The sequence below is a fragment of the Salvelinus alpinus genome, chromosome 10, assembly GCF_045679555.1.
Source record: "Salvelinus alpinus chromosome 10, SLU_Salpinus.1, whole genome shotgun sequence".
Lineage (NCBI taxonomy): Eukaryota > Metazoa > Chordata > Actinopteri > Salmoniformes > Salmonidae > Salvelinus > Salvelinus alpinus.
In genome coordinates this window covers 54,300,062-54,444,240 of record NC_092095.1, presented here as the reverse complement: position 1 = coordinate 54,444,240, position 144,179 = coordinate 54,300,062, and the positions used below count along the sequence as shown (strand labels likewise).

Below are 144,179 nucleotides of genomic sequence, written 5' to 3'. Positions count from 1 at the left end.
ATGACTAGGGTGGCTGAAGTCCTTGACAATTTTTGGGCCTTCCTCTGACACCGCCTGGTATAGAGGTCCTGGATGGCAGGAATCTTGGCCCCGGTGATGTACTGGGCCGTTCGCACTACCCTCTGTAGTGCCTTGCGGTCAGAGGATGAGCAGTTGCCATACCAGGCAGTGATGCAACCAGTCAGGATGCTCTCGATGGTGCAGCTGTAGAACCTTTTGAGGATCTGAGGACCCATGCCAAATCTTTTCAGTCTCCTGAGGGGGAATAGGTTTTGTCATGTTGAGGGAGAGGTTGTTATCCTGGCACCACATGGCCAGGTCTCTGACCTCCTCCCTATGTCTCATCATTGTCGGTGATCAGGCCTGCCACTGTTGTGTCGTCTGTAAACTTAATGATGGTGTTGGAGTCGTGCCGAGCCATTCAGTCATGAGTGAACAGGGAGTACAGGAAGGGACTGAGCACGTACCCCTGAGTGGTTCTCGTGTTGAGGATCAGCGTGGCGGATGTGTTGTTACCTACCCTTACCACCTGGGGGCGGCCCGTCAGGAAGTCCAGGATCCAGTTGCAGAGGTAGGTGTTTAGTCTCAGGGTCCTTAGCTTAGTGATGAGCTTTGAGGGCACTATGGTGTTGAATGCTGAGCTGTAGTCAATGAATAGCATTCTCACATAGGTATTCCTTTTGTCCAGGTGGGAAAGGGCAGAGTGGAGTGCAATAGAGATTGCATCATCTGTGGATCTGTTGGGGCGGTATGCACATTGGAGTGTGTCTAGGGTTTCTGGGATAATGGTGTTGATGTGAGCCATGACCAGCCTTTCAAGGCACTTCGTGGCTAAAAACATGAGTGCTACGGGTCAGTAGTCATTTAGGCAGGTTACCTTAGTGTTCTTGGGCACAGAGACTGTGGTGGTCTGCTTGAAACATGTTGGTATTTCAGACTCAGACGGGGAGAGTATTGAAAATGTCAGTGAAGACACTTGCCAGTTGGTCAGCGCATGCTCAGAGTACACGTCCTGGTAATCCGCCTGGCCCTGCGGCCTTGTGAATGTTGACCTGTTTAAAGGTCTTACTCACATCGGCTACGGAGAGCGTGATTACACAGTCATCCAGTACAGCTGATGCTCTCATGCATGTTTCAGTGTTGCTTGCTTCGAAGCGAGCATAGAAGTAATTTAGCTTGTCTGGAAGGCTTGTAGTATGAACGCTCCGAATTTACGAACGGACATTCTGACAATGCTCTGAATTTACGAACGCCCAGAGAGCACTCCAAATACAACCGAAGTCGTAAATGATCTAGGTAGTAATTTGCTATGCTAACAAACAAGCAAGAGGTTCCATAGCAACAGAAACAACTTCCGGTAGGCAGGCGAAGTATGCTCAACTGAAAGAATACCGTTTGTTTACAGTACACTAAAATGAACTAATAGTATGTAGTATATACTCATTAAGTATGCAGTATGCAGTATGTTAGTATGGGTATTCGAACACAGCTACGGACTCTTCTAGTCCCCTGACTCTCCCGATTCCTACCATTATAGAAACACAGACTCTTCTAGTCCCCTGACTCCTCCCACTATAGAAACATGAACTTTTTTAGTCCCCTAACTCCTCCCCTGATTCGTCCCACTATAGAAACATGGACTCTTCTAGTCCCCTGACTCCTCCCACTATAGAAACATTAACTCTTCTAGTCCCCTAACTCCTCCCCTGATTCATCCCACTATAGAAACATGGACTCTTCTAGTCCCCTGACTCCTCCCACTATAGAAACATGAACTCTTCTAGTCCCCTAACTCCTCCCCTGATTCATCCCACTATAGAAACATGGACTCTTCTTAGTCCCCTGACTCCTCCCACTATAGAAACATGGACTCTTCTAGTCCCCTGACTCCTCCCACTATAGAAACATGGCAATGTGTAGTGCAGCATTTCCCAAACTCAGTCCTCGGAACCTCAAGGGGTGCACATTTTGTTTTTTGCCCTAACACTACAACAGCTGACTCAAACGAACAAAGCTTGATGATTAGTTTATTATTTGAATCAGCTGTGTAGTGCTCGGGCAAAAAACTAAACATGAACCCCTTGGGGATCCGAGGACTGAGTTTGGGAAATGCTGGTTAGTTGTACTGTGGCAGCTCGGCATACAATTAATTCAAGATGTTCAATCCTGGGTAAAAAAGCTGAAATAAAAAACCTGAAGGAGATTTCTCATTTAATTGAATGACCAAAAAAAAGCAAGGATGGACTTACACACCTTGATGCCATTGTTCCTCCGTGGCTTAGGTGAATAGACTATCTGTGTTTCTGTAGTCTGCAATGTTGCTATAGGTTGTTGTAGATGTCCAACTCATCTTTAACCTTAAAACAATGTAACCAAAACCTTAACATAACTATTATATTCACACCAAGAATTTGACAAAACACACCTCACACTACATACTATTAAGCTTCTACTTGAGAATACCTTCCTTTCTTTTAGCATGCAGTCCCTCGGCGCTAGATGAGACTCCATTATATTTCCTATCATTTGCTTTCATTTTCCAATAGGAAAGGCATGTGTGCATCTGCCTGCATAGACAGTATCATTGATCAATATTAGCCACTTATAATGCAGCTCAGGAAAAACGCAATGACAGATGAAATTACCATCAGACCATCTCGCTTGCCCAACATGCCATGCAACAACAATCCTGCCCTGATTGGTTTGGGTACTGATGGCCACAGAATAGCTCTTAACAAGCTTTAAAAGTCCTACTGTTGATATGGGACATATTGACTAGTGAGGGGTTGGATTGTACCCCATGCTGACTGTTACCGCTCAGATATCAAGTGCCAATACACCACCCTACATGCTGCCTTCCTATGGATTGTTAATTGGTTTATGGATTGTTAATTAGTTTGATTAATAACGCCTTCAAAGACCAACTGAGGTTCGAGATGGTTGAGGTTGGGGTTTGAGATGGTTGAGGTTGGGGTTTGCGCATGTTTTAGTTTGCTGGTTTGTGTTCTCAGGACGTGTACCTAAAGCATGTGGAATACTGCTGCCATCTTTCTTAACGCTTAGCAACACCATGAGATCCAACTCAATACTGCTGCCATCTTTCTCAAAGCTCAGCAACACCATGAGATCCAACTCAATACTGCTGCCATCTTTCTCAACGCTCAGCAACACTATGAGATCCAACTCAATACTGCTGCCATCTTTCTCAAAGCTCAGCAACACTATGAGATCCAACTCAATACTGCTGCAATCTTTCTCAAAGCTCAGCAACACTATGAGATCCAACTCAATACTGCTGCCATCTTTCTCAAAGCTCAGCAACACTATGAGATCCAACTTAATACTGCTGCAATCTTTCTCAAAGCTCAGCAACACTATGAGATCCAACTCAATACTGCTGCCATCTTTCTCAAAGCTCAGCAACACCATGAGATCCAACTCAATACTGCTGCCATCTTTCTCAAAGCTCAGCAACACTATGAGATCCAACTCAATACTGCTGCCATCTTTCTCAAAGCTCAGCAACACTATGAGATCCAACTTAATACTGCTGCAATCTTTCTCAAAGCTCAGCAACACTATGAGATCCAACTCAATACTGCTGCCATCTTTCTCAAAGCTCAGCAACACCATGAGATCCAACTCAATACTGCTGCCATCTTTCTCAAAGCTCAGCAACACCATGAGATCCAACTCAATACTGCTGCCATCTTTCTCAACGCTCAGCAACACTATGAGATCCAACTCAATACTGCTGCCATCTTTCTCAAAGCTCAGCAACACCATGTGATCCAACTTAATACTGCTGCCATCTTTCTCAAAGCTCAGCAACACCATGAGATCCAACTCAATACTGCTGCCATCTTTCTCAAAGCTCAGCAACACCATGAGATCCAACTCAATACTGCTGCCATCTTTCTCAAAGCTCAGCAACACCATGAGATCCAACTCAATACTGCTGCCATCTTTCTCAAAGCTCAGCAACACTATGAGATCCAACTCAATACTGCTGCCATCTTTCTCAAAGCTCAGCAACACCATGTGATCCAACTTAATACTGCTGCCATCTTTCTCAAAGCTCAGCAACACCATGAGATCCAACTCAATACTGCTGCCATCTTTCTCAAAGCTCAGCAACACCATGAGATCCAACTCAATACTGCTGCCATCTTTCTCAAAGCTCAGCAACACCATGAGATCCAACTCAATACTGCTGTCATCTTTCTCAAAGCTCAGCAACACTATGAGATCCAACTCAATACTGCTGCCATCTTTCTCAAAGCTCAGCAACACCATGAGATCCAACTCAATACTGCTGCCATCTTTCTCAACGCTCAGCAACACTATGAGATCCAACTCAAGGATAAAACAGAACATTCTCCATCTTGGCACAGGCAACAGAAGGCTCACTATCCAGCACAACCTGACATTTTGGAAAGACCCGTACGTAAAAATGTGAATAGGTGAGGTGTTCCAAAACATATTTTCATGTGATAACCCGTGATCTTATGTGAAGTTAATGTGATAACATGTGACAACATGTAGAGAAACATGTGATAACATGAAACTGCACATGTGGAACATTTCCAAAAACACGTTTTCACATGTGAAATTTCATGTGAAATCACATGTTTTTTTCTGTAAGGGGAGGAAAAAACAATTATAGTTCTACTGAATACAGCACGACAGTTTGGTCTCCACCGCCACACATCCTCAGAGGGCCTACAAACCTCCCCATTACTCTACCTAGTAGTTCAAACAAGATAATAGCTGGACAAAGATCATTCAAGGTATAAAGGAGGACAACAACACATGCCTGTGAAGCAGAAAGACCAGAGTACGGTACTCACTGGATGATGTTGAAGACCCCTAGTTCATCATCACACCGTTCCATCCCTTCAGACGGACGGACGGTCACTCCAGCCCGCTAAAGGCTCAAAGGGGAAAGTGCTCCAGTCCCTTTCCCTGAGTCCCTCTGAAAATCCACTTCCTCCACTGCCTGGTGTTTGCGGAAAAAAAACGTTGTGTGTTTTTTGTTCACCTCCCTCCCTATTGCTCCTCAGCTCAGTGCCAAATGTTCCAGCTTAGCATTCGCTGCGCAGCACCGCTGGTGATGGATTTAGCCTGGGCATCTGGGCTAGCTGGGATAAACCGTTCAAAACACACACACACACACACACACACACACACACACACACACACACACACACACACACACACACACACACACACACACACACACACACACACACACACACACACACACACACACACACACACACACACACTGTGCGAGTTAGGGGCCAGTGCCCTTGGGGAGACAACCTCCCCCACCCTGAATAATGACACAACATCATCACATTCCAGGCCAGTGCTTAAAGAGATAGAGAGAGAGCAAGTGAGAGAGAGAGCGAGAGAGCACAATGAAAACAGAGAGAAAGAACGTTGGGAGTGTGATGGGGAGATCAACACAAACGGGGAGAGGATCAATGCGTGAACAGATGTGTGCCAGCCAGCACACTCCAAAGCCGCTACCAGAGGCAGAGACAGGAGCGGCAGTTAGAGACAGCTGTCTGATGCCAGTATTATTGGTTATTAGATAACTGTTTTTCTTAATCGCTGCCTCCCTCCCACACACAGTACCTAAAATAATCAAGCATAGATCATACTGTATTGACAAACCTCCAGGAACAAGGGAAAAACAACTAAATGAGTTGGCTATTTTCAGCTATTGCTAACGGTATAAAACCAATTAAAACAAATCTGCATGTGAAAAGATCAACACAGCGTCAGTCAACCGGGGCTAAACTGTGATCTGTGAACTAGGATGACTGAACATCGCTACCCTGCATATGGACTCTGTAGCTTAATACCACTCCCACTGAGCAGAGCTCTCATTTAACGCAGCTCAGCGGTGCCCCATGCAACACGCCGTATTGACTGTACACCAAATTGCTGTGCCTCTAGTCTGTGGCAGGCAGCATCCATCTGGATTCGCTAGGCCCTTACGTAACTGGCCGTTTACTAGGAAAAACAAGATGAAGTGTCTAGTAAGTTAAAGCTATTTATTTTTGATCCACTTATTTGAACCATGAGCCTACTTTACATAATGTGGCTTGGCTTGGGAATGCATTTCCTGATTTGGCCTATATATCGCTCGGCAACCTAAATGACATTTATTGTTCAGATGTTCATTCCAACAGGGTCACAAACGTACATGTATTTTAACTTCTCAAAGGCCTCCTCACTCTATGTGACTTACATGTTGAGTAGATAACATGAACACAGTATTATTAACATGCTGTAGTTCATGGCCCATGCTAATTTGATGTGATGACATGGTGGATGGCGCTGTGTGTATGGTGATCTCTGCTCCTGCCTATTACAGGGCTTTGTCTTAAGGGGACAGATGCTGGGCATCTCTGCAGTAAGCTGACTGCCTCTAATCTAAAATGATAGGTTAGCGAATCTGTCCATAGCCAATGTCATACATGCAGGTTTCTATACTTTCTGACATTGCTGCTGCATGACATCATCTTGACATTGTTAAAAAAAAATATATATACAGTGGGGAGAACAAGTATTTGACACACTGCCGATTTTGCAGGTTTTCCTACTTACAAAGCATGTAGAGGTCTGTAATTTTTATCATAGGTACACTTCAACTGTGAGAGACGGAATCTAAAACAAAAATCCAGAAAATCACATTGTATGATTTTTAAGTAATTAATTTGCATTTTATTGCATGACATAAGTATTTGATACATCAGAAAAGCAGAACTTAATATTTGGTACAGAAACCTTTGTTTGCAATTACAGAGATCATACGTTTCCTGTAGTTCTTGACCACGTTTGCACACACTGCAGCAGGGATTTTAGCCCACTCCTCCATACAGACCTTCTCCAGATCCTTCAGGTTTCGGGGCTGTCGCTGGGCAATACGGACTTTCAGCTCCCTCCAAAGATTTTCTATTGGGTTTAGGTCTGGAGACTGGCTAGGCCACTCCAGGACCTTGAGATGCTACTTACGGAGCCACTCCTTAGTTTCCCTGGCTGTGTGTTTCGGGTCGTTGTCATGCTGGAAGACCCAGCCACGACCCATCTTCAATGCTCTTACTGAGGGAAGGAGGTTGTTGGCCAAGATCTCGCGATACATGGCCCCATCCATCCTCCCCTCAATACGGTGCAGTCGTCCTGTCCCCTTTGCAGAAAAGCATCCCCAAAGAATGATGTTTCCACCTCCATGCTTCACGGTTGGGATGGTGTTCTTGGGGTTGTACTCATCCTTCTTCTTCCTCCAAACACGGCGAGTGGAGTTCAGACCAAAAAGCTCTATTTTTGTCTCATCAGACCACATGACCTTCTCCCATTCCTCCTCTGGATCATCCAGATGGTCATTGGCAAACTTCAGACGGGCCTGGACATGCGCTGGCTTGAGCAGGGGGACCTTGCGTGCGTTGCAGGATTTTAATCCATGACGGCGTAGTGTGTTACTAATGGTTTTCTTTGAGATTGTGGTCCCAGCTCTCTTCAGGTCATTGACCAGGTCCTGCCGTGTAGTTCTGGGCTGATCCCTCACCTTCCTCATGATCATTGATGCCCCACGAGGTGAGATCTTGCATGGAGCCCCAGACCGAGGGTGATTGACCGTCATCTTGAACTTCTTCCATTTTCTAATAATTGCGCCAACAGTTGTTGCCTTCTCACCAAGCTGCTTGCCTATTGTCCTGTAGCCCATCCCAGCCTTGTGCAGGTCTACAATTTTATCCCTGATGTCCCTACACAGCTCTCTGGTCTTGGCCATTGTGGAGAGGTTGGAGTCTGTTTGATTGAGTGTGTGGACAGGTGTCTTTTATACAGGTAACGAGTTCAAACAGGTGCAGTTAATACAGGTAATGAGTGGAGAACAGGAGGGCGTCTTAAAGAAAAACGAACAGGTCTGTGAGAGCCGGAAATCTTACTGGTTGGTAGGTGATCAAATACTTATGTCATGCAATAAAATGCAAATTAATTACTTACAAATCATACAATGTGATTTTCTGGATTTTTGTTTTAGATTCCGTCTCTCACAGTTGAAGTGTACCTATGATAAAAATTACAGACCTCTAAATGCTTTGTAAGTAGGAAAACCTGCAAAATCGGCAGTGTATCAAATACTTGTTCTCCCCACTGTATATATATACACTGCTCAAAGGGAACACTAAAACAACACATCCTAGATCTGAATGAATGAAATATTCTTATTAAATACTTTTTTCTTTACATAGTTGAATGTGCTGACAACAAAATCACACAAAAATTATCAATGGAAATCAAATTTATTAACCCATGGAGGTCTGGATTTGGAGTCACACTCAAAATTAAAGTGGAAAACCACACTACAGGCTGATCCAACTTTGATGTAATGTCCTTAAAACAAGTCAAAATGAGGCTCAGTAGTGTGTGTGGCCTCCACGTGCCTGTATGACCTCCCTACAACGCCTGGGCATGCTCCTGATGAGGTGGCGGATGGTCTCCTGAGGGATCTCCTCCCAGACCTGGACTAAAGCATCCGCCAACTCCTGGACAGTCTGTGGTGCAACGTGGCATTGGTGGATGGAGCGAGACATGATGTCCCAGATGTGCTCAATTGGATTCAGGTCTGGGGAACGGGCGGGCCAGTCCATAGCATCAATGCCTTCCTCTTGCAGGAACTGCTTACACACTCCAGCCACATGAGGTCTAGCATTGTCTTGCATTAGGAGGAACCCAGGGCCAACCGCACCAGCATATGGTCTCACAAGGGGTCTGAGGATCTCATCTCGGTACCTAATGGCAGTCAGGCTACCTCTGGCGAGCCCATGGAGGGCTGTGCGGCCCCCCAAAGAAATGCCACCCCACACCATGACTGACCCACCGCCAAACCGGTCATGCTGGAGGATGTTGCAGGCAGCAAAATGTTCTCCACGGCGTCTCCAGACTGTCACGTCTGTCACATGTGCTCAGTGTGAACCTGCTTTCATCTGTGAAGAGCACAGGGCGCCAGTGGCGAATTTGCCAATCTTGGTGTTCTCTGGCAAATGCCAAACGTCCTGCACGGTGTTGGGCTGTAAGCACAACCCCCACCTGTGGACGTCGGGCCCTCATACCACCCTCATGGAGTCTGTTTCTGACCGTTTGAGCAGACACATGCACATTGTGGCCTGCTGGAGGTCATTTTGCAGGGCTCTGGCAGTGCTCCTCCTTGCACAAAGGCGGAGGTAGCGGTCCTGCTGCTGGGTTGTTGCCCTCCTACGGCCTCCTCCACGTCTCCTGATGTACTGGCCTGTCTCCTGGTAGCGCCTCCATGCTCTGGACACTACGCTGACAGACACAGCAAACCTTCTTGCCACAGCTCGCATTGATGTGCCATCCTGGATGAGCTGCACTACCTGAGCCACTTGTGTGGGTTGTAGACTCCGTCTCATGCTACCACTAGAGTGAAAGCACCGCCAGCATTCAAAAGTGACCAAAACATCAGCCAGGAAGCATAGGAACTGAGAAGTGGTCTGTGGTCACCACCTGCAGAACCACTCCTTTATTGGGGGTGTCTTGCTAATTGCCTATAATTTCCACCTGTTGTCTATTCCATTTGCACAACAGCATGTGAAATTTATTGTCAATCAGTGTTGCTTCCTAAGTGGACAGTTTGATTTCACAGAAGTGTGATTGACTTGGAGTTACATTGTGTTGTTTAAGTGTTCCCTTTATTTTTTTGAGCAGTGTATATATATATATATTGCCATTGTGTGAAGGTAAGGGGGCTCAGCTCACAAGCACTCCAGCTTTACCGTTGAAAGCTGACTATTTTAGCCAATGAGCACAAGCCAGAATTCTATAGCATGCTATCCATCAGGATGTAGTGCTCCAACCGGAACTCATCTGGTCATGTGACCTGCCACAGGACTCTGGGGTGGGATCACCACTGAGGTAGAAGCCCCATTTTTCCCCATGACATACAAACAACACGATTGAATGGTGTGTGTGTGTGTGTATGTGTGGAGGACAGCAGGCTAACATAGGCATAATACACATAAGGCTACTGAGATAACTCTACTACATGGCAAAGACCAAGAGGACAGCCATACAGTATGGACAACATGCAGAAACATTGAAAATAACCATGCTTAAACCCTCTGGTCATCGATCCATCAAAAGTTGATCAATATTTACATGCAGACACAAAGGTATATCTATTTTACTTCGAAGTACGACAGTGCCCATGACTGTGCCCTTTATCTGAAATTGATAGACTACCTCCAAAATTGTTTCAAAGAACAGGCATGTAACTTACTCCTGATTTGGTGTACAGGACACAGATCTGGCAGTATTCATGTAATATTCATGTTGTATAAAACCAATTAAAAGCTGAATTACCGTCTCTATGGAAGGTAATGGGTTATTGGATCAGCTGGAACTAAAGACAGTACACCCAGAGGACCTATGAACCCGCTGTTTCATTACAGAAAGAAACTGTTTTCCTTTTTAATAATTGCTCCATATTTTATAAGCACACAATGTTTAATGAGATGATGTGGCCTACGGATGTGACCAAGTTTGTTGTATTAATTATTTGATTTCCATACCTCATTTCAAGTTTAATCTCCGGTACTTTCTGGCAAAAATGGCTTGTAGATTATACCCAGGTTAATTGGCAAATGAACCTTTGTCACATGTTCGATGTGATTACGTGTTGCCTACGCCCGCAAGCCAGTACTACTCTACACTGTAGCTCATTAAGGCATGCCTGTTCAAGAGCGGAGAAAATCGAAATCCGAGTCAAGACCAAGACCGGAGAAATTAGAGTCAGAGTCAAGACCAAGAGCGGAGGGTGGGGTGGGACCGACCTGCGTGTGCAGAGGCACACATTCACAGAAATGCACACACAGACAGCAGTGTTCTAGGTCTCCAAACCATTTATTGTCTCGGTCTTGTCTTGGTGTTGGATACATTTTTACTCGGTCTTGACTCGGCCTCGGACAATGAGGACCGCTAATTTCTTCCTGGGACCAGCTGAGACCAGTGGAGTACAAAAACTCAATTATCAGTTCCTATTCAGTCATAAAATCACTTCGCCAGGCCAAATATACACACTCCTTTTATGACACATTAATATTGTCTTGGTCTTGACTCGGACTCAATTTCCTCCAGTCTTGAACCGGTCTCGCTTTAGGTGGTCTTGAACACAACACAACCAGACAGACAGAGACACACACATACACACATTTTCACATCATTAAAGAACAAAAATCCCTCACTCCAAGTAAAGATGTATCCTTACCTCATGACTCACAATATCATCCTGCAGCGCTCCCAGCTTCTACACCCTGATCCTCAGGGCTGGTCAAAAGGCCACGTCACATAAAAAAAAACTACAGCAGCAAAATTACTCTGCTTGAGCCCAAGAAGGAGATTAAGTAATTACAACGGATGTCAAAAAGTGTTGGAAAATAAATGCACGAGAATGATTGAGAAAATGTGCGGTAAGTGTGTTTGTGTGAGAGCTGATGGGGCTCTGGTGCGTTGGGAGGGCTTAGGCGGGTGTCAGGGGGAACTATTCAGTTAGGGGCGCGGTGTGAGGCGGGGCGGTATCCCTCCACGGACACATCTGGAGAGAGAGAGAGAGAGTGGGAACGTTTCACCTGGCTCATCCCAGCCAGCTGTGGGTACAGGCACATTCCAGATGGCTCAATCAGATTTAAACTCTCCCGACCACTGTAACCTCTTTAGACTTTAAATACAGTGCAAGAACATTAACTGTTTCCTTGTGCTGGGGTTTAGACACAGAGCCAGAGAGAGAGAGAGAGAGAGAGTCAGGCTTTGATGAATACTGCTCTGTCACATTATCTGTTTCAGCATTGGATACAAGACAAGGAAATTCATAGAGAGTGAATGAGTGTGCAGAATGAGAGATAGAGAGGGGGAGAGAGAGAGCGTGAGAGAGAGAGAGAGAGAGATAAGAGAGAGGTAGGGGAATAAGAGTGGGACAAGGGGTGGGTGAGTGAAAGAGAAAAAGAGAGAGAGTAGTGGGAGGAAGAGGTTAAGACTGCTACAAGGTTATGGAAAGTGAGGATGCGTGGGAATGAATGACTGCAATAAGGGTAGACTTTGAAGGGATAAGAGAGGTCAATGGTTGAATCGACCCCATTGATCAGAGATCTGAAGGAGCTATATGTGTACTGAATTCACATATGTAGGATATTTGACATTCAGGGGTCAATAATGACTGTACTTGTCGATCATAAGCAGTGGTGGCGAGGTGGTGAGTACAACCCCAAAGGTTTCTGTTCAGATTAGAGCCGCAATGTGCTTCACAGACATCTCTTGAAAGCTTCATGTCAACACGTGTTGAAATGAATACACCACTGTGATGTAAACAGAACAACTGACGTCTTCCCTTTCAGCCATCAAGGTATTTGCAATCCCTATTCTCACTTGCTTTCTCCCCCCGTTTCCACACAGCACTTTAAACTGTACGCATTTTACATTGAAAACCTTCTCACTGCTTCATGTCATAACCTGTCAGAGGGATGACAAATAGTCAAATCTGGAGTTCAATGAAATAGGGTATTTTACTCAACGACGCCAAACGCGTTACACTATATCAGCTTTCCTGTCTCAGTAAGACTGAGTGGGGTCTTCCCATGGGGCAGTGGGGCGTACGTGGATGAATACAGACCGCGCCGTGATGTATGAGCTATCTAAACCCCTGTGGCGTCCGGCTATGCTTGGACACGCCTCTCTAATAATGAGCACTGGCGTCCGGTGTGGGGTGAAAAGTGATTAAAGCAAGATGAAATTAATTGGAATGTAGAGCAGGATGTTGAGTGACGGTTGATTTTTGCTCTTCTCTCTTTGCTTTACCCAATAAGGGGGGTATGTGGTTTAGAAGTGTCCAGGACTACCTACAGAGGTGGCTTGGGAATCTGATTCCCAAATCAGATTTTGACACCAGATCCGTTGCTTTCCACAAAAAATGTTTTTGTAATTTGCGAGACATCTCTTTGAGGCCTACAAGTGTTAGTTGCTTGACTCTGCCAAACCTTAACTCTAACAGTCTATCCCAATATCCATACTTACACCCAACTCCGTATGCTCTCCATCCCCACCATAATACTTCACAATGTTCTAAGTATTTTATAATGGAATTGAATATAAAAAACACAAAGTAGACTCTGGATCAGCATCAACTATTCAGGCGCATATCACATCCAGTGGCGGTCGGTGCCGTTTAAGATGAGGGAGGATGATAATTTTTATTATGAGCATGGCCTTATTTCTATTACAGCATATTGGATGACTCTCATTCATATTCCATTAAACCAGTTCAATGTAACATGATAGTCAAATTTTCCCTGTACCCATCATGAAGTTGCTACAACCTAGCCTATGAATGAAAGTTTACAATGTAGGTGCACAGGTCGAGAGCATTTTGAGTAATCAAGGTGACAGACAGTTACAGATTCCCTACTGCCTTGCACACTCTTGCCTGCATCTAGGATGTAATCATTAGTCCAACAGTTGCAAATTTTAGTTTCTATTGGACAAATTCAGGTATGTTTGTCCCTGGAATGAATACACCCCTGATTCCCATAAAAACAGCATGATCACTTTGCTCGTTGTATATATAATTCCTTCTCGCAGCTATCTACGCGCTCTCCTCCTCTCACATTTTCCCTTCACTTGTGGACTTCAGTGCACAACACATCAGCTGTCTGTGACCAGGTTAAAAAACCTTTCCAAGTCAAACCTTCATATCATGACCGCTAACCGCTACGCACAGCCTACATCGTTGTCACGTTATGTCAACTAGAACTAACAAGTTAGTAAACCCACTACACTCATGCAGTACAGTGTACAGTGGGCCCCGGTAGGAAAACAAATGATAAAACCAAAAGCTTACCTTGACTTGGAAGAGTTCCAGTGTTGGATAGCTATAGCCAGCTAGCTAACATAGCATCCCTCTCTGTTTAAGCCGGGTGTTTGAGTATGCTACACTAGCTAGCTGCATTTGCTAGCTAAGTGAACTTTTAAAAAAAATACAGCCAAATATAGCTAGCTCTTTCTCTCTCGCTCTCTCTCTCTCTCTTGCTTATCCTTGATTTTGGAAGAAAATAATGAGTTAACTGTTCAACTATTATCTTTCTCTCTCTTTGAGTCAACTACTCACCACGTTTGATGCACTGCAAGCTAGCTGTAACTTATTCTTTCAGTACTAGATTCACTCTTTGATCCTTTGATTGGGTGGACAACATGTCAGTTCATGCTGCAAGAGCTCTGATAGGTTGGAGGACGTCCTCCGGAAGTAGTCATAATTACTGTGTAAGTCTATGTAAGGGGGTGAGAACCATGAGCCTCTTAGATTTGGTATTAAAGTCAATGTACCCAGAGGAGGACAGAAGCTAGCTGTCCTCCGGCTACACCATGGTGCCACACTACAGAGTGCTGCTGAGGATACTGTAGACCTTCATTGCAAAACAGTGTTTTTAATCAATTATTTGGTGACATAAATATATTTAATATAGTTTTATCTAAAAAGTATAACTTTTTTAAATGTTTCGCTATTTCTATGAAATTTACTGAGGAGGATGCCACCCCCCCGCTATGCAGTAAGTGTCTTTGTGGGGGGTGTAGCGTTCAAAGCCCATCCGAGATTTAGAAAGTGACACCCTGGGAAAAGTTAGCTGAGACAGAAAAATCAAGTCAGGGACTTGGTTAGGAGTGGCAACAACAGCAGGCAATCAGAGGACAAAACGTTCACAACAATACTTTGAGATTCAAAAGGTTTGATGGTTTGGTGGATAACTTTGACAGTTATTCAGGTCCAAACTATTTCTGATGTTACAACATTAGGAATTTCAACCAATAGATAAACCAACAGATAAAACACATTGGCATGATAACACCAGAGTACAAAAACTGTCACAAAAAGGTAAAGTACAACCCTAATGTACCTAATGTACTTCAACACTCAATTTCTACTCTTAAATATTAGCATTGCTTGGAACCAGCATCTACTGAGAAAACAGACTGAAGAAAGTAGGGTCGTCCTCACTCTCTGTCATTAGAGAAGAAACCAAACATCAAGTGCTAGCTAGAGGCTACTCACTCTGCAGGCTGCTGGGTAATGGCTGTCTCCTGCCACCCGACATCCATCACTAGCACGTCAACACTGGGGTTAGTGTCCATCTTCTCTATTCTCTCCGCCTGCGCTCCATCACCACCCTTCATGATGCCCAGACAGCCACGCTGGAGAATGATGGCGAGATGAAGGGATGAGACTAAGAGAGAGAAGAAACTAAAAAAAGAGGTGAGGACTTGTGTGAGATGAGCGTTGCTATCTTCTTCAGGTGATATCACACACACGGCTCTCCAGCCAATTGAATCAGTCGGTAAGTGGATATCGAGAGGGTGGAACAAAAATCGATTTATTGCGGCTGGGAGACGGAGATTCTTGAACACAAAGCTCTACCCTGGTCATATGATAGCACCGGAGCAGGGTGTTGATCTCGGATTCCAGTTAGAAGTGGTTGATTACAGGACTCCATTCTATCCAAAAAGCATTAGCGCTTACCGCTAAACCCACTTAGCCTCTGTAATGGTAGCAATGATAACCTCCCTAGGGCTGAGGGAGCAAAGAGCATCGTTTTGCTATGGAAACCCTCCTAGTGTATTGAGTAGAAAGCGTCAGCACTGCACCGACTGTAGCCAAAGTAATAATACGTGATAGTCTGCCACATGGCAATCCTGAATGAAAACAAACTACAGTATGTGTCTGACTCGAAATGTGGACAATATACTTGTCCCTGTTTTCATTGGTGAGTGTCAATGTGTACGAGACACTTTAAAGTATTGGGATGAAAAAAGCAGTATTGGGATGAAAAAAGCAGTGTATTTTAAAAATGAAATCTGATATGAAAAATATGTAGAATAATACATCAACAGATATCACTGGAGGACAGCCAGCAAACTTGTGACATTTTGAGTAAGACTCCGAGGACTGAACCCCTAACCTTCCATTCTCTGGGCAGACACTAACCACAAGGCAACTGCGTTGGTTAGGCCTACATACTGTATCCTATCATTGCAATCCATCACATTTGCCAGAGATTCCGGAACCTTGGTGTAGTTATCTGGTTGTTCTGAGGAGGGTCAGGGCTAGGCTAGCCGGTGGCGAGATGAGGCTCTAGTCATTCCCTCTGACCCTCAGGGCCTAGAGATGTTGACCACATAATAAGACTGTAATCACAAGTCAAAGGCCACCCTCATAATTTTCCCTCAGAAAACCCCACAAACACACCATCTAGAGTCATCAAACTCTGGGCCTCGAAGCCAGTTCGTCCTTTTTAATCATTCTTCCCCTTTAATCAGGGACTGATTTAGACCTGGGAGACCAGGTGGGTGCAATTAATTATCAGGCAGAACAGAAAATCAGCAGTAGCCCAGGCCTCATAGGGTCAGAGTTGAATAGCCCTGATTTAGAGGCAATGTGATAGCTTGAGGGAGGGGTTTCAGTCAGAGCAACCAGAACCACTGGAGTTGTTCAGAGGCAAAAATATTCTGTACGTTGATCGCAACACTGGCCTTTACACTCAAGAACCCATATTCAGAGGCAGTGTGTGTGTTGGTCAATGTTAAGAGGGTTTCTACAGCAGGCAGCTACGGCAGAAGCTGACAGAGGGGAGGCATTGCGCGGGCAATTTTGGCCCTGCGGGTGATGCTATTTGGCCCATCAGTTTTATTGACATTTTTTTATTGTTGGACACAAGACTAAAAACACCAGCAAATCAGCTTAAAGTGATTTTATTTCAAATCTGTTCCAAAGTATTCCCACTCATAACAGACATACCGTATATGTGATTGTATTAGACAAATATTAGATCTGTTTTGTATATTGTATATATGTGATTGTTTTAGACACATATTAGATCTGTTTTGTGCTTCTTGAGGTCCATTTGCAGTCGACAAATTCTTAGAAATGATGTTCCGTCCCTGTCCATCATCTAAAATATAAAATTGGCCTGCCTCTGAACCTAGTTGATGATCCCTGGTCTACGGGTACAGTGTGTTGGTAGGACCTCTGGCACCTCAAATCAACGGAGCAGCACCAAAATCCAGTGACTGACAGACAGGTCACAACCCAAAAAGCTGTGTGCCCATCAAAGGAGGCTGAAGTCACCCTCTGAAGAACACTACCTTCGGTCCAGGCTCCCTCCCCTGTGCTGCCCTTCCCACCTCTCTGACATCACACCTCTGAGACCAAAGGCCCTGTTCAATCTCAAACCGTAGCCGAATCACCACGAGGATAACCCCAACGATCTGCCCTTGTACTTTGCTGTAGTTTAGAACAACCTTTATAGAGTGTGAAGAATGTTTCTTTAAGGAAAAGGGACTCAATTTGAAGGAGAGAAGAACAGCAGAGAACAGGACCAGGATTAAACGCATGGGGCGTTATAGCACAGCGATCTACACAGCCGACAATTCACCTTTTAAAAGGCAACAACATTCGCAGAGATTGCATTCACGGTAAACATTGCGCAGTTCTGCTCAAGTGTCAATTACCTGTTTATATTGTGCTGCCATATAACACGCCTTGCATTGAATCCCGGCCTTGGTCTTTATGAATCAACAGAACAGCAATATTCATAAACCACATGCAAAAAAAAACCATTGCTCCGACTTTTATTTCAGATAATACTAATAGAAAACAGACTGAAAGTTGATATTTTTACATTTCCACCTCCGCAGTGTTCCTGTTTGAGTCTACAAGTTAACAGTGTAATAATAAAACAAAAACAGAATACGGAATTTATACATCAACTGATTCAACACACTTGACCTTCTTCAAACATTGAGGGTAATGCCATGACAAATATAAATATGAACACACAGTGGCCATAACGTCACAGCCCCTCTAAGCAAGAGGAACACAGACAGTAGACATTTCTAGAGTAATGACATTATACAAGCACTTAGAAATAGCTTAAATCGACAACGCACGCTGAAGTGTGGCTTGGGGCAGCAAGCATGGCGAACTGAGGAGAAGCCAACAGTCTCCAATAGTCACACATAAAGCAAACGTATCAAATAGCCCTTCTCTCTGTGTTTGCTTGTCTAGGCGGACGGAGAGAGAAGGATCAGACGCAGATGCTGCTAGAGAAAGAGATGGCCAAATGTGGTCCTTGAGCGCAGAGAAAGCAAGACAAAGTCAGCATCATGGGAAAGACCCCAGCAAGGGGTTAGGGTCTACAGCCTAGCATAACAAGTAGACGTCCATGCTTTAGGTAATCATTGCATCCAGGGGGGTCTGTTCCTAAGGCCAGACTGCCAGGTTGGGGGCTGGGGAGAGTGAGGTACTGGGCCGATCAGAAGCCAAGACCCTCGCTTTACTTCTTTACGATAGGCCCGGGCAAAACCACATAGCTGCATGGGTTGGATTTAGGAGGGCAAGGGGTGAACATAGAGAGGGATAATGGCGCAGTCTCCGAGAGGATGTGAAAGGGATGGTTTGGGAATCAGCTTGGAGCTCCCCTCTCAGCAGTGCAGTTCAGGGTGAGATAAACGGCCTCAGTAAACAGCCCGTGGGTGCTTCATGCAGTATTGGGCCTCCGATGACGACACGTACGCCGACTCCGGAAAAAAGTCCTCGTGGAACTCAGCCAAAAACCTGGGGAGCAGAGAGAGCGATGGAGGAAGAGGGACAGAGAGAGAGAAAGAGAGTAAAAAGAGAGAAGATATAACACCATAACAGGGTCTAATTCACCCCACTGAGTAGAGTCTGAAGTTAAGGCTAGTTAACACAGCCATCAACAGACAGCTAATGCATTTGAAGCAAAGACCACCGTGGGAAATGCATCACTCCCCCGACTACTGTAGATGTCACGGACCAGACTAGTTACTCAGCACTCCCAATCCTGGCGTCCTTCCTTCCAACAGGGGGCTTGTTAACACCCCTACCCCCCTCCAGACTTGCAGTCAGTCAGTGCTTTTAGTAACTTGCCTTAAATAACCCAATTCGCCAGAGTTGGAGGGAAAATCTCCCCGTCTAATCAGTAGGGAAAATAATCCGGAATGTTCTTAGTAACCGCTGCTCAGCCAAATCCTCTAAATCTTGCCATCTCATCTTAGCTCTACCCGCTCTTCTAATTGGTCTGCAAACAAATTATCCTCATCAGAGGGAGAAATTAAGAGGCGCTTTAACCGGCCACAAATTATTATCATCGTTGTGGAGCACCGAACTAGTCAGTACGGACCACGGGACCGCGGCCACAGATGTATTTCATTATTTATTGGTCGTCCTATCTATTAGTCAGCGCATATGTAGAACAAAGGCTGTAAACTTGAACCACATCTCTGCAGATGTTAGATATGGACACATTTTTATGGGAGTGCAGCTGGGTGGACACAGGCATCCTCGTTTTCATACAGATTAGGCACTCTCTCGCTCTCCCTTCCCAGTGGTGGAAAAAGTACCCAATTCTCATACTTGAGTAAAAGTAAAGATACCTTAATAGAAAATGACTCAAGTAAAATACTACTTGAGTAAAAGTCTGAAAGTATTTGGGTTTTAAATATACTTTAGTATCAAAAGTAAAAGTATAAATCATTTTAAATTCCTTATATTGAACAAACCTGATGGCAAAATTGCCATTTAAAAAAATATATTTATGGAGAACCAGGGACACAATCCAACACTCAGACATAATTTACAAATGAAGCACTTGTGTTAGTGATTGCGCCAGATCAGAGGCAGTAGGGATGACCAGGGATGTTCTCTTGATAAGTGTGTGAATTGGACCATTTTCCTGTCCTGCTAAGCATTCAAAATGAAATTAGGACTTTTGGGTGTCAGGGAAAATGTATAGAATAAAAAGTACATTATTGTCCATTGGAATGTTGTGAAGTAAAAGTTGTAAAAAACATAAATAGTAAAGTACAGATACCCCCCCCAAAAAAACTTAAGTAGTACTTTAAAGTATTTTTACACCACTGTTCCTCCCTCTGTATCACAGAAAGACACCAGACGATTCACGATTCTTCCAGAGATCCGTCCGTGTGCCCAATCCCGGCATGCACTTCTCCACTTTGCTACAGTCAACATCCAGTCAGGTTGTTCCCCTTCCTGTCTCTCACTAGTCTGAAGAGACCTCCTTTCTAAAGATATTAGTTTTCAATCCGTAGCAGACTAAAATAAATGGGCGTGAACTGAAGTTAAATCCCATCGTGGGCAGGCATCAATATATTGCCTAAAGCATCCAACATTATTTCTCTGAACGCTCCTGTATTTTCAGACAAGTAACCAGGTATCCATCCAATTAGCGACAGATTTTCATGCGAATATTCCAAAATCTGCAGAAAGCCAATGTGCATTTTCCCACCAGCGGTGTGTTTCCACCAAAATGACTTGTCGCGGATAAAAACCAATGCACAAAAATTGTATTTTTCGCTTATGTTTTCATGTATCGAATAAAAATCAGAAGTTCATCACATTTTCAACCTTGTCGATAGTTTTATGACAAAAACGGTTGCGTTAAATAGCAAATGTGCCTAGTCTGGTCTTGGCACGTGTGGTTAAGCCAACAGATTGCCGATAGTGCTGGTAGGCTAGTCTACATGAGAATAATATTTTTATTTGTCAAATGGCAGTCAAGCATCGATCATGTCACCAGAGTAATACCTTTGATATTTATTGGAAAGAAGCATCAAGCTCATATCGTACATTTTCACCATCCTGTGAAGTTCATCATAGCTTAATAAACTGCATGGTTTCCCCAGAGTCGTATTGGGAGGACCCCACACCATGTCATCGCGTGACTCCCAAGTTTACTTCGAGATTAGTTATTATATCAATATTTATGCATGAAGGCCTTTCCACCACCATTTCTCACATAATTAATTTTACGGACACAAAAAGATCCCACCATATGTAATGAACAAATTCATAAAAGTATACAGAAACTTCCTGTTTCCATCACAGCCGTCATGATTATTTTTATACGGAATGACATCACTTGCATGAAACATTGTGGATGGAAACATGGTTATTGTCAATAAAAAGATGACACTAGTGGAAGAAGCCCCTAATAGACTATTGAGACGTACCCAGCTGCGAGAAGGAGTCATATGTCCCTCTGTGTGCAACAGCGCGGAGCGGTGGCTGGAGGGGAAACTGCAGGCGTTTGATTAATAAAAGGAGAGAGAATAAATCCCCTAGGTTTGGGGACAGCTGAAGATCGCTGGGCAGGATTTAAAGATTAGAATCGCAGGCTTGTGTAACGCCCACTCAACTCCCTTCACTTTAATGTAGTCCGACAGTCTCTCACACACACAGACAGATGCAGGTGCACACAGAGAGAGAGAGAGAGAGAGAGAGGCGCATGCACAGACACAAAAACAGCAAATCAATCCCTCTGCATAAATAACACCTCAAGCCATCGTCGATTGATCACATCCTGTTAGACGATATTATGGCTACAATAACCGTGGCAGGCATGCAGGGTGAGCCAGCTTACAGGTCAGTGAGCACTTTTTCCCACTCAATGAGCTGCATGAATCACACAGAGAGTTGCTAAGTAATAGCATTACACCACAGTTAACTGCCCAGGTGTATGCACTACACTTCAAGTGACGGGGCTAACACTGGATAGGCGGAGAGGACTGTGTGCGCGTGTCAGCAGATCAATGCACGCACTCCCATCCCTCTCTAAGATATACAAAAAGCCACCTGGGGGAAAAGACCCATTTCCCTACTCTCCGGCTACGATGTCCAACCATTTTCTTTTTATAGGCTAATGTTCATGTTACAGCAGAGGCCCATCAAGCTGACGCAGTGTCCAAACATTTCTGCATGCTAAGCTAACGTTAGTACGTCAGAGGCCCATCAAGTGGAAACCACTCACCAGGCTAGCTAAGTGAGCACGTCCAAAGAAATGCTGACGTGGGCAGTATCGCGTTGCAGTGATCAAAGGAAGTCTATCATGGAACTGTCGTCGGCACGGCAACTAAATGGCAGCCTGTCCCTTCCTGCAAGGCGGCCGGCCCAATTACACACCAGGCAGTGATTGACTGGGGGATAACGGGCTTCGCCCAGTCAGTGTCACTAATCCTGGAGACTGGTTTCTTGTGCATCTTCGGTTCCACTGTGCGTTAATTTGGCTTGAGGGGTTATTAAAGGAATAAGGCCTGAGGAGGTGTGATATATGGCCAATATACAGCGGCCAAGGGCTGTTCTTATGCATGACGCAACGTGGAGTGCCTGGATACAGACCGTAGCTGTGGTATACTGACCATATACCACAAACACGGAGGTGCCTTATTGCTATTATAAACTGGTTAGCAACATAATTAGAACAGTAAATAGTAATTTGTCATACCCGTGGTATACCACAGCTTTCGGCCAATCAGCATTCAGAGCTCAAACCACCCAGTTTAGAAAATGTGATTTATGACCTTGATTTAACCAGGAAGGTTATAGGTTATTGAGAAGACATTTCCTGCTTAAATAACCACCTGACATTGGCTTTACGGCAGCACAAGGAAACGTTCCAGGCCTAGATTGTATGGAGGTGAGCTATGGCAGCCAAAATAAGAGATTATTGTAGCCCTGGTTCTAGCCTAGTTATGGTGTGTGGCTGATCACTAAAAGAAGAATGAAAGTAAAGAAAACGGGATTATTCTATAATAAGATGGGAGGTACCTGAGGAAGAGCTCCAGGTGTTTGACCAGGGCCCTTAGGTTCTTCTCTGGGATTTGCATCTTCCCTAGGATCTCTGGCAGCTTCACTGTATGAGGGAAAGAAACAAGTTTGAAAGAGAACGAGTGACTGGAGGCTATATTGAACTAAACAACAATCCCTGTTTCCCCACACATACACACAGAGAGAAAGGGCTTAGGACACCTACCGAAGAGGCGTAGGAGGTGCTGTGAGCCATACAGGTAGGAGGGTGGGGGGGGCTGGTCACTCTGGGGGTAGTTATCAGGGGTCAGCTTCCAACTCAGGACCTCGTTGAGCTCGTTGTTCCGTCGGCTCTCCAGGCCGGAGAAGACGCCACTGCCCTCCTTACTGGGCGTCTGGGGCAACGGAGAGGACGAGCCACTGTGGACAGGGGTTTCTGGGAAGGGGACAGGAGGCCAGACAATCAACTGATAGCGTGAGTGGAGGACAACATTGGCATGGACACTTCAGAAACAGACATTTACTGAGTGCTGTAGCACTGAGAAGCTGTGCGCAGACTATTCCATGTGTTTGGGAGAGTACTAAAAGGTATGACAACAGCGAAGAGTGCCATCTAGCGGATGGATATGGTCATTACAACAACAGAGGCTAAGAGTAACATTGCATAAAGTAAAGCATAACACGATCAACTGTTTATTCTGTGATTGAGTGTGTTTTCTTGGCACTCACTCTTCTCCAGATTGAGGAAGAACTTGGGCAGCTGGGCAGGCGTGTCAAGGCGGCGTTTGGGCTGGGGTGAGGTCGTAGCGCTGCCGCTGCCCCCCTCGCCCGCCATCCGCTCGCCCCCCGAGGTGTGGCGTGTGGAGCGCCGCAGGGACTGGGGGGCGTCGGGGTCGGCCGCAGAGGCACAGCGCCGGCGTTTGGGTGTGGTGGTGGGGTTTGCCGTGGTGGTGGAGGCCTCGCTCAGGGCCGGTTGGCTGTCCGTGGACTGGGGGGTGGAGGGGTTGTGGCCCGAGGGGCTGGGGGTGCGCTCACGCAGGGTCCTGGGACAGGAAGGGAGGGTGGAGATGATCAAAGAAAGACCAGTTTGATAATGACATCCAACATCACAAAACCAAAGAAAGGTACAATAATTTGTCAATGGCATTTTCATCTTAAGTCAGATATACAAACTGAACAAATGGCCTGATGTACTTAGCGTCTTTCAACAGTGAAACGTTTTCAACTTCATTTTGTTTCATCTTCCGACCTGAAAATTACCCGATGTTAATTATTCAAGAGGATTGCATACATAGCCTGATGGTCGGTCTTACTTGCTAGAGCTGGCTGTGTTGTCCCGGATAGGCAGGAAAAACTTGGAGGAGCTGACTTTCTTGAACTGAGCGTGCTCGTTGGGGTACAGGAGGATCATGGGAAGAGTGAAGTCAAAGGTGATTCTCAGGCCGTCCACCATCTCCTTGCAAAGCTCCTCACTGAAACAAAATGGTGACTTCTAGCTACTATCACAAAGATCATTTCATCCACGATGACCATGTTCGAGAGCATCGAATCTGTGATGCATTTATTGGTAATATTGTAACTGACATACTTGATCTACAAATAACACTGAGTAGTTATTTATGATGCAAGGTGATTTGTAGATCAGTCAGTTGGCAGGTGCCTGCAATGTAAAAAAACAAACATTATGTAGCCCATGGAAGGCAAAAAGGCTAATTTTGTACTTTGGGGACTCACTTCTTCTCTGGAGGAACATAGTGAGGACTGAGGCTGGTCTGGGCGGTGCTCTGGTGACTTCTGTACCTCTCATTGGCAGAGAAGGCTGCGTTGAAGGCAAAGTGCTTCACGTATGATTCCAAGATGTTCAATATGTTCATCTGGCACGGAAGCTTCACCAACTGGGGAGAAAAAGGCCCTTCATGATCACAGCTCATTGGCAGTGAGATGTTGAACTGTCAAAAGTCAAGGGTTGCATTCAGTAGGGTACACTGAGGCAAAAAGAATTGCAACAGAAAATGACAAATCTGTGTTCCCATTGGACTAGTTCAGTTAGTACCTCCCCGTTTTTATACGTTTTGTTCCTACTGAACATGACCAATATCTCGGGATTTGGAGGGTTAGGAATAGGTATATGGAACTACAATAAAGAGGGTGTTATCTTTGTTCAATGACACACCTTCTTCCTCTTGTTGATGTAGTAGCAGTCATCCTCCAGTTTCTTCTTGAGAACCTCAGGGATGTCTATGCTGATGGTCTTGTCCTCACTTTCCATCTTAGCGTGAGCTTCCTGCTCTTCCTGCTGGAGATAGATGGGCAAACATTCAGATCTATCCAGCCATTTTGTCAAAATGTGTATTTCGGACAATGTCAATAGAACAACCGAGTTGATAGGTTATGTATTAAGAAAACATATGTGTCTGTCGTACTCTAACTCAAAACACATTACCATTTTGTCCAAATCTTCGGAAGAGTCGCTCTCCTCGCTTTTCAAAGATTCAGGATCCTCGGAATCGTCCGCGTCACTGTTGTCTGAAGACGTAATCAAACCTGAAAGATACCCCCACCAAATAGTACATGTCATTTTAGCTTGCAAGCCATTTCAAGTGAAATGCTATTCCGATAAACTCCTTTGCACCAGCACTAGTTTGAGTGTGATGGCACAGTCAAACTCACATGCGTCATCACTCTCTTCCTTCTCTTCAGGAAGTGTCTTCAGAGCTGACTCAACACCGGGTAGACGACAACGTCTCTTCCCCCATCCCTTTCTCCTCCTGTGGGTTGAAGTGGACATAGTTAGACAGGACACTTACACCAAAATCTGCAGTCACGCCCACTGCTTATTTTTCCAATCTTCTCCAATGGAAACAAACTTACATGCGAGCCACAGCTTTACGAGCCAGTTTACGTTGTAATTTGCGATTTTCGTCAGTTTCCCTGAGCACATGGTCTTCTGCTGCCAATCGATCCCAACTATAGCACAAAGCAACAGATGATGAGTACCACCCCTTCCAATTCAAGCTGCATGCAGTCGGCATGACAGTATTGTCCAAGTGATATCAAGGACAAAGCTCCACTGAAGGTTTCTTTCCACACTCAATGATTTCCATCATATAGACAGCTAAAACTATAGACAACTACGTACAGTTTAAGGGATTGTTAAATAAAAGTTACCACTATGTTTAGCCAACCGTACAAGGTTTCGACCAGTAGCTTGCAAAGTAAACATTACCAGCTAACAGTATGTTGGACATTTCTTTTTGCTGCTCGACATGCAGAGCCCACAAAGGATGGGGAAATTAACCTAAACCACTCATAGAAACAGGGAATGACCCACCCATCCCATCCACCCCCCAGGAACACAGCGAGAACCCTCCTACCTGTCCCACCCATCCTCCTCCCCAGTATCCCTTCTTCAAGCCCACCACCTCAGACTGTGTATTGTGTATGAGTTTACCTTCTGTTCCAACCATTGAAGTGAATCAGGTATTCTGGGACTCGCTTTCCACGTTCATCTTTGCCAATCACAACATCGACGACCTAAAACATACAATTCCATAAATGAACGTTAGCGGTAACCGACAAAACTCAAGTTAGCGTGTAACAGACAGCAGGCAAATGTATCCCCACATCTAGACAGCTAGCTAACAGTACGCATTAGTTAGCTAACAGTACGCATTAGTTAGCTAACGTTACATTACTAATTGGCGCTAGCTTGCTAATGTTATGTAAACAACGGGTTGGCTGATTGTAATTTGTTGCCCTGGCCTTGTACAGAGGCTAGCTAACGTTAACTCATGCTATGTTAATTCACCGTTGGTGTTTAACGTTAACGCTAGCTAGTTTAACGTCACTTCCAACGTTAGCGGACAGTTATGACAGTTAACGTTAGCTACTTAGTTGGCTAAATGTAGCAGCTACGAGTTAGCTAAGAAAATATGCCCGAGCTAACTTGGTTACCTACAACATGTGCAGAGATTAGCAACAAATAACACGGCTGCAGCCATTATTGATGGCCTCGTTTTTGCCATAAACCTACCAGTTAACGGTACGTTAGCCTAATAGCAAACGTTAGCCTTTTAGCAGCTAGCAGCATGGCAACCTCGGTCGGGCCTTCTGTGGTCTGTCCGGATATATCAAATAAACATCATGTCTAACTTAGCTACAGTATTGGATAAAGCCATAAAAACTGGCAATCAAAATGTTTGGGAATTGCATGCGGTATCAGTCTCGTGACCGCAAACAAACTCTTGGCTAAACAACCGGTCATTTACCTTAGCATCATAGAGTACTTTAGCCTTCGTAGGGTCAGGTTCGAAACATAGGACTTTTTCTCCTTTGTGGAATTTAAATTTCATTCCCCGGGAGTTCATTTGTTCGTCATAGCGAGCAGGAGAGGAGGCATCTGGACCCCCCGCTCCTTAACCCTTTCCCTGCCGGGCTGTATCCAAAGGGGTCCTTGAAAAAAATATGGAGATGGCGCTAGGACACAACTCATCAAACGAATCCGTAATAGGGATTTTCTAGTTTGGTCCTTCGTGGACGCCGTAGAAATAAACAGTACATAAATTGACCAGCAGAGGGCGTCCGTTATTCAAAGATGATCTTATTAATATTTCTGTTTGCCAGGGTGCTGAGGTGACATGTAGCCCCCCTATAATAAAGCAAAAGTTTGTCCATGTAGCTAATAAATAACGCAACAAAGGATAACCAGTAACAATTAAGAGTTATGTCAACAAAATACACTTTTTCCAGCCTGAGCTTGTTTAAAACCAAGGTACATCTGTTTACATCACCCTGAAGAAGGCACAGTGATGCTGAAACATTGGTGTTTTACCCAATAAATGACTGGGAGTTTATATATATATAGTATATATAGAGTGTGCAACTCTCTTTATTATACATTTTTTTATAGCTTACATTTTATTCGCTGTTAGTCAGCACCGCTACACTAAATAATATTCTCTGCGTGTGCGCCAGCTCATGCTTTTTATTACATATTGCAAACAAAAACATTTTGATAGGGTTCAGATTGTGAATGTTTACTCAGCTTAATTATTATTATTTTTTTTCACCTTTTAATTATCCGGGTAGGCCAGTTGAGAACAAGTTCTCATTTACAACAGCGACCTGGCCAAGATAAAGCAAAGCAGTGGGACAAAAACAACACAGAGTTACACATGGGATAAACAATCGTACAGTCAATAACACAATAGAAAAATCTGTATACAGTGTGTGCAAATTAAGTAAGGAGTTAAGGCAATAAATAGGCCAATAGTGGAGAAGTAATTACAATGTAGCAATTTACACTGGAGTGATAGATGTGCAGATGAGGATGTGCAGGTAGAAATACTGGTGTGCAAAAGAGCAGAAAGTCAAAAACAAATATGGGGCTCATTCTTTTCTAAACTTGGAGACTGAACTAACACCATTTCAGAGAGAGTGTGAGAAAGAGAGAGAGAGACACTGAATGAAATCCCTCTTTGTATAGCCTAGCTGCATTTGTGTGTATGATGCCTTGTATGCTCAACCTCTTATCAGTGCCAGTGTGTGCTTTTTTCCATTCTGACTGAAACCACCAGGCTATCTCTGCTGTCACATCTGTCACCACACTGACGTGTGACATGAAGAAGACCTGCATTCACTGTGCAATTCTAATGAGTGACACATTTAGCTCAGTCAACTCACACGGTCAGGATTGTATGTCATAGCCTATTTAATTAGCCTTACACACTACATATGTTTACTGCTGGCCAGAGTAGGTTACTGATGAAGTAGGCTACCTGTTTCTTGCCTTATGGCTAGACAAGTGACAGACTTCTCCAATTATAATGAATTAGAGCAGAACAGTTTCTTTGTTCATTTTTTAAATCTTTCCAGTCAATTGTACTGCTATTATCTATGAAAACATTTTTATAAAAGTGTATATTATATTTGGTTTCTGGTGGCTGATACCCACTAAAGTATATTAGAAACCATTCTACTTGGTCCCTTCCCAGCACCCATCCCATCCTAATTTATCCCCTGCAGGCTGTTTTAGGCCCATTCCTCTATTCATGAAATATGTGGTTTTAATAATCACACAGACGAATGGTTGGTATCTACGTATTCAGAATAAATAGACGGATCCAATGTTACATTGATGTTTAAAAGGGGTTAGAAGTCGAAAATGTGCCTGCGTTACGGTGGGACCTCTAGCACTGAGATGCAGTGCCTTAGACCGCTGCGCCACTCGGAACCCCAAAATGATGAGAAGGGATGGATATTTGCCTTGCTTGTGTGTGTGTGTGTGCGTGTGTGTGCCTGCCTTTCTGTGTACGTACATGCATACGTTCATTCATGTGTATGTGTGCAAGCGTGTGTACCTGCGTGTATGTGTGTGTGAAGGTATGGGGAAAATGCTGCATCATGGGAGACTGGAGGAGGGGGTTGCCCTGATAAAGCTGCTTATGAAGCTACACTGCATGACACTGATAACAGCTCAGTCAGATTTGACCAGCCTAAAAACAGACGGGGGGAACGGATGAGATAAAGAGAGAGAGAGATCCACAAAGAATTTGAAAACGCTGGGGCTCCTGCCTTTTGTCCTTTAACTATTTGCACATCTCTACAACACTGTACACAGACAAAATATGACATTTGAAATGTCTTTATTATTTTGGAACTTCTGTGAGTGTAATGTTTACTGTTCATTTTGATTGTTAATTTCACTTTTGTTTATTATCTATTTCACTTGCTTTGGCAATGATAACATATGTTTCCCATGCCAATAAAGCCCCTTGAATTGAATTGAGAGAGAGAGAGAGAGAGAGGGAGAGAGAGAGAGAGAGAGAACGCTGAGAGAATTATAGAAAGAGGAAGCCATGACCCTATAACCCTGAGATTCTCAAAAGACACAATCGAAATGTCCATTTACAATGGAAACACCAGCAGAGTTTAGTTGGAAGAAAGCGCCAAGTCTGAGCTCCTTCTGGCCAAACGTTCTGCATAGCAGCTAACCCATATATAGCAACATTGTGCCTGACAGTCTTTCTCACGACTTCTGAGAAACTTGTGGTGCGAAAATGCAGAGAGCAAGATAATCAGACCATGATATTTATTTTGCGAGAGTAGGACACAAGTGTGCCCCAATGTAATGCAAAAAAATGTGAATTATAGTAGGATAGGCTAGACTATAGGATTAATCCTCATTTATGGATTATGGTTTTAGGTCGATGATTAACCTTTATGCCATGTCCTCAATCGGCTAGCTTTAGTGGTGCTTTATTTCAACAAAGTGAAAGTTAGGCTATGCAGCTATATACATCATCAGCCTATACATCACATAGGCCCAACATATGTAGGCTATACAATGAATGTAAGATACAAACTTGAAAGATGCAGGTAAAGACCTGCACTGGTTTTGCTCATTGGAGCAACATGAGTGCGCAGTCTTAACGGCCACAGGAGCGCATTGGACGGATTAGAGGAGCGGCGGCGAGGGTCATCAGTTGCGAAACTTCTCTCATCCTGCCGTCCGCTCTGACTACAGTTTGGGACTGAGCTGAGCTGCATGCATAATAAAACGGCACCTAGAATTGGATACATTTGCGCGCTATCTTCCTCGCTTTATCTGAAGCGAGGCATTCTGGCGATGACAGCGTAAAAACACGTGGACCAGGGGTTCACTGTAAGAGTATGTTGATGGAACGTATCTCGTGGTTTGTTTCTTTATGGCGCTCAAACTAAACTTTTGAGAAAAGTTTTTTTTTTTAAACGCTGCTACGTTTGTGCAGAGGGGAGATAGCGATGTCATCTGGACAAGGAATACTGAACGTCTTCTCCTGCTCCATTCCAGCCTCCAAAGCCATCTCCAAAAGGAAGTTGCGACAAACTCGGAGCCTGGACCCTGATATTATAAGGAAATGTGGCACAGAGACAGATGGAACCCATGGGGACCGCTTGGGTTTACCGGGTTTGCGCGTTGAGGAGGCAGGTGCGTTTTCATCCTCGCCAAGCTCCCCTGAGCACCCGGTTGCGTTGAAATTAGATCCCCGTTCCAAAAATCTCAGGGTGAAACAACCCCTTTCGTCTTTATCTGGTCCCTCCACACCCTTGGACCTCTCCCCGACATCAAACTTTCCCTTTGACTATGACGTGTCTGTGAGGGGCACAAAGCGGAATACCGCGTGGGATTTACCGTTTCTGGTGAGGAGCCCCAGCGTCACTCCAACTGGGAGCACGAACACATTATTCTCACCGCGGAGATGGCTTCAGAAGAAGCAGCAACAGTCCAGTTCTCACGCCTATGTCGTTTGGAAGTCGGAGGTAAATATGACGACGCGTGCACTCCACGCAATAAAAAATATAAGTATTCATGGTATTTAAGAGGAATGACATAATGACAACCTACTTTTGTTTTTGAGGATTTACAGTGCCTTCACAAAGTATTTACACCCCTTGACGTTTTTTCGCATTTAGTTGTGTTACAGCCTGAATTTAACATTGATTACATTTAGATTTGGTGTCACTGACCTACACAAAATATCGCGAATTCGGTTTTTAGAAATGTTTACCAATGAATTAAAAATGAAAAGCAGAAATGTCTTGAGTCAATAAGTATTCAATACCTTTGTTATGGCAAGGTACAGACACATGCATACGCACACATTGTGCTATTGTTGTATAGTGGTATTATTAAACGTTTTGTGTTGTGGATATGTGGCGGTGTAGGTATGTTATATGATTTACTGTTTTATCTTTAGCTCATTCAGTACGAACATAGTTCACTGTTTCATATTTGGTTGTATATGTAATGTGGGTGCGCGCGTTGGTGTGTTTGGACCCCAGGAAGAGCAGCAGCTAATGGGGATCCCTAATAAATACAAAATACAAATACAGAATAAAAATATTCCAAAACATGTATCCTGATTGCAAAAAGGCACTACAATAAAACTGCAATGCAATGTGTATGTTTGGGGCAAAGAGTACCACTCTTCAAATTTTTAAGCATGGCGGTGTCCGCATCATGTTATGGGTATGCGTGTCATTGGCAAGGACTAGGGAGTTTTTTAGGATAAAAATAAACGGAATAGACACTGGGAGATAAATGTACCTTTCATCAGGTCAATAACCTAAAACACAAGGCCAAACATACACTGGAGTTGCTTACCAAGACGACCTTGAATGTTCCTGAGTGGCCTAGTTACAGTTTTGACATATATCGACTTAAAAATCTCCGCAAGGCTGTCTAGCAGTGATCAACAATCAACTTGATAGAGCTTGAAGAATTAAAACAATTATAAATGTGCAAATATTGTATAATCCAGGTGTGCAAAGCTCTTGGACTTACCCAGAAAGACTCACAGCTGTAATCGCTGCCAAAGGTGATTCTAACATGTATTGACCCAGGGGTGTGAATAATTATGTAAATTAGATATTTCTGTATTTCATTTTCAATAAATGTGCAAAAATGTCTAAAGACATGTTTTCACTTTGTCATCATGGTGTTATTGTGTGTAGATGGGTAGAAAAAGAAGAAGATTTAATCCGTTTTGAATTCAGGCTGTACCACAACAAAATGTGTAACAATTTAAGGGGTATGGAGACTTTCTGAAGGCACTGTATAACGGTCCGGAGTAGGCCTAAAGGCTACATGTGTTTTTATTTCCATTTCTTGTCTTTTAATAATTAGAGATTGTTCGTTTAATATTTTCAGTTAATAAAGGACAGAGTGCCTGCAATATTAGGCCTTCCAAATTAAGCCTGCATTTAGCAGGGTCTGCAGGGTGTGTGCAGCAGTCAGACCCATAATGAAATCCTTACAAAAACATACTTGGGACTTATTTTTAGCAGCGGCTTTATTGGCCGCATATTTGGCAGCTGTCCACATGCTCCAGTCTAGTTGAAATGTATAATGATGTTTTTCCCTCATCTCTTGTGGACTCCCTTGCTAACTGGGATCCTTGGGACGCTCATACCTGAAGTTTAAATTTAAAATGGTTAAGGTAAGGGCTAAAGTTATGGTTAGGTAAGGGAGAACGATTTAGGGAGGACGGCTCATAATAATGGCTGGAAAGGAGTTAATGGAATAGCATGGTTTCCATGTATTTTATGTATTTGATATCATTCCACCGATTCCGCTCCAGCCATTACAATGAGCCCACCCTCCCCAATTAAGGTTCCACCAAACTCCTGCGGTTATGGTTAAGGCTAGGGTAAATCAGGGCTCTCCAACCCTCTTCCTGGAGAGATGCCATCCTGTAGGTTTTCACTCCAACCCTAATATATCGCACCTGATTCTAATAATTAGCTGGTTGATAAGCTGAATCAGGTTAGTTACAACTGGTTTTGGAGCGAAAACCTACAGGACAATAGCTCTCCAGGAACAGGGTTGGAGAGCTCTAGGGTAAATGTAGGGGTTAAGGTTAGGGTTAGTGTTGGGACGTCCCAAGGATCCCGCTTAGCATTAACCCTGGAATTAAGCTCATGTAGCAATGCTTTGGCAGCACGTGACGACGAGTTTTGATGGCACTGAGTTGGTTCTCAAGAGTGTGAACTGAACTGTCACGGGGTCAAAGACAGACACATAAAAAAAATGAGCTGTCTCGATTTGCGTACCCCTCCCCATTATGTTGTTGTTCCCCAAACAGGGCAATGAATGTGACATAGGCCTATGATTCAGGAAACTCAGTCAGTGTGAATGGTGGGAATTTCCAACAAGCCTGAATGTGATTGAATATAATATAATTGAATTAAATATATATTTAAATCCATTAAACAGAGGCAACAGAAATTATTCCCTTTTTGTGCTGACAGTTAAACTAGGGTGACTTTGATGCTCTAGGATGCAGCATAGCCTATCCCTTCAAGCTACACTACACAAGTAAGTGGACACCTGCCCGTTGAACATCTTATTCCAAATCATGGGCATTAATATGAAGTTGGTCCCCGCTTTGCTGCTATAACAGCATCCACTCTTCTGGGAAGGCTTTCCACTAGATGTTGGAACATTGCTGCGGGTACCTGCTTCCATTCAGCCATAAGAGCATTAGTGAGGTCGGGAACTGATTTTGGGCGATTAGGCCTGGCTCGCATTTGGCGTTCCAATTAGGTGTTTGATGGGGTTGAGGTCAGGGCTCTTTGCAGGCCATTCAAGTTCTTCCACATCGATGTCGACAAATCATTTCTGTATGGATTTCGCTTTGTGCATGGGGGAATTTTCATGCTGGAACAGGAAAGGGCCTTCCCCAAACTGTTGCCACAAAGTTGGCAACACAGCATTGTCTAGAATGTCATTGTATGCTGTAGCGTTAATATTTCCCTTCACTGGAACTAAGGGGCCTAACCCAAACCATGAAAAACAGCCCCAGACCATTATTCTTCCTCCAACAAACTTTACAGTTGGCACAATGCAATCGGGCAGGTATCGTTCTCCTGGCATCCGCCAAACCCAGGTTCGTCCGTCGGACTTCCAGATGGTGAAGCGTGATTCATCACTCCAGAGAACGCGTTTCCACTGCTCCGGAGTCCAATGGTGTCGATCAGCACTCGGTGGTCCCGTTCTGCTTGTGTGGCATGCCACTTCGCGGCTGAGCCGTTGTTTCTCCAATACATTTCTACTTCACAATAACAGCACTTACAGTTGACCGGGGCAGGGCAGAAGTTTGTTGGAAAGGTGGCATCTTATGACGGTGCCACGTTGTTTAAAATACTCACTTCCAAAACCAGCATTTCAGGTTTACTGGGTTTGTCAGGTATAAGGCAACGGAAAGGACTGTTAGTTCATCATTACCAGAGGTTCTAAACTAATTGACATCAACAGCATATGATGTAACATATAAAGTATTTTGGGTCTCTGATTCAGTTAGGGTGATGAAAGTGTGTTTGATCTGCTATCTAATATCTCTAGAAGGCTCCTTTGAAGTCTACAATCAATCGTCTACCTGGGTGTAATTGGGTGTTGCCTCCTTGGGTGTGTAATTTCCCATCCCAAATTCAACCAATCAATCAATAAATCAATCAAATGTATTTATCAAACCCTTTTCACATCAGCAGTTGTCGCAAAGTGCTTATACAGAAACCCAGCCTAAAACCACAAGGGCACCTATTGAGAGTACAGGGAACATTAATTGCAAACCGAAAGTGGCAACGGTGGTTTGGGATTGATGGTTTTTGGATCACTCCAAAGTCCTATCATATTATACACTAACAAGGTCGTAACTCTGTTTTTGGATATCCTACCACTGCATACATGATGTATCATTGAGATAAAGCAGGGTTGCTTCTTCTTCTCCACATTATTCAGATACGGTAGTGGTATCCCACGAGTCTATTCCTACAGACACTGGCAAGCGCAACAGTGGATTCATGCTGTAGTGTTTTCCATTTTTCCCAACATGTTTTTGTCATATCATATTTAGTTATGTAGCTTGCTTATCTTGCCATTTGACGGTCTATCTTTGGATTCCCTTCGTGGATGTTGGGTGTTGATTAGTGGGTGTTGATTCTGCATTTGATTCTGTGTCAGATAGGCCTAATGAAATCACAAGATACCGAATGGAACATTTCGACCAACTGCTCAGCTTAGAGATTCAGAGTAAAGTCATTATTATTTTCCGATGTGATCCACGAACAGGAAGTGAAACCAGTTTGTTGACGTTTGAGAAGGAACAAGAAGGTTTACATTCAGGAACTATTTTTGGACATCACTTATATTCATGGTTTAAGAGTGAACGAGTGGAAAGAAGAAAAAGGGGGAAGAGAAGGAGAAAAGCAGTAGCTAGGGTGTCTTAGTTTATCTTATTGAGTCATTCTACTAAAGACGCCAGTTTGAAGCTTCAGTCAGGCTATAACAAGAAAAGTCCATTACTGGACATACTGTATGTTTACTCTTTATGTTCCGCTGTTGCTAAGTAGCCCTGCGACTCATCAAGGCCTATATTACTTAATTTAATGCACATTCTGTACAGTATAGCATATGAAGAGTTTATTTCCAATATGCTATATCCACCTATTTTTCACATTTGTGTTTTTCATCAGAAATTATTGCTAATGGGTGCCTTCACGTGTGTGTGTAATATATTACTGTTCTCAAATGTTCAATTCATAGATTTTAGATGTGTATAAGAATCTTTTTTTTGTTGTTGGCAAAACGCTATATATCCATTGTTTAGCTGGAGTGGAATGTTCGTATCCTGTATATTTGACTGTGATATGTGGTTGTCTCACCTAGCTATCTTAAGATAAATGCCCTTACTGTAAGTCGCTCTGGATAAGAGCATCTGCTAAATGACTAAAATGTCAAATGTAAATGTTTTAAATAGAACATCTCATATTACTGTATTTAATGATATATCAACAACGACAAAAATGATGTATATTTTAAATATTGATGTCAATTTCTTTTGTCTTATGTGTTACATTTGACTGTGTGAAACATAGCAACACTACTTATTTATCTGAGAGTGATGCGGATATGTAGCATTTTGAAAAAAATATGATTATTTCTCCCTTTGAAATGAAACCAAATACTGTACATGTCTGTCAATGAACAACCACATGCCATGAAAAAAACCACACCAATCTCTTTTATAATTTCTTTAAAAAATAACAATCAAATTCAATCAAATGTGTTTATAAAACCCTTCTTACATCAGCTGATGTCACAAAGTGCTGTACAGAAACCCAGCCTAAAACCCAGAACAGCAAGCAATGCAGGTGTAGAAGCACGATGGCTAGGAAAAACTCCCTAGAAAGGCCGGAACCTAGGAAGAAACCTATACAGGAACCAGGCTATGAGGGGTGGCCTGTCCTCTTCTGGCTGTGCCGGGCGGAGATTATAACAGAACATGGCCAAAATGTTCAAATGGTCATAGATGACCAGCAGGGTCAAATAATAATAATCACAGTGGTTGTAGAGGGTGCAACAGGTCAGCATCTCAGGAGTAAATGTCAGTTGGCTTTTCATAGCCGATCATTCAGAGTATCTCTACCGCTCCTGCTGCCTCTAGAGAGTTGAAAACAGCAGGTCTGGGACAAGGTAGCACGTCTGGTGAACAGGTCAGGGTTCCATAGCCGCAGGCGGAACAGTTGAAACTGGATCAGCAGCACAACCAGGTGGACTGGGGACTGCAAGGAGTCATCAGGCCAGGTAGTCCTGATACATGGTCCTAGGGCTCAGGTCCTCAGAGAGAGAGAGAGAGAGAGAATACTTAAATTCACACAGGACACCAGATAAGACAGGAGAAATTCTCTAATCAAATCAAATCAAATTTTATTGGTCACATACACATGGTTAGCAGATGTTAATGCGAGTGTAGCGAAATGCTTGTGCTTCTAGTTCCGACCATGCTGTAATATCTAACAAGTAATCTAACAATTTCACAACAACTACCTTATACACACAAGTGTAAAGGAATGAATAAGAATATGTACATATAAATATATGGATGAGTGATGGCTGAACGGCATAGTCAAGATGCAGTAGATGGTATAGAGTACAGTATATACATATGAGATGAGTATTGTAGGGTATGTAAACATTATATAAAGTGGCATTGTTTAAAGTGACTAGTGATACATTTCCAATTTTTAATTGTTAAAGTGGCTAGAGATTTGAGTCAGTACATTGGCAGCAGCCACTCAATGTTAGATATAACAGACTGACCCTAGCCCCCGACACATAAACTATTGCAGCATAAATACTGGAGGCTGAGACAGGAGGGGTCGGGAGACACTGTGGCCCCGTCCGGCGATACCCCCGTACAGGGCCAAACAGGCAGGATATAACCCCACCCACTTTGCCAAAGCCCAGCTCCCACACCACTAGAGGATATCTTCAACCACCAACTTACCATCCTGAGACAAGACCGAGTATAGCCCACAGAGATCTCCCCCACGGCACGAATCCAAGGAGGGGGGGCGCCAACCCGGATAGGAAGATCACGTCAGTGACTCAACCCACTCAAGTGGCGCACCCCTCCTAGGGACGGCATGGAAGAGCACCAGTGAGCCAGTGACTCAGCCCCTGTAATAGGGTTTGAGGCAGAGAATCCCAGTGCCTGTAAAACCTAATTTACCAACAGTTCAGAAAAATTACCATATAGCATTTTGGTATGAAACTCTTCATATAGTTCTGGTTGGAGCATGTGCATTTCACTGATATGTCCACATCATACTCATTTAGGATAAGTATGTATTAATTTAGTTACTAGACGTTATCTCAAAGAGGTATTCACAAACTGGCACCACGTCGTTACCCCTTCCCTCCTTACTTGTGATTTATACTGGCAACCTTTTGGTCCATTTAGCTGCAGTTACCTAATGGTTTCTTCCCAAGGTCACAGTAGGATAACAGAGTATTCTGATATACAGGATGGCAGATTGCAGTTGTCCTTATTCAATCTTGTTCTGATGGCAGCTCTGCCTCGAGGGCAGAAACAAATGTGAATGGTTTATTTAAGCGAGAAATGTGACAGGTTAAGTTTAGACATGTAATCCCAATTGTTTAAGGTTAGGGTTAGGGGTGCGGTTAAGTTTGTGCAATCACTGTTAGTGTAAGATTGAATAAGGAAAACTCCTCTGAGCTACAGGTTGGTTGATGCTCAGTGCTGCTAAAGACAGTTTCACTGTATAATGCACGTGTTCTAGTCTAGCTGGCATAGACAGAGACAGACACCCAGAGGTACATTCTTCAGTCAAGTGACCTAGAGAAGACCTCCAGTCAAAACAATCAAGACCATGTGTTCAAAGACCATTGATAACTGCCCGCACCTGTTCAAAGACTGCAGACTGCAGGCCTAACTTCCTGTACCTGTTCAAAGACCGCAGACTGCAGGCCTTACTGGATGCATGTGTTCAAAGAAGGTTAGGTAGATATACTGTACTGGACGTTTGCTGAGTGTGTCTCGTCAGTATAGTCATCGTGAGGTCTGTCTTCAGGCTATAGTGCTGTTTAGGCGAGTCCAGTTGATTGATACCACATTGTGATGGATCACACTGGGATCTTTTAGGAAAGGGTTTTGATTTCAATTCCATCTTGCCTAAAAGCTACCCCACCTTACACTCTGCACATGCGCACACGCACGCACACACAGGCACGCACGCACACACACGCACACACACAGTTTTTAAAGATGCGTCGGAGGGTGACGACCTTGACAGAGACATCTCCGGAATGTTTTTCAGAGTGTGTGTAGTAGCGTCTGGATTGGTTCAACCTGCCATCCCTTTGCCCACTTCGCTTTTTCCCGCAGTGTTGAATCGCAGCTCTGTTTTAGCTCGAAAATAAGTCTCAGTGAATGTCATCTGACAATTCTTGTTCCCTGGCCGGACTTCAATCAAATGATGAAGCTAACTGTAGAAAGAAGACAGTGCGTCTGCACGCTACACCAGCAGAAATAGCTGGTTCGCATTTTTTCCTCTCACACACGTCTCCTTGGGGAAATCAACTGTGGATTTGCGTCTGCGAATCTGCTGCCGCTAGAGTTCTAATGTAATTTCACGCAGAATGTAATTCGTTGTGGTAGTTGTTATTGTCGACCGACACCATGCTATCTAGGTCAGATTGTTTTTTAGAGTTGTTGCTTGCATTTCATATCTCTATGATTTATCAATCAATTACAGATGCTATCTGACTGAAAAAGTGGACCCTAAGACAAAGAAAATCCTAGAAGCAAAAATAGCATGTTATTGGATTTGTGTATGAAGGGGACTATTTGTTGGTTTATCAGGAGACACATTGACACACCATTCCTACAACTACTAGCCTGGTCCCAGATCTCTGTGCTCTTATGACTCTTCTCCTATGACAAGACAGCACAAACAGATCTGGGGCCAGGCTATACAAGTACTGCTAGCCCACCATCACCACTAGGCTATTGACTTTTGGCTTCTGCATTATCTCAAGATGGCTCCCTCAGGAGATACACAGAGTGAAGTGCTCCTGCTGTCTTTGTGAGAGAAACAGTGGAATGTTTATGCAGTAGAAAATCACATCACACATCTCATACTAGGATGATGTTTTGCAGCTTGGAGAAAGGAAAGTAGCCTTCATCTGATCTCCCTGTCAGGAGAGGAAAACATTCCAAACTGTGGGTTTGTTCAAACACAGGAGTAAGATGCCACAAAGGGTTCCATGACAAATACGATCTGGCTGAGGGTGATCATTTTGTTAGTTTGTAATATCGAATGCTGGATTTTTGTACGATTTTCAGTGCTTTAAAACGTTTTTTTGGGTGCTATGTTTCACAACTGTAGGGGGAAATGTATACTGTTTATTAGCAGTCATTTCACCAAACAAATGGGATTTTAGGGCATGGTTTTGGTTTATTATTTGTCTATATGGAAAGGGTTCTCCCCTTTGAGAAAAAGGGGTATCTACTGAAATAGAACCACATGTAAAGTAAACATTCGTTTCGTTGCCAAATCTCAGTGTCTGTTGCCAATTAAGTCTCTCCTACAAGGACACACACATTAATGTGGTCAGTCATGGGAAAAGCATGTATATGATTTAAGCCATTTCAAACCCTCACACTCCTCCGATATGAGTGTTTGTACTAGGCATTGGGTTTATGAATCCAATGTATTTATTAATTTTGTTGAATATAAACTGTGGCAATCTGATATACAAAGGCTACATCTTCACATGGAGAAATTCACAAGTGATAGATTTCCAACAGAACTGGGGCCTCATTTATAAACGTTGCGTAGGCATAAAAGAAGGCGTATGCCACTTGCTAAGCAAACTTTGGGATTTATAAAAAACAAACTTGACGGGAGAATGTGCGGTCCTCCACGGACACTTTGACCCATACCTACGCACTTAAACTGGAGAAACGAGAAACTGCGACTCCGGTGGCAGAAGGATGAAACTCGAGAAACGCTTTGAAATTGATGCCAGTGGGTAAAATAAATCGAAATATTACTTCTCGCGTATTATATATGAAGAGTTCCCTGGAGTGCACGCAAAAACGGCCACAAAAAAACATGATTTAGGATAATAAATACAAACGGCGAAAAAATAACCCCTCAAATATGTTATACAGTTTAATCGGGAATCATATTTCATTGGATCTGTAATTATTAAACAATACTTGCATGTTATGACAGTTATTCTCATAAATAATAAGGTGAACAGTAGGACAACTTACGTTAAACTGATGCCGTTTTCGATGCCTCAGTCGGGCAGATATGAGTGCACAGTTCCATATATTTTATATATGTTCGTTGCGCAGAACTGTCAATGTGATAATTACCCTGTCATTGTCAGTTACAATCAGGGTAATTACCACACCTGAAGGTGTTACGCAATTGGGTAGCTTCGACGATCAAATGGGTGGGTATAAAATGGCATGCGATTACAATGCGTAATGACGCACAATGGCTGCTTTGGCACTGTTGGAAGATTTGGCGAATGGAAGAATTCGGAGAGAGCGATTTTCGGAGACCAGCAAGATTTACTGGACAATGATGAGGAGTGGCTTATGAGCCGGTTCCGATTACCAAGAGCTGTTCTCTTGGATCTCTGTGCTGTAGTGGGCCCAGCATTACAGAGAAGCACCCGCAGAAACCAAGCCGTGCCTGTCCCACTTCAACTCCTTGGCAACCTCGTTAATAGTGTCGATGGTGTCTCTTTGCGTTTGCAGACTGCATCTGTGAGGACACGGCCGCCGGAGGGTTGTGACGCACGAGGTGCAGTGGAGACGCCGGGGCAGGGCGCACTCAGCTCCTGCTCAGCTGCAGCACCACCGACCCCGCTGGAACACGCAGTGACTAAAAACAATAGAACATGTCACAATTGTTTATGGAAATAAATGTTTAAACACAACTTGAATGCATTTGGTTTACTCTTTTCAAACGAGGGAATACTAATTACATACCTGGGTCATCCGGTGCGTCTTGCATGTCCGTGTCCCCCTCCACCTCCATCACTACTCCACTCAGGAGGGATTCCCCTATAATACCGGCAAGTCAAGGGGGTTGAGCTCCGGTATCCCCTTTTCCCCGCCGGTGACACAAACACTTTGTCTGTGTAAGGCTATGCGCCTTTTGGCCTCCACTTTGTCGGACCACTTTTTTATTTCTGAGGGGGTCCGACCTTCTGAGCCAGCAGCATTCACAGCGTCCGCCACATGCTGCCACTCTAACGCCTTTTTGGCATTTGTAATGCTCACACTGTGTTCACCAAACAATATATTTTTTTATTGCTTCAACCTCCCCTACAATAACGTTCTTTTTTTAGTCTTTCTGTGAGGATGTGCGGTCATTGTTGTCATGCAGTCAGTATGGATGAATATTAATTAGGGACGTTTCACTGACTATCTATAGGCAACTATGGGTGTTACATTTACATTTAAGTCATTTAGCAGACGCTCTTATCCAGAGCGACTTACAAATTGGAAAGTTCATACATATTCATCCTGGTCCCCCCGTGGGGAATGAACCCACAACCCTGGCGTTGCAAGCGCCATGCTCTACCAACTGAGCCACACGGGACCACGTGGGTGGGACAAGACGCTCGTTCACGTGCACCAAATTTCAAGTTGATTGTGAGTTATAAAGGGGAACCGGCGTGGGACTGGCTGTGGAAGAGGCCCTCCATTCCCCTCAAGTCAATATCACTGTTTACCATGTTTGTGGCTGTTCAGTAGAACACCTTATAGACTACCTACACACTTGCTCAAGATCACAAAGCTTGGAGAGTTAGACTCACGTATTTTGCTCTACGGCTATTACCATCTTGCATGCCACCTGGAGACTAGTTTAGAAGTTCTGCTGTTTCTCTGTGCCTCTGTTCATCTGTAATGGAGGGCCGTACGGGCCGGCCCTTCTGCCAGCAGGACCTGTAGACTATCAGGCCGAGGAAGTCGAGCCGTTTTCATTTCCTGTCTCTACTAGAGAATGAGCCTGAAGGAAGGAAGTGTTTTAGAGGCCAGGTCTACTTCTGTTGGATAGTAAGTTTCCATTTCACTGTAGTCTACTGGTGGTTGGGATTCACATACTGTTTCAAATTGCTTTTTATATGTGAATTTATTTGCGATGTGAATTCTATCTTACTTGGAGAGAGAAGCCTGAAAACAAGTGTCATCAGCAAATTATCACAACTATAAAGTCTTAATTTACCTTGTGCTTTCATTTCCATCTAGGATTTGTCTGTGTTAGAACTCTCAACATTGGTACAGTTCTGCTCAAGTGAGATAAGATCAGCATAAGCAGAAATGATTTGTGCATGTTTTTCCAGAACATGAAGTTTGGCATCTAGTTTCCGTTCGCATGCCGTTCGTACCGAGACTCAGTATCACTATGAGGGAGAAGAAAGAAATCACTTTTTGGACGGGATTACCACTCCCACATCCAAGAATTTCATATTTTGTGCTTAACTTTTTGAGATACAATAATTCCTAATACAGTCATTCCTAACAAGAAGAAAGAAAAAGTGTTCTTGGGTGCAGTAGGTTATGTATTACGTGTCCGAATCATTCCATTTTTTTCCTGTACACTTTCATAGTAGATGAGGGAATGAAGCTCGTCCATGGCTGCTTCCTGGACCCATGGCAACACTCGTCCTTGGTTGCTTCCTAGCTTCCGCCTCACTCGTCCACGGCTTCTTACTAGCTTCAGCCTCAGAGAAGGGTGGAAGAGTTGTTTGGAATTCCAGTCCATTGATGCATGGGACCCTGTCGAAAAAGGGTGACTGCCCACAATTCCCAATCCTCTGGCTTCACACTCAGCTAAATTCCAGCTATTTCTGCTCTATTTTTTTCACCCTGCTTTCCCAGGCCTGTTGTTACCTAGAATAACCAAGGCAGTGGTGTCAGAAACACACAGTAGTCTGAATGGCATGCGGACGTTTATGCTATAGAACTACTAGGTCCCCTCCATTCAGTCATGTCTATAGGAGCCTTGGCTCACTGTTAGAAAGATAAATATGGGTCGTTTTGAATTTACCATTTGATTGGTGTTGTGATTGATGTAGACAGGTGGATACAGTGGCTTCAGTTTAATCCTATATCGATATAGGATCATGTTGACACTCAATCAAGTCCGCAGAATGAGCTTTCCGGAATAAGTGACAGTTATGCCTAGCAACATTGTCATGTCGCGGATTCCATATTCAGATGTCTGAGTTGGGCATCAATTCATAGCTAAACAAACTCCACAGGCAGCCTGTGATATGGTTCAGTGCGTTCTTATCCAAGTGAACATAGAATCCAATGTTCTGTCCTAGACAGCTCTCTGATTGACTCGGGTCAAAAGAGGGGTAAATCAGCGTGGGGAGGCATGAGGCCCAAGTGAGGAACCCTGTCTAAACTCATCAGCCTGCTACTGTATGCTCATCTGCATGCTAACTCTACCATGTTGAAACTGCTGATATTAACCCACTACCACTTTCATGCTACTGCTTCTACTTTCACCACTAGCAAATGATACTGTTACCACTACTTTTACTTCTGTTGTCATTGGATACACATGTATCTGTAATAACAACAGGCAGGCCCGTCATGCAACCGAGACCACAGACCTCTCTACCTCACCCCTGGAGTGTCTCTCTCTCTCTCTCTCTTCTCCCTCTCTCCGTTCTGTCTGCTCAGTGCTGTGACCTGACCTCTGGTTTCCGTGGCAGCCAACTAGGCTGGGCCTTCCTCCTCCTCCGTATCGTAGCGTTCTTCACTGCACCTAATCACATGGACGAAGCTCACAAACAATCCGTAGTTGTGGGTCGAGAAATATCAGAGTCCGCCTTACTCATCAACCATGAGGCAGTTTTATTAAATCAAATAGTCCGGCTAACTGACAAGCTCTATCCAGTTAAATTCACCCCACTGCTACCAGTACAATCCAAAACAAGCTAACAGCAACCCCTGTATGACAACATATAGCTAGACCCCAGAAATCATTGCACCCATATATCCTACCTGAACAGATCACAGAGCCTGACTAACTTGTCGTTCTTGTAGGCATATCCATCCTAAGCAATGATGGGAGATAGAAACTCTGTGAACTTATGTGTCAGACAGGCAGAGCCCAGCAGCTGAAGAAGCTCCACATTTAAACACAGGGACGTTGCAGAGCTAGTGAACTAACAAGACATTACTCAGTGTAACGATCGTCCTGGAAAGAAGGTGACCAAAATGCAGCGTAGTAAGTGTTCATTATAATTTAGTAAATAAACTGAACACTGAAACAACAAAAACAACAGAGAGTGAACGAAACGAAACAGTCCTGTCTGGTGCAGACACAAAACAGAAAACAACTACCCACAACACACAGGTGGAAAAAAGGCTACCTAAGTATGGTTCTCAATCAGAGACAACGATAGACAGCTGCCTCTGATTGAGAACCATACCCTGCCAAACACACAGAAAAGAAAACATAGAACACCAGACATAGAATGCCCACCCCAACTCACGCCCTGACCAAACCAAAATAGAGACATAAAAAGGATCTCTAAGGTCAGGGCGTGACACTCAGCTAGGCTACAGTGTAGCTAACTCTATCGCTCCTGAGAGAGAGAGAGGACCTTATCAGTGTGTTCCCCCTTCACTCCCCATGGCCGGCAGAGTTCAGAGGAGACAGGTTTATCTGCTGTTGTACAGACTTGGTCTTAGAAATAATTAAGCAATAAGGCACGAGGGGGTGTGGTATATGGCCAATATATCACGGCCAAGTTCTTAAGCACGACGCAATGCGGAGTGCCTGGATACAGCCCTTAGCCGTGGTATATTGGCCATATACCACAAACTCCCGTGGTGCCTTATTGCTATTATAAACTGGTTATCAACGTAATTAGAGCAGTAAAAATAAGTGTTTTGTCATACCCGTGGTATATGGTCTGTTATACCATGGCTATCAGCCAATCAGCATTCAGGGCTCGAACTACCCAGTTTATAATTTAAATAACTAGTAGGATTGTCATTAGAGACCATGACAAAGTATTGTAGTAGCTATTGTAGCTATCGTAGCCTAATCGTTATGTGATTGCTACTCAAACATCCAACAGTAGTGGCGTCCAAGCAAGATGGCGTCCGATGTGAAACTGAAATGTGCAAAAGTGTTTGGGATTTTAAAAATAAGAGGCACGTATTTGCTTGGGTTTTCTAATTTAAGTCTGACCTGAAGGCCTCCCAGAAAAAATAGTAATGGTTGTGTAAATATGGCGCCTCAGATGTAGGCCAAACAGACTCTCTAACCAGAAGACCTTTCACCCTAAACTCTGTCAGACAACAAGGAAGCATAACAAAACATGAGGCAAGAGGAAAATAGCTTTCGACTATTTTGTTGCTCTCCGGACGGCCTACGTTTGAGAAACAGGGCGATGGGCTTAGTGTGTGTGTGTGTGCCAACTACATAGTACATGTCCATGTGAACATGGTAGTGGTGCAGTTGGTATCAATATACACTAGGTGTTTCTTTGTAGAGTTGTGTGTGTATATGTGTGTCTGCCTAATGTCGCCGGCCAGTACACACTGGAGGCTATGTGAGTAGGACAGGAAAAGAACACCTCGTTATAGTGTGTGTGTATGCCCTGTCACACAAAAATGCATTCGAGGAGATTATCCCTCTACAATAATTGATTAACCGATCCCAGATAGTCTCTTCTGGAGTGCTCCTCTGTGACACTGCGTCTGAAAGGAGTGTCTTTTCTCTCATTTGGCAACGCAACCCTTTAACTCCACCTAGTGGTATTCATTTCAATGTGGCTGAGTTGGGAGTTTGACTGGAGCACATCCAGAGTGCAAGAAACAAAATGAAATGTTGAGAAATCGGAGGTGTAGGTTGCTGTGTTAACCAGACAGGGGTGCTACTGACTTTCCCCATCCCCTGTTACAGCCTCACTCAAAGCTTGCTGAACTGAGTGCTGAGTCTACAGCTGCAATGACATTTGGTACAACCCAGCAAAACACAGTCAGTGTGAATGAGCTGAGCTCCCGGGTGGCCTGTGGTTACAGTGGTACCCAGCTGCCCGCCCTCCCCTCCTCTGGCTAACCTGCCATGAATATTTCTCCCTGCTCTAACTTGGTGGTGGTAATGACTCATTGGATCGTAACCCCTATAAATGATCATGCTGTTACAACATAATATTATTGTTGAAGAGTGTGAACTATGGTAATACTGTGGCCAGAGAATAAAGTACTAACGAGTTACTCAGAGGGTTTAGACATCATATCCAGGCATGGATCCCTTACCCTACTGCTGGGTCCCTTCCCAGAAGCCTGGTGCTGTGACGTGTGTGTGTGTGTGTGTGTGTGTGTGTGTGTGTGTGTGTGTGTGTGTGTGTGTGTGTGTGTGTGTGTGTGTGTGTGTGTGTGTGTGTGTGTGTGTGTGTGTGTGTGTGTGTGTGTGTGTGTGTGAGTGAGTGAGTGAGTGAGTGAGATAATGTGTGTGTATAAATGGGGTGTGTATCCTGGCCTCCAGATGTGAGAGCAGTGTAGGGTCGTGATGGGGGAAAAGATCGCTACAGTTACCTATCGGGATATTATTTTTGATGATATATTGTATCTTTTTGACAATATTGCAATATTATTATTGCCCTATTTGCTGTAGCTGCACCAAAACGTCAGTATTTTCCCCTCATAGCTTGTTCTCCATTTTATTTTTAAATAGGGAGCCAATTCATTTTCAGCGCTTCTATTTTCATGACTGATAAAAAAAACTCTCTTGTCCCTTTGCAGCAGACATGGTGAGCAATATGTTTGGAATATCGAATCGCAATAAAATCACAGTTTTGAATCGCCATACATATATAATCGTGAGAATCACAATGCATATCTTATCGGCACCTAAGTATCGTGATAATATCATATTGTTAGGTCCTTGGTAATTCCCAGCCCTAGCATAGGGTCGAGTTCACCAGGGTTAGGGCTGAGTTCACCAGGGTTAGGGTTGAGTTCACTAGGGTTAGGGTTGAGTTCACTAGGGTTAGGGTTGAGTTCACCAGGGTTAGGGTTGAGTTCACTAGGGTTAGGGTTGAGTTCACTAGGATTAGGGTTGAGTTCACCAGGGTTAGGGTTGAGTTCACTAGGGTTAGGGTTGAGTTCACCAGGGTTAGGGTCGAGTTCACCAGGGTTAGGGCTGAGTTCACCAGGGTTAGGGTTGAGTTCACCAGGGTTAGGGTTGAGTTCACTAGGGTTAGGGTTGAGTTCACCAGGGTTAGGGTTGAGTTCACTAGGGTTAGGGTTGAGTTCACCAGGGTTAGGGTCAAGTTCACCAGGGTTAGGGTTGAGTTCACCAGGGTTAGAGTTGAGTTCACCAGGGTTAGGGCTGAGTTCACCAGGGTTAGGGTTGAGTTCACCAGGGTTAGAGTTGAGTTCACCAGGATTAGGGTTGAGTTCACAAGGGGTGAATAGAGGTAACATGGGAGGACGTTGTAGGAGAGTGACTATTATTATTGCACAAATGAGGGGTGGGGGAGTCAGTTGAAACAGGAAGAGCAGGGTAGCTGAGGTAACAAACCGACAACCTTCAGTATGTTGTTTTACTAACACTGATGGAGGGCTATATTCTTATTTCAACATAGAAAAATAAGCGATATGGCACACTCTTCATGGTATGGTCTGGAACCCTGTATGTATTCTAATATGGGTGCTTGAAATATTTAGTTGCTTTACTTAGGATAATGTATTGATACGTCACCTTGCTGTATTGCATTGTATTCTAACACCCTTTCATTGTCCACCTTTTCCCCTCTCCTCCTCCTCCTCTCAAACCTTTTATCTCCTTTTCCTCCTTTCATCTCTCTTTATTCAGATGGCGTGTCCTCCTTAAGTCACAGGATGTGCCACAAATGGCACCCTATTCCCTATATAGTGCACTACTTTTGACAAGAGCCCTGTGGCCCCTTAATGCACTGTAAAGGGAATCGGCTGCCATTTGGGACATAACCACAGTCTCCATGTTAGTAGCTAATTAAATAGACGGCAGAAAGAAGCTGTCCTTTTGTTATCTTGGTTACAGAGGTAAACATAGCGCCTGTGTCTATTCCTCCCTCCCTCCCTCCCTCCCTTCCTCCCTTGCACTCACACTGTTTTGGAAGGGAGCAAAGACCCTCGTCATACCAGAGCAGGGCCTGAAGAGCACTGACGCACTTCAGTGTTCTGCGTGTGTGTGTGTGTGTGTGTGTGTGTGTGTGTGTGTGTGTGCGTGTGCGTGTGCGTGTGCGTGTGCGTGTGTGTGTGTGTGTGTGTGTGTGTGTGTGAAGACTGTGTGTGTGTGTGTGTGTGTTTTAGCAGTTGGATACACTTGATGATGTGCTCATCTCCTGGCCAAGTGCTTGATAAACCTTTAAATGCCCTTGTTATGATTTAGAAAAGACTAGAGCCATAGATTGCTCTAGAGTCTAAAATGTCATCATTCTACCCAGAGCCCAGTGCACTGTGGGAATGTGTGCAGAATAAACACACTGAAAGAGTCCCCTTAGTGGCCACTTTACTGTGCCTAGTCTGACTGGCTTTGTCCATGCTGCTGCTCCTGTCTCTCTCTGCTTCCACATCCCTTTGTCATGTTGTATCACTACACCCACACCCCTCAGACGAGAACAGTCTGCTGCTGGAATGGAGACATTACAGGAATAAGCATTTTTCTTTCGGGCCCTTTCGGAAAACTCGAGCTGCCGTGGCAATGGAGGACTATTAGGGAGAGAGGCAGATGGCTTCAGGGGTAGAGAGAGGAGAGGGAGGGCGAGGCAGGGAAGGAGTAGGGAGAGGAGGGTGTTACTACAGGGAAAAGAGGCTGGGCTAAGGCTGAGTTCTCGTTATTCAAAAGTCAGAGTCATTTGAATCAAGACCCCCATGGGGTCATTTACATTAAGAGGCCCAAATGATGGGTGAATTTCAGTTTAGAATAGCCTAATTGTCTCTGGATAATTTGAATGAAGGAAATACATTTGGGAGGCTTATTGAAACAAAGAGGGGAGGTTCTTGTGGTCAATCTAAAACAAAGAGGAGCCAACACTTTAACTAGGAGTCTAGATCATTATATTAAGACATTAGTCTGAGCTTTAATACGATCGTAAAAATGGACGTCTCCTACTAATTTGCTGCAGAAGGCTGAATTCATTTGCCTGGCTACCCAAACTTGCTTAGGCCAAACATGAGTTTATTCTCCGCAATGAGTCTGGGTCTGAGTACCTTCCAGGCGATTTCTAGAACGCAAACACATTCTAACCATTCTGATAGGCACCAGAAACCAATGGGTTGGGCTAGAGCCATAACACGTGGGTAAAGCAGCATTTTGAAAATGTGTCATTGGCTTTGATACTCTGATTGGTTAGAAATGACCCAATTGCAGATGACTTTGTTTTGTACAACACCCCTCATTTTGACATCACCACAAACGACTTCAACGATGGCAGTCTCAGACTGAAGTATGGAGCGAACATAGAACAGTGGAAGAACTCAGTTTGAGTCGTCAGGCAATGAATTAATCATAATTTGCCCTAAACTGAGAGGAGGGCGGTTTATAAGCCTCAAAGCCCAGGGGTAGCGTGGGAAACGGAGTCCTGGGTAGGAGCTGCTCAGCCTGAGGCCTGTTTGAGAGCTGTGGTTGTCTGGAGCCACACCTGTGTCATATTAGCTGAGCCAGCAGGGAGGGCTTCCCTCTAATGGAGACTTAATAGGCTCTGAAATGACTTACTGCTGCTGCCGTTGTGTGAGGAGCAAAGCACTGTCTTACTAGGTTCAGTGTGAGACAATGGCTTCCATGTAAGACAGTGGGTTTCATATCAGACACTGTGCTGTACCCACAGACAGGGAGATAGACAGACAGGCAGGCAGGCAGGCAGGCAGGCAGGCAGGCAGGCAGGCAGGCAGGCAGGCAGGCAGGCAGGCAGGCAGGCAGGCAGGCAGGCAGGCAGGCAGGCAGGCAGGCAGGCAGGCAGGCAGGCAGGCAGGCAGGCACACACACACACACACACACACACACACACACACACACACACACACACACACACACACACACACACACACACACACACACACACACACACACACACACACACACACATACACAAACTGTCCCTTCTCACCTCCTGTTCTTCTGTTTGCCGACAGACACAGCACATTTGGGTTAAACCTGTACTCCGTAGATTAGTAGCATGTGGGTTTGTCATTGTCACTGTGTAGCCAACACTGTTTCATTGTAATACAGCAGCAGAGTAACTAGAATATGTCCTCTACTGGCCAACACTGCTACCAACCAGCAGCCCAACATTCTTCTCTCAAGGGGCTGTCCATCCAAGTTTCTATAACTTAATAACCTCATCAGCCTGCTACTGTATGCTCATCTGCAAGCCACCTCTACCATGTTGAAACTGCTGATATTAACCCACTACCACTTTCATGCTACTGCTTCTACTTTCACCACTAGCAAATGATACTGTTACCACTACTTTTACTTCTGTTGTCATTGGATACACATGTATCTGTAATAACAACAGGCAGGCCCGTCATGCAACCGAGCAGACAGACCTCTCTACCTTATCCCTGGAGTGTCCCTCCCTCCCTCCCTCCCTCCCTCCCTCCCTCCCTCCCTCCCTCCCTCCCTCCCTCCCTCCCTCCCTCCCTCCCTCCCTCCCTCCCTCCCTCCCTCCCTCTCTCCCTCACTTTCTCTCTCACTCTCTCACTTTGTGTCGGCTCACCCCTACGGAGCCAAGAGCAGCTGGAAGCTGGACACACTCTGCTAACCTCTCACTGAGAGGACACTCGTGGCGAGGGCCTGTGGTGCATTAAGACTCAGGGAAACTGACTGACCAGTGAGTGACCACTGTCCTCTAGGTTGACCATCCACTCTGACTCAATAGATGGAGGGTTAAAGGACATGGTTCTAAAATGAAGTACCCTTTTCACACTATCATGCCAACCCGAACCATACTGTACAGTTCCAGGAACTATGGTAGTGTGAAAAGGGCAGACTAAGGAGTGAAATCAAAGGACAGTACTCAGTTGGGCAATTCTTCAAAATATTTCTATATATATTCATTGTGTTGCATCCAACAAAAATATTTGATTCTCCTTCTGATAATAATGTAACATTTTGTATGTGGTTAGGTCATCGAATGTTGCAATAGCCGAGCAATGGTAGGACCTATAACTGTACAATTTGCCAGATATAGGCTTTGCTATTGCGTAATCCCAACGGTGATATTTCCCCACACACTCCTCTCTGCTTCCTCCTGCGTGTCTCACGGCTGCTGCCATGGTGACCATGGAGTGTTGTAAACATTTCTTGTGACCCTGTCTGTAGGAGGGTGAGTACGTAGGGTAATGCAGAAGAACGGTATTGGACTAAAGCCTCTGAGATGTCTCTATACTGCATTTAGTCCCAGAGTGGTTACAGCATCTTTACATGTTCTATAAACCAGAATGTGGACCGCTTACACTCAGAGAATATTAAAGGCTCATACACATAGCTTACAGTATAGGTTTGTAGGCTGTAATGAACAGGGGTTACATTTGGTTGTGAGGAACAAGCATATCCACCTCCTTTGGCAAATAAACCCCGTAGTGTCTGTCCGTTAAAGAACCATGAATACCACCTTCTCAAGAATACCACCTCAAGAATACCACCTCAAGAATACCACCTCAAGAATACCACCTCCAACACACAATGTAACATCCACATCAGTTTGAACCATCTCTTGTGCTGTAGTTAGTTGAAGATCTCACCTCGGTGTGTTTTGTTGCAGTGCTAGTGGATGGAGCCTGCTGGTTTGAGATGGAGGGAGGCTGGAGCTGAGGGGTGGGGCACATGGGGGAGTCTGGGTAGGATTCCAGACGCATTCCGGAGCTCCCAGGGAGGGCAGAGGAGCCGGGTTGGATCTTTCAATCTCCACCTTTTTCCCCCCCTCCCTCATTCCCTCATCCCTCTCTCTCCCACAATTGCCTGCAGAAGCTCAAATAGAAACGGAACACATAACTAAACTTTTGGAAGGAGAGTCAATTCATGAGATAAACCTTAAGAACCGTTCTCCAAAATGTAGATGTTTCAATTGTCAAATCCTCCGTGGGTTAGTGTAAATGTTTGCAGAACGTCTGGGAAAGTACAGTTAGGACCTAATGCTGCAAACAATGAATTCAATATTGTTTACAGTAGTTTTACGCCGACTGCCAATAGACTATATAAACAGTGGTAGTTTGTGTTCACTCATCATTAATGCCACATGCTTCATACTATGGATATACAGTATGACGTGTAAAATACTATAAAATGATATGTAGTGGAATTCCTCACCATCTGATGTGAGAGAATGCATAACCCATTATGGTCGTGTTTGCTTCAAAGGTCAGGTGAACGAGGTCATACACAACAAAACTATACTATTGGTAGGCTAAGATGAAACGTCATGTTTCAACGAATGTTTCTTGGGGCTTTGAGAGTGTGTGGGTGTGTGTGTTAGTGTTGCGGTGGCCTAGTGTGGTGTAGGAGGTGAGGTAGCAATGTCATGGTCCAGTCTACGTTATGTTTGACAATTAGGGCATGAAACCAAAACGATATACTCTGTGCTTGCCCTCTCTCTGCTTGCTCCCTGTCCTTCTTCGAACACGTACAATGACCCCGTCTTTACAGCTTGCAGACCGTGTTCTCAGAACCATGTGTTTAGAATCCAACATAAATATTTAGGACGGGAGCGCTAAAGAATTGGAGCTTCTCGGTTGTGCGACAGATAAGGGTTTTGATGTGTTAAACAAAAAAATCGTAGAAATGTATTATTAGCAAAGTCACCAAATATGTCCTGTATGTTTTTTGGAGAGTAGTGGGTTGTTCTCAGCTCTCAGTATAATATAGTGGGTTGTTCTCAGCTCTCAGTATAATATAGTGGGTTGTTCTCAGCTCTCAGTATAATATAGTGGGTTGTTCTCAGCTCTCAGTATAATATAGTGGGTTGTTCTCAGCTCTCAGTATAATATAGTGGGTTGTTCTCAGCTCTCAGTATAATATAGTGGGTTGTTCTCAGCTCTCAGTATAATATAGTGGGTTGTTCTCAGCTCTCAGTATAATATAGTGGGTTGTTCTCAGCTCTCAGTATAATATAGTGGGTTGTTCTCAGCTCTCAGTATAATATAGTGGGTTGTTCTCAGCTCTCAGTATAATATAGTGGGTTGTTCTCAGCTCTCAGTATAATATAGTGGGTTGTTCTCAGCTCTCAGTATAATATAGTGGGTTGTTCTCAGCTCTCAGTATAATATAGTGGGTTGTTCTCAGCTCTCAGTATAATATAGTGGGTTGTTCTCAGCTCTCAGTATAATATAGTGGGTTGTTCTCAGCTCTCAGTATAATATAGTGGGTTGTTCTCAGCTCTCAGTATAATATAGTGGGTTGTTCTCAGCTCTCAGTATAATATAGTGGGTTGTTCTCAGCTCTCAGTATAATATAGTGGGTTGTTCTCAGCTCTCAGTATAATATAGTGGGTTGTTCTCAGCTCTCAGTATAATATAGTGGGTTGTTCTCAGCTCTCAGTATAATATAGTGGGTTGTTCTCAGCTCTCAGTATAATATAGTGGGTTGTTCTCAGCTCTCAGTATAATATAGTGGGTTGTTCTCAGCTCTCAGTATAATATAGTGGGTTGTTCTCAGCTCTCAGTATAATATAGTGGGTTGTTCTCAGCTCTCAGTATAATATAGTGGGTTGTTCTCAGCTCTCAGTATAATATAGTGGGTTGTTCTCAGCTCTCAGTATAATATAGTGGGTTGTTCTCAGCTCTCAGTATAATATAGTGGGTTGTTCTCAGCTCTCAGTATAATATAGTGGGTTGTTCTCAGCTCTCAGTATAATATAGTGGGTTGTTCTCAGCTCTCAGTATAATATAGTGGGTTGACTGGGTTCACTGGGTTGTGTTTCCTTTAGAGAGGGTGGTCGGGCCTCCCGGGTGGCGCAGTGGTCTAAGGCACTGCCTCGCAGTGCTAGCTGTGCCACCAGAGACTCTGGGTTCGAGCCCAGGCTCTGTCGCAGCCGGCCGCGACCGCGAGGTCCTAGCGTCGTCCGGGTTAGGGAGGGTTTGGCCACTGCATGACACTGACATTGTATGGACATCACTCTGCTTGTTCTGTTATGTCTACTGGGTCAGGCTTCAGAGGCCTGGTGACCCTGTCAAGGCCAGCAGAGAGAGGGGAGAGACAAGGAGAGGGCTGGAGGACCTATGGATGCGGTCGTCTCACTCTGGCTTTATCTCTGTCTGTGAGACCAATTCATAAGACCAAATGTTATGCTCAAGCTTCAGTTTTCCCTAATGGACCAGAACACCCACATCCACAACAGTGCAGGGCAATATAATAAGCTAATTTAAAGTAGCCATTCCTCTTCTTGCTGTGTGCCCATTTAGACAACCCTTATTTTGAGGGAGGGCAATTAAGGGATATTTAGCTGTGCAGAAGAGGAGTCACTTGAGAGACATTATCCGGCAGTGAGTTGGTGTTTTCTCTGGGTCTGCCATCTCTGATTACTGTAGGGTGAGACATTGGCTTTATTGAGGGAGGAATTCATCAAGGAGCCCTAAACATCTCTCTCTTCTTAGACACAGCATCACAGGAAGGCATTGGAGCCAACAGTAGGACTCAGATAGAAGGGGTTTAGGGAAAGGGAGAGAAGGGGACGGATGGAGGTAGGGCTGTAGAGTCTAAAGTGCTTGATAATTGTAGTTAGTATAATTTTACCACATCATTTTCAAGTAAATACCATCTGTCAAACTGTCAGTACCAGATGCAATGCATGCCCGTTGCTGTGTTTAATTTCAGTCAAGTAACCCTCAGTCAGTCCTCTATCAGCTTCAGTGTATGTTTCATGTGACAAACAATGCGCTGCATGACACTGACATTGTATGGACATCCGTAGCATTGTGCTGTCTCTCACAGCTGGCAGGCCGCGACGCCATGGCAACAGTCATCAACGGTGGTCAGTGGAGAACATGTAGGTGCGTAGGTGGAGGATGTCTGTCTCTGTCGCTGTGTAAAAACAGCGTGAGCCGCAAGTCACATTTCCCTGTCTAGGTCTGGTTTTCGCCTGCCTTCAGTGCCTCTGTGTCCACATTGGTTTCTTCGGGACTAGTGTTCCCCTTAAGGACAGTCTGACATGGAGACATTGAGGACACTTCGCAGAAGGTGCAAGCCTTCTCAAATTACCTTTGAGGTCCTTAACAGTTCACACGAATGCCATTCCAACTACATCATTTGCCATGGTTTTGAAAGCCTCACAAAGCCAAGGCACAACAGAGACATTTCTTAAACTGTGTCGTGAGCTAAACAGGAAATAGATAATGCCATATTTTAAGTGAGCTAAACAGGGAATAGTTGATGTGAGTGGCCTGTCTACATGTAAAACTTAAGGGGAGAAATAGAGCACCGTGTTATGCGTGTACCCTGATAAACGTCACTCCCAATCCGTCACAGACCAACTTAATCCTAATTTGTATCATACCACTGTGCTGGAGAGTACAAGCTGTGCAGTTTCGCCAGAGAAGCCTAACTTCATGACGACATCACTGAGAGGCATGTGATGAAGTATAGCCAGCCATCAGCAGCCAGATATTCAGGCGAAGAGGGTGTAACTAGGACACACTGACCCCCCAAAAAAGCATGCAGGTCTGGATTCCATCTCACTGCCATAGTCTTTTGTCTTCTGAAACGCTTGCATTTGATTAGCGTTTTACTTCCTTCCTACTTTACTTTTAAATTTTAGAAAATAAATTCTGCCCATTTAAGCTTTAGCATAGGTCTTGAATAGCTCTTGGATGGGACAACTGGAGTAAACAATATGTATAGAAGTCCTGTTCACCCTCAGGATAGAAATGGATTCAGGGCAAGTGGTCCCTGTTGCCTGCTGATTGAAGCCTGGTGATTGAATCTAGACCAGAGGCGTGGCAGATGCGAAGAAGGGTGACGTTGTCCGAGGTCCTTGAAGATGTCAGCGAGAGACACAGTGGTAATAAGCGGCTGTGAACAAGTGCTGTGAATTTGTCCAGGGTTAAATGTTATTCTTTTTCTATTGCAGTATTTCATTGGCTCTTTTCTTGTATCATGGGAGATATCCAGATGAGGAAAGAGAGTCACATAAACAAAACGAATCCACCAAACGACCACAGAAAGGGCAACAACAAAACTCACGCAGGTATTTCATGTCGAGTTTGATGTCGCAACATCTATTTCCGTGAATGTTTATTAGACAGGTCGTGACCACTTATGGGATATGTTGTCATTTATTGGATTGTCATAAAGGCTTTTATGGGAGATTTTCCATACGATTCAGTGATTTCAGTGCAGAGGCATATAGTCACTTTGACTGGCGGGCACGTAGTCACTGAGCGATGTAAACATTTGCATTTTGCTCCACGCTCTGAGTTGACGATGACAGAAGGTATTTGGATGGCCTCAGATGAGTGCATTTCATTCTTTAGTATTTTTCCAGATGCATAGCCTGGGAGAAATAGCTGAGGTAAAAAAATAACGTCACACAGGATCAGGCACAGGAATAAACAATTCAACTACCAGTTATAAAGACAGACACATGGCAGACAGTAGAATATGTCAGGGTTATATATACATACACTGTACGCTGTACTGTAGTTGAATCACAATGAGCTACTGTCCGTACAACCAATGTACACACAAACAGTAATATCAGAGGTGTGAAGCATAATGGACGAAGAAGTTGGAAATATTATTAGACGTGTGTGTTTATGTTTCATGTGTTGGGGAGTAGTAACATTCCACATTCTGTCCAACGGTTAGTCTTTTTGTTATTCCCCTCTGAACCTATCTCCTCTCATTGCCACAAATGTGAATGACTTGACTATGAAATATGTCGCTCATCAATAGGATTGTTCTACGCCAGAACCAACAGTGGAAAATATTAAGCACAGTGCTAAATACAATACCCCCCAAAAAACGGCTCTGCCGCTGAACGTTAGCACAGGAAGGGCAGGTTAAAGGTCACAGAGAAAATCCCAAGGCTCAAGATGTATGTGCTCAGGATGACTCAGGTCAGACTGGATATGATGACTCTCATGGTCCAATCTCGGAGCCGTACACTTTCAAAGTTTTACGCTGTGAGGGAGGGAGCAGGGAGGGACCTGCACTTTTTAATGATTATTTCTCACTTGTTGGATTAGGCCTACAATGTGTCGCTTTGACGAGCTGTGAGTAAATTGCAAGAAGAGCTCAGGATAATATGTATGTAGGCTTCATCCAGACCGTATGTAACATTATGGTCTTTTGGTTAGGTTGCCATTTGCAGACATATTTATGAGGCATTTGTTCTACAGCAAATTGAAGATGGAATGTATAGTGCCGAGCATTCTCAAAGCATATCCTACTCACTAACCAGTGAGCAGAATGAAGTGGATCGCTCCACATAACATACCAGGGTCCAGTTAGGAATTGAACTGGCAACCTTTTCTCAATAGAGGTGTGGGAGCTTAAACATGTCTCCTGTTTCACTTAATAAACCACTGCTGCTAACCTTTTCTTTTTGATCAGCTTTCCTTCTGGAGTTAAACTCTCTCTCTCTCTCTCACTGCCAGGGCTTGAACAGTGAGAGCTCTGCTCGGTTGGGACAAAGTGCCCCATGTTGTGTGACGCAACACATCTGGAGTTTTGGGATGTTCTGCCACGTTCCTTCCTCCTCCTTCTTCCTCCTCTGCAGCACAGGCCGCTGTGTCAGCGTGTCAGCGTGTCAGCTACAGTCACACTGGGTGTTATGCTGGTGAATGAGGACCCAAAAGCGACTTAATAGAAACAGAGTCTTTATTCCAGTCTAAAACAAAAACCGATACTCCTGGATATTATCTTAGGTAAATCCAAAACAGGAAAACTGAAATCCTCTCGTCAGTAGAGAGGAACGACTGGAGACGCGGCCACAGACTGCAGGTCGCTTCGGGAAGGCACAGGCCGTAGCTGACATAGACACCTGCTCACACGCAGCATCTGAAGAAGGCAAAAACACGACAGGGCGGAACAAGGACACAGAACAGCAAACATCAAACAAGGATCCGACAAGGACAGAAGCGGAAAACAGAGGGAGAAATAGGGACTCTAATCAGAGGGCAAAATAGGGGACAGGTGTGAAAGAGTAAATGAGGTAGTTAGGAGAATGAGGAACAGCTGGGAGCAGGAACGGAACGATAGAGAGAGAGAGCGAGAGAGGGAGAGAGGGAGGGGGAGAGAGAGGGATAGAAAGAGGGAAAGAACCTAATAAGACCAGCAGAGGGAAACGAATAGAAGGGAAGCACAGGGACAAGACATGATAATCAATGACAAAACATGACAGTACCCCCCCACTCACCGAGCGCCTCCTGGCGCACTCGAGGAGGAACCCTGGCGGCAACGGAGGAAATCATCAATCAACGAACGGTCCAGCACGTCCCGAGATGGAACCCAACTCCTCTCCTCAGGACCGTAACCCTCCCAATCCACTAAGTACTGGTGACCACGTCCCCGAGAACGCATGTCCATGATCTTCCGTACCTTGTAAATAGGTGCGCCCTCGACAAGGACGGGGGGGGGGGAAGGGAAGACGAACGGGGGCGCGAAGAAAAGGCTTGACACAGGAGACATGGAAGACAGGGTGGAAGCGACGAAGATGTCGCGGAAGAAGCAGTCGCACAGCGACAGGATTGACGACCTGAGAGACACGGAACGGACCAATGAACCGCGGAGTCAACTTGCGAGAAGCTGTCGTAAGGGGAAGGTTACGAGTGGAAAGCCACACTCTCTGACCGCGACAATACCTAGGACTCTTAATCCTACGTTTATTGGCGGCTCTCACAGTCTGCGCCCTGTAACGGCAAAGTGCAGACCTGACCCTCCTCCAGGTGCGCTCACAACGTTGGACAAAAGCCTGAGCGGAGGGAACGCTGGACTCGGCGAGCTGGGATGAGAACAGAGGAGGCTGGTACCCAAGACTACTCTGAAACGGAGATAGCCCGGTAGCAGACGAAGGAAGCGAGTTGTGAGCGTATTCTGCCCAGGGGAGCTGTTCTGCCCAAGACGCAGGGTTTCGAAAAGAAAGGCTGCGTAATATGCGACCAATCGACTGATTGGCCCTTTCTGCTTGACCGTTAGACTGGGGATGAAACCCGGAAGAGAGACTGACGGAAGCACCAATCAAACGACAGAACTCCCTCCAAAACTGTGACGTGAATTGCGGGCCTCTGTCTGAAACGGCGTCTAACGGGAGGCCATGAATTCTGAACACATTCTCAATGATGATTTGTGCCGTCTCCTTAGCGGAAGGAAGCTTAGCGAGGGGAATGAAATGTGCCGCCTTAGAGAACCTATCGACAACCGTAAGAATCACAGTCTTCCCCGCAGACGAAGGCAGACCGGTAATAAAGTCTAAGGCGATGTGAGACCATGGTCGAGAAGGAATGGGAAGCGGTCTGAGACGACCGGCAGGAGGAGAGTTACCTGACTTAGTCTGCGCGCAGTCCGAACAAGCAGCCACGAAACGGCGCGTGTCACGCTCCTGAGTAGGCCACCAAAACCGCTGGCGAATAGAAGCAAGCGTACCCCGAACGCCGGGGTGGCCAGCTAACTTGGCAGAGTGAGCCCACTGAAGAACAGCCAGACGAGTAGAGACAGGAACGAACAGAAGGTTACTAGGACAAGCGCGCGGCGACGCAGTGTGAGTGAGTGCTTGCTTTACCTGTCTCTCAATTCCCCAGACAGTCAACCCGACAACACGCCCTTCAGGGAGAATCCCCTCGGGGTCGGTAGAAGCCACAGAAGAACTAAAGAGACGGGATAAGGCATCAGGCTTGGTGTTCTTATTTCCCGGGCGATAAGAAATCACGAACTCGAAACGAGCGAAAAACAACGCCCAACGAGCTTGACGTGCATTAAGTCGTTTGGCAGAACGGATGTACTCAAGGTTCTTATGGTCAGTCCAAACGACAAAAGGAACGGTCGCCCCCTCCAACCACTGTCGCCATTCGCCTATGGCTAAGTGGATGGCGAGCAGTTCGCGGTTACCCACATCATAGTTGCGTTCCGATGGCGACAGGCGATGAGAAAAATAAGCGCAAGGATGGACCTTATCGTCAGAATGGAAGCGCTGGGACAGAATGGCTCCCACGCCCACCTCTGAAGCGTCAACCTCGACAATGAATTGTTTAGTGACGTCAGGAGTAACAAGGATAGGAGCGGATGTAAAACGCTTCTTGAGGAGATCAAAAGCTCCCTGGGCGGAACCGGACCACTTAAAGCACGTCTTGACAGAAGTCAGAGCTGTGAGAGGGGCAGCCACTAGACCGAAATTACGAATGAAACGCCGATAGAAATTAGCGAAACCGAGAAAGCGCTGCAACTCGACACGTGACTTAGGAACGGGCCAATCGCTGACAGCCTGGACCTTAGCGGGATCCATCTGAATGCCCTCAGCGGAAATAACAGAACCGAGAAATGTGACAGAGGAGACATGAAAGGCGCACTTCTCAGCCTTCACGTAGAGACAATTCTCTAAAAGGCGCTGGAGTACACGTCGAACGTGCTGAACATGAATCTCGAGTGACGGTGAAAAAATCAGGATATCGTCAAGGTAAACGAAAACAAAGATGTTCAGCATGTCTCTCAGTACATCATTAACTAATGCCTGAAAGACAGCTGGAGCATTAGCGAGACCGAACGGCAGAACCCGGTATTCAAAATGCCCTAACGGAGTGTTAAACGCCGTTTTCCACTCGTCCCCCTCTCTGATGCGCACGAGATGGTAAGCGTTACGAAGGTCCAACTTAGTAAAGAACCTGGCTCCCTGCAGAATCTCGAAGGCTGACGACATAAGGGGAAGCGGATAACGATTCTTAACCGTTATGTCATTCAGCCCTCGATAATCCACGCAGGGGCGCAGAGTACCGTCCTTCTTCTTAACAAAAAAACCCCCCGCTCCGGCGGGAGAGGAAGAAGGCACCACGGTACCGGCGTCGAGAGAAACAGACAGATAATCCTCGAGAGCCTTACGTTCGGGAGCCGACAGAGAGTATAGTCTACCCCGAGGGGGAGTGGTCCCCGGAAGGAGATCAATACAACAATCATACGACCGGTGAGGAGGAAGAGAGTTGGCTCTGGACCGACTGAAGACCGTGCGCAGATCATGATATTCCTCCGGCACTCCTGTCAAATCACCAGGTTCCTCCTGAGAAGAGGGGACAGAAGAAACAGGAGGGATAGCAGACATTAAACACTTCACATGACAAGAAACGTTCCAGGATAGGATAGAATTACTAGACCAATTAATAGAAGGATTATGACATACTAGCCAGGGATGACCCAAAACAACAGGTGTAAAAGGTGAACGAAAAATCAAAAAGGAAATGGTCTCACTGTGGTTACCAGATACTGTGAGGGTTAAAGGTAGTGTCTCACATCTGATACTGGGGAGAAGACTACCATCTAAGGCGAACATGGGCGTGGGCTTCCCTAACTGTCTGAGAGGAATGTCATGTTTCCGAGCCCATGCTTCGTCCATAAAACAACCCTCAGCCCCAGAGTCAATCAAGGCACTGCAGGAAGCAGCCGAACCGGTCCAGCGTAGATGGACCGACAAGGTAGTACAGGATCTTGATGGAGAGACCTGAGTAGTAGCGCTCACCAGTAGCCCTCCGCTTACTGATGAGCTCTGGCTTTTACTGGACATGACATGACAAAATGTCCAGCAGAACCGCAATAGAGGCAAAGGCGGTTGGTGATTCTCCGTTCCCTCTCCTTAGTCGAGATGCGAATACCTCCCAGCTGCATGGGCTCAGTCTCTGAGCCGGTGGGAGGAGATGGTTGAGATGCGGAGAGGGGGAACACCGTTAACGCGAGCTCTCTCCCACGAGCTCGGTGACGAAGATCTACCCGTCGTTCTATGCGGATGGCGAGTGCAATCAAAGAGTCCACGCTGGAAGGAACCTCCCGGGAGAGAATCTCATCCTTAACCTCAGCGTGGAGTCCCTCCAGAAAACGAGCGAGCAACGCCGGCTCGTTCCAGTCACTGGAGGCAGCAAGAGTGCGAAACTCTATAGAGTAATCCGTTATGGATCGATCACCTTGACATAGGGAAGCCAGGGCCCTGGAAGCCTCCTTCCCAAAAACTGAACGATCAAAAACCCGTATCATCTCCTCTTTAAAGTTCTGATAATCGTTAGAACACTCAGCCCTTGCCTCCCAGATAGCTGTGCCCCACTCCCGAGCCCGACCAGTAAGGAGTGATATGACGTAAGCGATCCGAGCTCTCTCTCTTGGGTATGTGTTGGGCTGGAGAGAGAACACAATATCACACTGGGTGAGAAAGGAGCGACACTCAGTGGGCTGCCCAGAGTAACATGGTGGGTTATTAACCCTAGGTTCCGGAGACTCGGAAGACCAGGAAGTAGCTGGTGGCACGAGACGAAGACTCTGAAACTGTCCTGAGAGGTCGGAGACCTGAGCGGCCAGGGTCTCAACGGCATGACGAGCAACAGACAATTCCTGCTCGTGTCTGCCGAGCATTGCTCCCTGGAACTCGACGGCAGTGTTGCGAGAATCCGTAGTCGCTGGGTCCATTCTTGGTCGGATCCTTCTGTTATGCTGGTGAATGAGGACCCAAAAGCGACTTAATAGAAACAGAGTCTTTATTCCAGTCTAAAACAAAAACCGATACTCCTGGATATTATCTTAGGTAAATCCAAAACAGGAAAACTGAAATCCTCTCGTCAGTAGAGAGGAACGACTGGAGACGCGGCCACAGACTGCAGGTCGCTTCGGGAAGGCACAGGCCGTAGCTGACATAGACACCTGCTCACACGCAGCATCTGAAGAAGGCAAAAACACGACAGGGCGGAACAAGGACACAGAACAGCAAACATCAAACAAGGATCCGACAAGGACAGAAGCGGAAAACAGAGGGAGAAATAGGGACTCTAATCAGAGGGCAAAATAGGGGACAGGTGTGAAAGAGTAAATGAGGTAGTTAGGAGAATGAGGAACAGCTGGGAGCAGGAACGGAACGATAGAGAGAGAGAGCGAGAGAGGGAGAGAGGGAGGGGGAGAGAGAGGGATAGAAAGAGGGAAAGAACCTAATAAGACCAGCAGAGGGAAACGAATAGAAGGGAAGCACAGGGACAAGACATGATAATCAATGACAAAACATGACACTGGGACTATCAAACTGCCATTTTAGGAGACAAAGGACTTCTCCAGGGGGATCACAAAGTGGCTCCTTCAGATATGAACTCATGTTTACCCAGTGGAGTGAACTCAATGAACTCATTGGGGAAAAAACGTAAATAAATGACTTCCTAATTGTTTAATTAGGACAGTGCCACAAGGTCTATGTTTCTATCAGGGAGCAGGGTTGGCCAACCTAACACGTTTCCCAGGTTCCGTACTCAGAATGTAACAAATGATGACGTCAGTTGATCGTGATCATGCACTTTGATATAGCTATACTGTAGTGTAACGCAAAAACCCTCCTTTCCTTCCAGTCGGCGGATTTCACTTTGCTGTGCCTCACACATTCCTCAGATGTTTACACGCCTCGTTCTGATTACACTGGTGTTCAGCCTGTTTGTGTGTGTGTATGAATGTGCGTATAGCCTACATACCCTAATCATGTGCTGCATGTCATTTTCAATCGAGTCCCCTGAGGTTTAACCATGCCTCCGGGCTGGTTCAGTATTAATGTCCCCTATAAGACCTCTGTACATGAGAGACGGACAGTCCCAATAAGCCCTTGGCCAGCTAGCCAATAGAGAGCAAAGCAAATGGTTTGCAATAGGTCAAGTGAATATGAGTCTGGAAAGTGTATTGTAAACCCCTCACAGGAGGCTAGTATTAGTCCCTGTGCACCGTGACCCGATGAAACTGCTTTATTTTTGTGTTTGTAGAAATTGCAGGCCAACCTTGGCCAGGATTGCTCAAATCTGGTCTCACACAAAGCATTGCACATACTCAGCAATGTCCCCCTAAAGCCCTAATGGGCTTTTTCATTTATTGTTATTTTTAGCCACTAGTTGTCTTTAATATCCTTTTAACGGTAGTGTGACACATAGCCATCGTGCATAACTGTAAAGTCTGAGGGTCTCATCTATAGTCCCCCCCTCCCCCCCACCACAAACAATGTACAAAAGGGGTTTTGCGTAGTGATGAGGTCACAACACATTCATTGGTTTACAGTCATTTCCCAGCATCCATACCCCAAAGGCTGTTGATTCTTTGTAAGTTTCTGTAGAAGCAATGGGGTGAACTGTTTATTTGTTTTTTTTATCCAATTACACACCGCTGTGACAACCATGCCTAATACAGCCTACAATAATTGTACAACGGGAGGGTGATTGAGTAAACAGCTTATAACAGCTTATAACAGCTTGAGGAAAGAGAGCTTGTTCCCAGCTGATAGAGGGGAAGATGAACTGGACCGGGGTGCACTGGAAAAGGCACCTTTTCATTAGCCTATGTGTGAGTTTTGTAAATGTTTTCGGGGAACTCAGTCGGGGTCTCAACTTACTGATGCGAGTTAGAAAAGTAGAATGCACAAGGTGCAATTAAAAGAATTCGTAGTGCATCAGCAGTTTTCCACTTGTTATGTCAGTCACTCAATTAGCCCATGTCAGCTAGCTTTTTTGTTGTTGTTGATTGCTAGATAAAGTAGTCTAGCCAGCTATATAGACCGTGTATATAGTAGGCCTAATCATCACCCGTTTACCTTACCTCACATGCAGGGCATCTGCTCAGGGCCCCATCCTCAACTGAATATACAATCGGTTTTCAGGGACACAGTATTTTCAACCTAGCTATATGTTTTCCCAAGAAAACCGAATGTGGGGACCCGCTCAGGCGTTTCTTTTACACACGCTACATTAGGTTACTGTGGCCCTGACCCCCAGTCACTCTCACACAGATATCATGAACACGATGGAAACTGTAACGTCCTGACCAGAGTTCTTATGTGTTTTGCTTGTTTAGTGTTGGTCAGTACGTGAGCTGGGTGGGAATTCTATGTTGTGTGTCTAGTTTGTCTGTTTCTGTGTCCAGCCTAATATGGTTCTCAATCAGAGGCAGCTGTCAATCGTTGTCCCTGATAGAGAATCATATATAGGAGGCTTGTTTTGTGTTGGGATTTTGTGGGTGATTGTTTCCTGTCTCTGTGTTTTGTCTGCACCAGATAGGGCTGTCTCGGTTTTCACATTTGTTATTTTGTTACTTGTATTAGTGTTACCGTTTATTCATCTAATTAAACATGTTGAACACTAGCCGCGTTGCATTTTGGTCCTCTCCTTCACCTATGGAAGAAAACCGTGACAGAAACATATATAGAACTGCAAGAAATGTGCTGTAAAACAGCAAAAGTGTCTCACTGCCCTATGGCAAAATGTGTAGAATTGCAGGAAATGTATTGTAACACTGCAAAAAGAAAACGCACTGAATATCGGTATGTTGTTGTTGCATTGGTCGTTCATCTCTTTTACTTTCTCCACTCGCTCTCCGTGTGCTCCCTTGAGGTACCCCGCCTTTAGCCCCTCTCCCTGACTCGTTTCCTCTCTGTTCAGAACGGCGGCGCAACATCGCTAACTTCAGCAGTAGGTCCACTACAGAGCGGAGTAGCCAGCATGGAGCGGGAGCTGTTGCGCACTGACACTGCTGTCCTCCGTGGCATGCATAACCTCCAACCGTAGAAGCGTTGTCCTATTCGGGGATTTGACTATTCAGCATAAACCTGTTACAAGTGTTTTTTTTTGTTGTAGCTTTTTTCTTCAATCGAAATTGATGATACAGCGAGTTGTGAGGATATAACGACAACCCTCGTTCCGTTACTTTTGCAAGGATTCAAATAACATTTATTTGATTTCCTCGTTCACTTTTGGATAGGCTACTGTATATGTGGATACTTGTTCTGAACCATGGGCGACTCCTTATTCTTGGAGAGGCACAATTCTCACCTTGTAAGTATTCTGCGTTATGCTTCTCTCGATACAGCCCGTGGTTAAGAAGTATGGTAGTTGAGAAATAGGCTTCCTCCTGTATTTGTTTATGTTAGAGGACAGAGATGGGGGGATATTGGTTTCCTGAAAGGAAATGACTGACACGTTGTGCAGCATCGACATGAATCCAGGCTATGTGCTATGCACACTTGTTTTTCATCTTCCTCCAGGCAGTCACCTCATTTCAGCTGCTATTCAAATGTAATTCCCATAGAACCATGCAACTACATTCTGTTAGTGTCACACCATCCAGTGTCCTTCCCGATATCAAAACAGGAGAGGAGAGAGCCAGAGGCAGCTAAGGTCAGTGGTAGGCTGCCTCATGACTCCGGAGAGTTATGTAGCTGGCTGAGTGGATGTTACCACAGAGATGAAGAAAGAACAGTACAAGCAAAGCCAGTCTATAAGTCTTCTTTCTCTCACTGCCAGGTCAGGGTTCCAGTGCAGTGAGTGCACTCAAGCTTCACATAGAGCTCCGAGCATAGAAAGCAACAGGTTTTGTGTAGCCTATAATGCCCTGTGCTTTTGGAACCTCAGTGTTTCCAATATTTCATGAACTGAAAATGTTGTCGTTTCCTACCATCAGCCCACAGTCTTCCCTCTTCGCTAACTTCACATTCTATGATGCTTCTTGAGAGAGAGAGAGAGAGAGAGAGAGTGGTGGATGGTGGTCTAATGATGCAAGGGTCAGAGAGGCAGAGTAGAGGATAGAGAGAAACACACACACACGCACACGCACACACACACACACACACACACACACACGCCTTGCACCTGTCAGAATGTGTTGCATGTTTGCTTAATCCCAGCATGCATTAGGGCTCATTCCAAAGTAACACATATGGAGATAACCCTTCAGAAACAGGTTTATTTACAAGTTTCTGGGATTCAAAAGATAGTGGGTTACGTAACACATTATAGGAGCTCTGAGGCCCAATGACCCCGTGTTGCCACAATTGTGTTTTGATGTGGTTAAGTGGTTGACTCCATCAGGCACCACAGCGGTGGTAGATAAGGACAAATCAAATCTATGCTGTCGGTGATCACAGAAAATACCTGAACTAATGCAACTATAGCCTCTTTAGCAATTGTGAGTGGTGTCTTTTGTTTACGTAGTGGAGTCTTAACCAAATCGTAGAGTGACAAAGAACTCTTCTGTTTGTAAATACTCATGGGTGGTAAGATCAGCGTTGCGGGTTGCTGTCTTTCCCCTTGGAAATGATGTGGGGTAATTTCACTCCGTGTGTGAGTAATCTACTGCCCACTGAGGCTGTTCACTTTATGAGCCATGTTTTTGCGGTGAAGACTCATAAAAGCGCAACCAAAGATTGAAAAACAATACAGTTTTCTTTGGCTTCGCTGGCCCACACTGTGGTCTACCAACTGACATTTTTTCTTGAGGGGTATGAAATGTAGTATGTATGAAAAGCCCATGCAAGTGTGTAGCCTCTCATTTGTGGTATCACTCACACACAGTTTACTTAGATAAACAACATGTCCGCTTCTCTCGCCCGCAATTAATTGGCCGTTCAACTTCAACTCTCTGGAGTTATGAATGTCATGTGGAGTGTAAGCAACACATGGCACATATCATATTGCAGAGTGCCTTGGTTTTAATTGTAACTGTTTAAGCAGACTCCACCTAGCCTTAGACACAGCAACTTGAGTGCTGCTTCCTTGAGTGTGTAGGAGTGGTTTATGGTTGGCTGTTGGTAGTGAACTCTGGCATTCTGACGATGCAGTCCAAGGTTAACACCACTGCCGAAGGATCCCAAAGTTGGAGACAAAGCGTGGAAAGGAGGATTAGGTCCGCATAAGCTTTCCCCATCAGCCTTCCAATAAACAAATTCCATATTCCGTCATTCTGTCCACTGTGTATAAATATTCCAGATTCCAGTGTTATACTGGTTGGAGACGTTGAGGATTTGAAGAGGAGGGAGCAGCACCATGCCTGGTGCCAAGGCATAAACTTTGAATCTGTCTTGTAGGCAGCCATGTGGCTCTGCTCTGCTTGGCTCTACTAGGTTCTGCTAAGTTCTGCTAGGCTCTGCTAGGTTCTGCTAGGCTCTGCTAGGTTCTGCTAGGCTCTGATAGGCTCTGCTCGCTTCGGAGTGATGCTAGCTCCTCCAGGTGTACTAGAGCTGGCAAACCAATACTCAACCAAGACCCAACTCCTCACTGGGGCGGCAGGTAGCCTAGCGGTTTAGAGCGTTGGGCCAGTAACTGAAAGGTCCTTGAGTTAGACACTTTACCCTAATTGCTTTTTACCCTAAGAGTATCTGCTAAATGAAAAAAATGTAAAAACTTATCAGACCCCACTGGGTTGGTTTTCACCCGGTTACCCCTTTGTTCCGGACCATTCCCAGCCGTGTGTTATTACACGGTTGTTATCTAATGTGTTTGGACCCACCCCCCCCCCCCCCCCCATAGATAACAAAAAACCCTAGAACGACAAAAACCCCTAGACAATACAAAAACTAAACAAACCACCCCTTGTCACACCCTGACCTAACCAAATGATAAAGAAAGCAAATATAACTAAAGTCAGGGCGTGACACCCCTGGCTCTCCATTGTGTCCTTTAACCTTTTACTGCAGTGGGATAACTCAGGGTCACACAGAGTGTTTCTTGGTAGTCTTAAACAGATCTACATTATAAAAAAAGTATATACCCCACACACATGGTTATGGGCTTAAAAAAAGAAGACACCTGAACCATGTCAGATATAGAGTTGAAATGTATTCAATTTTGAGTTTGCATCCCAATATTACATGTTTTGTCCATCACAGGAGCCTGAAATATAACAACATTGTTTGACATAGAAACATAAATGTTTTTTGAGTTTTTTATTAATTATGAGATTGTGAAAAATATTGATAACATTCCACCCATGAGGCCACTAGATGGCGCTTTGGTCATATGACTGCAGGAAAGGGCTACAGATATGGTACATTATGTGATGTAGCAACAGACCTATTGGCTACTGCGTGCATGTGACTGACTCAGAGAGAGGAAGCAGACAGAAAATCAGACACATTGACTACAGATCGGATTGTTTAATTGTTGATTAATTGAATGACTGATTACATGCGTGCTGGTGTTGTCAGCCGACCTTCAAAAGACTTCTGTATCACAGTGGCTGGGCCTCTGTCTCTGTCCCCCTGTCCACACACTCTCTCTTGCCTCCTGCCTCTCCCCCTAACCGAGGCATCACTGGCCAAAAGGAACCCGCATCCACCCTCTTCCCTATCCTGGAGACACTCAGAGAACCTCGTCAGTCTGAGGGCCAAGTACCTGCCCAGACAGACTCCAAATTCCTCTCATTGTTCTAGTACTAAGTAGATGTTTCGTAACGGGGTCTGGCCCCCTTACCTGTTTCCCGCTCACCTTGTCCTTGATGTTTCCTGAAGGCTGTTTGCTTTGCCCCAACCACAACCACTCCCTCTGCAAATAGGACTCAGGTGATCGACCGCTCAAAGAAGGCTGTTTCAGGGCACCTGACTCCATGATTAAACACAGTCGGATCCTATGGCATCCAGGATGTTGCCCAGTTCCAACAGTGTTTGAGTAGATTTCTATTGATTCTGATTGAGTTAGAGCTGTTCTAGTTCTAACATATCTATTTCTATCAAGGCTTTACTTTTTTTCAGTTACCGGCGATTTCAGTGATTTCAGCCAGCATGGTCAAACTAATGATACAGTATAACACGTTGTATTGGACTCTGAGGAAACAGATTCAGTGTGTTGGATCTCTACTTACAGTTGTGTAATCTGACCAGAACCTCACATATAAATACAAGGAATAAGCTGTACTGTTTAATATAATTTTCAAAAAACATTTTAAGAGGCCAGACCGATTTCTTATTATATTTATCTCATGATTTAAGTTGTATTGCAAGATTAAAACCCGCCATAACAGCCCAACGGGGGTCAAATGTTGGACGTTACAATCGGATGCAGTTATTTTGTTCCAGTGCCCAGTTAGCCTGGGACTGGAAAATCCTGTGGTGTTACAGAGGTCACAGGGTCAAAAGGTGAGACAGGGGTCAGCACATCTCTGTCATCTGATTAACTTTTCTGATATGTCTCTCTGTGTACGGTCAAAGGTCATGGAGCTCACTGAACTGCAGCCAAGGCAATGTTCAGGATCGGGGGAGTGTGGCCAGGCTAACTCAACCAGCCAGGGGAGAGGAACATTCAAAGAAAAAGCTTATGCACCTACACTGAAAAACGTAGATGATGCATGGAAAAATAGTGGGATATGCTTCCGATGGAAATAGTGTCCAAATGTCCAAATGAACTCTGGAAGATTCCCTGCTTCCCTGTAAATTCCCCTTGATGATGTAGATATAAAAAGCTCTGATCAAAAACCTGGAACTCCTTGACAAATTCATGTTCTTTGCTTACATGGAGCCAATTTCCTGCAGCGCCCAAGAAAGAGATTGAATGGATAGAAAGGACATTCCCACTTGATTTCACATGGACACTTGAATGCTCAGAAGAGTTATAGTTGCAAAGAACGAATGAACATAGCACTTTATTGTAGACTGTAAAGTGAGTGTAATGGTTCTACATTCAATTTCTATTTCTGGAAACAGAAGCACTGCCAATCTAGATGATGAAGAGCACATATTCTACCATATAAGGAGAATTCTGCAGACTACTTATTCACAGAAGGTTACAGGCCTAAGAGGGCTTGCGGTGATTTTATGTGTAAATGGGTGTCTATGCTTGAGTGCTCGTGTAAGTGAATGTGTGTGTGTGTGTCTGTGTGTTGTGGCATTCACAGGTCTGTGTATGGGTGGCAATAGTTAATTAAAGCCCAGTGTGTGACCTCTTAGCTCATGCTGATGTGGCCGGTGACACTTTGCTTCTTGAAAGTCCAATATCTTGAAAATGTGACAGCTGACATGCAAAACATTTCGGGACTAATGATAAAAAACACCAAAAGAGCGTTTTTGAGTGGATTTTCCCTTTAAGAGTAGATAAGCTTGTTTCCATGCTGAGGTGAGGAATGTCAGGCCGACAAGTGTGTCTACGCATACAACACATACAACACACACACACGCACACACACACACACACACACACACACACACACACACACACACACACACACACACACACACACACACACACACACACACACACACACAACCCAGTGTATGACCTCATCATCATACACTGAGGCCGAACGAGGTTAAGCATCACTGATTAGTGAATTTTCAACTACACTGAAATTCCACTCAATATATTATATTTACCACATCAAAGCTCTGACATCAGGATGACATTCCTCATCATTAAAGCTGAATGACCTCACCCTTCACTTTCAACTGGTTGTGGTAAACATTGTATGTGGCTGAAAAAACAGCAGAACGTACTTATCTCCCCACTCTCCTGGCATGTTTGCTGGTCGTGTCTTGTAACTATGAGCTGATAGCTCCTCTCTCCATCAGAGGATTCCAACAGGCAGGGTCAGAGGTGCATGGCACGGAGGAAACATCAACGGGATGAACGGGAGACCGAACAACCATCCATCAGAAGTTATGTGGTGCTTGAGGGTTGTCTCCTCTGCCTTCAGTCTCTCTTCTATCTTATCTCCAGCATGTGGACATTTATCTTGTGTTATGACAGCCTCGTGTGGTTAGACTGAGCGACTCTCTCTCAATGGCCTGAGCGAGCAAGTTCCTTTAGGAAGTGAAAGTTGTGTGTCACTTATTCCATGTTTTGAGTTCAAGAGGAAGGAGATGTCAGTGGCTAAGTCAAAGCACTGTTCTATAGGTGATGCCATGATGGACCTTTCCCTTTTGCCAGTAACGTCACAACATCAACCAGGGTTCCTGTGATGTCAGAGAACGAAAGAGAGAGAAAGAACAAAACGATAGTGTGTTCCTTCTTTTTGAGTCTCAGGTCTGTGAAAAGGCAGCAAGGCTACTCCCCACCCTCTCTCTTAGACCCTCAGGAGGATAGAGCCCAGTTTGACTTAGAGGGTCCTTGTCTAAGAAAACATTCAGTGAAGATCGTTAAGGTCCAGCACTTTATCTCTTCCCTTGCCAAGGCCTACAGAGTATAAAAGGCTGGATGGTTCTGGTGACAGCCAGCAGATAGCTGGATTAATGGCCAGACCTCCTGCTTTCCAAGAGGAATCAATTTTAATTGTGGTAAAGAAGTCCAAAAAGAAGGTGAAATCATACCAGAAAACAAGCTAAGTATACAGATACATGGTGTGATTCAGAAACTCAAAAATATCTGACTAAATTGTACTTTTAGAAAGCGTGGACCCAAATGGATTCACCCCAAAAAATTGTCAACAGGGATTGTCATTTCTTTATACAGCAAAGTGCTCTCTAATTTTCAGAGCTTAGGCTGTATTATGGCCAGTTGATGATTCTGTCACATTCTGACCTTTATTTCCCTTTGTTTTTGTCTTTAGTTAGTATGGTTGGGGTGGGCAGTCTATGTTATGTGTTTCTATGTTGAGGTTTGTCATTTGGCCTGATATGGTTCTCAATCAGAGGCAGGTGTTTTGCATTGTCTCTGATTGGGAACCATATTAAGGTAGCCTGTTTTCACTGTTGGTTTGTGGGTGATTGTTCCTGTTCGTGTGTTCCTGGTTTTTTCACTAGTTCGGGACTGTAGCTTCGTTGTTTTTTTGTCTGTTTATTGTTTTTGTTCATATTGAGAAGTATTACAATAAATTATGGATACGCACCACGCTACGCTTTGGTCCTCCTCTCCTTCTACTGACGAAAGCCATTACAGATTCACTGAGGAACGGGTCTCTCCAGGATTTGTGTAGTTATGAAATGACACTTTTAGTGGAAGAGTCTGTCTAATAGGTAGTTTGGGAGTCATTTGTCACTGTGAGGGGGAAGTTGTGAGGGCAGGAGAACAGAATTAAGTCATTGTCTTATAAACACACCAATACATCACTATCTGGGGAACTATTGTGTGTGTGTGCATGTGTGGAAGGAAAGCAGTGCATGTGTAGACTTGACAGCCTACCAGTTTTAGACTATGTTTATAGTGGAGCGATACCGTACAGTATGCTATTAAAAAATGCCTCATTAACACTCATCAACAAGAATTCAAACTGTTGAACGACATTAATCATCATGAACAAATAAATTGACTGGATAGAACACTGACTACAGCCTACAGTTCAAATTCCCATAGAAACACTCGGCTAAAAGGGAAAGTTGTCCACAACGCTGGACTCCGAAGAGGTCAGCTGAAGGTTACAGTGCTGGAGGGAGGAGGTAGAGCCGCGCAACTCGGCTCGATAATTTGCCAGGAAAATCAATGAAGCACCAGCCTCCCACTCCGTGACCGAACCGACCTAACTTGCCTTGGTGCTGGAAAGCTGGGCACTGGGTGGCTTTTCTGTGTGGAAGGTGTTTAAAAGCCAAGGACTCTTTCGCTCGCTCGCATGCACATACGCCACACGCACACACACGCACGCGCACACACCACACGCATACCTGCCGGAAGTGACACTTGTCTCACACTTCCTGAGCTGATAGAAATTAGCAGCAATGACTGACTGTGGCAGCTTGTGACGTTGCAGAGTCATTGTTAAATCAAATCCAACTGGTAAATCAAACTGTGGTTGTGTTATTGTGCACAAAACAACTCAGCTGCGGTAGAGATAAGGACATAATTATCTTTCGGCAAATTCAACATACATGCCACACACACAGGCCTGTTTATATTTGCATGCACGGATGCACACACACACAGATGCATACACAGATGCGCGTGTGCACGCACACACACACACACACACAGTCTAACAAAAAAATAAACAAACTTTGAAAAGCTTTTCTCTGAGATGGAAGAAAGTGATGGTGACCTTTTGTGCCACGGTCAGATATCATCCAGGTCATACCGGGGCCAGGCATTCCCATTCAGCCATGGAGATTCTCTTTGTCCAAGAGAAAGTTCTGTAAGAATTCCTTTCCTATTGGTCATATCACCTACTGAGTGTACAGTTGGCAGGGTTCAAAGACAAACATTTCCTATACATAGGCATTCATGACACAGTTCATGACAAAGTGGTGATGCATCAACAGCAACCCGCCGAGCACAGCCGTCAATTCAACGTCTATTCCACATTGGTTCAACGTAATTTAATTGAAACGACGCGGACACAGCATTGATTTAACCAGTGTGTGCCCAGTGTGAAGTACCTGAGGTGGTTTTCAAGTGACACAATGGTTCTTCCATTCTATAGATCAGGGGTTCTTAAACTTTTTCATCACGAGACCCAAATGCGTAGTTGACCGTCCTCCCGTGACCCAAATCCTCCTCCAACAACCCAAATTAAGAAGAAATAGTGTGTGATGTATTTTCAGAACTCACGATCCACCTCTCACATGCCCACGGCCCACTTTGGGTCCCGACCCATAGTTTAAAGAAACCCTGATGTATGTTGAATGAATAATGGCCCGTCGAAAGTTGACAGGAGAATTACAGGACAGGATAAATGTACTGTAATAACCTCTCCATCAGGACATCTGAGAAACAACTTTACAGGCCCTTGCGTAACCGTTCTGGTTATGAATCGCCTTCATTTTCAGCCTGCTTAAGTCAGCACAGCCATAACACTCTGTAACCATCAATCACATTCTCATGAACGTCTGATGGCTTCTTAGAGTCTTAGCGCGTAGCGAGTGTAAACGGTGCCATGTGTCTCGTAAAGGGGCATTGCCTGGTGCTCAGCCTTCCCCCTGTCACCAAAGCTTTAAACCAGCCCAGTGGAACCAAGCAGTGTTGTAATCCCTGTTTTTTTACCAGGGCCTGTCAAAGTAAGGACCAGGTAGCGGATGGAATGCAGTGTGGCTTGGGGCTCGCTCACAGTGGGCTAGTTCGAGCGTTGTTTAAGCGCTGTTAAAGAGTGGCCCATGCCATTTTACTAAAGAAGCTCTCGTAAGAGCCAGAGCTGCCGTGGCATCACATTAACAGGCCACAAGGGCCACAGATTTAGTCTGTCCGGGCTAGAGAAATGTTGCGAGTGGTTCGCAGGGGGTGTGAAATGTCACAGCGAGTGTAGCGCGTCCGGAGGTCCCCGGTGTGTTTGTTATCCGGCGAACAAACACTGGTTTCCTGAAAAGAGAGAGGAGAGAGGGAAGGAAGAGAGGAAAGGGAACAAAGAGGAGAGGAGAGAGGGAAATAAAACGTTTCACTTTTCTGGCCCCCACAGAAAACCTCCAGTCTTGATGGTGGAACATTGTGAAATATTGTGTTGTTGTTTTTCTCGAGTTCTTGGTCCTAAGAAAACCACCTTAGAAACCAAAGTTTCTCCGAAACCAACTAGTGGATCATGTGGCTCAACATGGTCGTTCAGCTTGATTGCTCCTGATTGATTCTCTATTTATTTCCAGACGTCCCGACTGAGGAGGATGATTGATTGGCACATTATTTCCTGGGGAATGGATTATGTAGTGATATGTTCTCATGCCGTGGGTATGGCAGAGTGTTCTCTAGGAGCGTTCTGTGGGAAACCAATGCCCAGTGGGCTAGCTAGCAAACACGCTGCTTCCTAGACAGACAAAGCAGCTGAGAGGGAGAAAGAGACCAGAAGCTGCTGACTACTGAAGCTAACTTCTGCAGTTAAGAGTTCCTAGAGTTATTGACACACATTGGAAGGCCATACTTATAACATGCCTCAGCTATACTGCCATTACCACCTCTGATTTGGGCATAGTCTTTAACTCACAGCACTATAATTAACTAAGTTGGACAAAGGTAATTTCATTAAAGATCAGCCACTCCCTTTTCACCTAACCAAAACCTCATGTATTGCCTCGGGTCACATGTTTTGACATCAAAGAACAATTGAAAACTAATGGAGTACATCCTCTGTTGTAAACACAGAACGGCGGTGCCATTGTGGAATGCACAGTACATTTATCTGAGTAAATTTTACTCAAATTCAATACAATTATACTCTACAAAAGATAACATTTGGTCCCAGTCTAAATAGAGTAAAAATTACTCGTTGCAGAGTTCAATTTTCAAAGTTATTTCTACTCTATTCAGTACTTATATTTAACGCCACAAACTGTAATTTACTCTATTTAACTTAACATGGAAACAACTCTACTGCCAATTCACTCAATATAGAATTGAATATTATCTGTGGAAAGTGTAATTTCTTACTCAAATTGAATATATTTTTACTCAACAAAGATAACGTTTGGTCCCGGTCTAAATAGAGGGAAAATTACTCTTGTTGCAGAGTTCATTTTTTGGAGTTATTTCTATTCTATTCAGTCTTTATATTACTCTACAAACTGTAATTTACTCAATTTTGCTTAAAATGAAAACTCTGCCAATTCACTCAATATAGAATTTAATATTATCAGTCAAGATTGGCATTTGTACATTCTAAACTTAACGTCAATAAATCAGAAGTCAGTATTTAACAAAGCACTTTATTCTTAAATGTAAAACATTTGCAATACATACAGTACATCAAAATACTGATGATAATAAAATACAATTGTGGACATGAAATGAAATGTTGGCCTCTGTTCACTTTAATACATGTACATAGAAAAAAGCTCAATATTGCAATTCAATACATCTAACAATGACATGGAGGATTTTGTGAAACTGGCATCTCGCATATCAAAAACACTGATGATAAAATAAAATTGTGGCCTCAGTAAAAAGTAAATTATTAATTTATTATCCTTATTAAAAGTAAATAAAAAAGCCAATATTGCAATACAATACATCTTGGTTTTAAAGAGCTTACTGTGCAGTTTTTAGAATCACAGGAAACACTATGGGACAATAAACAAAGTTGAATCATCACAACTGTAAGACATCTGTATATCAAATGCTTTGTGACAGAAAAGCTCTTTATCATCAACTACATAAGGTCCCTCTATTGTACACCCAACTCTATATGCATTAAAGTTGTCACGGCTGTCTCCCTCCTTCTCGTCTGAGGAGGAAAAGTTTGAAGGATCAGAGGACCAATATGCAGCGTGGTATGTGTTCATCTTGTTTAATAGAAAGAGAACACTTTGCGAAACTAATACAAAAACAATAAACGACGACCGTGAAGCTAAATAACAAATAGTGCTGACACTAAACACTACACATAGACAATCACCCACAACCCACAACCCACAATACAAAACAGGCTACCTAAATATGGTTCCCAAACAGAGACAACGCAAAACACCTGTCTCTGATTGAGAACCATATCAGGCCAAACACATAGAAATAGACAAACCAGACATACAACATAGAATTCCCACTCAGATCACACCCTGACCAAACAAAACATAAAACATACAAAGCAAACTATGGTCAGGGCGTGACAGTACCCCCCCCCCCCCCTCAAGGTGCGGACTCCGGCCGCAAACCTAAACCTATAGGGGAGTGTCTGGGTGGGCATCTGTCCGCGGTGGCGGCTCCGGCGCGGGACGTGGACCCCACTCCACCATAGTCATAACCCGCTTTGGTGGCGCCTCTGGAGCGGGGACCCTTGCAACGAGTCCCGGACTGAAGACCATCGTAGAGGGCGCCACTGGACGGAGGGGCAGCTCCGGACTGAGGGGCAGCTCCCGACTGAAAGGCAGCTCCGGACTGAAAGGCAGCTCCGGACTGAAAGGCAGCTCCGGACTGAAAGGCAGCTCCTGACTGGCGGGCGGCTCTGGCGGCTCCTGACTGGCGGGCGGCTCTGGCGGCTCCTGACTGGCGGGCGGCTCTGGCGGCTCCTGACTGGCGGGCGGCTCTGGCGGCTCCTGACTGGCGGGCGGCTCTGGCGGCTCCTGACTGGCGGGCGGCTCTGGCGGCTCCTGACTGACGGACGGCTCTAGCGGCTCAGGACAGACGGGCGGCTCTAGCGGCTCAGGACAGACGGGCGGCTCTGTCCTGACTATCTTGGGTGAATCTTGATCAAATTCAGTCTGAAAGTCCTCTTTCTCAGCAAGACAGAAGCGGCAACAATATCTGGCACTGAATGATTCAACAACACCAAATAAACAGTGAAGACCAAGGTTGTCACCTGTAACTTAGGTGTTCCATACACTGGTTGATCATACAAGGGGACCATAATTCCATCCTTCTCAAGTACTTTAATATCCTGCACAACTGGATCAAGTATTTTAGAAAAAGCCATATGTTTTAATGTCTTTGGGCATGAAATAAAGCAACCAAATGAATATTAAGCATAAATTAGTTGAACTTTGGAGGAAGATTCCGTAAGGTGAAATAGATTGCTCCTAATTTATGTTTTCCCCGTTTTGATCCAAGAGGATATGCAGTTTCAAAATCATCATAGAGAAGCTGTATCTGAATGGCTTCTGTTTTGAAAATAGAGCGCGGCTCATGAACAGATCTCCATCACATCAGTCATTGTAACGTCCTGACCAGAGTTATTATGTGTTTTGCTTGTTTAGTGTTGGTCAGGACGTGAGCTGGGTGGGAATTCTATGTTGTGTGTCTAGTTTGTCTGTTTCTGTGTCCAGCCTAATATGGTTCTCAATCAGAGGCAGCTGATAATCGTTGTCCCTGATTGAGAATCATATATAGGAGGCTTGTTTTGTGTTGGGATTTTGTGGGTGATTGTTTCCTGTCTCTGTGTTTGTCTGCACCAGATAGGTCTGTCTCGGTTTTTTCACATTTGTTATTTTGTATGTTGTTTGTAGTGTTTCACTTGTTCTTTAATTAAACATGTTGAACACTAGCCGCGCTGCACTTTGGTCCTCTCCTTCACCCCTGGAAGAAAGCCGCTACAGTCATAAAGTTTTCTTGAACTGGAATCGGTCTGCATCATCTCCTTTATATGAGGGTGTTTGTAAATAAACTGTCATGTTTTCAAAATTGGGATGTAAACTAATTTATCAGTAACAACAATTTGATCATAGCCTCCAGTAGTCTGATTGCGTCGTGTATCACATCTTGTACCAAGAACGTATTCATCTGGGTCTACCCTTCTCCACTTTTCTGTAAAACACTGCCTTCTCTTACTTGCAGAATTTAATCCACCTTTTTGATTTAAATATTTTTTCAAAACACTGATCAATTTTACACTCAATGTCACTTTTAATAGGCTCCTGAATAGACAGACACTTATTCACAGATTCTTTAGCTTGATTATGAATATCGTCAACTATCTCTTCCATGGAAATGACCAAAGAGTTAATGGTTGTTTCACCTACACCTGCCACTTTAAGTTCAGCTATGGTTGCAGAGCAGCTGTCTACAAGACTCTTATCGACAAGGACTGAGTCAGAAGGGGAACTTGTTGATGGCAAGTCATCAAAATGACTTACTGCTACATATTCAGCTGTAGAGGGGCCTTCACCATGATCAGAACAAGGTTCATGTGCTTTATAAAGATGCCTTCTGAACCCAGAAAAAGTGCCATAAACTAGTGAACAACCAGCCTGACCGCATTTATGACCAAGTGTCTTTCCAGGACAAAGTCCGTGGACCAACTTCAAGTGTTTTGTCAAGGAATTAGTATTTGCCTGGGGGCTTTTGCAAGCAAAACACAACATTTTAGATGAATGATATGAAAAGTTTCTGTGTGAAATGAAAAACGTTATTTCCTATGCTGCATTTTAACCGTTTGTAACCTCAAAACTTTTAGTAACTCAAAGCAGCATCCGAGCCCTCAACTCTGCAACCCTAGGATTAACCTTAGCGGTGTCAACATCAATTTCATAAATTAGGGTTTGCAAGAAGTTGTACACATTTATCAGATCCTGGTTGTACGAGGTACCTGTCACGTTCCTGACCTGTTTTCTCTTGTTTTGTATGTGTTTATTGGTCAGGGCGTGAGCGGGGTGGGCATTTCTATGTGTTGTGTTTCTATGTTGGGTTAAAGGGTTGCCTGGTATGGCTCTCAATTAGAGGCAGGTGTTTGGCATTTCCTCTGATTGAGAGTCATATTAAGGTAGGTTGTTCTCAATGTTTGTTTGTGGGTGATTGTCTCCTGTGTCTTTTCGTGTCTGTGTATGTGCACCACACGGGACTGTCTTGGCTGTTCGTTCGTTTGATGTAGTCTGTTCCTGTTTGTGAGTTCTGCGTGTAGTTATGTAAGTTCCATGTTCAGGTCTGTCTACGTCGTGTTTGTTATTTTGTAATTTCCAAGTGTTTTCGTATTTCGTCTTCGTGTTTCAATAAATATCATTTATGTCTAATTACCTCGCTGCGTATTGGTCCACCGATCCTTCTCTCCTCTCCTCGTCCGAGGAGGAGGAGGAAGACGACAGCCGTAACAGAATCACCCACCTAACTAGGACCAAGCGGCGGGGGAGAGCTCAACAGAGCAACCAGGACTCATGGACATGGGAGGAGATCCTGGACGGCAAAGGACCCTGGGCTCAGCCAGGGGAATATCGCCGTCCCAAGGCGGAGCTGGAGGCAGCGAAGGCAGAGAGGCGCTGGTATGAGGAGGCAGCGCGGCGACGCGGTTGGGAGCCCGAGAGTCAGACCCAAAAATTTATTGGGGGGGGGCACACGAGGAGTGTGGCAAAGCCGGGTAGGATACCTGAGCCAACTCCCCGTGCTTACCGTGGAGTGAGAGGGCGTCGTACTGGTCAGACACCGTGTTATGCGGTAAAGCGCACGGTGTCCCCAGTACGCGTGCTTAGCCCAGTGCGGGCTATTCCACCTTGCCGCACTGGGAGGGCTAGGTTGGGCATCGAGCCGGATGTCATGAAGCCGGCCCAACGTATCTGGCCTCCAGTACGTCTCCTCGGGCCGGCGTACATGGCACCAGCCTTACAGGTGGTGTCCCCGGTTCGCCTGCATAGCCCAGTGCGGGTTATTCCACCTCGCCGCACTGGCAGGGCTACGGGGACCATTCAACCTGGTAAGGTTGGGGAGGCTTGGTGCTCAAGAGCACGTGTCCTCCTTCACGGTCCGGTATACCCGGTGCCACCTCCAAGTACCAGTCCACCGGTGGCAGCCCCCCGCACCAGGCTGTCTCTCCGGGTTCTCTCTCCAGCTGCTCCCACCTGTCCAGCGCTGTCAGAGCTTTCCTCCTCTCCAGCGCAGCCAGTGCCTATACCACGCACCAGGCTGTCTCTCCGTCTCCTCCCTACAGGTGTGCCCGTCTGCCCAGCGGCGCCTGAACTGCCCGTCTGCCCAGCGGCGCCTGAACTGCCCGTCTGCCCAGCGGCGCCTGAACTGCCAGTCTGCCCAACGCCGCATGAACTGCTCGTCTGGACTGAGCCGTCGTCCAGCCAGGACCAGCCAGAGCCGTCGTCCAGCCAGGACCAGCCAGAGCCGTCCAGCCAGGACCAGCCAGAGCCGTCCAGCCAGGACCAGCCAGAGCCGTCCAGCCAGGACCAGCCAGAGCCGTCCAGCCAGGACCTGCCAGAGCCGTCCAGCCAGGACCTGCCTGAGCCGTCCAGCCAGGACCTGCCAGAGCCGTCCAGCCAGGACCTGCCAGAGCCGTCCAGCCAGGACCTGCCAGAGCCGTCCAGCCAGGACCTGCCAGAGCGTCCAGCCAGGACCAGCCAGAGCCGTCCAGCCAGGACCAGCCAGAGCCGTCCAGCCAGGACCTGCCAGAGCCGTCCAGCCAGGACCTGCCAGAGCCGTCCAGCCAGGACCTGCCAGAGCCGTCCAGCCAGGACCTGCCAGAGCCGTCCAGTCAGGACCTGCCAGAGTCCCTCAGCCAGGACCTGCCAGAGTCCCTCAGGCCGGAGCTGCCGCCCCTTATCCCGGAGCTGCCCCTTATCCCGGTGCTGCCCCTTATCCCGGTGCTGGCCCTTATCCCGGTGCTGCCCCTTCATTTAGGTGGGTTTAGTTGGAGGGTGGTCATTGGGAGGGGGATACAGAAGCGGGGAGTGACTATGGTGGTGTGGGGACAGCGTCCGGAGCCTGAGCCACCACCGTGGTCAGATGCCCACCCAGACCCTCCCCTAGACTTTGTGCTGGTGCGCCCGGCGTTCGCACCTTAAGGGGGGGGTTATGTCACGTTCCTGACCTGTTTTCTCTTGTTTTGTATGTGTTTATTGGTCAGGGCGTGAGCGGGGTGGGCATTTCTATGTGTTGTGTTTCTATGTTGGGTTAAAGGGTTGCCTGGTATGGCTCTCAATTAGAGGCAGGTGTTTGGCATTTCCTCTGATTGAGAGTCATATTAAGGTAGGTTGTTCTCAATGTTTGTTTGTGGGTGATTGTCTCCTGTGTCTTTTCGTGTCTGTGTATGTGCACCACACGGGACTGTCTTGGCTGTTCGTTCGTTTGATGTAGTCTGTTCCTGTTCGTGAGTTCTGCGTGTAGTTATGTAAGTTCCATGTTCAGGTCTGTCTACGTCGTGTTTGTTATTTTGTAATTTCCAAGTGTTTTCGTATTTCGTCTTCGTGTTTCAATAAATATCATTTATGTCTAATTACCTCGCTGCGTATTGGTCCACCGATCCTTCTCTCCTCTCCTCGTCCGAGGAGGAGGAGGAAGACGACAGCCGTAACAGTACCGAAGACAAAATTAGCTTTGAAAAGCTCATCAAAACAGGCAAGAGAGTCTGGTGACTTACAAGGTATTGCATGTTTGTCAATCACAATGAAGTACTTGTGAATCACACTCCTCTGGGTCCCCACAGCAAGCAGATAGGGTTGAAGGCTTTCCATGATGCTCTCCAGATGCCCCTGGATGCTGGTCCCAGTCTGTGACACAAGAACTTCATTAGTGTGCTATTAAAATGAGTCATGGTTCGCAAACAGTTTGTGAAAATGTAAATTACAGCTACACATGATCTTACCATGATTTGTCCATAATCTTAAAAGTAGTAATTAGGAATAGGAATGGAACAGAATAGTAAACTGTAACCTCACCTTGATAAACTTCACAATGTGGTCACTGGCGTGTCTGGTTGAGATTTATCCTGGTCTCTTGCGGCCATGAGGTGACGGTGGCAGAAGGTGGACAAGGACCAAAATGGATGACATGTCACTGTCCCATCCTGAAAGTACACATTTTCACGGAAAGTTACGTCATTCCATTTTGCTTTCAAAAACAATGCTCCCTTCCATTAGTATAATCATTTTATTCCAGCAAACCATTTTCCACTTCTGTTGTGGATTCAGCATTTTGAACCAGGTCTTGCAGGTTGCCTGTCTGTGTGAGGCCACAGCTTTGGTCAATTTTTTATTTATTTATTTTTATTTCACCTTTATTTAACCAGGTAGGCTAGTTGAGAGCAAGTTCTCATTTACAACTGCGCCTGGCCAAGATAAAGCAAAGCAGTTCGACACATACAGCAACACAGAGTTACACATGGAATAAACAAACATGCAGTCAACAATACAGTAGAAAAAAAGAGAAAAAGTCTATATACAGTGTGTGCAAATGAGGTAAGATAAGGGAGGTAAGGCAATAAATAGGCCATGGTGGCGAAGAAATTACAATATAGCAATTTAACACTGGAATGGTAGATGTGCAGAAGATGAATGTGCAAGTAGAGATACTGGAGTGCAAAGGAGCAAGACAAATAAATACAGTATGGGGATGAGGTAGTTGGATGGGCTATTTACAGATGGGCTATGTACAGGTGCAGTGATCTGTGAGCTGCTCTGACAGCTGGTGCTTAAAGCTAGTGAGGGAGATATGTGTCTCCAGCTTCAGTGATTTTTGCGGTTCGTTTCAGTCATTGGCAGCAGAGAACTGGAAGGAAAGGCGGCCAAAGCAGGAATTGGCTTTGGGGGTGACCAGTGAGATATAACTGCTGGAGAGCGTGCTACGGGTGGGTTCTGCTATGGTGACCAGTGAGCTGAGATAAGGCGGAGCTTTACCTAGCAAAGACTTGTAGATGACCTGGAGCCAGTGGGTTTGGCGACAAGTATGAAGCGAGGGCCAGCCAACGAGAGCATACAGGTCGCAGTGGTGGGTAGTATATGGGGCTTTGGTGACAAAACGGATGGCACTGTGATAGACTGCATCCAATTTGTTGAGCAGAGTGTTGGAGGCTATTTTATAAATGACATCACCGAAGTCGAGGATCGGTAGGATGGTCAGTTTTACAAGGGTATGTTTGGCTGCATGAGTGAAGGATGCTTTGTTGCGAAATAGGGAAGCCGATTCTAGATTTAATTTTTGATTGGAGATGCTTGATGTGAGTCTGGAAGGAGAGCTTACAGTCTAACTAGACACCTAGGTATTTGTAGTTGTCCACATATTCTAAGTCAGAACCGTCCAGAGTGGTGATGCTGGACGGGCGGGCAGGTGCGGGCAGCGATTGGTTGAAGAGCATGCATTTAGTTTTACTTGCATTTAAGAGCAGTTGGAGGCCACGGAAGGAGAGTTGTATGGCATTGAAGCTTGTCTGGTGGTTAGTTAACATAGTGTCCAAAGAAGGGCCAGAAGTATACAGAATGGTGTTGTCTGCGTAGAGGTGGATCAGAGAATCACCAACAGCAAGCGCAACATCATTGATGTATACAGAGAAGAGAGTCGGCCCGAGAATTGAACCCTGCGGCACCCCCATAGAGACTGCCAGAGGTCTGGACAACAGGCCCCCGATTTGACACACTGAACTCTGTCTGAAAAGTAGTTGGTGAACCAGGCGAGGGAATAATTTCAGAAACCAAGGCTGTTGAGTCTGTCGATAAGAATGTGGTGATTGACAGAGTCGAAAGCCTTGGCCAGGTTGATGAATACGGCTGCACAGTATTGTCTCTTATCGATGGCGGTTATGATATTGTTTAGGACCTTGAGCGTGGCTGACGTGCACCCATGACCAGCTCTGAAACCAGATTGCACCAGATTGCATAGCGGAGAAGGCACTGTGGGATTTGAAATGGTCGGTAATCTGTTTGTTAACTTGACTTTTGAAGACCTTAGAAAGGCAGGGTAGAATAGATATAGGTCTGTAGCAGTTTGGGTCTAGAGTTGAAGAGGGGGATGACCGCGGCTGCTTTCCAATCTTTGGGAATCTCAGATGATACGAAAGAGAGGTTGAACAGGCTAGTAATAGGGGTTGCAACATTTTCGACAGATCATTTTAGAAAGAGAGGGTCCAGATTGTCTAGCCCGGCTGATTTGTAGGGGTCCAAATTTTGCAGCTCTTTCAGAACATCAGCTATCTGGATTTGGGTGAAGGAGAAATGGGGAGGCTTGGGCGAGTTGCTGTGGGGGGGGCAGGGCTGTTGACCGGGGTAGTTGTAGCCAGGTGGAAATCATGGCCAGCCGTAGAAAAATGCTTATTGAAATTCTCAATTATAGAATTATAGTGGATTTATCGGTGGTGACAGTGTTTCCTAGCCTCAGTGCAGTGGGCAGCTGGGAGGAGGTGCTCTTATTCTCCACGGACTTTACAGTGTCTCAGAACTTTTTTGAGTTTGTGCTACAGGATGAAAATTTCTGCTTGAAAAAGCTAGCCTTAGCTTTCCTAACTGCCTGTGTATATTGGTTCCTAACTTCCCTGACAAGTTGCATATCACGGGGGCTGTTCGATGCTAATGCAGAACGCCACAGGATGTTTTTGTGCTGGTCAAGGGCAGTCAGGTCTGGAGAGAACCAAGGGCTATATCTGTTCCTGGTTCTACATTTGTTGAATGGGGCATGCTTATTTAAGATGGTGAGGAAAGCAATTTTGAAGAATAACCAGGCATCCTCTACTGACGGGATGAGGTCAATATCCTTCCAGGATACCCGGGCCAGGTCGATTAGAAAGGCCTGCTCGCTGAAGTGTTTTAGGGAGCGTTTGACAGTGATGAGGGGTGGTCGTTTGACCGCAGACCCATTACGGATTCAGGCAGTGAGGCAGTGATCGCTGAGATCTTGGTTGAAAACAGCAGAGGTGTGTTTGGAGGGCAAGTTGGTTAGGATGATATCTATGAAGGTGCCCGTGTTTACAGCTTTAGGGTTGTACCTGGTCGGTTCATTGATAATTTGTGTGAGATTGAGGGCATCAAGCTTAGATTGTAGGATGGCCGGGGTGTTAAGCACGTCCCAGTTTAGGTCACCTAGCAGCACGAGCTCTGAAGATCGATGGGAGGCAATCAGTTCACATATGGTGTCCAGAGCACAGCTGGGGGCAGAGGGTGGTCTATAGCCAGCGGCAACAGTGAGAGACTTGTTTCTGGAAAGATGGATTTTTAAAAGTAGATGCTTGAATTGTTTGGGCACAGACCTGGATAGTAAGACAGAACTCTGCAGGCTATCTCTGCAGTAAATTGCAACACCGCCCCCTTTGGCAGTTCTATGTTGTCGGAAAATGTTATATTTAGGGATGGAAATTCCAGGGTTTTTGGTGGTCTTCCTAAGCCAGGATTCAGACACGGCTAGGACATCCGGGTTGGCTGAGTGTGCAAAAGCAGTGAATAAAACAAACTTAGGGAGGAGGCTTCTAATGTTAACATGCATGAAACCAAGGCTTTTACGGTTACAGAAGTCAACAAATGAGAGCACCCGGGGAATAGGAGTGGAGCTAGGCACTGCAGTGCCTGGATTAACCTCTACATCACCATAGGAACAGAGGAGGAGTAGGATAAGGGTACGGCTAAAGGCTATAAGAGCTGGTCGTCCAGTACGTCCGGAACAGAGAGTAAAAGGAGCAGGTTTCTGGGCGCGATAGAATAGATTCATGGCATAATGTACAGACAAAGGTATGGTAAGATGTGAATACAGTGGAGGTAGACCTAGGCATTGAGTGATGATGAGAGAGATATTGTCTCTAGAAACATCATTTTAACCAGGTGACGTCATCGCATGTGTGGGAGGTGGAACTAAAGGGTTGGCTAAGGTATATTGAGCAGGGCTAGAGGCTCTACAGTGAAATAAGACAATAATCACTAACCAGGACAGCAATGGACAAGGCATATTGACATGAAGGAGAAGCATGCGTAGCCAAGTGATCATAAGGGTCCAGTGAGTAGTCAGGCTGGTAGAAGACACAGCAATTCAGAAAGCTAGCAGGCCGGGGTAGCAAGCTAGCAGAAGGGCCTCAGAGGGACCTCGTGACGGGGGAAGTCTGTTTATAGCCTCCCCGTGTGGAGCCTCCTCGTGCGTTTACGTCGGTAGACCAGTCGTAATGGATTAGTAGGGTTCCGTGTGGTAAAGGGGACCAGTCCAATTGGTAGAATAGGTATAGTGGCCCAAGAAATTGTCCGATGGACCTATTCAGCCAATGACTTTCTGCTTGTAGAGAGTAGGCCACTTCTCCAGGAACTTTGCAGAGGTTGCATCACCAAACGTCAGACTAAAATCTTGCTCAATCTGCAGACAAGATGGAATAAGTCAAGCCAGAACAGTAAACATTATGGTGTGGCACTATCGTCATGTAATATATCAGTCCTAATCAGACTGTTGTAGAACAGAACACAATTGTCCTGACAGTTTCAAGGCAAGGCAGTTGAAGATCCACATACAATTCCTGCTATGTCTTGGAATCTTGGAAACGCTGTGAATATTTCAGAGGACTTCACTGGGTCATGAACCATCTTTTGGCGATAGGTCTGCTTCATCTTCTCCTTTACAATTGCTTCATCAGCTGTATGCTTCATCAGTGCAACGGCCTCACAACACAGGCTTTCTGTTGTTGGACAGGTTTCCTCTCTGAAGGGGTCTCTATCAGGACCACCTGTAACATGGTGCAACATTGACAGATTACTGGGTTTGTCTGCTCTATACAAGTATACAGTATTGTGTCATAAGATATGAAAAACAAGGCTCAGAAACTCTGCAAGGATGGCCATGCATGCAGTTATGTCACCAGATGAAAAGTAGGATTTATTTGACTCAGAAACAGAATTAATACTAAGACATACTAAAAGAGTAAGAGACTAAGAAACACTTGCTTGTACAGATGTTCACATACAATTATTCTCTGTTCATGTGTCTGAATGAGACTAACTACAATCAAAATCACTTGGTCTTCTGTCGTCCCTCTGATGCTTCCCTTTGATCAAATGTCAGTCTCCATGCTAGATATCCACTCCCATCTTCTGCACTGTAATAAGGCTCCTAAAGTGCACTGTAATAATGCTCCTAAAGTGCACTGTAATAATGCTCCTAAATATCTTCATATTCATTTTTATCCTTAAAACTACAGATGCGCCCATAGATTAATAATTGCTCATTCAACAGGTCTGCCCCCTGCAGTGCAGAACTTAACTGGGCTTTTATACCACCAGAGTTGAGCTTAGGAGAGATGGCAGAGATGGTGGGCATAGAGACATGTTAACAGATATTTTGTTTAACCTGTCTGGGAACGGGGTTCCGCTAGAACGGGGTTCCCCTCGCCAACAGCCAATGAAATTGCAGGGCGCCAAATTCAATAAACAGAAATCTCATAATTCAAATTTCTCAAACATACAAGTATTAGACACCATTTTAAAGATAAACTTCTCGTTAATCCAACCACAGTGTCCGATTTCAAAAAGGCTTTTCGGCAAAAGCAAAACATATCATTATGTTAGGTCAGCAACTAGTCACAGAAAGCATACAGCCATTTTCCAACCAAAGAGAGGAGTCACAAAAAGCAGAAATAGAGATAAAATTAATCACTACCCGTTGATATTCTTCATCAGATGACACTCCCGGGACAACATGTTACACAATACATGTATGTTTTGTTCGATCAAGTTCATATTTATATCTAAAAACCTCAGTTTACATTTGGCTTTGCCTCCAAAACATCCCGTGAATTTGCACAGAGCCACATCAATTTACAGAAATACTCATAATAAACATTGATAAAAGATACAAGTGTTATTCACAGAATTAAAGATATACTTCTCCTTAATGCAACGGCTGTGTCAGATTTAAAAAAAACTGGTACTTACCTGGAATTGTTTAATAATTACACTCTAAAATGATTTAATTTGACTTCTCGAGAGGAAAATAATTTAAACTCTGCAAAAAACACTCTCCAGTTTCTACTGTGTGCATACCTCGAGTAACAAGTGCTTGGGTATGAAGCAAAATCAATCAACCTATGTGTCAGGGAACCTACATAAGCTGTCTTAAAGTGGGACTATTAGGACTTTAGGGTTTCCTCCCTCCAGTCAATAAATATGTGTAAATCCTACTATAATGGTTGCTTTAAAGGGGAATGGCATTGCCCTGGCTGCCTTAACTCAGGAGCTTCTAGCTGTGTAGATTAGAAGCAGCAATTGAGGGGAGATGGAATACTTTCTGCAGCTGTGGAGCCTTTGAAAAAGGACTGTACCTTATATGATCAGTGGCTAATCAGTGTGCAGCTCCCAGGGCAGAGGTCAGAGATGCATGCCCACTTTGAAACACAATAGGCTGCGATATGCATGTGTTCAGCAGAGAGAGAGAGAGAGAGAGAGAGTGAGTGTATTTGGTCGTGTATGCATGAAAGATGTGTGCCGCCCTCCGTGTGAATGTGTTTGTGTGTGAACGATAGAGATCTTTAGATTATGATCGTTACCGTTTTGATTGTTCTGTGATTAGTCGAAGTATTTTGACGCAGGTGCTTTTGCGCACGTATCCACGTATTCCACTACATCATATTTACTTTGAGACATTGACAGGCCCACAAGAGAAAATGGAGACATTCGTAACGTGAGCTATAATAGTAAAAAAAACAAAAAACATAACAAATGATGTTTTAAGGTTTCCTGATTCAGGGCCAAATCCTAACTGGAGAAATGCCTGTGTAGCTCAGACATTTGTGTAAATGATGCATTGATGTCAATGGGAGCTTGGCACGGAAATTCAAGTTACATACTTGGATCTCCAGTGAGGAACTCAGCCATCACTGTCTACCCAGCTTCTAGTGGACTAATGAAAGAAATACCAAAAGATCGTTTTTGGGTGGTATTTTCCCTTAACATTATGCATCAATTTCCCTAAAAGACACAGGTCCCTGGCAGTATATGCAGTGGTGAAAATGGGGAAACAAAGAGTAGTCATGCTATGTTGTAGCAATATATATCCATTCATTGACCCTTGACATTGAATAAGGAGATGTGAGAACATACAGTCACAATTTGTATGTATTTTCGATGTTTATGGCTACCACTTTTCAAGTTTTGAAACTAATATCCAGCGCCACACACTTCTTTGCATTCCTGCCTCACATTTACGTGTTTGCTGTGACATCTTCATCTTTTGTTATTGTGCGCCCATTCGGAGGTCGAAACTACTACTTAAAAAGGATCCAATTCACCAAGAGTCGAGGAAAGGTCTGCCTTCCTCTCTAGTTGTAATCACGCAGCAGCACTCAAGTCAAATTGCACATTTAAAATTGCACATTATTCCACATATTTTCCCTCATTGACTAATCATTGAAAGCTCTGCATATAATATTGGAATCATTAAGAGCGTTCATTAGCTCACTGCGCTGTTGAGCTTAAAGGCTAGAGGATTTGCCTGCTGGCATGCATGGGAGATTACACACATTCTTTGGCGGTGGTGATCTCGGCTGTAGGGGAAGAGAGAGCAGGGAGCGCTTGCACCAGAGATCCTTAGTGTTTGGGCTGGTTGGCTGGATGGACAGGGGGATGGGAAAGAAGAGAGAAGGAAGGAGAGAGAGGGGAGTGATCTTGGGTCATGCTATAGGCTGAATAGAGCAGTGGGAGGAGGTGTGGTTTAGTTTTACATGAGGTTATACGATTCAAATATATGACACACGCACACACACACGCACACACACACACACACACACACACACACACACACACACACACACACACACACACACACACACACACACACACACACACACACACACACACACACACACACACACACACACACACACACACACACACACACACACACACACACACACACACACACACACACACACACACACACACACACACACACACACACACACACACACACACGGGCCACTCGCACACACAAAGTTATAGCTGAAGGAAAACGTTACAGTACTTAACTTACACTAATAAAACTTTACAGTAATAAACCATTCTGTGATTGAATTTGTCAGTAGAAAAATAGGGCCAATGTGGTTTTGATTTAATTGAACCCATGTTGTCTTACTGGCCTGACTGGGGTAATGTCTACAACCTCTCCTTAACAGTCACATTTGCTTGATACCAGAGTTGTTTTGGTTCTATCTGTTATGTAACAATGACGTCATCTATATCCTCAACCTCAGGGGTTGAACTCAGTTACCCTAATGCACACATTCTTATGTAGTTACAGTTTGGAGTTTGTGCTACACAAATGTCTTCAAAATAATCTACCTCATATGACCCCCCTCCACTTGATTAGCAAGCAAGTATGTTTGTCACGAGCTGGAGCTGGTGTGTTGTCACAGTCCCACATATTTGCAAATTAGAATAGTACATTGGAAGCACACCATCCCCTGAAACACTAAATATTTTGTAATTGTTGATAAGACCAGTGGTAGTTACCTCACCTGCTTCACCGTGGTTATTTTGCAGTGAATAGCCATGCTCGAGATGAGATGAAGGCTCACAATTTATGTGCTAGGATAGCTAGGATAGTTAGGCATGTTTTTGCTTCTTACTGAATGTTTATGATATATGATCGTCCTCATTAGTCCCCCAGTTGTTTTCTGATAACTTGACTTTTGCTTGTTGACGTATCAAGATGTTTCCCGGGCTATTTTCTCTCAGCCAGCGAGACGGATGGACCACGGCAGGTGGAGGGGTCCATCAATCCTTTGTCTCTGACAGGCCAACCAGAGTTTAGCTAGCCCAACAGCGCTGTAATTACAAGCAGATGTTAACCTTGGTGTGGTTCCAGCACTACACGAGTAATCCATTACCCCGTCAGAGTCAACGGGACTTGTAAAACAAAAACATAAAGAGTAAAAACAATGACGTAAAAAGGAACATTCCTTTGCTGCAATCTCTTAACACATCTCCCTCTTTAAAAAAAATATTTTTCCTTGGCCACGGTATCAGGCGGTATCCCTATGCAAAATTGGGATTGGGAGGCCTATTTGGGATTGGGATGTTTCCTCCTCAGATGTGCGATGTGGTATCCTCATCTGAGAGGGTTGGAGAGCCGACCGTCATTTTCAAAGGCAACAGATGTTGCCGTTAATTACATGTGCGGACGGAGTGCATTTTCCGCCATTGAGATTTTTGTTGTTGTATTAATGGAGCCCAAGGGCCTGTCCTCTCTCTGTGGTGGGGATATGTTGGTGTTGGGGTGTTTCAAGGTTTGTTTTTACATGAATTGGATTCTATTTCATAATACCACATAGAAAATTGGAGGGGCGAGAGTTGGTGACAGGGACATCAGCTGTCACTGATTTCATCTGTTCACGATCACATTCGCATGGGGTTGTTGTTATAAAAAGAAATCCTCAAGTGAGGTCTATAGCATACTGGTCAGTGGTGCGAGAAAGGTTGAGCAAAAAGTTCACTTGGCAATATGAGGTGGTTGTCTTATTGTATGATGTATGCAGTTCCTTTAATACTCTGTATAACGAGTGATAGCCTACTGTACCGTCAGCATAAGAAACCATCACGTTGTTTAAAATGTTCTTGTAGATGGATCAAATTGGTTCATTTGTAAGGTTTGGATTCTCATTCTAAAGTTTGACTTCACTTGATTCCGTACAGGCATATGCATATGAAACCACTTGAAAGGGACCAGAGTGGTGTCAATAACCTATTATTGTCCCGGCATTAGCGAGATTACGCATCGGCCCGCTGCAGTAGAGGCTGCTGAGGGGAGGACGGCTCATAATAATGTCTGGAATGGCACGAATGGAATGGCATCAAACCATGTGTTTGATGTGTTTGATACCATTCCACCTATTCCGTTCCAGCCATAACAATGAGCTCATCCTCCCCAATTAAGGTGCCACCAACCTCCTGTGGCCCACTAATTCATCTGACTGGTGAATTGCTTAGTTAGGTTCAGAGCATGCTGCATTGTTTGTTTGCTGTGGTTTAATGGGTGATGTCGTGATCTTTTGGCCTGCAACCAACGCTATGGACATGTGTTGTCAATACAGTCATATCAGAGGATTCCTATTCAAGTCAACATTCTTTTTATACACTCTCTCACCCATTGAATTAGAATGACTAGAACGGACGTTCAAGTCGACATTCCGGGCGGCCATATTGAGTGTACCTCTATTTCTATACTCTCACCTATAGGCTATGACTGTGTGTTGATCCCTAGAGTGACATCCTACACCTCATTTCTGGGCCCAGGTTCTCCTGGTCCTTTGGATCAGATGAATGTGTTCTCAATTAAAGCAGTAGGTTTGTACCCGCCAGGGTCTCAATAGAATGAATCTAATAGAGAGAGAGGAACATGTTGTCTTTGGCAGAGTGCCAACCAGGGCTATTGTGCCTTCCCAACTTTAAATTCACTGGTTTTCATGCAGACAGCGTGTTATGAAGATCACCATGAAATGTTCGATTGCATGATGTAGTTGAAGTTACTGTGCAGTTTGCTACCGCTGATGGTTGCTGAGTTGTTGAAGAGGATTTTAGGTCATTGCATTTAGCTGAGAAACGAGAGAAACGAGAGAACCCGCTCATTGATTCAACTGATGTTGCACTTTCTTTACTATACGTCCATTCAGTGAGGTCGGTAGCGTGTGCAAGTTTAGCCATTGGGCATTCGTTCGATTGTTGCCATGGTGATGTTTTCTGCGTATCCCGGAACACTTGAGGCTCTGTGTATACGTTACCACGGAAACAAGCATATTCTTTTGCTTCAATTTGTGCAATTTGTCCTCGCTCATTGAACAGAGTTTAAAAAGGCGCATACCGCCCACCTTATTAGCCGAGCCATCCCAAAGCTATTTCGAAAAGGGCTGCCCTGACAAACAGTAACACTCCCACACAATACATCACATAGGTATCTTGGAGAGAACAGAACCTATAGGTTGAATATTGTCATGAGTCAGTAGATTTTCTCAGCTCGGATTTGAGAGTCTGGAATAGCCATGATTGGATTAAGATGTTGATCCTCCCTCTATACATTCTATACATTGCTTACCGAACCGCCAGTCTGCCTTTTAAGGCGTCATTGTAGACGTGTCCTGTAAATCACAGTACAGTAATAGCCCACCCTACACGACAGTCATTGGTATGCTACAGTTAACCTTTCTCCTTGCAAGACTTTCACACTTTTCAACGAAATTGAATTACATAAGCCTAGTTGTTTAAGTGATATGATTAGTCACAGCAGCATGGCAACCTGAATACGATTATGGTTAGATAACGTGTTTTCTTGCACATCATCTGACGATTGGTCGAATGGAGATGTTCAAAGCAAATGGAATAACTCGATTGCAGTACACAACCATTTTACAATTCTTTTCTCATCCCCGCTATTAAAACAAGCTCAAACGTGATTGACACCTATGACAACGCGCTACTGAAAGGCAAGGTAAGAATCAACTTGCATACAGTAAGCTTGTTATTTCAGCTCTATGCAGTTGGCAAGGAAGTTGAATTGAGTTCCTGATTTCACTGGGAAATCAAATGGAATTGATGTGTTGAGGACAACTCATTCTGAGTGACAGTCTGTACTCGTCCTATTAGCAGTATCTCTGGCCGTGAGGTCTACCTGTGTCAAGGGTAAACATGTTTTCAGGCGCAGAGTGCATATGATAATATGTGAGTAGTGGAAAAAGAGATGTTTAAAACACACTAAGAGTGTGGAGGGAGGCAGCCTGGTCGGACCCTGTCTTTATATAATGAGAAGGCCATGTGTGGAGGACCGTGTGGGCCTCAGAGCTGGGGGGTGGAGCAGGCGTTGAGATGGTTAGCGGTTTGGGAGATGTAGTTCCTAGTCAACTGTAGTCCTTAGCCAAGTGTGAAAACAGAGATTATGAAACACAAACTGACCAATATTGATTGGTTCTCTGGCAAAGGTTTACAGTACGTACAGCGGAGAGGATACAATTGGACAAGATCATTTTTCTTCCTGAGGTTGTTAAGGGAGCAGCCATAGTAGATATTTGACCCCTTTAATTCACCCAGTGGGTCATGGCTCTGACAATCATGTTGAATTGTTTCGTAACACATTAGTTGTGTACACTAAGCACTGTCAAAGTCAACTGGCTTTCCTGTTTACTGTATTGTAAATGTGCTCATAGAGACTAGAATTAGAGTCTGAAGAGAACTCCCAAGTGGTGAGGAGGGAGCAGCATTTCTGAGGTACCAGCGTTCCATAGCCATTCCATACATGATCCATAGATGGACTCGGGGGAATTGGAGCTCAGGCATCGCATTCAGCCCCCCTGCCATGCCTAACAGCTCAAGAGAGTAGCAGCCCCTGCTTTTCCAGCTGTCCCCCCCCCCCCCCCCTTCAAAGGTCCCCCTTCCCTTAACCCCTTACGGCTGTGTCCTGTGTGTGCAACCAGTGGAGGGGACTGGAACGGAACGGGCTCCCTGCCACCACCAGTGGGGTGGGGAACTCACAACAACAGTGCTGTGGTTTCATCCACACAGGGCTAGACGCTAACGACTGACTATTGGAGCGAGTGCATCTGGCTGTTCCTCTGCATGCTCGTTAGCTAGGAAGTATCAGGGCGGGTGAGAAGCCTCTGTCCTCTTAGTACAGCTGTGTAGATCTTCTATTTCCACCTCCTTGTTTTTCACTGTTCTGGTGGATGATGCTGTTGTTCCTCTCTGCTGGCTGGGGCGTTTTGGAAGCACAAGGTGGGTATTGTTGTATCTTTAAGCAGGAGTGAATTCAAAGTTGTTGCACAAAACTAGGCTTGCGTAAGAACAAATTACAAGCTAAATGAGGTTCTATGACGTACTAAGGCCGGTTCAAGGAGGACTCTGTGTGTGTGTGTGTGTGTGTGTGTGTGTGTGTGTGTGTGTGTGTGTGTGTGTGTGTGTGTGTGTGTGTGTGTGTGTGTGTGTGTGTGTGTGTGTGTGTGTGTGTGTGTGTGTGTGTGTGTGTGTGTGTGTGTGTGTGTGTGTGTGTGTGTGTGTGTGTGTGTGTGTGTGTGTGTGTGTGTGTGTGTGTGTGTGTGTGTCAGATTTAAGACTTTGTGGCTGTGCCAGCTAGTGACCACTCTGCAGAGCTGCCTCCAGAACAAGATTCATGATGAACAACGCTGACCTGCTCTGATCTCTGGCTAATACATCAGTACTCTAGCTCTGTCCTCTCTCTTCACCAGCTTGTAGGGATGACAGAGGGGAATGTAGAACCATAGAACCAGGGATGGAGGTGATTTATGAGTTCATCTTGAAGCTCTTTGTGAGTTGCCTGCTAGTCAGGCCATCCACTCTCGTTCCTCCCCTTTCCCTAACCTGCCATATACAACCTGTCCGCTCCGCTATGTATATATACTGTATATACAGTGGGCTCCAAAATTACTGACACCCCTGCCTGGCAATGCACAAACAATACTTAAAAAAATATAAACAATATAATTTTAGAGATAAACTCAAAATACCAACATGTGAAAAATTCCACTTATTTAAGTTTATCTAAGAGTTACGGAACTATATTGAGCCATAACATCACTTCCTTTTTCACTAGGGTATAAAAAGGAGGTAACACGCATGCAATATCCCTTTGTCATCCAACACCATGAAGAAAAGAAAAGAACTGGCAGTTCAAAAGGGACAGATGGTTGTAGACCTTCATAAATCTGGTAACGGCTACAAGAAGATCCACAAGCGATTGAATATACCACTGAGCACTGTCAGGGCAATTGTAAAAAAAAAAGAAGAAAAAAAGAGATATGGAACAGTTGAAATCCTCACGGCTAGAGGACGCAAATGCATTTTGCCCAACAGGATAGGGAGGAGGATCGTGAGAGAAGCAGCAAAATCCCCAAGAATCACTGTGAAAGAATTGCAGGCCAGAGGTCTTGGGGTTGCCAGGTTTAAAAAAAGCACCATCAGACGCCACCTCCACAACCACAGGCTCTTTGGAAGGGTTGCCAGAAGAAAACCCTTAATGACCCCAAGATACAGACGCAAGCTCTTGGAGTTTGCCAAACGTCATTTAAATTATGATTAGAAGAAGGTGCTCTGGTCAGATGAGACCAAAATTGAACGTTTTGGTCAGATACAGCATTGGCATGTTTGGCGTCAAAACAGAGATGCATACAAGGAGAGGCACCTCATACCCACGGTGAAATATGGTGGTGGGTCAGTGATGTTTTGGGGCTGTTTTAATTCCAGAGGTCCAGAGGCACTGGTTAAGATTGATGGCATAATGAATTCCACAAACTATCAGGCAATTTTAGCTGACAATCTGGTTGCCTTTGCCAGAAGGCCGGGTCTTGGCCATATGTGGACTTTCCAACAAGACAATGACCCAAAACATACCTCAAGATCCACACAGAAATGGTTCCGTGATAACAAAATCAATGTTCTGCCATTGCCATCTCAGTCGCCGGACCTCAAGCCAATCGAAAACCTGTGGGCTGAGTTGAAGAGGGCAGTTGATAAGCGCAAACCCAAGAATGTGAAGGATCTTGAAAGGATCTGCATAGAGGAATGGTCCAAAATCTCTCCAAATGTGTTCCTTAACCTTGTCAAACTTTACAGGAAAAGACCATGCTGTTATCCTTGCCAGAGGTGGTGGCACTAAGTACTAAATGAGGAGTGCCAATAATTATGAAACCTTGATTTTGGTGAAATTTATTTAGTATTAAATAATTGTATGATTTTGTTGGGTTCCATTGAAACATTAATAAAGTACAGTATTTCTCACGTTGGTATTTTGAGTTTATCTCTATAATTATATTGTTTCTATTTTTTTAAGTATTGTTTGTGCATTGCCAGTCAGGTGTGCCAGTAATTTTAGGGCCCACTGTATATACCGAGTGGCATAGTGGTCTAAGACACTACATCTCAGTGCTAGAGGCGTCACTAAATAAAATAAAATAAAAGTGTATTTGTCACCTGCCCCGAATACAACACCTTACAGTGAAATGCTTACTTACAGGCTCTAACCAATAGTGCAAAAAATGTATTAGGTAAAGAAATAAAACAACAGGTAAAAGACAGGCTATATACAGTAGCGAGGCTATAAAAGTAGCGAGGCTACATACAGACACCGGTTAGTCGGGCTGATTGAGGTAGTATGTACATGTAGATTTTGTTAAAGTGACTATGCATATATGATGAACAGAGAGTAGCAGTAGCGTAAAAGAGGGGTTGGCGGGTGGTGGGTGGGACACAATGCAGATAGCCCGGTTAGCCAATGTGCGGGAGCACTACAGACACCCTGGTTTGAATTCAGGCTGTAACACAACCAGCTGTGATTGGGAGTCCAATAGGGCGGCGCACTGGTTTGGCCGGTGTAGGCCGTCGTTGTAAATAAGAATTTGTTCTTAACTGACTTGCCTAGTTAAATTAAGGTTACACATATAGTTTGGGTATAATGTGTATATTTATGTTGTATACACATATTGAGACCTAGGTCTCAATATGTCGTCCCTGTTAAAATAAAGGTAAAAAAACGAAACAAATGCTGAGCCTAAACATCCATCAGCTTTACTGACCTGGGCTTCTCTTTCAAGTTAAGGAGTGCGCCTTTAGGGCTTATTGCTCAGGCATAAAATGCTTTGGGTTGAGCTGTGGACGTTTGAATCTAAGGACAATCTGTCCCGATACTGTAACATCTGTTTGTGACGATAGTCGAGACTTGCCCATTCCTTTCAAGGTGTTGCAACTTTACAAACAACCAGCCTTCGATCATTATGGGCATCACGGTCAATTGCAGTGACTGCAGACCCATTCTTCGAACAGAAAATCTGACAACACGGTCAGGTTATGGTGACAGTATCAGTGATGAACGTGGTAACAGTGGAGGTAGTCTTAGGGGCTATAACCAACTCTCAAGCTAGCTACTTTAAGTAAGAACAGCTGATGCTAGCCACTAGCTGACAAATGTTCCTCTGCCAAGTGACAGAATAAAAATCTCTCCCCAGGGTGACTTCACCTGGAACAGCCTGTCAGGGCGGAGTGTACGGCTGACGCCGACGGCCATCCAGAGCCTTTCGGAGCTGGAGCGGACCTGGCTACAGGAGGTAGCCTTCAACAGGCTCCATCAAGACTATGACCTGGGCTGTCAGATCACCATCCCCAAAGGTAAAGTAGCGAGGTGTTTTTGTGTGTGTGTGTGTAAATGTCGTCTGTCTGACTTCCTTTCTAGTCTGTCCATCTGCCTGTCCGTCTGTCTGTTCATATGGCTAGTCAGTCTGTCCCTGTGCCAATGCTACAAGCATTTTCACAAACATATGCCATCAACATCCACCTTGGACCTCTCCGAGACCAACATCAAACTGTCTAGCAGACAACCGTGAACTTCCCCTCCACAGAGTGTGTTTGGGGAAGCTGTAAGCACTTATGATTTGAGATGTAAACCTCAGTACACATGTTTTCCTATACAGTACATCTAGAAGACTCAGGAGTGAACTTCCTGTCTTATGTAGTGTCAGTAAGACACTTACACATGAAGATGTGTAGACCTTTCCACTCAGTACCATAGGGCCATAGCCTGCTGCTCTGTTCGAAGTCATGCTCTGTGGAGAGCTGTATATTAGCCAGGGCATGCATTCCAGTCAAAAGTTCTACCTCTCCCCCGGATGATTTAATGCGTTTGTCTGTGTTCCTTATGAATTCCAGAAGCCCTCAGGCATGTGTTACTGAGATATTTCAGCACACTGACTGTGGGTTTTGTTTATCTTGCGCCTGGGGTTGGGTTAGCCGGTGTTTCGCTGAGGCCTGGAGATCCTTGAAAAAATAGAGAAAAGAAAAGCAAATGGCTCGTTGGATTGTTTCACGAGTCGTTGGAGTGGGGAAGAGAGAGAGAACTGGAGATTCCTGGGATTACTGTCCAACTTTTCAGAGTCAACTGACAAGAATCCAAACCATTTCCTCTTATCTCTCTCTCTCTCTCTCTCTCTCTCTCTCTCGCTCTCGCTCTCGCTCTCGCTCTCTCGCTCTCTCTCTCGCTCTCTCTCTCTCTCTCTCTCTCTCATACACCTTCCTCTCTCTTACTTTCTGTCACACACATACTGTCTCCCTCTCCCTTTCTCTCATAGCATCTCTGTCTCATACCCCCCCCCCCCCCCCCGCTGTCTTTCTCCCGCTCCCTTTCTATTCTTCACTCTTGTTCTCTCATACTCTGTCTTTAGATATTCCATCATAACGATCTATAGATATGTCGAAGCATAGTTTCTTAGCAACCTGTTCTATGTACCTGTTCCAAGAACAGATTTGACTGAGTCAATGGGGGAAAAAACAATCCTTGTTAAGATTATAAACCAATCATAAAAGAGCATACCCACGGGGCACAGATGTCTATTTAACATCTATTCCACATTGGTTCAATGTCATTTCATTGAAATGACAGGGAAACAACGTTGATTCAACCAGTGTGTGCCCAGTTCATAACATCTCGACTGTTTTGAAGACAGATCAATCGACTGTTTGATAAGAGGTGCTCTGGCTATAGACACAGTTTTGAGGTATTTCCCCAATAAGAGTTCCAACCCCTGGTCCAAGCTGCCGGAGGTTTCCTGTGCATTAATCAATGTTCTTGCTAGGAGTCATAGATCTTGTTGACAGCTGACAAAACACTTCTTTCCCTTCCTCATAACGATTCAGTCCTTTTCAAACTGAAACTCATATTTGGATCCATACTAATTCAAAGCATGATGGGAAATTGTCCAAATAGTCCACTGCTGGTAATATCTTTTCTTGTTAAGTGGTGTGCTGTAACCTTGATATAACAGTATAAGAATATGCTATAAAATATATTTTACATACTTTTCTCAGGGTTAAGTTTCACTTCCAGGATTGAGCTCAGGTGAACTGGAGCCCTGATTCCTTATTATAAAGTGGGTGGTTTGAGCCCTGAATGCTGATTGGCTGATTCCTTAATAATCCCTCTTCACAGGAAAGCCTGAGGATCAAGAGGAAATGAGAATGTCCTATGTTTCTTTCCTCTTGATCCTGTATTGATGAAACCACTGGACCAGAGGCTGGAGACACTCATCTGTCATCTTTATCACTACAGTGTTCTGATAACCGATGCTCTTTGAAGCCACTGGCTTGATCATCTCCAAAATGGCCGACATACATGCTAATGGGAGAGATCACCTAATGTGACAGCAGGTCATTGTGTGGGTTGTTATCAGTGTGTACAGATAACTGACAGTTTTCATTATTTTCTTTATCAGATGGACAGAAAAGGAAGAAGTCGCTGAGGAGGAAGTTGGACTCTTTGGCGAAAGAGAAAAATAAAGATAAAGGTATATTGATGTGAAACCCTCAACATGGTTATCACTAGTTACCACATCCACAAAGTCATAAACCCTGCCCATTTCTTCAATTTCTCTTGTTAAAATTTTATTTAAACCTAACCTTAACCTAACCTAACTTTAAATTAACCAAAAGCAATTTTTAAATGTTTATTTATTTTTATATAGCCAATTTTGACTTTGTGGCTGTGGTAACTAGTGGAAATCCCTCAACATGGTATTTTATGGAAAGACTAAGTGCTTTGTACTGTACATTTTCCTGCTGTGACAAACTGGTCAAATTAATATAACAGATCTCTAGGCTACGCAAGCAGCATCCTCCTTGGTAATGCAATTAACACTGTTTAACAAGGCAGACATTGAAAGCGGTCCCTTCACTATTGGTGCTTCAAAATGGACTAAGGAGGCATAAGGATAGTGGAAATATTGGAAGGATAAGGATTGGGTGTCTTTTCAGATGCAAACTAGAACCAGGGGTTAGGGGGGAGCCCTCTAGTTTACATTTTTTCTTTGGATTTTTCTTTTTTCTTTTTATGCTGTCACTTACATTTATGAAGACGTTTTCCCAGTCCTGAACATTTAGTTTCCAGGGAAAACAGAACCTTGTCAGTCCCCGGCCCTACACTCTTAGAAGAAAGGGTTCCAAAAGGGTTCTTCGGCTGTTCCCATAGGAGAACCCTTTTTGGTTCCAGGTAGAACTCTTTTTGGTTCTGGGTAGAACCCACTGTGGAAAGGGTACTACATGGAACCCAAAAGGCTTTTTGCCTCAGAACCAAAAACGGTTCTTCAAAGGGTTCTCCTATGGGGACAGCTGAAGAACCCTTTAAGGTTCTAGATAGCACCTTTTTTAAAAGTGTAGCCACAGCCCCAGGTGAATAGCAGAGTGGCTATGAAAACACAGACATATTTACTAGGGGAGGAGGAGGGATATATTTAGCAAAGTGGAGCGACTCCTTGTAAGGGGATTGGGCTGAAATACAGCCACTGTGTCTGCATCACAGACGGCATATTTGGCAATGTGATAACTACAGATCTGATAGAAGGTAACTCTCCAATAGAGATGGAGGTATAAACCACTCCAAGTATCTTACACATTTGCTCACAAGCTGTGGGGAACTTTCCTTGCAGTCAGTTTATTCGATGTAAACATGCATGTATTTCAGGTTCTCTTTGATGCTGTTGGGCAATGGTAACATCAACGTCAGCTCTGCCCGTTGTATACAGTACCAGTCCAAAGTTTGGACACACCTACTCATTCAAGTGTTTTTCTTAATTTTTTACTATTTTCTACATTGTAGAATAGTAATGAAGACATAAAAACTATGAAATAACACATATGGAATTATGTAGTAACCAAAAAAGTGTTAAACAAATCAAAATATATGTTATACTGTATATAGTTGCCACCCTTTGCGTTGATGACAGCTTTGCACACTCTTGGCATTCTCTCAACCAGCTTCACATGGAATGCTTTTCCAACAGTCCCACATATGCTGAGCCCTTGTTGACTGCTTTTCCTTCACTCTGCGGTCCAACTCATCCCAAACCATCTCAATTGGGTTGAGGTCGGGTGATTGTGGAGGCCAGGTCATCTGATGCAACACTCCATCACTGTCCTTCTTGGTCAAATAGCCCTTACACAGCCTGGAGGTATGTTGGGTCATTGTCCTGTTGAAAAACAAATAATTGTTCCACTAAGCGCAAACCAGATGGGATGGTGTATCGCTGCAGAATGCTGTGGTGGCCATGCTGGTTAAGTGTGCCTTGAATTCTAAATAAATCATTGACAGTGTCACCAGCAAAGCACCCCCACACCATCACACCTCCTCCTCCATGCTTCACGGTGGGAACTACACATGCAGAGATCATCCGTTCACTTACTCTACGTCTCACAAAGACACAGCGGTTGATACCAAAAATCTCAATTTTGGACTCATCAGACCAAAAGACAGGTTTCAACCGGTCTAATCCCAGCTAGCAATGAAGAATCGGCCTAGAAGCGGCCCTCTTTCGGGGGGCTCGAACTGATTGAATCGGCCCGGAATCGGGTGTTGGACTCAGCTGTCTACTGGAATTCAGACGACTTTGCAGGCATCTTACCAGAATCCCCCAGAAGCGGCCCGATGCAATTGTGCGTCGCCTCATGGCTCTCCCAGTCGCGGCCGGCACGGGTCTCAAACCAGCATCTGTAGCAACGCAGTTTGCACTATGATGCAGTGTCTTAGACCTCTGCTCCACTCGGGAGGCTCCAGCCACAAAGTTTTTAATGCTAATCAATTGCCTTGCACAAAGTATCAAAACTATACTTAAATACTACACAGGACTCATAAAGAATGTAACTTAAATGTTAATTGTATTTTTCGTCACAGAAACAATGAGAAAATATGGAAAAATAAATAATGAAATGTTAATTATGTAAAGCAGCCCGTGTAATCATCTACCAGAGAGTAGCCTCAATCGGCCCGAGCCCCACGTAATACATTTGGGCCAGATAACTCACACCGGAATGGGCCCGAGCTCAATCCCCGCATCCTAGCCATAAGTAATATTGCCGAAGGCGGCCCAGAATCAGGCCAAATGACGTTGGCCAAGTCTGACTGACTCTCAACCGATTCCCCCGACTTTCAGCCGGAATCGGCCCAGATCCACTGTGCTAGCTGGGATGTCTATTGCTCGTGTTTCTTGGCCCAAGCAAGTTTCTTCTTCTTATTGGTGTCCTTTAGTAGTGGTTTCTTTGCATCAATTTGACCATGAAGGCCTGATTCACCCAGTCTCCTCTGAACAGTTGATGTTGAGATGTGTCTGTTACTTGAACTCTGTGAAGCATTTCTTTGGGCTGCAATGTCTGAGGCTGGTAACTCTAATGAACTTATACTCTGCAGCAGATGTAACTCTGGGTCTTCCTTTCCTGTGGCGGTCCTCACGAGAGCCAGTTACATTATAGCGCTTGATGGTTTTGCAACTGCGCTTGAAGAAACTTTCAAAGTTCTCGACATTTTCCGGATTGACTGACCTTCATGTCTTAAAGTAAACGGACTGTCATTTCTCTTTGCTTATTTGAGCTGTTCTTGCCATAATATGGACTTGGCCTTTTACCAAATAGGGCTATCTTCTGTATACCTACCTCGTCACAACACAACTGATTGGCTCAAATGCATTAAGAAGGAAATAAATTCCACAAATTAACTTTTAACAAGGCACACCTGTTAATCGAAAGGCATTTCAGGTGACTACCTCATGAATCTGGTTGAGAGAATGCCAAGAGTGTGCAAAGCTGTCATCAAGGCAAAGTGTGGCTACTTAAATGTAGAACATATATTTTGATTTGTTTAACACTGTTTTGGTTACTACATGATTCCATATGTTTTATTTCATAGTTTTGACGTCTTCACTATTATTCTACAATGTAGAAATAAAAAATAAAGATAAACCCTTGAATGAGTAGGTGTGTCCAAACGTTTGACTGGTACTGTATGTATCCATCACAGCAGCAGTCCCATTCTCAGTTTCTCATGTCATGTAAACTCACTGTGGGAGAGGTCGGCGGTCGATGAAACACTGGGTTAGAAACATAGTGGCTGTGAACATGCAGGCTGCCAAATGCTTTGTCATTAGGGTGTGTGTGTGTGTATTTATGTGTGAATACCTGCATGTGTGTGTGTGTGTGTGTTTAAGTAAACATTCTCAAAGTGTGTGGTTGTAGAGAGAGTGGACTGTGTCACCTAGCATACAGTATATGGTTGTTTTGTACATGATTACTCGCTCACTCTCCCTCCCTACTTCCCTCCATCCCTCTCTCTCTCTCCCTCCCCCTCTCTCCCTCCCCCTCTCTCTCTCACTCTCCCTGCTTCCATCCCTCTTCCTCCCTCCCTCCCTCCCTCCCTCCCTCCCTCCCTCCCTCCCTCCCTCCCTCCCTCCCTCCCTCCCTCCCTCCCTCCCTCCCTCCCTCCCTCCCTCCCTCCCTCTCTCTCTCTCTCCCTGCTTCCTTCCATCCCCCTCTCTCCCTCGATCTCTCTCTGCTTCCCTCCCCCATCCCTCTCTCTCCCCCTCTCTCTATCCCAGCTGTCCTGTGTTGTCTCAAAGCTCTGGCTCAGTCTGTCACCAGAGTTGGACATATGTGATGATGTGGCATGTGCTGTGGTCCATTGGGTTGATGTGATTCCATACTGGCCTCTGGAGCAGCCTCTCTCTCAGCTGTTTAGACAACCATAGTAAATTAACTTTCTTACATTTGGGTACACATTGCATCAAACTCACTCCTGAGAGGGATCTGTTTACAATGTAGCCTTCTACCACCGCACTGCAAAAACAGAATGTGTTCGGGGACTGAAACAGAAGTCTGTCTGGGTGATGGCTTTGTCTTGTGATTGGGTGGACCTTGGGTTTGTGCGGCCCAGAAGATAGATTGTCATCCAATGTCAACAACGGTTTCCACATTGAACCTAACATGGCTTAACATTTACTGTATTCTGTATCTCTCTCGGTTCTGGTTTGGAGACGCACTTGCTCTAAAGGCTGTAACATTAGTTGATTTTAGTGTGCTCATTTTGAGTACGCAAACTAAAATAGTTTAGTTTCTCTCCTAGACAGAGAATGAGAACAGGCCTAGAGTAGTGCCAGATCACACGGACGCTGTTAATTGAGTTTACGAGACTGCCGTGAGCCTGTTCTAAAAATGACTTGTAGCTGTGCAGGCTTTATTGTTCACTGGGATCAAAGACCACCTGGCTAATGTGGTGGGCTTACGTGCAGAGAAGTCTTAAACTGACGTACTGTTAAGAAATGGTTCCTTGTTGACTTATTTATGGGATAATATAGGCTGGATGAGACGTTTTATGAGATTTAGTTTAATCTGTTTAATTCGTAGCATGTGTAGTAATCTCTTTTTGGCGTGTTCATCGAAACACAGATGGTCTTGAAATGTTTAATTGGAGATTTGTTTCATGTTGATAATCCTGAGCTGCGATAAACCAACTCTGTAAACAGCATTTTTTTTTGTTGCCTAATCCCTTCTCTTTCCATTGTGTGAATTGAATTTCAATGAATCCCTTCTCTTTCAATTATGTGTATTGAATTTCCGTTAATCCCTTCTCTTTCTGTTGTGTGAATTGAATTTCCATGGATCCCTTCTCTTTCAATTATGTGTATTGAATTTCCGTTAATCCCTTCTCTTTCTGTTGTGTGAATTGAATTTCGCTTTTTTTCTCCCTTGTCTTCCTTCCCTTCCTCTCTATCACTCTGTCTCAGACATGTCAGTCATGTCTCTTGTGTTGTCTCTTAGTCACTATGATAACAATACATTGTTAATATTGTTTTTATATATCGGGAGCTTGGGACTATAAGGTTCTATCTGCAAAAAGGTGATTCTGAGATAATTGGCTTTCAAGTTTCAAACCCTCATTTGTGTCAGCAATTTGTATCTTATATTCTTTTGAACTTAACATGAATTGGGATATTTAGAGTACAATATACTGTAGGTAGAGAACGTTGATCAGAACAAGGCTATGTCAATAACATTTTGACAAAAAGGCAGGTTCTACCTGGAACCAAAAAGGGTTCTTCAAATGGTTGTGCTATGGGGACAGCCAAACAACCCTTTTAGGTTGCACTTTTTTTTCTAAGAGTGTACTGTCAGGGACCTGTCTCTGTTAGGGGAATTGATACATCTTGTTAAAGCAAAATACCACCCATCTTTCATTAGTCCACTGTTGTTTTTCATTAGTCCACTTGAAGCTGGGTAGACAGTGATGGCTGAGTTCCTCACTGGAGATCCAAGTACGTAACTTGAATTTCCGTGCCAAGCTCCCATTGACATCAATGCATGATTTACACAAATGTCTGAGCTACACACGCATTTCTCCGGTTAGGATTTGGCCCTGAATCAGGAAACCTTAAAACATCATTTGTTATGTTTTTTCTCTCACTCTTAAGAATGTCTCCATTTTCTCTTGTGGGCCTGTCAATGTCTCAAAGTAAATATGATGTAGTGGAATACGTGGATACGTGCGCAAAAACACCTGCGTCCAAATATTCAATGAGTAATCACAGAACAATCAAAACAGTAACGATCGAAATCTAAAGATCTCTATCGTTCACACACAAACACATTCACACGGAGGGCGGCACACATCTTTCATGCATACACGACCAAATACACACACACTCTCTCTCTCTCTCTCTCTCTCTCTCTCTCTCTCTCTCTCTCTCTCTCTCTCTCTCTCTCTCTCTCTCTCTCTCTCTCTCTCTCTCTCTCTCTCTCTCTCTCTCTCTCTCTCTCTCTCTCTCTCTCTCTCTCTCTCTCTCTCTCTCTCTCTCTCTCTCTCTCTCTCTCTCTCAAATTCAAGCTGCTTTATTGGCATGAAAAACATTGTGTCAATATTGCCAAAGCAACAATGTATACAATATACATTGTAATACAATTAAAACAATGACAAATAATAATATAGAATGGCAGTAAATAATAATACAAAATTAAATATAAAAAATAGTAACAATAAAATGGTAACAGTCAATAGTCGAATGTAATGTATGGTGTAATGCACCACCATTTTTAGTTTTTCCTCTGGGTTTAATAAGTTAAAATTTGGAATAAATGTAGTCATTTCTGTGAATAATGAATCTCTTGGTGAGGAATATTTATCACAGTAAAGGAGAAAGTGCATCTCTGTTTCTACCTCCCCTGTCGTGCAGTGACCACATACACGCTCCTCTTTGGGTAGCCATGTCTTTTTATGTCTGCCGGTTTCTATTGCCAATCGGTGGTCACTCAGCCTGTACTTGGTAAGGATCTGTCTCTGCTTCGAATCTCTGACAGAGTAGAGATATTCAGCCAATTCATATTCTCTGTTTAGGGTCAGATAGCAATTTAGTCGGCTTTGGGATTTTGTTTTGTTTTTCCAATGTTGTAAATATGAGTCCTTTGATTGGTTCATGATTTTGTTTATTGGAATTCTTTCTTTTGAAGCAGTGCCGGTGTCAGCTTGGTTGGTTAGGTCCAACACCAGCTGACTGAGAGGGCTCGTTTCTGGGCTCAGTTCTTGGGTTTGAAGTGCTTTAAATTGCAGACTCGAATTTGGACTTGAATTTAGATGTAGCCAAAATTTTAATGATCTTTTCTGTATTTTCATTATTACTGGAAAGCGGCCCAATTCTGCCCTACATGCATTAGTTGGTGTATTTCTCTGGACTTGTAGGATTTTCCGACAGAATTCTGCATGTAGGGTTTCAATTGGATGTTTGTCCCACATTTTAAAGTCCAGTTTATTGAGTGGCCCCCAAACCTCACTTCCGTAAAGAGCTATTGGTAGGATTACACTGTCAAATATTTTGGTCCAAATTCTAATTGGGATGTTGATTTTGAATAATTTCATTTTTATTGCATACAATGCTCTGCGGGCTTTTTCTTTGAGTGCATTCACTGCCATATTAAAGTTTCCCGATGCAGATATGGTCAGACCAAGGTAGGTGTAATTTTTTGTGTGTTCAATTATGGTGTTGTTCAGGGTGAATTTATATTTGTGTTTCTGACATCTGTTTTGTTTTTGGAAAATCATGATTTTAGTTTTTGGGAAATTTACTGCCAGGGCCCAATTATGGCAATATTGCTCTAGAATATTAATGTTCTGTTGAAGACCTTCTTTGGTTGGTGATAGAAGTACCAAGTCATCAGCATATAGCAGGTATTTCACCTCTGTGTCAAATAGTGTGAGTCCTGGGGCTGGAGAATGGTCCAACATGTCTGCTAATTCATTGATATAAATGTTGAAAAGATTTGGACTCAAACTACAGCCTTGTCTCACACCTCGACATTGTGAAAAGAATTCTGTTCTTTGGTTTTTGATTTTTATTGCACACTTATTTTCTGTGTACATACATTTTATTAAGTCATACACCTTACCACCAAGCCCACTTTGTAGAATTTTGTAGAATAGCCCTTCGTGCCAAATAGAATCAAATGCTTTTTTAAAGTCAATAAAGCAAGCAAAGATTTTGCCCTCTTTTTTTTGGTGGACGTGTTTATTAATTAGTGTGTGTAAGGTGTATATATGGTCAGTAGTGCGATGGTTAGGGAGAAAGCCAATTTGACATTTAGTTATTACATTTTTTTCTTGAAGAAAGGTTTGGATTCTTGAATTCAAAATGCTACAGAAAACCTTTCCCAAGTTACTGTTTACACAAATTCCCCTGTAATTATTGGGGTCTGATTTGTCTCCACTTTTGTGGATAGGGGAGATGAGCCCCTGGTTCCAGACATCAGGGAAGCAGCCAGAAGTTAAAACCATGTTGAACAATTTAAGCACAGCATTTTGCAACTCAGGTGTGCTGTTTTTCAGCATTTCATTTCTGATGTTGTCTAGACCACAAGCCTTCTTTGATTTAATAGATTTGAGCTTTTCATTTAGTTCTTGTTGGGTTATTGGGTAATCTAATGGATTTTGGTTATTTTTAATGACTGATTCAAGGATTTTCAATTTTTCTTTAATTTCTAATTGGTTCTGTTTTAAGTCTTTTTGTGGGATGTTTTTGTATAGATTATCAAAATAAGTTTTCCAAATTCCTACATCTTGTATGGCTAATTCTTGTGGCTTTGTTGTGCTTAAATTGTTCCACATGTCCCAGAACTGATTTTGGTCAATTGCGTTTTCAATTTCATCAAGTGTCTTGTTGGTATAATTCAGTTTCTTGCGTTTCAGTGTATGTTTATACTGTTTCAGAGTTTCAAAGTATTCATATCGTAGCTCTGGGTTGTTTTGCTGCTTATGTTTTTTGTTTGACATTTGTCTTAGGTGTTTTCTAATTGTTTTACATTCATTATCAAACCATTTGTCAGAAACATTTTGTTTTTTGTTTCTGATGTTGCATTTCTTTGGTTTTCTCAAATTTGCTTTCGATGCTGCTTTTTGGAATATGCAGTTGATGTTTAGAGTAGCCGAATTGACACCATCTTTATTGTTTTGGTATTGTGAGTTATTGAAAAACTGTATAGAGTTCATCATTTCTTTTGAGTTCAATGTTTCAATGAATCCCTCTGCACTGTTTGGAGCCCATCTGTATGATTGGTTTATGTTGAAGAGTTTATTGGGCAGTTTTTTTGAATGAATATTGCCGGTTAATTTCTTCAAAAACACGTTGATCTGACTGTGATCTGACAATGGTGTCTGTGGTCTGACAGTGAATGCACTAATGGAGGAGGGGTCAATGTCCGTGATGGCATAATCGACTACACTTGTCCCAAGAGCTGAGCAGTAAGTAAACTGACCTAAAGAGTCCCCTCTGATTCTACCATTAAGCATGTACAGGCCTAAGGCTCTACAGAGATGCACTAACTCCTTCCCATTTTTGTTCAGTATTTGGTCAGGACTGTTTCTATTATTTATAATAGGGCTGCTGTACAAGGAGGGGTGACCAAATATGTGGTGGTTACCTCCCGCATCAGTGTAGTCAGGCTCAGAACCTGTTCTTGCATTGAAATCTCCACAAAGAAGCACTTTACCCTCTGCCTGAAATGTAATGATTTCTGTATGGAGATTGTCAAAAAACTGATCATCATAATATGGTGAATCTGAAGGAGGAGCATAAGCTGCACATATGTACACATCATTGTCACAATAGATTGTACCTTTGTTAAGTTTTAGCCAAATGTGACTGGTACCTTTTTTCATTTCATTCAGTGCCAAGTCCTGCTTATGCCAAATGATGATTCCACCTGAGTCTCGGCCCCGTTTAACATTTTTATGTTTGATTGATGGTAGTAAACTTTCCCTATAGCCCGAGGGACACTGAGTATCTATTTCTCCACGACACCATGTTTCCAGTAGGATTATGATGTCCTGTCCTTTGATGTTTTTAATCAATTCTGGATTTGTTGTTTTATAACCAAAATGTGAAGAGTAAAGTCCCTGGATATTCCAAGAGCTGATAGTTAATGATCTCATTTATAATAAGTGATATTCACTGGTTTGAGTAAAGTACATTGAAAACAATACAAAATAATATATATATATATATATATATACACATACATACATATATATATACATATACACACATACACACACACACACACACACACACACACACACACACACACACACACACACACACACACACACACACACACACACACACACACACACACACACACACACACACACACACATACATACATACATACATACATACATACATACATACATACATACACACATACATACATACATACATACATACACACATACATACATACACACATACACACACACACCATTATATATAAATATTATTATTATACTGGTGCCAATAAAATTAAGAATAGTTGTAAACAAATTAATAAGAATGGAATAAGACTGCACAAAAAATAAGTACAATGCAATCTGCAACCCTGTGTGTGTGTGTGCCCGTGAATTAAAGGGTCTGTCTAGCTCAGTAGTCTGCATATTAGTTGCAGTAGTTGGCGCACCTCTCCTATCTCTGATTGTTCTAGGTGTCTTTTGCCAGAGGTTACCTCAGCATATGTAGGCTGATGATCTGAATGATACATGGTGTGGACTGCATCATGTGGTGTACTTCTCTGAAGGACAGTGTTCTGTCCGACCCTGGAGTTCTGATGGGCCTGGTCTAGTAGAGCTGTGTTGTGACGGGCCAGGTCCAGTAGAGCTGTGTTGTGATGGGTCAGGTCTAGTAGAGATGTGTTGTGATGGGCCTGGTCTAGTAGAGCTGTGTTGTGATGGGCCTGGTCCAGTAGAGCTGTGTTCTGATGGGCCTGGTCTAGTAGAGCTGTGTTGTGATGGGCCTGGTCCAGTAGAGCTATGTTGTGATGGGCCTGGTCTAGTAGAGCTGTGTTGTGAAGGCCCTGGTCTAGTAGAGCTGTGTTGTGATGGGCCGGGTCTAGTCGTGCTGTCCTGAGGCGGGTCTGGTCTCGTAAATCTGTGTTGTGTTGGGCCTGGTCTAGTAGAGCTGTGTTGTGATGGGCCTGGTCTAGTAGAGCTGTGTTGTGTTGGGCCTGGTCTAGTCGTGTTGTCCTGATGCGGGTCTGGTCTCGTAAATCTGTGTTGTGATGGGCCTGGTCTAGTAGAGCTGTGTTGTGAAGGCCCTGGTCTCGTAAATCTGTGTTGTGTTGGGCCTGGTCTAGTAGAGCTGTGCTGTAATAAGCCGTGTCTGGCTCTTTTCTCCTGGGGATGGTGGAGGTACTGTTGTTTCAGAAGGTGGGGCGGGGGACCTCTGTTGCTGGGGTGATGGGTGTGTGGGTCCCTGCCAAGTGTTGCATCTTTTAGGTCCTTGGCAAAGGTTCTGACACTGTCCTGATCAAGATGTACATTATCGTATAAGTGTTGACATGTCAGAGTGGGGTGGTGAGCCGTTCTGACGTTGAGTAGTGAGGCACAGTCCACAGTGATCTGTTGATTTATTTTGTCGATCAACTGTCCTGGGAAGTCTTTTCTTGGTAGGAGGGTGGACACAACTATATTGGTTGTTGGGAACACAGCCTGTGCCCGTTCTGCCACTCTTCTCACTGCCCCAGATACATCTTCACCTTTGGCATGAAGGTCGTTTGTGCCAGTGTGGATGATGATGTTGTCGAGGGTGTCAATCCTGGTCTGACTGAGTAGCTGCATTCCACTGTCAGTTGTAGGACACCAGAACTTATACACCTGGTGTCTAGGGAATAATCTTTCCTGTACTAAGAACTTCCCATTTGAATCAATAAGGATTGCAGTTGTGGGTGACTGTCTGGCTGGAGCAGACTGGGAGACTGGTATTCTGACCTGGGCTGGAGCAGACTGGGAGGCTGGTATTCTGACCTGGGCTGGAGCACACTGTGTTGGAGCAGACTGAGAGGCTGGTTGGCTGACCTGGGCTGGAGCAGACTGAGAGGCTGGTATTCTGACCTGGGCTGGAGCACACTGTGCTGGAGCAGACTGGGAGACTGGTATTCTGACCTGTGCTGGAGCAGACTGGGAGACTGGTATTCTGACCTGTGCTAGAGCAGACTGGGAGACTGGTATTCTGACCTGGGCTGGAGCACACTGGGAGACTGGTATTCTGACCTGGGCTGGAGCACACTGTGTTGGAGCAGACTGAGAGGCTGGTTGGCTGACCTGGGCTGGAGCAGACTGGTAGGCTGGTGCAGTGTCATCAGGCTGTGTGGTGGAGGCCATGCTGGTCTCGGGTTCTGCTTGTGTTGTGCCAAGCTGGTGGACATGTTCTCCAGATGCAGAGGACATAATGACTCGCTGCTGGTTGAGGAGGTCAATGTACCTCTCTCTTTGTTCTAGCTCCTTTCTTGTTGTGCTCAGATGGTCTCTGAGGTCATAATTTGTCTGACACAGTTTGTCCATTCTGCTTTCCAGTTTAGCAATAGATGCTCTGCTCTCCTCCTTGAACTGTTTCATCTCTTCTTTAAGTTTCTGGACAGTGTCCTCCTCTTGAAGCTTGTTCTCTCTGAGTTCTATGACCTCTGCTTCGACTAGAGAGAGGGTGTTGTGGAAACGTTGCATAGCAGGTGTTCTTGGTGTTGTAGGCATGTCCTTGGCTCTGTCTGCTGCAGGTGAGGTAGGTAGAGGGACACTGAGGGCTTCTTGCTGGGTCACAGAGACCGTTGGGGGCTGCTCTTCACCGTCATCTCCCTCCTTGACTTTTTCCTCAGTTTCTGAGATGATTTCAGCTTCTGCTTTTAGGGTAGTAAACCTATTCTCAAAAGCCTGGAGGCTTGAATCATTGCCTTGTATCAATACAGTTCCATTATTATATACATTTACTGTTTGATATGTGTTGCTAGGGTCAGCTTCTTCAAAAATGCTGATCTGACATCCTTGGCTGATGCCTCTCTTTTTTGAGAAAGGGAAATGGTTGCAAATAACCCTTTTCCATATGTGCCCTCGTTTGGTATTAAAAATTAAATTTGCTCTTGTTTTGCAACTGGTAAGATCTGCAAACAGGCATTCATGGTTCTGTCCCATCAACAAACCTTTGAAACTTTTCTTAGCTTTCTCTGTTTTGATGTCTGGTGGGTAAACAATTTCCATAGCAACGCTGGTGATGTTGGCTACAATGTTGCAATAGAAGTGTTGTTTCTTGTATTATTGTCTTTTATGTCTTTAGAGGACTGCTTCACCTTGATGTCCCCTTTCCCTTTTCTTCTGTCCTTATTTTGTCCCACTTTGTCCCTTCTTCTCTTCTGTCAACTAGACACTCCTTGTTAGCTAGCTAGCTTCTTTCAGGAGAGTCCCTAGCAACTGCCTAGCAACAGGTAAACAACTTAGCTAGCTAAGAAAACGGTATAATTTTATGAAAAAATGTTACTTTTTCAAAATCCTTTCTTCTTTGTTTGCTGCTTGTTTGGTCTCCTATTCAGTCTAGCAGTTTTCTTTTGCATTTTTTCGATGTACTTTACTCTAAAAACCATGTAAATTTCAATATTTTTAGGAGCTCATCTTTTCAGCTGCTGCTGCTTAATTTGGAACTCCGGAACTCTCTCTCTCTCTGTCTCTCTCTCTTCCTCTGTCTCTCTCTCCCTCTCTCTCTCTCTCTCTCTCTCTCTCTCTCTCTCTCTCTCTCTCTCTCTCTCTCTCTCTCTCTCTCTCTCTCTCTCTCTCTCTCTCTCTCTCTCTCTCTCTCTCTCTCTCTCTCTGAGAATATGGTATTTACATTCCTCTCTCTCTCTCCCCTTCCAGAATGCCTCCCCCAGGCCTTCGGTATGGCCCTGTCCCAGGTAATCGCCAACGACCGGACCCACAGGCAGCGCCAGGACGGCCTGCGTCAGGACCCTCCTCACAGGGAGGAGCATAAGGACCCGTCGGACCTGGTGTCGTCCATCCTGCAGTTTGCCACCAAGAGGTCCACCAATAAGGAGCTGTCCAGCAGTAACTCCTCACTCAGCTCCACCTCGGAGACAGCTAACGAGTCCACGTCGCCCAACACGCCCGAGGCTGCCCCGCGGGCACGCAGGAGGGTGAGGGTCTCCCCCCACACGCCTACTGTACCAACTCCATGCACACACTCCATCGTTGTTTGTGTGTGTGTCTGTGACCTCAAGTAGACGTCAGCTTGATAATGCTCTCATTGTGGTCTGCAGGGGGGCATGTCGGTGGACTCCATCACAGACCTGGACAATAACCAATCCCGCCTGTTGGAGGCGCTGCAGCTCTCTCTGCCCGCTGAAGCGCCCAGCAAGAAGGAGAAGCACCGGGACAAGAGGCTGAGCCTCAACCCTATCTACAGACAGGTGCCTCGCCTGGTGGACAGCTGCTGCCAGCACCTGGAGAAGCATGGTACGAATGAACACAGCCCCTCTCACTGACCACACCTGGGGCCTGTTCAGTAGGGCACAATATAGCAAAAGGTTTTGCAACGGAAAACAAAAACGAGCGCAGGTAGGAGCTCCCTGTTTCAAAACGTTTCCTATGTGCTGGACACGGCTCTATTAATGTGGTCAAAATCCTGGTCTTTGTCAGGGATCACTCACCCGATCTGACCCTACAGGGTGCAGTCTGTTGGAGTTTCCAGCCCCACGTCTTAACCCCGCCCTGCACTGCCCAACCAGCCCCACATCTTTACCCCGCCCTGCACTGCCCAACCAGCCCCACATCTTTACCCCGCCCTGCACTGCCCAACCAGCCCCACATCTTTACCCCGCCCTGCACTGCCCAACCAGCCCCACATCTTTACCCCGCCCTGCACTGCCCAACCAGCCCCACGTATTTACCCCGCCCTGCACTGCCCAACCAGCCCCACATCTTTACCCCGCCCTGCACTGCCCAACCAGCCCCACGTCTTTACCCCGCCCTGCACTGCCCAACCAGCCCCACGTATTTACCCCGCCCTGCACTGCCCAACCAGCCCCACATCTTTACCCCACCCTGCCCTGCCCAACCAGCCCCACATCTTTACCCCGCCCTGCACTGCCCAACCAGCCCCACATCTTTACCCCGCCCTGCACTGCCCAACCAGCCCCACATCTTCACCCGCCCTGCACTGCCCAACCAGCCCCACATCTTTACCCCGCCCTGCACTGCCCAACCAGCCCCACATCTTTACCCTGCCCTGCACTGCCCAACCAGCCCCACATCTTTACCCCGCCCTGCACTGCACAACCAGCCCCACATCTTTACCCCGCCCTGCACTGCCCAACCAGCCCCACATCTTTACCCCGCCCTGCACTGCCCAACCAGCCCCACATCTTTACCCCGCCCTGCCCAACCAGCCCCACATCTTTACCCCGCCCTGCCCAACCAGCCCCACATCTTTACCCTGCCCTGCACTGCCCAACCAGCCCCACATCTTTACCCCGCCCTGCACTGCCCAACCAGCCCCACATCTTTACCCTTCCCTGCACTGCCCAACCAGCCCCACATCTTTACCCTTCCCTGCACTGCCCAACCAGCCCCACATCTTTACCCCGCCCTGCACTGCCCAACCAGCCCCACATCTTTACCCTTCCCTGCACTGCCCAACCAGCCCCACATCTTTACCCTGCCCTGCACTGCCCAACCAGCCCCACATCTTTACCCCGCCCTGCACTGCCCAACCAGCCCCACATCTTTACCCCGCCCTGCACTGCCCAACCAGCCCCACATCTTTACCCCGCCCTGCCCAACCAGCCTCACATCTTTACCCCGCCCTGCCCAACCAGCCCCACATCTTTACCCCGCCCTGCACTGCCCAACCAGCCCCACATCTTTACCCCGCCCTGCACTGCCCAACCAGCCCCACATCTTTACCCCGCCCTGCCCAACCAGCCCCACATCTTTACCCCGCCCTGCCCAACCAGCCCCACATCTTTACCCTGCCCTGCCCAACCAGCCCCACATCTTTACCCTGCCCTGCACTGCCCAACCAGCCCCACATCTTTACCCTGCCCTGCACTGCCCAACCAGCCCCACATCTTTACCCCGCCCTGCACTGCCCAACCAGCCCCACATCTTTACCCTTCCCTGCACTGCCCAACCAGCCCCACATCTTTACCCTGCCCTGCACTGCCCAACCAGCCCCACATCTTTACCCTGCCCTGCACTGCCCAACCAGCCCCACATCTTTACCCCGCCCTGCACTGCCCAACCAGCCCCACATCTTTACCCCGCCCTGCACTGCCCAACCAGCCCCACATCTTTACCCCGCCCTGCACTGCCCAACCAGCCCCACATCTTTACCCCGCCCTGCACTGCCCAACCAGACCCACATCTTTACCCCGCCCTGCACTGCCCAACCAGCCCCACATCTTTACCCCGCCCTGCACTGCCCAACCAGCCCCACATCTTTACCCCGCCCTGCACTGCCCAACCAGCCCCACATCTTTACCCCGCCCTGCACTGCCCAACCAGCCCCACATCTTTACCCTGCCCTGCACTGCCCAACCAGCCCCACATCTTTACCCCGCCCTGCACTGCCCAACCAGCCCCACATCTTTACCCCGCCCTGCACTGCCCAACCAGCCCCACATCTTTACCCCGCCCTGCACTGCCCAACCAGCCCCACATCTTTACCCCGCCCTGCACTGCCCAACCAGCCCCACATCTTTACCCCTCCCTGCACCGCCCAACCAAGATGATGTAGAAACAAGGCAGCAGTGTCTGGCCATTCATTCCTGACACTCAGTGAACCGACTTTGCAATCCTTCTCAACGTCGACCCCTGGGCTCACCCCCCCCCCCCCTATAAATCCTCACATGCTGGACTGAGCATTAGGAGCTAAAGTTCTCTAAGGCGTGAATGGGCCACAGTAGCACTGGTGTAGGTTTGATGGTTCATGATGTCCGTGTTGAAAGGAGGCTTATGGCGGCTACGTCTTCACGTCTCTTCCATCTGCGATCATTCGGCTTGAGTGTCTCTTTAGCCAGTGGAGGATGATGCTCACTTATGTCCTCCGCTGTTTCTTCCGACAGGTCTTCAGACGGTGGGGATATTCCGAGTGGGGAGCTCCAAGAAGAGAGTGAGGCAGGTGAGAATCTGGGAGAGGCACTCTTTGATACTTCTCACACATTGCTGCACAAAGCTGTTGTTTCAGCTCACTGTGAGTGGTCGGCGACACCTTATAACTTAATTAATCTAATTAGTAGGTGATCTTGTATTGTTAACTTAGTTGAAGCATCGATTGTCATGAACTACACATTTTATTAATTGACTGTTCTGGTTGACTATATGGGGCCCATGCTAATTACATTATATGTCTGCATACTGTGATATAGATAGAAGCTATTCAAATTCAGATATATTGACAGAATATATTTATATTCATATAAATATATTCATATATTCATGCTTTGGTTTTGATATTGCCGCCGCTTCGGAGAATACACACCCACTTAGCATTAGTTCAGCGTATGTTATTAAAGGAAGCAGAGCGAATTAACTTGTCCCCGGCTGAAGAGCCAGGCTCCTCTGTAGTCGTGGCCCTGCTCTACAAAGGGACGCAGTCGAGCCTTAATACCATATTTGTAATTCAAGCAGGGCTTTTAGCATTCATTTCCATCCCAGGGCCTGTATTCAATTTCCATCCCAGTGCTGATCTGGGATCAGATTAGCCTTTTATATCATAATGAATCAGATTACATGGACAGGTATGTTCTGCCTATATCGTCCTAGTGTGGTTTCACTCTGTAGTCTTTTTTTGCTCGCTATTAATTTTTTTCCCTCCTTTTTTTTATGTCAGTTGAACATTTGCTTTTGGTTATTGTGACAGAAAACTCCATTCGTTTTAGTGTTGTTTTTGGACAATGTCTTTGTTTAAAGGAGATTTGAGTGTTTTCTGAGTTGTGTTCTCCGAGTTTGGACTTCTCGTGTTCTCTGTTTGCGTAGCTCATATGCAACGCTCACAATGGCAGATCTCAATCTTTCATTCAAGTCAGCAAAAACAAGCACCGGTGCCAGCCAGTTTCAGTCTCGGTCTTAAATGGTGTTGTTTCCGTTCTATGATGGGGAATTTCTTTTTATTTTCAACATCTCACCGTCTGAGGGAATACAATGCTATCAGCGCGTTGAATCAAAATGTCACCACGTGAGACAGTTTACAGACTAGATCATCGACATCACTTAGAGATCGTATTTTCAAAGTTACTTAAATCTCAACCATCTCTCACTTCAGGAAGGACCTATATTAGGAGGCTACTTCCCGCCAACATTTAGATCTGTAACAAAGTTTAAAAAAATATATAAAACACAAGCTATAATCAAACTTCGCTATAATGCTTAATCAAATACAATACTTGGTTATAATGCTTATCTTACTGGACTAAGTGGACCCATTTCAATCCTGAGTAATGCTAGGGGTCAGATTGTGGAGGTAGCAGGTTGATACAGTATGGGAACAGAACCGGTTGGACCAGGACTACCTGTGAGAATGTTTTCACCACCAAGGTCACACCTGGTGTGTGCATACCTGTGTATATCTGTGTATCTGCGTGTCCCCGTAATGTGTGTGGAATGTATTTATGTGAATATGTTTGAGTGTTTCTCTGAGTTCCCTTTCTAACTGTAGTCGCTATAAGCAGTAAACTATGTGGACTACACAGTATATCTCATGTTCTGTTTTACTCTGTCTCTTAGCTGAGGGAGGAGTTTGACCGGGGAGTGGACGTCCAGTTGGATGAGGAGCACAGTGTCCATGACGTGGCCGCGCTGCTCAAAGAGTTCCTCAGAGACATGCCTGACCCTCTCCTCACCAAGGAGCTCTACACTGCCTTCATAAACACCATGTGTGAGGAAACATCAACTTCACTACTTATGAATACTACTCTCTGTGTGTGCATAGGTAGACTCACTCTTTTTCCTAGGCCCAATCACCTTGGTTGGCCTCTTTCAGTAGGACACACCCTCAGATTGCACTAAACCCACACTTAAGAGTGTATACTTGAGTCAATGACACACAGACATGCTGTATGCTCTGTAAATGTTGGGCTCTAGCCTACCAGAGTGCACACATTGTGCCAAATGTTGTGTATGTGATTGTCGTTGTCTACATGTATGTCTATGCATGTATATTTGGCTATGTGTATGTATGTGAGAGTGTGACATATTTATAATGATTTAGACCGAATCCTCACTCTTAACCCCTGACATCTAACCCCTGACCCCTGTCCTGTTCCTCTGTAGTGCTGGACTGTGAGGAGCAGCGGAGTGCCACCCAGCTCCTGGTTTACCTGCTGCCAGCCTGTAACAGCGACACCCTAACCTCTAACCTCTAACCCCTGATCCCTGTCCTGTTCCTCTGTAGTGCTGGACTGTGAGGAGCAGCGGAGTGCCACCCAGCTCCTGGTTTACCTGCTGCCAGCCTGTAACAGTGACACCCTGCACCAACTCCTGCAGTTCCTCTCTACCGTGGCCAACCACGCCCACGACAGCCAGGACAAAGACGGACAGGAGGTGAGGCGAAGACCCCCTCCGTTACCCCCACCGCTCCCCGTGATTCCCAAAACAACCACAAGCCCCTACCCCCTAGATCTCCCTAGAAACTAGATCTGAGAGGATTGGATAGGTGTGTAACCGGCGTCAGGCTGCCGTTTCAACAGTATAGCTTCCTCCCTCCCTGACACGCACTGAGACTAGGGGCACAAGCTCTCAGGAACGCGCAATCAAAACATTGTCATGTCATTGTGTCCCTCTGACGCACAGTGACTGATTTGGTCTCTTGTTCTTCATGGTAGTTGTCCAATCTGTTTAGCTAATTCTTTTCCTGAAGCACTCAATGAAAATAAAAGGAAACTCAATATAGTATTCTATGAGGTCAATATAGTATTCTATGAGGTCAATATAGTATTCTATGAGGTCAATATAGTATTCTATGAGGTCAATATAGTATTCTATGAGGTCAATATAGTAGTCTATGAGGTCAATATAGTAGTCTATGAGATCAATATGGTATTCTATGAGGTCAATATAGTAGTCTATGAGGTCAATATAGTAGTCTATGAGGTTAATATGGTATTCTATGAGGTCAATATATTGCTATATCTGGTCAAATATTTTTTTTCAATCGGAAAGTATAATGAAAAAGGAACTGTTTTCCATGGTGTGTCTCTTTGTTAATGACAATCAATTGCACTTGTTTGCCTAGTCTAGTGTTGCTGTATGTGATTCCATGCTACTGTATGCAGGAATCACCTACAGGACACACTAAAACTGAATGCACTCCCTGTACTGTCAGTGGTTTAGATATAAATGGTTTGATAAGCAGCTGGCATTATTGTTATTCCTATGTCCTCATCTCCTCCAGGTGACGGGGAACAAGATGACCTCTCTGAACCTGGCCACCATCTTTGGTCCCAACCTCCTTCACAAGCAGAAGAGTTCAGACAAGGAGTTCAGTGTGCAGAGTTCGGCTCGCGCGGAGGAGAGCACCGCTGTCATCGCTGTTCTCCAGAGGATGATCGCAACCTTCCACTCCCTCTTCATGGTGTGTGGGGGGTTCCTTGTGTGTGCGTGCCTGCGCACATATGTGTGTGTTTGAATAAAGATACTATGTGTGTGTGTGTGTGTGTGTGTGTGTATGTGTGGGTGTGTGTGTGTTGATATCCTACCCACTCTCCTGTTTAGTCCCTCTTTATAATACAACCTTGCACTTGTATGGTAATTGGACAGGCAGGTACTGTTTTTTTTTTTTACAGTAATGTATTCGTAATAGCCAGCAAACAAGCTACAATTAATTATCACTTTAGATTGGCCAGTAAGTAAGACTCCCTTGTGAGTTCATTGTATACAGTATACACAGGTGAGGTGACTCAGTTGTAGAGAATTTGTAACAACTACATAACCTACATTGTGTAAACTCAATCTGTTTATGTAGTTACCATGTCAAATACATGGGCTTAGCACTGACACATTTGATGAACTCTCTATGTCCTGGGTCCATATACATCCATTCAATTCCCATTACCTCTGCCTGTCCTCTTTCTCCCCATCACACATCCCTCCCTCCCTCCCTCCCTCCCTCCCTCCCTCCCTCCCTCGCAGTGCCACAATATATCTGCATCCCAAAGGGCACCCTGTACCCTATATAGTGCACTACCTTTGACCAGGGCTCATAGGGAATATTGTGCCATATGGGACAGAGCCTGTGTTTAAGTTAGAGAATCTCCAGGCTTTACCAGACAATGGCTCTGTCTTATAGAATGAAAACAAAGCTCTGTTGGTCTTTGTTAGTGCTATTAGAGCTGATCCTGGACCTGATTAAAGGCCTTAGGGCCCAGTTCCGAACCACTACAGATCACAGGCTTCTGAGACGGTGCCAGAGAGACTTATGGGCCAATCCCTTGCACTGATTGTTCCGACACCACCCCCGCCATTTCCCTGAACAGAAGTTGTATTCGTTGAACTTTGCAGAGGTTGTTTTCCCCTCCGCTCAGATCGTGGAATTCAGGGTAGTGGCGGGACGCTGGAAAGAGGTCTTGTTAGGTTCTGAAATGTTATCCCTCGTGTTTTTCAACTGGGCTGAGTTGTTTGCTGAAGGTCCTGACGTACCCCAATAAAGATGTTTGTAGCTCTTTAGTTGGATGTGTTTGGACTGTCGTGCTTCATTGCCAAATCACTTCTTTTATTACCCTTGTATTTTATTGCCCATTGCCCAGACACTATACATCAGGAATGGGAAACTTTGATGGGGGCAACAAAAAAATCGGAACTCATTATGAGGGGCCGCAGTGGCTCGTGGGTCGGAGTAATTCTTTTTTTTCAAGTTCATTTCCTGCAATTCTGCACATTTTGCCATGGAGCGTAGAGAAGATTTAGCAATTTTATAACTCATTTCATGTAATTCTAATCATTTTGCCATGGGGCGGAGAGAAAAATGTGCAGTTTTACAGCTAATTTCCTGCAATTCTACATATTTTTCCATAGGATGGAGGGAAATGTTTGCAGTTTTTAATATGATAACTGATCATCAATGGGCACTAACCCGGTTAGTATTTCAACCATACTTACGATAAGTTTAGATATCTGGCCGCTAGACTGACTTACCAATCTAAAAAAACAAAATAAATGCTGACATGGGCTAATTGAGTGACTGCTGATGCACAACCAAATTTCTTCCCTCCCCCCAAAAATTATTTTTGTTTGTTTTTTGGTGTGAAATTGGTCCCCGAACCTACAAAAGGGTGTAGCCCGTGGGCCACCAGTTGCCCTACCCTGCTAAACATGGATCAATAGACTGGTATTTAATAGTATTCAATGTTATACTATGTGTTCATGTATTGATTGGCTCGTGATCACTAAACGTGAAGATGGAAAAAGTTAGACTCACTTTCACCATGAGGTTGTCTTGGTCAATAGCACTCCCTAGTGCTCGATCATATGCCATTACATACATAAACCGTTTTTTGTACATGTTTGGTTATGTCTGTGGTTATCTGTGTGTAGGTTCCACCGGACCTGCAGAATGAGATCCTAATGAGTTTACTGGAGACTGATCCTGATGTGGTAGACTATCTGCTCAGGAGAAAGGCATCACAGTGAGTACATTGGTTCCATGGCACATATCACAGTCACACATTTTGAGTACTCATGGAAAGTAGTCGCTTAGCCTGGTGTTCACGTCTGTTGAGCGAAAGGGAAGAACCCATTATCTATGGCAATATCTTTTTATTCTCTCTACCCATCCTTTTCTCTCCCTTATCCATCCCTCCCTCCACTCCCCAGGAGTCCAGACGTGTTGCGATCGGAGGATCCTTTCTCCCTGAGCGAGAGGCGCTCATCCAGTGACTCCAACAAGGTCTCCAGTGGAGAGCTGTCCCCCTATGACAACAACTCCCCCATCCTGTCTGAGCACCTGGGGGAAGGGACCAGCCCAGGGTCAGAGAGGCTCTTTCATGTCCCAGAACAGTACACCCTGGTGAGGCAGGTGGCAGGACGGACACGGGACCCCCATGGGTCCAATCCCTGGGTCTCAAAAGGTAAGAGGGCTACTGTCCAGTTTTACTTAGCTGTGGTTGATATGATCGTGGTGGTGGTGGTGATAATTAAGACGATGATTGTGGTGGAGGTGATGATGATGATTATAATCTTGATAATGGTGAGGATGATGATTATAATCTTGATAATGGTGATGATGATGAGTATGATGGTCCCTAAACACGGTCATGTTCATTATGTCAGAGGAGCATGCTAATATCTGGGGAGCCTGGCATTCCACTCTGAAACCAGGGCTGAAGGACCAGCCATATGCAGGTAAGCTGTTGAAATGTAACAATCACATTTTTGGACTTTTACTTATCTTCATTTTCGGACTTTTCCCATTGACATTTGTATCTCCAGGTTCCCATAGCAACATGTCAGAGGGCAGCTCACGCAGCTCCCAGGAAGGACTTGACTGTCTCCAAGGCGATGCCAGGCAGGTGGTACGACGGACACAGACCTCGCTGGGCGTGGCCGAGTGCAGGCCCCACCCCCCTGTGACACGGGTCTGCAGCAGCCCTCATGGCGAGGCGGGACGGCCGCGCCTCCTGCTGAGCCTCAACCCTTTGACCCCACCCCACCCGCACCCAGACAGCCAATCAGCAGCCAGCAGCGCAGAGGACCTCCCCCAGGGCATTGGACACCAGGCTATCCCCAGCCCTAACTCTGCCCACTCGGGTCCCGCCCTCTCAGGGCGTCCTCCCCCTCCCCCGTACAGCGGCTCGTCCTCCAGGCTCTCCCCTGCTGCCTCTAAACCAGCCCAGCCTGTCTCTCCCTCCCCCGCAGCACCCCTTCACCAGCACCCCCTGCAGGGTGGGAGGCCAACGGTGCCACAGAACTCAGCCTCCCCCACCACGTACAGCATGGTACCCATGAGCCAGGAGTGGCAGGACTGGCAGAGGGACAGATGGCAGATCTGGCAACTCTTGTCCTCGGAAAACGCAGACACACTCCCAGAGACACTGGTGTAAGCTGGACCATCGGACCGTGGGGTAGTGCTAGCCATCCCTCCCCTCCGTCCTTCCCCCCAAACATGGACGCCACGGGGTTGTTTACATGTGCAGCTGCTGCCTATACTACGGAAGTGGTACGGAGTCACTAGTGTTTCCTGTTTGCTATGTATTGATCCGTGATTGATGTTGTATCCTGGGGACCCCTTTGCTTGTTATTAAATACTTTCTCTGAGCTGTTTGAGAGGATCAAAATTAACTGTCAGCAAGACATACCTCAAACGTCAAGTTGATCAATTTGATTCACAGTTATTACTGCATGTCCACATTTCGATAAGGCCCCAGTTTAAATTGAGCTGAATGTAATATGTAGAGGTGACTTTTGAAGACAGGAAGGTTTAACGTTTATGACAACAATTGATAAGCTACAGTCAATTTACATGACCAATCCTACCCTTATATATTTACTGAAGTCATCACATACAGTGGGGAGAACAAGTATTTGATACACTGCCGATTTTGCAGGTTTTCCTACTTACAAAGCATGTAGAGGTCTGTAATTTTTATCATAGGTACACTTCAACTATGAGAGACGGAATCTAAAACAAAAATCCAGAAAATCACATTGTATGATTTTTAAGTAATTAATTTGCATTTTATTGCATGACATAAGTATTTGATACATCAGAAAAGCAGAACTTAATATTTGGTAGAGAAACCTTTGTTTGCAATTACAGAGATCATACGTTTCCTGTAGTTCTTGACTAGGTTTGCACACACTGCAGCAGGGATTTTGGCCCACTCCTCCCTACAGATCATCTCCAGATCCTTCAGGTTTCGGGGCTGTCGCTGGGCAATACGGACTTTCAGCTCCCTCCAAAGATTTTCTATTGGGTTCAGGTCTGGAGACTGGCTAGGCCACTCCAGGACCTTGAGATGCTTCTTACGGAGCCACTCCTTAGTTGCCCTGGCTGTGTGTTTTGGGTCGTTGTCATGCTGGAAGACCCAGCCATGACCCATCTTCAATGCTCTTACTGAGGGAAGGAGGTTGTTGGCCAAGATCTCGCGATACATGACCCCATCCATCCTCTCCTCAATACAGTGCAGTCGTCCTGTCCCCTTTGCAGAAAAGCATCCCCAAAGAATGATGTTTCCACCTCCATGCTTCACGGTTGGGATGGTGTTCTTGGGGTTGTACTCATCCTTCTTCTTCCTCCAAACACGGTGAGTGGAGTTTAGACCAAAAAGCTCTATTTTTGTCTCATCAGACCACATGACCTTCTCCCATTCCTCCTCTGGATCATCCAGATGGTCATTGGCAAACTTCAGACGGGCCTGGACATGCGCTGGCTTGAGCAGGGGCACCTTGCGTGCGCTGCAGGATTTTAATCCATGACGGCGTAGTGTGTTACTAATGGTTTTCTTTGAGACTGTGGTCCCAGCTCTCTTCAGGTCATTGACCAGGTCCTGCCGTGTAGTTCTGGGCTGATCCCTCACCTTCCTCATGATCATTGATGCCCCACGAGGTGAGATCTTGCATGGAGCCCCAGACCGAGGGTGATTGACCGTCATCTTGAACTTCTTCCATTTTCTAATAATTGCGCCAACAGTTGTTGCCTTCTCACCAAGCTGCTTGCCTATTGTCCTGTAGCCCATCCCAGCCTTGTGCAGGTCTACAATTCTATCCCTGATGTCCTTACACAGCTCTCTGGTCATGGCCATTGTGGAGAGGTTGGAGTCTGTTTGATTGAGTGTGTGGACAGGTGTCTTTTATACTGGTAACGAGTTCAAACAGGTGCAGTTAATACAGGTAATGAGTGGAGAACAGGAGGGCTTCTTAAAGAAAAACTAACAGGTCTGTGAGAGCCGGAATTCTTACTGGTTGGTAGGTGATCAAATACTTACGTCATGCAATAAAATGCAAATGAATTACTTAAAAATCATACAATGTAATTTTCTGGATTTTTGTTTTAGATTCCGTCTCTCACAGTTGAAGTGTACCTATGATAAAAATTACAGACCTCTACATGCTTTGTAAGTAGGAAAACCTGCAAAATTGGCAGTGTATCAAATACTTGTTCTCCCCACTGTATATTAGTGATCGCTGCTAAATATTCAGAAAGTATTTACTTGCTGATAATATATCCCGGTAAGTATCGTACGAGTTTGTATGAACAGAGTTTTATTCAATGTCAGTCACCAAGTAACAGAGCCCACAGTATAGTTTTTGCAACAGTTTGTATATAAGCATTCTAATGTATTCTATGTCGACCTAGCTAAAACAAAGGAAATGACAGGCTGTCTAAATGTTTGTGTTGTGTGGTTTTAACAAGATAACGTCTGTCAAAGCTTTACTGAACCAAGTTGGGTTCTAAAAGAAAACTATTATTGCGATCAGTACAGTAATGTGCCACGTGCCAAAATTCCTTTACTCTCTTGTCATCAAATGTTTTTTGGGCGTCTATAAAGTCTCATCTGCTTTCTCTCATTCCATAGTTAACATTGTTTTTTTAGCTTTTGGATTTCACTTCACCATGGTTGCTACAGCATGGCTTATGGTACAAGCTCATATCAACATAATTCATTCCAATGATCTCCCTCATTCCATTAGGTGGTTGATGTCAAGGTTATGGCTGCATAGGAGTATTTTTGGAAGCAGATTAAAAAGACAAGTTCATTGCTGGCCTGACAGGTTCATTGCTTTACCTCTCACTGTATTTATCTGATTGATATGGGATTTTACTAGATATTTGCACTTACTCTACTGGACTCTGGGAATTGACAAAGCTTTTTTGATTCCTCCTTTTCAACAACAAAATAAACAAGTCTCTTGCTTTTGTCATTACATGCACTGTCTGCCTCTATAACTTACCTGTTGCTTTTTGCTCCCAAATACATTAGTAGTCTCCAATCATTTCCCAGTTTTGTGGATATTTGCTGGCAAATATTGCACACTTTCTAAATGGTAGTTTGGGTGGTTATGTTTGTTTCAATCCGTCCGCATGTCAGAGGAATTTGAAGTGTGACAGACATTGGAATTATTTACAAGGATTCACACATTTTTACATGTCTTTGCAGTGTCCGACAAAATGACAGTACTTGTCGAAAACGCGTCCCATCTTTACTTCTATAAAAAGCGCTTTCAACAGTTTCTAAGCACCATTCTGAATGCCAATGTGTTTGGAGTCAAGTATGCCATAGATCCATGCTCTTTGAAAATTATTTGATACCCCACATTGCTTTATGGTTGTCAATGATTTTTTGTAGCTTGTCATCCAAGATTTAAAAATGTATTTTTTATAACTATTATGTCTGTTCAGTACTGTAACATATGAAATAACAGTTTTTACTCCAAAAAAATCTACAAACACATGTATAAGGCCCGAGTTTTGACCTTATGTCAGCTTTTGTATTGTGTGTCGTCTTAAATATGCCATGGTGGAATTAAACGTGAAAGAAGGTGTTTTGTGTACTTGGTTGGTTAACAGCTTGTGCCCTTATACACCTTTTACCAGTGGCGACGTAACCACCGATTTCGACGATGCATGAATGTTTGACGGTGTAATAACAGTATAGAACCAAAAGAGGGGACCCTAGATCTTTTTGCTTAGTCGTCTTGTTCACAGGTCATTCTAAAGGTCTCGAAATCATCCACATCATCCTTTATCACCCAACGTTCTTAAAACAATTTGGATATAGTCGGACAATTTCACAATTCTTCACCTTGAAAGAGGTAAAATAATATGAAAAGAGAGAGGAGGAGAGAGGGCGGAAGAGAGAGTGTGGAAGGGAGGAGGTAAGAGTGAATACCAAGACCTCCATGTTAGAAACCTGAGATGAGAACCCTCCATGCTGGCGGCTTTAATTCCCACTGAGCTCAGGACAAGTCCTAAATCTGTTTACGGCACAGAACAGAGCTGAAAATGAACTTCCAGGAGATAATTTCCCACATCTTAATTGGTAATGTCCTGCTAATCGGGTGTGTAAGTACAGCCAGAGAGAGATGTGGTCAGAAGAGACAGCGATTTTCCACAGACTTCAGAGCACCATAGAAACATGCTCTACTATTTGATAATTTGAAGATTGATTAAGCTATTCAGTAGTTCATTTTGTGCAATTATTTGCAAACCATCAACTATAAGTATTTTGAGCATTTGAAAATGAATATAATCCCCTAGCTTAAAATAGTTAAAAGGGATGTTAAGCTTTCTGTGGAAAATAGCTTCCATAAAACAAAATCATTCTGATTTGTGCAATCAGACTGTATAACGATCTGAAAACGGACTTCCTCAAAGATAGTTGACATTCAATGGTGCAGTGTCCCATGGACTGTTCAGAATCCCCTCTAGTTCAGCATCCAAACCAGCAGTCAAAGCATGTGATTAAAGTATTTCCTTTAAAGTCTGTGGTTCACCCAATCGGAATTCCAATCACTGTGTATCTGTAGACCACTGAATATTTCCCTCCTTTTTCCGAGAAGGCAGCGGTAGGCCTTACCGTCCTTACTCAATATGGGCTCAATTTCCCCTTAGCATGATGTAAGCACAGACACAAGGAGAGAAAGGATACAACACATAATGAATCAATTTACTTGAATATTCTGAGGACCATAGGATTTTTTATTCTCAAGTTATCAATGAGTACATCTTACCGACATCAACCACTTAAGAGAGGGATACATTTTTCTATTAGTTTCCAGTGGATATCTCAGTTTATGGAAAGCAGTGATCATACTCTACAGGTATGGAGCACTGTAGCTATTTGCCCTTGTCCATCTGACATTAACCATGTATTGTAATAGATTGTCAGTGTTGCAGAACAAGCAGATACAGTGGAGGCAGATGATCGCATGCAGGCCACAGTAAATCCCTCTGTCTCCGGTTTGGCTCTTGTAAAGTGGAACCACGGGGACCAGATGGTTTTGGAGCCAGACCCAAAGCTGACCTCAATCCTTAGCCCAGTGGAGGAGGGGTGGTTCTGGTTCTGAGAAGGAACACGCCCGTCAGTGGTTCTGTTCTGTCTCTGAGGTCCGACTCCACTCTGCTACACTGCCCACGCAAAACACTCCTGGTGGGAGAGAGGGAGGGAAGGAGGGAGAGCTGTGGGGGTGGGGGGACTGGTAGAGAGAGGAGAGGGAGAGAGAACAGAGAGAGAGGGAGAGAGAGAGAGAATGAGAGAGAGAGGGGGACTGTGAGAGACCGAGGAGAGAGAGAAAACAAGTGAAAGTACGCTTCTTCAAAGAGATGAACACACACACCCCTGTGCCTTCAGGGAGAAGGTTTGACTGACTCTGTATTCTCTCCTGAGTATTTCTCCGCCTCCAGAAGTAATGTGAACTGTTTGGTATCTATCACAACTAGAAAGGAGTTGTACAACAAAAGCTCTTTTGTGGCCAAAAACCGACAAGCCCAGTAAGATCGAAGCTCAAACAATGACTCCAAACAATGGCACACAATTACTTTTCTCCTTAGAAGCTTTCCTCTGTTATCTGAATGCTTGCCCATGCATTGTTTCTGTTTGATTTCAATGTTCTAGCTATTCAAATGAGCCCACCAAAGGACACCGTGAAAAGTCGCTATGCTGCTGACTACTTACAGATTCTGTGATATAAAGAATACTCACTTTTTGCAATCTGCCTTAGTAACGCGAGAGCGATGGGGACTGATGCTTGACTATCCCACTGGACACAGACGTCAATTCAACGTCTATTCCACGTTTGGTTCAACGTAATTTCATTGAAATGAAGGGGAAACGACTTTGATTCAACCAGTGTGTGCCCAATGGGATGTGAATATTAGGCCCCGGTTCTTTCGTCTTTTGTCTCTTTTGGCCCGTAGGACATGTCTGTTTTCTGGACAGCAGCTTTGTTCTAAATAGCCTTTGCGTGGACCGTGAAAACAAATATAGCCAATACAAAGCAGCTTTCTATCTGAGCATGATGACATGCCTCCTAACAGAATGAGCCGACTGGCCTTTGGTTTCTTGCTGCAGGGGGGGGTAAACAGTCGGTTGGTGTGAGCTGTGGGAGCTGTACTGGAGTGTTTAGTTACAGCATATGTGGATCTGTTTTTCTACATAACACATGTTTGCATGTGTTATGGTGCCCAATGCATTAATGAGCCTCTTATCCTTAATGTTTTTCTCTCCATCACTGTGTGTGTGTGTGTGTTGGTGCGTGCGTGCGTGCGTGCGTGTGCGTGTGTTGCACAATGAAGGGTGTTTGAGCCCAGGAGGACCTCATTAGCAAAAAGGACCAGCAGCTAGCTGTCTGTTTATAATCAAGATCTCTGACCCAATTATCCCTCTGTCATTGTTATCACACAGTGAGAAAATGCTAAATATCACGGATCTTTGTGTTCTGTTACTGTTTTTGCCACGGAGACCCACTGACGTTTTCCACATTAACTAAATAGCCTGCATAACGCTGTGTACCTTGGGCCAGCGTTTTGATTCAACCCTAAGACAGTTGTGAATCAAGAATGCTGGAATACTTCGTAAACAATCATCCAGATGTGTTTTACCACTGGCTCATCTGCATCATGTTTGAGGTTGTGGTGGTTGGGACAGGGAGGGACTCTGATTTGACTGGATGCCAACAGTGCCCAGAGTGGATGGGCACATCATCAGGGGGGCTGGGATGCAAGTAGGATGGAAGATGGGCGATTCAGAGCTCTGTTAGCTCTGTTAGCAGCCGGAGGGGAGGAGGAAGGGGAGGTGGAGGAGGAGGAAGAGGAGGAAGGAGGAAGAAGAAGAGGAGGAGGAAGGAGAGGAGGAGGAAGAGGAGGTGGTGGAAGAAGAGTTGGAAGGAGGGGAGAAGGAGGAGAAAGGAGGAGGAAGAGGAGGAGGAAGAGCAGGAGGAGGATGAGGAGGAGTATCAGGAGGAAGGAGGAGGAAGAGGAGGAGCAGGAAGAAGGGGAGGAAGAAGAAGAGGAGTAGGAAAGAGGGGAGGAAGAGGAGGAGGGGTGGAGAAAGATGAGGAAGAAGAGGAGGAGGGAAAGTGCTCCATCCGACCGTAACATTGTCCACAGGGGATACGGAGCAAACACGGACTACACATGTTCACACTGATGCTAACATACTGTGCTGTACATATGGAAGCACATGCAAACACACACATTCACACACACGTACGAGCAGAAGCGTGCACATACACAAATGTGCACGCACACACACACACACACACACACAAAATGTGTCCGTGTTTTAGACAGTATTTTTATGTCACATCAATATATATGAAAAGAAAAGCCTTAAATGTTCTCATTCAACTACATCAATGTTCATCTCCCATGCACAACAAAGGATAATGGGAGAAAGGGGAGCAACGTACTGTCAAAATAATGGAAACACCAACATGAAACGCGACAGAATTTTAAAACTTTGGTTCCATTGAACATGCCATACAAATAAAGGCATTTTATGTCATTACGTGAAGAGTGCCTCGGTCCTCCTTTCTTTTTGATTACCCATTTACCCCTTTACCAAAGAGCACCTTCTGTCTGCCAAGATCTACTAATGTGTACCTTAGCAGCGCTTCCCTTACTCTTTTGTTCTGTTTTAATAGGCCGTTGGGCCACCACAAGCCACCAGAACAGCTTCAATGCGCTTTGACATAGATTCTACAAGTGTCTGGAATTCCACTGGAGGAATGTGACACCATTCTTCCTTGAGAAATTCCATAATTTAGTGTTCTGTTTGTGGTGGTGGAAAACGCTGTCTCAGGCGCCGCTCCAGAATCTCCTAGAAATGTTCAGTTGAGATCTGGTGACTGAGACAGCCATGGCACATGGCTTACATCGTATTCATGCTCATCAAACCAACACACACAGATACCCTGCTTACCCTTCACACACACACACTCCCTTGATGACTAAGAGGCCAACTCAACACCGTTAGCCCTGAAACAGCTGTGATCCCTCGCCATGTGAAAGCACATGTGTTCCATATCCTGCTCTTTGTCCGATCAAAGCCTGCCGCGGGCCCTTACACTATGGAACAGGCCTGTGTGAGCATGCTGAAGATAAAGGCCAACGCAGGTATGTCCTTCCTGTCTCTCTCACCTGAACACATATTGAATGTTCTGGGTGCAATCAATGTTGTGGGACAGTATCCTGTGTAGTTGGTTTTTGGTTCAGTGGGTTATAATATAATTTGGCTTTGATTCACACCTTTAAACTAATCTAAGGTCACTTTTGCATTTTACCTCTCAATAGTAAGAGTAGGTTGGGGAAACATCTGCTGTACCTGGTCATTTGACTCTGATTCAGATAACATTTATAAGCATAGTGAAGTGATTCGGTTGGACCTAAAGAACTGTTCTTAGGTCAGATATATTTTTAACCTTCCAATGGTAAGAGTAGGTTGGGGCAACATCTAGTGTACCTGGATCATACAGTAGGTCTGACAAGATTCTGCCTCTGAGAAACAGTAAGATAAATGACATTCTTCTAGGTGGCAAACAAACAAAGCACCCAAACGCTCAACATGCTATATAACATATGACATAGAACTATGACAGATGAGATGACATAGAACTATGACAGATGACATAGAACTATGAAAGACATAGATCTATGTCTGTCATAGTTCTATGTCATCTGTTATAGTTCTATGTCATCTCATCTGTCATAGTTCTATGTCATATGTTATATAGCATGTTGAGCGTTTGGGTGCTTTGTTTGTTTGCCACCTAGAAGAATGTCATTTATCTTACTGTAAGTCATACATGTCATGCAGAGTTCCCTTGACATCCTTTCCCAGTCGTTGATCACTCCCTGTCAGCAGCCGTGAAGCGTGACAACAGTGACTTCAGACCACGGTCACGTTTTCCACGGAGATGTTTTCCAGAGCTCAGCGCTGTGTGATGGATGTTACCCAGGAAGTGCTGAAATGAGGAAGTGGAGGTATAACCCTCAAACCTCCTTTAGCCTTCCCAGTGCATCTACTGTACTGAAACAGAGAGAATGAGGAACTGTTAGATGTTTGGAAGTAGCCCAGAGCTGCAAAGTGTAGTAGTCTCTGGCAGTCCATTGTTTATAGCCAAAGTATACGTAAACAGATCTCGAACATTCAGATGCAACTATGCAACGGGAAGGTCAAAAATTGAAGTTCAAAAAACAATCATTTTGCAACAAACATGGCAGTATTTAGTATTTATTAGGATCTCCATTAGCTGCTACCAAAGCAACAGCTACTATTCCTGGGGTCCGAACAGGTACAACAGCCGACATCGTTAAATAAATCAATACAACATACAATACATTGTTACATTATTACTCTATTACTACAAATTACAATATAAAATCTACAATACCATAACATTATAGTGTGTGTGTGTGTGTGTGTGTGTGTGTGTGTGTGTGTGTGTGTGTGTGTGTATTCGTGTGTATTCGTGTGTATGTTAGAGTGTTTATTCGCGTGTGTGTGTTTGTGTGTGGGTCTCTTCACAGTTCCCATTGTGCCGTGAAGAGTTGTTTTATTTGTTTTTTTAAATTGGATTTTAAATTGAGTTACTTGATGTGGAAGAGAGTTCTACGAAGTACTGCACATTTCCCAGAGTCTGTTCTGTCTTGGGGACTGGGAAGAGACCACTGGTGGTATGTCTTGTACGGGTGTCTGAGCTGTGTGTTAGCTCCCGCGTTGCTGTCGCGTCGTGCCATGAGGTGTTGTTTTATTCTGGGTTTTTTAAATCGGATTTTACGGCTTCGCATGAGTTACTTGACGTGGAAGATGTCTGAGCTGTGCGTTAGCTGTTTGTACAGACAGTTCAGTGTTTTCCACATGTCAATACCTCTCACAAAGACAAGTAGGGATGCAGTCAATCTCTCCTCTAAACCGTTCCGGTTCACAGTCAAGTCTACGAACCATGCCAGCATGAAATTGTAGAGGAAACAAATGATAGAGAACATTCCTCAATCATCTTGACACTCTCAAGGGTGTTCCCGTGTATTCTGCCGGATGAACAGATGTGATAAGCCAATTTGATAAGCACCACGTCACATCAGGGGCACATACAGTGTCTTTCCGTTTCACTGCACCATCGGTTTCCTAGGCGACAGCCTTGCTGCTTCTGACTGGCTGAGTGCAATTTCCTGTTTTGTTTTGATTGTGACAATCAGGTTGAATGGTCCCTCCAGCGGGGCAGCAGCAGGGAGATGCCCGCTAGGAGATTGTTATATCTGGCAGGGAGTATGGCGTTAACTAACATCCCCCAATGCAAACACTATGCCAACTGCCAATGTGATGTGTTACAGCTGGGATCTGCCCTTCGTGAAGTGTCTGCATGTTGTTTGCAAAGGTGAGATTTGTCCTACAACCAATGCCTCTATTCATTTCGTTTATGGAGTAATTCTCGCCTGTGATTGTAGAGCCGGTGCTCTGGGTTTTTACAAACATGTCTTCATACATTCATGTACTGTATGTACAGTATATGTCGACACATACTCATACATGTGTCGTGTATGACCTTAATCTACAGTAATGGAATGTCTCACGTGACATTTTCACCATGGGTTAATCAAGTCGGACAATGTGAAAAGGACCTGCCATCCAACAGTCAAAACATCAACTACATCCGTTAAATAAAGGCCTTGCAACTCTAACGCAGCTCATTTGTCCAGATGTTTGCATGCAGAGCGAACAGAATGTTATGAGTAAGCTGTCCTTTTTTCCATTTTAGCTGCACTGGCAGCGAACCAAATGGAGACAGTTTGGCTCGTGGTGCCAACAGACCTGAGACAGACAGATTGGTTCTCTCCTATAAGAACTGTGACTACATGGGTACGTCCCAAATGGCAGCACATTCCCCATATAGTGGGCTATTCCCTATGGACCTTGGTAAAAAGTAGTGCACTATATAGGGAATAGGCTGCCATTTGGGATGCAGCCCTTCTGTGAAGACATACTCAGTGAAATGTTTTGCATACCTATGTTGACATATGAGCGAATGGAGGTGTATGGGTATAGGAAGGTCAGGGTAACTAGAGACAGGTACAGTCAGCTATCTGTTTAAATGGTTATTAAAACATCATGCAACATTCTATGCCCCATCACCTGGCTCCAATAAATGCATCATTCACCATTGAAGCGTATGGGGAATGTGTGCTGAGTATCAACTAAATATCCCCAGGTTACCAGGTACCAATAAACTCAGTGAAATGACGTTTGATAAGCCGTCCTCTCCTCTCCTCTCCTCTCCTCTCCTCTCCTCTCCTCTCCTCTCCTCTCCTCTCCTCTCGCACCCAGGCTAGCTTCCGGACAGCCACGATAAGGCACATACATTTCACTCAGGATATTAAAAAGCATATAGATAACATCTATGTAATATGTTGAGGGGTGTTAAGGGTTCTCTCTCCATCTGATAGCGTTCTAAACTCATATTGCTAAAACAAAGCTCTGTATCACATGTAATAGCTGTCAAAACATATTGTACACACATTTTTACCACGTCGTCGGCACGTCATCAGCAGCAGGCATATTACCCCAGGGTTGGTATTGTACTTCATGACTTCACAACACCTTTCTGTTATTTCAGGGGAGGTGATTGGAGTTCTGCAATGACGGTGTAGTCCCACATGGGAAGTACAGGAAGAATAAGATGTTATGACAGATTGTGCAACACTGTTTCAGAGATTATATTAATCCAAGCATGCCTCAGAAGAAGGGAAACCAGTTGTTTCAAGGTGCAGGTTTTTTCATAACTTCGTTTATATGACCGGTTCAGTGGAAAGTAAGTAACAGTGGGACAGCAGAAGCATCTGAAGTGATGTTCTGGATCACTTGTCACCATCTTGACCGGAAATGATGTCACTCAACATGGAATTCTGGAATCAACTGTCATTATTTGTATTGCAGGTGCAAAATGGTTGTAAAAGAAATCTCTGTTATGTCTGCATGGATTTAAGATAGACCATCAACACATTCCCTCCCCTTCTTCATTGAACTCGCAGTAGTAGCTTTGTTCTCCAAACATTTTTAGAATAGGTTGAGAGATGGTTGTTTTTGGAGGAGTAAGAAACATTTAAACCACAACTCTCTGGCAAGTAACATATCATTTAAAAGGGAACATAGATAATTACAAATGACAGGACTGCTTTGGAGGACAATGTGGTACCTCCTGCTGACCTTGCAGTTCGTCAAACCTGATCTTGCCTCAGTGTGTCTATAGGGCAAAGCTAAACTACACTATACACCCTTATAAAAAAGGGTTCCAAAAGGCTTCTCTTATGGGGACAGCTGAAGAACCCTTTTAGGTTCTAGATGTAGAGACTGTTCTGGGCACGACCGCCTTTAAAACCACATAACTATAGGCTCTCAGAGCAGGTTGTAATTATGCTGAAGCAGAAGTCCTGATTATAAGTAGGCTGTGTATTTTCTGAAGAGAAGACTCTGAGTACAGGCAGGGTCATCTTGGGCCTATACACACACACACACACACACACACACACACACACACACACACACACACACACACACACACACACACACACACACACACACACACACACACACACACACACACACACACACACACACACACAGTCAATGTAAACCATTCACTGAACATTCCTGAGCATGTGAGAGCAGGGGCAGAGAGGTGGCCGAGCTGAATTTGGCCTCGGCCCTATGAGCAGTATTAGAAAAGCAGAACCTTTGGCTCTCCTCCACATTCCTCTGTCCTCTCTCTCACTGTACCTCTCTCTCAGTGAGCCTGTCTGTAAAAAGACTGCTGGGAGTGGTATGCACCATTTACTGTGAGAACTCACTTTGCACAGCAGATAGCAGCAGGCAAATCGTTTAAGGATCAGCTATCGTACACTATATAGACAAGCCATAAGTATAGACACTAATGTATGTTTTTCTCAAAACACAGACAAATTTGACATCAGTTGTGCAGGTAACGGGTTGAAATGATTGAACAAACTTGACTTTGAACTCTATACTACTCAATATAGTCCCAACAGGTGATATGTTCTCTGTCTTTCCCTCGCTCTTCCTCTTTACAGAACAACTCACTTGTTCTGCTTGATGACTTTGGATGTCGAGGCTCAACACTCGCTCAGATTGCCTGCCGCACTAGAACATAACTAGTCCATTTCCAATTAAGATAACGCGTTCTCATATTAATATTAATCAGGATGCTATGCTGATGTTCCTGTTGAGCTACTTTTGATTGAAGGGAGAGACACAGATCTGCTCTACTTAGACGAGTTTAACGGTTGCACATATATTTAGAGCCGTACCAAATTGCATATAAAAAAAAAAAAAGTTCAATTAATCCCACTTGAAGAGACGAGCGGAATGTATTTTGAGGTACCTTCAAATCTTTTCCCGTGGTCCACCGTGCATCTTTGGCATGGATGCCAAATCTGTAGTTGTATGCCACTCCATATTTATTGTTAGAATGAATAAATAAGATTCACAGGAAATCTTTTCCAAGTTGTGATGTTTTTCAAAGGCATCCCGCTCAGTCTACTGGGTGGGCTAGTGACCGTAGATGGCCTGAAACATCATACATCGCCGCAGAGGTTTTGTGGATAGGAAAGATGGATGTTGAGATTCACTTATCTGAAGTTTGGTTAAAGTTGCATCCCCCCGTGTGCGATGTGTATTACTTGGAGAGGAGAGAATGAATGAATAATGCAAGGTCAATGCCTGACGGGCATCTATTATTATATTCTATTGTTTGGAGAGGTCTGAGCTTCAGTCGTCTCTGTGAAATATTGATTCCGTACTTAGCAGTTGTTGAGTGGAACTGTGGTATAAAGGCAAGATAGATTGTGGGGATTTTCTGGAGAGACACATGACTTATCGGCTATACACAAGTGTGTATCTTGCCTCTCTTGTCCACCATCTTGGACGGGTCAGGCAATAACTTTATATTTTCTTCCTCCCCGTTTCATTTTTATTTTTTAATTTCACCTTTATTTAACCAGGTAGGCCAGTTGAGAACAAGTTCTCATTTACAACTGCGACTTGGCCAAGATAAAGCAAACCAGTGCGGCAAAAACAACAACACAGAGTTACACATAAACAAACGTACAGTCAATAACACAATAGAAAAGAAAAATGTAAAAATCTATGTACAGTGTGTACAAAAGTAGAAGAGTAGGGAGGTAAGGCAATAAATAGGCCATAAAGGCAAAATAACTACAATTTAGCATTAATACTGGAGTGATAGATGTGCAGATGATGATGTGCAAGTAGAGATACTGGGATGCAAAAGAGTAAGAGGTTAAGTAATAATATGAGGATGAGGTAGTTGGATGGGCTATTTACAGATAATAATCGGTATGCTGCTCTGACAGCTGATGCTTAAAGATAGAGAGGGAGATTTTTGCAATTCGTTTCAGTCATTGCCAGCAGAGAAGTGGAAGGAAAGGCGGCCAAAGGAAGTGTTGGCTTTGGGGATGACCAGTGCAATATACCTGCTGGAATGTGTGCTATGGGTGGGTGTTTCTATGGTGACTATGGTGTTGCTATAGTGAGCTGAGATAAGGCGAGGCTTTACCTAGCAAAGACTTATAGATGACCTGGAGCCAGTGGGTTTGGCGACGGATATGTAGTGAGGGCCAGCCAATGAGAGCATACAGGTCGCAGTGGTGGGTAGTATATGGGGCTTTGGTGACAAAACGGATGGCACTGTGATAGACTACATCCAGTTTGCTGAGTAGAGTATTGGGGGCTATTTTGTAAATGACATCGCCGAAGTCAAGGATCGGTAGGATAGTCAGTTTTACGAGGGTATGTTTGGCTGCGTGAGTGAGGGAGGCTTTTTTGGCGAAATAGGAAGCCGATTCTAGATTTAATTTTCGATTGGAGACGCTTAATGTGAGTCTGGAAGGAGAGTTTACAGTCTAACCAGACACCTAGGTATTTGTAGTTGTCCACATATTCTAGGTCAGAACCGTCCAGAGTAGTGACCCTACTCCTCCCTCTCCTCTTCTTCATTGATCTCTCTCTTCCCTCTCTATGTGGTTCTCATAGCTACTGTGCGTAGAGCTGGAGGGAAACCCAGCATCATTAAACATGACAATTAACTTTACAGTCGTTAAGTGGATGGCTTCATTGGAAGTTCCCCCAAGGATTCATCCTACTTCTTCATTTCAGGGGGGAAAAAGCCTTTTCTTCAAAACGTTAGAGAGTATCTAATGCCACCCATCATACAAGTTACAGTGTGTGAATACTGTATGTATCCTAGTTGGTGTATGATTGATGTACACAGTGCAGTGTAAGCATGACTTAATTCTTCCCCTTTGGGAAATCTGTTTCATTTAAAAGTGAGTGAGGCATCACCACGTTCCTTCCTGTCCACATGAATGTTTCAGAGCTGGTGCTTCCCCCCCCCCCCCCTTTTGTGTCCCAGGACAAAGTTCCAAATACTTTTCCTCACTGCTTCTCTCAGTTACCCTCTCATAGCTATACTGAAATAAAGATTTCTTATGAATTACTTATGGCTATAGCGTAGGAGGGCTAAGGCTTACAAGTAGGTTTTGTCCATCGCCATAGAACTTCAGTTGTTGGGGTCATTTTCACTCATGATCCTCTCCTGTCCAGGGCAAATAAATATTCAGCATGGATTAATATACAAGATCATATGCTGCAACCCACAAATCTGTTTACTAATGTTACAGATGTACAAGGCAAGATCAGGACTTGGTTTTGCCCAGACATTATGTTTGAATAATGCATAATTATTATAATGAAAGCGCATTGGTTATGTAACGATTGTATCCTATCAAAATACATGAAGCGACTAATGCACTACGGGCCAGTTGTCTGAATTTAATGCGGAATATTTCTTTCTGTATTTTGGTTGGTGTGAATATTGCTTTTGGGAATGATTTGCATTGAAATTGAATTGGGAGGAAAGTGGTTCAGACAATTGTGATGGATTTTTCTCAGGGGCGAGCTAAGCGTACTGTCAACTCTGGTTGACTGATCCTAGTTGACAAACGGTTTACTTATCTTTAATTTGTGTTCATTATTTCAAACTGAATGTTTTATATCAAAGCAATGAACGACAGGAGAGAAAAGTGGACTTAAGCATGCTGGCCAAGATTACTCAATACAACAAACTAACCCAGTATATGTTTGTTTTGTCAATTTTGGGACAGAAATAGTAACTTCTGGAAAACATACTGACTTTTTCCAAATTTTGTTATGTTACAACCTTATTCTAAAATGGATTAAATAAAACAAAATCCAAGAAACTCCCGAGTGGCGCAGTGGTCTATGGCACTGCATCGCAGTGCTCGCTGTGCCAGTAGAGATCCTGGTTTGAGTCCAGGGTCGGTCGCAGCAGACCATCACTGGGAGACCCATGGGGCGGCGCACAATTGGCCCAGCGTCGTCCGGGTTAGGGGAGATTTGGCCGGCAGGGATGTTCTTGTCCCATTGTGCTCTAGAGACTCCTGTGGCGGGCTGGGTGCTGACACGGTTGCCAGGTGTATGGTGTTTCCTCTGACACGTTGGTGTGGCTGGCTTCCGGGTTAAGCAGGCATTGTGTTAAGAAGCAGTGCAGCTCGGCTGGGTTGTGTTTCGGAGGACGCACGTATCTTGACCTTTGCCTCTCCTGAGTCCATATGGGAGCTGCAGCGATGGGACAAGACCGTAACGACCAATTGGTAAATAAACAAAATCCTCATCCAACTACACACAATAGCTCATAATGACAAAGTGAAAACAGGTTGTTTGAAATTTATAAAAAAATAAGTAATTGAGCTCAAGTGCATCCTGTTTCCACTGATCATCCTTGAGATGTTCTACAACTTGATTGGACTCCACTTGTGGTAAATTCAATTGATTGGACATGATTTGGAAAGGCACACCTGCCTATATAAGGTCCCACAGTTGACAATGCATGTCAGAGCAAAAACCAAGCCATGAGGTTGAAGAAATCGTCCCTAGAGCTCCAAGACAGGATTTTGTCGAGGCAAAGATCGGGGGAAGGGGACCAAAACATTTCTGCAACATTGAAGATCCCCAATAACACAGTGGCCTCCATCATTTTTAAAAGGAAAAAGGTTAGAACCACCAAGGCTCTTCCTAGAGCTGGCCGCCCGGCCAAACTGAGCAATCGGGGGAGAAGGGCCTTGGTCAGGGAGGTGACTAAGAATCTGTGGAGATGGGAGAAGGACACCCATCTCTGCAGCACTCCACCAATCAGGCCTTTATGGTAGAGTGGCCAGATGGAACCACTCCTCAGTAAAAGGCACGTGACATTCCTCTTGGAGTTAGCCAAAAGGCACCTGTCACGTCTGGAGGAAACCTGCCACCGTCCCTGGTGAAGCATGGTGGTGGTAGCATCGTGTTGTCTGGATGTTTTTCAGCGGCATGGACTGTGAGACTGGTCAGGATCGAGGTAATGCCTGGAATATTTTGTCCTGTGAAACGCATTTAACAATGCCCACGTTAGTTTCTACTCCCGTCTCATGTCCTGTCCTTATATTGGTTTTATAGTAAAACAGTGTGCTATTCAAAACTCCCCAAATACAGGTGTGCCAAGCTTGTAGCATCATACCCAAGAATACTCGAGGCTGTAATCGCTGCCAAAGGTGATTCAACAAAATACTGAATAAAGGGTCTGAATACTTATGTAAATGTCATATTTCAGTATTTAATTTTTTATAAATTTGTCATTATGGGGTGTTGATTGAGGGAAAAAAACAACTTCATCAATTTTAGATTAAGGCTGTAACGTAACAAAATGTGTAAAAAGTCAAGGGGTCTGAATACTTTCCAAATGCATTGTAAAACAGACCAATTAAACACGGACACCAATTACATTTTTTTAAAACAGTTTTTGTACACCTGCCTTTGAAATGATGGCATATTTCACTCCCAAATGTATGGGCTGGGAATCATCTAGCGCAACACATACAAAGATGATGGTCTTGGTGGCACAGTTTGACATGGGATGATGGATTACCGGAATTTGTCTTGGCACTTTACTGTCAACTTTGATTAAGGTGTAGTCGGTGCTTGATGTGGGCCGGAGCTGTCTTGAGCGCCTTACCAGCACCTACAATTTTGGTCATACCGGCTTCTCTATAATCACCAGCCCAGATTCACACACTGAGGCAAAAAAGCTTGATCAAAGCTGAATAAAGGCGAGATCTGCATGAATTCTTCAGGATTGGTGGGTCCCCTGCGGGACGGTTGAGCTAACGTAGGCTAACGTAGGCTTAAAACTTAACCCACCAATCCTGTTAACTTCCTGTTAACTTACTTTTCACCAATCCTGTTAACTTTTAACCCTGTTAACTTCTTCAGGAAGTTAACCCATCAAGTTAAACAGCAACGGACAGCGGGCATTTCATTTCTTGATTCCGCTTTGCTCAAGTTTATTTGCCGCTAGTCTGTGAATCTGTGCGTGACAGTAGTCTGTTCGAGATAGGGTAGATTGAAAATGCGCCAGCCGGAATATGTATGATTCGCTGTTCCAAGTTGTCAAATTAAGGTTTGTAAGGTCATAAAAAGTCATAGAAATTAGTTTTATAATTTTTGTTCATGTAATTCATAAAGGCACACTTTCAAATATTATGAACACAAAAATGATTAACACAAAAATCTACATTTCAGCCATCATTGGAATGACCCTTC

General features: G+C 44.7%; 2 protein-coding genes across 7 annotated transcripts; one reads left to right on the top strand and one right to left on the bottom strand.

Annotated features, from left to right (window-relative positions):
• Nucleotides 1–17,686: 17,686 nt before the first annotated feature.
• LOC139532253 (MSL complex subunit 3-like) lies at nucleotides 17,687–27,191 on the bottom strand. 4 transcript variants are annotated; one of them, XM_071329637.1, is made up of 12 exons: nucleotides 26,962–27,191; nucleotides 26,145–26,227; nucleotides 25,565–25,660; nucleotides 25,364–25,461; nucleotides 25,137–25,237; nucleotides 24,867–24,989; nucleotides 24,428–24,642; nucleotides 24,007–24,165; nucleotides 23,423–23,736; nucleotides 22,920–23,129; nucleotides 22,715–22,799; nucleotides 17,687–18,685 (listed from the first exon to the last, which is right to left on the bottom strand). In XM_071329637.1, the coding sequence occupies exons 1-12, from the start codon at nucleotides 27,058–27,060 to the stop codon at nucleotides 18,586–18,588; spliced, it is 1,683 nt and encodes a 560-aa protein (XP_071185738.1). In that variant the 5' UTR covers nucleotides 27,061–27,191; the 3' UTR covers nucleotides 17,687–18,585. The 4 variants fall into 4 exon arrangements, with proteins under 4 accessions (XP_071185738.1, XP_071185740.1, XP_071185739.1 ...); XM_071329639.1 differs by having other exon boundaries at nucleotides 24,428–24,588; XM_071329638.1 differs by having other exon boundaries at nucleotides 24,867–24,986.
• A 2,984-nt stretch (nucleotides 27,192–30,175) lies between these two features.
• LOC139532252 (rho GTPase-activating protein 6-like) lies at nucleotides 30,176–126,151 on the top strand. Of its 3 annotated transcripts, none has more exons than XM_071329634.1 (13): nucleotides 30,176–30,994; nucleotides 99,413–99,572; nucleotides 101,669–101,740; nucleotides 115,423–115,700; nucleotides 115,824–116,019; nucleotides 118,629–118,684; nucleotides 120,289–120,439; nucleotides 120,956–121,104; nucleotides 121,955–122,134; nucleotides 124,093–124,184; nucleotides 124,372–124,625; nucleotides 124,828–124,899; nucleotides 124,987–126,151. In XM_071329634.1, exons 1-13 carry the CDS (start codon nucleotides 30,476–30,478, stop codon nucleotides 125,595–125,597), a joined length of 2,790 nt encoding a protein of 929 aa, XP_071185735.1. In that variant the 5' UTR covers nucleotides 30,176–30,475; the 3' UTR covers nucleotides 125,598–126,151. The 3 variants fall into 3 exon arrangements, with proteins under 3 accessions (XP_071185735.1, XP_071185736.1, XP_071185737.1); XM_071329636.1 differs by lacking the exon at nucleotides 30,176–30,994 and adding an exon at nucleotides 66,178–66,552 and having other exon boundaries at nucleotides 124,987–126,149; XM_071329635.1 differs by lacking the exon at nucleotides 124,828–124,899.
• Nucleotides 126,152–144,179: the final 18,028 nt, after the last annotated feature.

Bases quoted from the DNA above. Each gene is read 5' to 3' on its own strand.
- LOC139532253 (XM_071329637.1), bottom strand. From the start codon at position 27,060: ATGAACTCCCGGGGAATGAAATTTAAATTCCACAAAGGAGAAAAAGTC. The intron at 24,643-24,866 runs GTGTGTCATTGA...GACTTTTGACAG, and splicing joins ACATCAACAAGAGGAAGAAG to TTCAACATCTCACTGCCAAT. The intron at 18,686-22,714 runs GTACCTCCCATC...TCTGCTCCCCAG, and splicing joins CACCTGGAGCTCTTCCTCAG to GTTTTTGGCTGAGTTCCACG.
- LOC139532252 (XM_071329634.1), top strand. From the start codon at position 30,476: ATGTCATCTGGACAAGGAATACTGAACGTCTTCTCCTGCTCCATTCCA. The intron at 115,701-115,823 runs GTGAGGGTCTCC...TGTGGTCTGCAG, and splicing joins CCCCGCGGGCACGCAGGAGG to GGGGGCATGTCGGTGGACTC. The intron at 124,900-124,986 runs GTAAGCTGTTGA...TTGTATCTCCAG, and splicing joins GAAGGACCAGCCATATGCAG to GTTCCCATAGCAACATGTCA.